Genomic DNA, 144,179 nt, shown 5'->3' with positions numbered 1-144,179 from the left:
GCTCAAGGGAAGTGTTTAAGGTGAGGGTTTGTTCAGACTTTATGAAGTCCTATCCGACCTGTCTACTGAATTCAGGGAATTGCACTGACTGACTTTGTACCCGTCTTTCTCTTCTTCCAGCTTTTGGACTATCTTGTCATATCTTGCCCTTCTACATTTGATCAGGGTCTTCTTTTTGAGACAAGTTCCTGTCAGACTTAGCTTGAGTTGTGGTGAATTCACTGACTTTGTACCGGTCATTTTCTCAATTGATTGGGTTGGATGGGGAGCATCGCTGGCAACTATTTTCAGGTCTCTCCAGAGATATTTGATCGGGTTTGATTGTCACATCTAGCCAGTTTCCCTGTCTACATTTTATAGGCCTAACCTTGTTCATTTTCACCCCGGTTACCTAACATAAGCTGTGTGGGTGGTAGGAGTGGAGAAGCGTCTAGCCTGTCTATTCCTTTGGCAGTGCTACCCTTTTCTCCACTTGCAGATTCTCCTGTGAATTTGGCTTCTTAAACATGGGTTTATTCATGGCTCCCTGGCTGTGTGATAACCCCTCTCTCTCTAACGGGGGCTGTATGCATCTGTATAAATGAGGTGCTGCTGCGTACGTACATTTCCCCCTGCAGGTATTAATCATTCAGACTGAGCAGGACTGTGTCTGATGTCTGGACTACACTTACTTACATTCACAGGTTTCTTTATCTGTACTTGTAAAGCTGAATGGATGTCTTAAGCCCCTATTCTCTAGCTACCCAATGCGACTCTGTCATTGTCGTTTCCTCCACTATCTCCCTCGCCTTCCTCCATTCTTACCATCCTTCTTGTGTTTGCTCTCACTCTCTCCTTCTCTCTGTCTCAGACTATTCTCTCTCTCAAACCCCTCTATCCCCTTTTCTCTTGCCCCCGTCGCTCATGCAATAGTCGGTTTCGTCCGTCTCTTATTGTGAGGCATTTTCTATGTTTTCCTATAGTGATCTGTGCCAGAGAGGAGCCTTGGGAGGAGAACACTGTAGTACCATGGACCTGAACCAACCAAGCTGCATCTTCCTGTAGAGGTCAAGCTATCCTGAAGTCCATCTTTTCTCGACAGCTGATTCTACGCTCCTTCTTCCGAACCTGAGGGGGGCAGTGTGCTGTTCTGCAGTGTTCTGCTCGACACAGCCACCAGGCAGCTCAGAGAAACAGCTAACAACGTGGCTGCAGGGCGGTGTGACCCTGACTCAAGCCAGTTCTGAAGAGGGCGGGCTGCCTGGCTCTTAGCCAGCCGTGCAAGCTGTGTAAAAGTCCTGCGGCCCCATCCCACATAGCCAATGTTACATTGGTTCCAGCCCCTCTCTGCTTCTCTATGCTTCCCCGCCATCTGTGCTCTTAATGAAGCTGTCGAGAAGCTGTCATTCACTCATGAATGACTGCGCCTCACAGGCTGATTGCTAGCGCTATGCTAGCCAGCGGGGATTTAGCTACGAACCAACGCCAGAGGGTGGGAGAAAGTAACTTTTCAAAACTGCAGAGGACTTATTTTCAGCGTAGCACGGCCACTCGAGAGCGTGTACCTGACGACACAAGCTGATTTGAAGACAGACCTGTGAGGGATCCAGCTCTGTAGGTCTACATGGTTTATTTTGAAGGGAGCACAGTTATGTGAATGTGTAAGAGCATAACAGTTGAGTGATTAATAAGTCATGATAAATCCCAGTGTGTTTGTCAGCACAGCGAGGCCTCGGGTTTGGGAACAAAAGGGGGAAGTCCCATCTCTGGTGATGAAGTCATGGCAACGATCTACTGCCAAGTCTTTGGATAGAGATGGAGGGGTTGGTGTTGGACAGGGAGGGGAGGGGTGCTGAATCATGTTCACCTAGTGTCACACATGCCTGATTGGAGCAAGGGGTCTTTCTAATACTTAGTCTCTCCACACCCCTTGTTAACTCAACCACCGACCCTCTGTTGTTTCACAACCCTTAGAGCCCCTCATTCCTTTGCAGTTAATTCAGCAAGGATTATTAGGAATAGAGCCTGGGATAAAGGAATATGGGTTTATTATTTACCAGATGTACATTTTTTTCTATAGTGACGGTGGTGGTTTTCGCAGCATCAGAGCATTACTAGGGGAATAAAATGTGTTCATTTCATTCCCATGCATTGATATCATTATGTCATTACCACATCTTGGTAACTGTATAGTAATATCATCATAATTCAGATCAGATCACTTGAGAGAAATTGGATATGAGATTACTGAAAAAGAGCACCCGTTGGAAGCCTGAGTGACTTATAACACTGAATAGTAATTGCTATGCCGTTATGCACGTCTGTCGTGAGTCATAATCTCAGCCGTCTGCATGTATGGCTGTATAGTACGTGTTCTAACAAGCCAGCCAGCTCAATCTTAATTACACTGCTTGGCTTTATCTCATATGACCATCATTTCCCTACTAATGTAATAATCGTCCCCAGGCTGTAGTTTTTCACTGATATAGAGAACCAAAGACAAATACAGTTGGATGGTGGTTCAAAGGGGGGTTTTGTGACCATGATGAAGTGATGTGTGTTGCTTTTTCCACTGGAGCCTGGTAAGAGCGCTGTTTTCGGAGAGGGGACGGTTGGTGCCTAGATTGATGAGTCAGCAGCCCCAGGAGCCAGGGGTTGTTCTGGGCCATAGGGGCCCGCGGTGTGGCCTCTCTCCCTGGTGCGCACTCTCATTCTGCACACCCTCCTCCGAGTGGAGGAGCCACTGCACCACTGCCACCGCACCAGATCCAGCACCACCAGACCCAAAGAGGACGGCTCCGGCTCTCATCCAGAGACCACTAAGCCTGGACAGACACCCACAACCACAGGAGCTCAACACACTGCAGTGCACAGTCCCCTCGTTTAGACAGACACTTTCATTTCTCCCTCTCTCTCTCTATGGCTGGCCCACTTGCATGTCAATGTGCTAAATCTATTAAGCATTACCAGCTCTGCAAAAATGTAGCATAATTAAATAACTTTGTGAATTACCACTTTGCTTTATGTTGGGGTGAAGATTAAACTGTACTTTTTATGACCGAAGAACAAAGAGAAGTCTGGACTTCTGGAGTTCTAGAGTTTTGACAGCAGGGCCCAGAAAGCAATCTCCATTCCAAAGAGGGTTGGGTAAAAATCCCTCTTTCTCAGCAGTCGTAATAAACAAAGAACATCATCATCTCTCTCTCATGATCAGAAAGATTTGATGTTATGCCTCAATTGAGTTTGCCAGAGAAGGATTTAAATCCAGGACTTAATCTAATACGGTCTCTCTCTCTCCCCCTCAACCTTTCCCTCTTTCTCGCACTCTCCTTCTCCCTCCATCTGCCTCACTTTTTCTTCCCCTCCCTCTGTATTTCCCACACTCCCTACCTCCCTCCACCTCCTCCCTGTCTGCACGGAAGTGAGCACTCCGTCTCCCTGTTAACTCCATGCTCTGCCTGGACAGGACTCAAGAGATAATGGTTGTAGCTACATGGCCCACAAATCAGGACAGATTTATTCCAACATCGCTGGCCGTGTCCTGGGCCAAAGGATCGCCATCGCCCCTGGAGTGCTGTCCTCAGGAGCGACAAGGACGAAAAGGGGAATGAGGAGAATGAGCCACCAGGGTCTGGGTGACGTGACGGGGAACGAGCTGGGCCACACAGAGATCAGACGCTGCGCCACGCTCCCTTGTGTTCCTCTTTAAACAGCTTCCTGCACTAGACCTCATTATACTGTGCCCTAGCCTCACTCTGATGACATTCTCAGTTCTCTCACACACACGCTCTCTCTACGTCATATAGATTACAGCTCTCACTGAAGAGCTGAGGCTAGATTTGCACTGGGTCTAGACTGCAGTGTCCTCTGTAGCTCAGTTAGCAGAGCATGATGCTTACTATGCCAGGATAGTGGGTTCGATTCCCTCAGCCACCCATACGTAAAAAAATTATGCAAGCATGAGTTGCTTTGGATAAAATAATCTGCTAAATGACATATATTATTATTACACACATTGGGCTCTGTTTTTGGTTGGTGGTAAGGAGGCGCAAGTGTCAAATTTCTTCATGGAATTGTGTCATGTAAATACTGGCGAATTGGCATTTTTTTGGCCTCTACGGCAGTTTCGGCAATTTACCTGTCTAACATCAGCTGGCTTGTGCTGAGGTGGGAGGGATTTAAATAGTTGAGGTGTGTACTTAAAAAGTGTGCCAATAAGACAATTTCAGTGAGCGCAACTAGGAGAATTTAAGACTAGTCTTTATTTTTTACTTTTTTTATTGCATATTAAAACATACATTCTACATGCAGTGAAGCCGCTCAACATTTACAATACATTCAGTCATCTAGCAGACACTCCCATCCAGAGCACCCACAGGAGCAGCCAGGGTCAAGCGCCCCACCCAAGGGCACATCAACAGATCCCCCATCAAATCGGGGACCCGAACCAGAGACCTATCGGCCACCGACCCAAGCTCCCAACCGCCAGGTCGCCAATCCAAGATCCCCCCACAGTTCACCTAGAGCTGCCCCTCAACCATCTGAGACCACCCTCTTTGGATTTTTATGCACCATATGCTGTATCTTTCAACTATGCTGTGATGTTTAACATACAATTTGAATCTACCTAATTGAATAGAATCCACAGATTGCGAGTTGAAGATAAATACTTCACTTAGAGTGTTAGTAATTGACTGACCAGGTCTCTCTAAATCTCCCAACAATGCTATTTATAGGATCAACTTTAGATTAATGCTATATATTTTCAGCCATTTCTGAACCTGAGACCAGAAACAGGCTACCTAAGGGCAATACCAGAACAAATGGTCTATTGATTCTGTATCCTCACAGCAAAATCTGCAGAGCTGTGATGATTTTATGCCCAAAATACTCAACATTTTGTTGAAGGCAAGAGTTCTGTACGATCATTTTAGCTGAAAAGTTTTGAATTTGCATCGTTTCATGTATGAACTCATACACCCTGTGCCATGAAATCGGAGCGTCAAAAATCTCTTGCCAGCTATTTTGCGATCTGTATGGCACAGCTTTCAACATCCTGGTCCTCAACTTAAACTGGTATACTTAACTATTTTTGCTATTTTTGTTCCTCCACCAGTTTTGATCCTTTATATTGGGCAGACAGACCAGTTCCCCACCTCTTCTTGCTGACACCTGCCTCCTCCATTTTGGGGGTAATTCTCTAATCAGTTGGTTGTAATCTTGGATTGAGAATTCCAATTTACAAAATAATTTTAAAACAAAATACCCTTTCCAAAAGCTGGTTTTAGCAGTAACACAATTGGTTATGGGGCACACAGTAGCCTTACTAATGGTACCCAAACTATCATGCACTGACCCGACGCACGCTCACTAGACTATATATTCACACTAAATACAGTACACACTCACTCACACACACTACATTGACACTCCCACACAAAACCCACACACATTCACATACACTACGTACAGTACGCCCACACAAACACACATAACACACACATGCAGACCGACACAACACACACATACATGCACATTACACACACACACACGCACACTCATTTTTGCACTCATGATTTGCTGCTGCTACTTCTTTATTCTTTATCATTATCTATCTGGATGCCTAGTCACTACCCTGCCTTCGTGTACATATCTACCTCAAATACCATATTATTATCTATCTGGATGCCTAGTCACTACCCTGCCTTCATGTACATATCTACCTCAAATACCTTATTATTATCTATCTGGATGCCTAGTCACTACCCTGCCTTCATGTACATATCTACCTCAAATGCCATATTATTATCTATCTGGATGCCTAGTCACTACCCTGCCTTCATGTACATATCTACCTCAAATACCATATTATTATCTATCTGGATGCCTAGTCACTACCCTGCCTTCATGTACATATCTACCTCAAATGCCATATTATTATCTATCTGGATGCCTAGTCACTACCCTGCCTTCATGTACATATCTACCTCAAATACCATATTATTATCTATCTGGATGCCTAGTCACTACCCTGCCTTCATGTACATATCTACCTCAAATACCATATTATTATCTATCTGGATGCCTAGTCACTACCCTGCCTTCATGTACATATCTACCTCAAATACCTTATTATTATCTATCTGGATGCCTAGTCACTACCCTGCCTTCATGTACATATCTACCTCAAATACCATATTATTATCTATCTGGATGCCTAGTCACTACCCTGCCTTCATGTACATATCTACCTCAAATACTGTATTATTATCTATCTGGATGCCTAGTCACTTTACCCTGCCTTCATGTACATATCTACCTCAAATACCGTATTATTATCTATCTGGATGCCTAGTCACTACCCTGCCTTCATGTACATATCTACCTCAAATACCATATTATTATCTATCTGGATGCCTAGTCACTACCCTGCCTTCATGTACATATCTACCTCAAATACCATATTATTATCTATCTGGATGCCTAGTCACTACCCTGCCTTCATGTACATATCTACCTCAAATACCATATTATTATCTATCTGGATGCCTAGTCACTACCCTGCCTTCATGTACATATCTACCTCAAATACTGTATTATTATCTATCTGGATGCCTAGTCACTTTACCCTGCCTTCATGTACATATCTACCTCAAATACCGTATTATTATCTATCTGGATGCCTAGTCACTACCCTGCCTTCATGTACATATCTACCTCAAATACCTTATTACTATCTATCTGGATGCCTAGTCACTTTACCCTGCCTTCATGTACATACAGTATCTACCTCAAATACCTGGTACCTTTGCAAATTGATCTGGTACTGGTACTCCCTCTATACAGCTCCATTCTTGTGTATTTTATTTTATTCATCTTGTGTTACAATGTTTCTATTTGTAAACTCTGCATTGTTGGGAAGGGCTTGTAAGAAAACATTTCACAGTAGTCTACACCAGTTGTATTCAGTGCATGTGACATACACATTGGATATGTACATCACCAATGTTTTATTAAACTATTACAAGCCTATTTATTGATATTGGACATAATTTTGGGCCCAGCTTCTGTTAAACATTTGGACTCGTTATGTGTGTTGCCCATTGCATGAAAGGTGTCAGTGACAGTAGGAAGCATGTTTAGGAAAATCAAGTTACTTAAAAATAATGCTCATTGTTTTTCCTTCATAATGTTGTCCAAAAAATGCATCTTCCACTTTCCTCTGATGGACCCAACTGTCAAATCTCAGGAATTCCGTGGTGCTGAATCCGCTTGTAGGCTATATTTGCCTGGGTGTTTGTTTACCTTTCACATGGCAAAGTCACTACAGGCCATATCAATGGCAATGGTAGGCTATAGCTATATATTTTGGACATGTTTTGGACTTTCTCTTTATATTGGATCTTTTTCCGGCTCCTGTGAAAGGTTTGAATGTGCGTAAAACCCTCCATAATATTGTATGCCAACTGGGAGCAATATGGTGCCGGTAACTATTCAGACATAACCTGTCTAAAACAAGTTATTTATTTTATTAGAATTTGACTAGAATTATTCCGTCTTTTTAGGTCTCATCAATAATGAATTTAATCTGGCTTATTGACAATGTTTGGCATGTCCATGGCTCAGACATAATGCATTTTACAGTAGGCCTATATCAGTGTGAATGCTATGTTAACAATATATTTCCATACTGAAGCCATGCAATTACTGTTCAAAAACATAATCTACAATTATAGGATAGGCCTGCATTTAGTTAATTGGACAGTAAGGGGTCAAGTTGACACACTTGTTTATTCATCAAAAGCCCTTTCGCACCACCGCCAGCTACTGTGGCCATAATTCTGGTTGTGAAAATAGCAAAAAGAATTCTGACTCACCCTGAACCTATAGCGCTACCGCCAGCTCTCCGATTTTCTATTGTGTTAGGTTTGTTACAATAAAGCCGTGCACATACCGGTCATAATCAGACTTTCATAACTAATATCTCGAAATTCAGAACATATACTAATTGCCTCTGTAGCGAAAATTGTTCTTCAAACATTTTTTTTAAAGTATAGGCCTCACTCATCACAAATTGTAAGCAAACTCCTAAAGGCATGATTGACATCGGGAAAAGAGGGTATTGGCTATAATCTGATATAGGCTATGACTGTCTGGCTAGTGGCTTGTGTGGATATTTTAGTATGGTGTTTAGCTAGAGTCTAAACTACCTGTGTTCAGGGCTTAATTTGTAAATCGGGAGGTGCCAGAACAAAAAGTGAGGACGAGAAGGGGGTGGCCTGGGAAATGCTCTGTGGTACCGGAAAGCATGAGATATATATTTTTGGACTTTATAATAAATCATTGCAAGGCATATCATCACATTTGTGTAGTGACATAGAGCAGTAGAGGAGGTTACAGAAGTTGCACACATGAGGGACCATTTTTCGTAGCCATAGGTATGGAGGGAAAAAATTGTCTTTTAGAAATGCATTCCATGCAATTCTACATAATTTTAAAATATATAAAACATATATTTTATGAAACATTGAATTTGGCCTTACTGCTATTAGCCCTTAGAAACGCATTGAATAACAGATTCATACATAGAAAAACCAAGTCAAATTTTTTTTTTTTTTTTAAGTTTCTGTCCTATATCTGAGAGATATAAGAAAGATCATGAAATTATTATTTAAAAAAGAAATCTCCATATTTAACCAATTTATTTTGGCACTAAACTACTTCCAAAACGGAGAACACCATCATGTTTGTGAGAGCCTCATCTTATAGGCCAAACAGTTCAGACACTATAGACGCTTTCGTGAGAAGACCGATTTTTGGGATGTCTCATGGTCTGACCAACACCGCAGTAGCTCGGCCACCTTCCACCGCAGATGCGGAAGGCCGACATAGGCGGATGCAGTGGATTGAGACGCAGCCCACACAAAACAAAAAAACATATCTCTAGCTTAAATAGACAGATTTTGATGGGGATTTTTTAATTAGGCTAATTACATTTCCACGGGAGCGCGGACATCAACTCTAGGGTTTTAAAACCTCACAAACAATCTAAATGACAGGCTACCTTGACACTGACAAACTGAGATCAATAAAAACGAATTTGTCTTGAATCCATCAATATCCTAGGCCTGGATGTGTGGAGACACACATATTGTGGGGTACAATATCAGGAGGAAATTATAGTCCTAAAAAAGCTTTCCAGTTTCACTGACTCACCCAATTATGTGCAGCTCACTCGCCAGCAATGGTCGATGCTCGTGTCAAAAGCCTACCTCTTTCTTTTGTTTTACTTTGTAAAATAATATTCGCTCAATAGGCCTATTTAGAAGTTGATCAAATATTTTGGTAGCCTACAGCAGACAGATTAGAAATTCCGTGGTGCTGAATACACTTGTAGGCTATATTTGCCTGGGTGTTTGTTTACCTTTCACATGGCAAAGTCACTACAGGCCATATCAATGGCAATGGTAGGCTATAGCTATAAATTTTGGACATGTTTTGAACTTTCTCTTTATATTGGATCTTTTTCCGGCTCCTGTGAAAGGTTTGAATGTGCGTAAAACCCTCCATAATATTGTATGCCAACTGGGAGCAATATGGTACCGGTAACTATTCAGACATAACCTGTCTAAAACAAGTTATTTATAGTCTTCTCTTTTCAGCAGGAGCCATTTGCTTTCCAACCTGTGTTTTCTCGCGATTGTATTTGAAATATTGCGAAAGACCTGTTTTGTCTGTATGCTGTTCACTGACAGATTTGCCGCATGTTCCCGACTGTAGGCTATGCCTTGTTATTGGGCTACACACAATCAAATGAAATAAAACTTTATTTATTCAGCACATTTTAGACATGTAATGCAACGTAATGTGCGTCACAAAAAAAGTATATAATAATAATATAAATATTTACTACACAACAAACTCAAGAGGATAAAAACTAAAGAATAACAATAAAAACTGTATTCTAAAATGTACCCTAAGGAAAATCAAAGCTAAAAATGTGTGTTAAGATCTCTTTTAAATATGTCCATAGTTTTGGCCCCCCTCAGATTTTCTGGCAGGCTGTTCCAGAGGCATAATAAGTAAAGGCTACCTCTCCATGCCTCTTGGTCCTAGGCAATCCATTTTTTAAAGAAGCTATTGATCCTCTGTGGCTAAATTATAGGCCTACTCATGGTGTAACAGGCCTAGGATAACTTTGGGAAATGTATTTACATTTATCAGGGTTGCTCCAGCACCTCCAGCACCCTTCCTGTGGCTATGATTCTATAAGGAAATGAATTATGAAGTTCTGCAGGTAGGCTGTCAGCAAACCAGCCAAATCAAATGTTATGCTGCTGTGGCAGTACTGTTGCTATGTAAACTAGGTAGCTTGCTACACACACTCGACCACTGACCGCATTTAAAACCATGCATGTTTGGATACCGGGGTACAGGGCAGACTGGGAGAAAGGCACAACGGGAGCATGTGAGCTCCATAACGAAGCAGTCTAATGGCCGGGGTAGGGGTGGCGAACCTGACAACCTCACGACCACTTGGGGGCAGTGGGTTCAGAACAACAACGACAAAAACCGTGTACAAAAAAATATACAGTGAGCATCAAAAGTATTGGGACAGTGACACATTTTTTGTTGTTTTGGCTCTGTACTCCAGCACATTGGATTTGAAATTATATAATGACTATAAGGTTAAAGTGCAGACTGTCAACTTTTATTTGAGGGTATTTTCCTCCATATCGGCATGAAACTACAGTACTTTTTGTTCATAGTCCCCACATTTTAAGGGAACAAAATTGTTGGGGCAAATTCACTTAGATGTGAATTGAAGTAGTCAAACGTTTAGTATTTGGTCCCATATTCCTAGAATGCAATTCTTAGATCAAGCTTGTGGCTCCACAAAGTTGTTGGATGCATTTGCTGTTTGTTTTGGTTGTGTTTCAGATGATAATGAACTCTAAATAATATATTGTGTCATTTTGGAGTCACTTTAACTATCAATAAGAATAGAATATTTACAAGAAAGTGACTCCAAAATGACACAATACATTATTTACTATTCATTCTATTAGGCACAAAATAATCTGAAACACAACCGAAACAAACAGCAAACGCATCCAACAAGTTTGTAGAGTCACAAGCTTGATGTAGTCATTGTGTGCTATGAATATGGGATCAAATACTATACTTTTGATTACTTTAATACACATAAGTGTATTTGTCCTACTACTTTTGGACCTTTAAAATGGAGGGACTATGTAAAAGAAAAAAAGTGCTCTAATTTCTAAACGGGTCACACAATGTGGATGAAAATACCCCCCAAAAATGTAAGAGGACAGTCTGCACTTTAACCTCATATGCATTGTATCATTTCAAATCCAAAGTGCTGGAGTACAGAGCCAAACAACAAAAAGGTGTCACTGTCACTGGCACTTGACGAGTGGGAGGGCAAAGGGGCAGGTGCTTGGGTACAGGTGGACCCCTATCTGTGCACGTGCCTGGCCCACTGTGTCCCAGCCTGATGCTAAAATACATTTTTATGACTGACTTGTTGGCAAGTCCTATATTAGATCATTTCATAATGTTTGTTAGCCCCTAACGGAAGCTTAGTCAAATGTACTCTAAAGTGCAAATTAACATTCTCTACAGTGTTTGCCACAATCGAGCCATGAGCCATGCCTAACCCTACCACATCTTTAGGTTGTAGCTCTGTGCCATATATCTACCGTGTGTAATGCCCATCCCTACTGTTAGCAGATCCAGTCATGGCTTGTCTCAGTCTCAGTGTTGGCCTGAACCCATCCACGTCTGGTCTGACTCTCCCATCCGTATTGTCTCCAACCCCAGTAATAGCTCGGTCATAACTCTCTCTCTGTCCCTCTGACATTCACCAACACTGCCGTCCCCATTGTTAACACATCCCATAGCAGGCCTTGCTAAAGGTTAGCCAGCCTAGCTTCCAGACTTTGTTCCACTCACTCCCCCCTCCGCCTTGTATTGTTAACAGCTGAGATGAGTGAGCTTGGCTGGGGAGAGAGAGGAAGAAACGCTGGGTAACATGATTTAGGTTCACATACTCTGTCTGGACTCTCCCAGGACCCTATGAAAGGCAACAGATTGTAAACTCTGTGTGACTCAGCTGCTGCCTGGGGATCCGTGGGGCTCTACTGCCATCTGCTGGTAGGGGCTTCCTCTTGACAACTGCATGAGGCGAATGGGAACTTAGATTTCAGTAAAGTGGTTCATACTCTTTAAACAAGTTCGGTCAAATGTTATTCAAAACAAACAAATGAAAACAGTGCTAATGATGAGTAATACAGATTCTTTGTTTACTTTAACTCTATTCTACATTCATTCCTCAATGAAAATGGATTCTAACAGCTGTATTAGTGAAACTTTTACTGTTCACCTCCGCAACTCAACAGCCAATTGGCTTCAGATTTACATTGGTTGAAAGAACATGATGATTTAATACAGAAATAGATGAATGCAGTAGGGTCGTTCCACCAATTTGGTGCTATTTGAGAAGTGTAACTTGGTGATACTTTTGGGGGGGGGGGGGGGATTTCACCTAATTTTAACATTCTGTCATAAAGAGCACATGTTCCACTTCATAAAAAACATGTTTTCCCATCTCAAGAGGTTAAATAAAAAATGTGTATAGTAATTGCTTATTAAGTTCCAAATAAAGTCACCGGGATTGAGGATTGATGATTTCATCTTAAATCAGCCATCAATCCCCTCGTAACAGGGGGAATGGAAGCTTGTTGTGTGCAACAGGGAGTGACAATTGAATGCAAGCTTCACATATTAATTTTTTTACTGACAATACTTTTCTAGCCGTCTATCTATGGGTAATAGGGTTGACGTGTTATGATCGACCCACTCACTTTTCCACCACAAAAACACCAGAAAAGGGCCAAAACGAGTTGAACCAGCTCACATGCTTTTACACTATGATTTGATTATTAGATGTTCAATGTTTCTATTGAAATAAATATTAAAAAGGAATAGTTAAAAATGAGATTTCAGTTCATGTAACAGGATTCACCTTAAAATGAGGGACAGATGTAAATTAATCACTAATCACATTAAATAAATAATCATCTTCAGAAATAACTTTGTCAAACTTTTTGGGATTAAGTGGGTTGAAATCTTCCTAGACTTGACAAAGGGATGTCAAAATGCTGAATTTTGGCACTTTAGCAAGCCTTTATTCATATAAAAAGCTTTATTGAATTATCCATGTGGTCTGTATTAAAGAGCACTTTATATAAAAGGCTTTTAAAAATCAATATTGGTGCATAATTTCTACTCAAAATATCAAAGGGATGCAAAAGACAATCTTTTCGTGTTACTATAAACAAATACATTTGATTAAATCGTATTTGGCAGTAATCTCTGGCGAGTCTTCACAGATCCCACTACCTGTGCCGGGCCTATTTCAGACAACAGAACAGACAAAAAACTATCCATCACTTCCGTGGATAAAAATGTGTCTCCTCATACAAAAGGAAGATGAAAAATTGATGAAATTCTAAGAGGGGTGAGCAGATGGATTATGAACTATAAATGTATAACAAATGAACCATGCGGGGGGGGGGGGGGGTCTAGGACTTCTCAATCAATCACTGCTTTAACCAGGCAGCAGGCAGCGTCTCGTCGGATCTGAGACAGCAGACAGAGAGACACAGTCTCTGTCCCAAGTGGCACCCTATTCCCTATATAGTGCATTACTTTTGACCAGAGCCCTATGGTCCCTGGTGAAAAGTAGGTGCACTATCAAGGGAATAGGGTGGCATTTGGGACATAGTCACTGGCAACAGACTCACGGCCCAGGAGGTAGCAGACAACAAAAAAACACAACCGAGATAAAGAGCCATCCATCTGACCCCAGCAACCACCTGGAGTATTATAGAAGCTGTCTCAAAGAGTTGTTTGTCTTTCATGTCTGTCTGTCTGTCTGTCTGTCTGTCTGTCTGTCTGTCTGTCTGTCTGTCTGTCTGTCTGTCTGTCTGTCTGTCTGTCTGTCTGTCTGTCTGTCTGTCTGTCTGTCTGTCGGTCGGTCGGTCGTCCGTCCGTCTCTCTCATCACGTCACCTTACTCAATTTCTCCTCTCTATAATCTCACAGACTAACCTTCTTGGGCCACCCATCCGATCCCACTAGCCATCGACAGAAAATGACCTCAGCAACCCCCCCCCCCCCCCCCAGACCCTCCAGGCCCCCACCTGCCCCACACAGATGACGATCTGACATGTAGCCATTAAACACATTGTTAGTATGCCCGGGGCTGTCAGAGTCCAGCGAGTCACAATGGCCAACAGCGTGTCTCCATACTGCTGCTGTGCAGCCATGGGAAGGACCTATTGTTAGCGAGGATGGGGAGGTACAACTGTTGTGGTCTTGACCAGTAGGACTTTGGCTCTTTAGAAAGTCAGAGAGGTGTGGAGCAGTGTGTAATGCTGCACACACACACTTACACACACACCTACCTACTCCCCCCTCTTCTCTCTTAGCTTCCTCCTGGCTCTGCTTTTATGAGAAGAACAGTGTGATGCTGACACGGCCATTATCTCTCCATGGCTAGCACCCCCCCCCCCCCCCCCCCCAACCCCCTCACCAAGGACAACCGTCTCATATCCACACAAAAGACAAATCCTCCTTCATCCGCTTCTATCTCTCTCTCGCTCTCTCGACCCTGGCAGAGCTACAGTCGTTGGTGACCTAAGCAGAAGCTAGTTGTGACACTCATGAGTACAGTCTATCTATCTACCTACCTATCTACAGTATCTATATACATATCTACCTACCTATCTACAGTATCTATCGACATATCTATCTACCTACCTCCTGTGTTGATCCACATCCAGGACTCCTGTTTTTGTCCTTGTCTCCCGCTGTCGTGGAAACCTTAACACTGGTTCCTGTCATCTCAGAAGACTCCAATAACTCTCTGGGGGTCACCGCAGGGCTTTCATAGCACCACCTTCATTGTTTAACTGTCCAGGAAACTCTCCTCTCTTCTCTAATCACTTGGCTGTAGACTAGAGTCTTAACTCTAGTCTACAGTAGAGAAGCTTCCTGAATTTGTTTTCGCTCTCTCCTTTATTGAAGGATAAAAATGGGAAAAAAACGAGAAAGCCAGGCTTTTTCCAAATCTATTATAGGCTAGTATTGGCCGGGCGTCTCCAGTGTGGGGATTAAGACTCCAGACAGCATGGGCTCTGACCCCGAGGGCCATGGAGGAGAGGGAAAGAGGGGATAAATCATCTCTGTGAAAAGAAAGAGAGGGATGAAGGGATGGATGGGGGGTGAATGTATGGGGTGTGTGTGTGTGTTGCCTTAGTCCTCAGCCTCTAGAAGGTTATACATCTTAGATGCAGACACTGGAAGGGAGAGTGTGGCCATAACACAGTGTGTGTGGCCATAACTTTTTGATGTGGCTAAGAATCTGACAAACAAGTTCTATAGTAGTTTGTTGTTTCAGATGTAGATGGTTTCGGAAGAACTGTGAACAGCTGTGTGACTGATGCGTCTGATGACCAGGACTACAGTCCACAACTTTATAAAATCAGCACATTATCTGGAATACTCCAGGAATTCAGAGCAAATTAAAGTAGCCTGATGGACTATGTTCCCAATTCACATGCGTATGACAGTCTTCACTCTCCCTCTCTCTCTCGCCGTCTTTTCTCCCATCCCACCCTGGTTACACGCAGTCAGTGTTTGTGGCTGTCTTCCCTCTCCTTCTCTCGCTCAATCTCCTTCCAGCCAACCCTGTGTCACCCAGAGTCAGTGTGGCCTGGCGGGCATCTCCAGACAGCGTTTGTTTCCCTCTGCATTTCCTTACTGCTGTGTTTTTTACCAGGTTCTCTTCCTGGATCCTGGCTCAAGGTCACTCCCCCCTCCTCCCCTCTAAGTATCGATGCCAGCAGCGGAGAACAGCAGAGCTGGAGCTCTTGGCAGGGAAGCCACAATCGATATCCCCGAGCTCTGGGTGCTAGCTCTCTAATATCTTCCAAATACCACCTGACAAAATATTTATGCTATATTCAAGGCATATGCCTAAAGAAAGATACAATAGATGGGTGGTTTTGGGGGGTTTCTTAAAAGAGAGAACTTGAAGCTCGTATTAGTTCATGATTGATCATGTTTGTGGTTATACCAGGTTTAGGGCGCTAGCTGGCTTCAGCTCGGTTTTAGCTCAGCACAGTTTAGCGCAAGGTTCATCGCAGAGCTCAGATATGGATTGAGAGCTTGTGGCTTCACGTTTCACCCCAGCTAAACAGGATTTGTGAGGTGAACAGTGAACACTGATATTAATTAACATTTATCAACACCGAGGTGGTCTGAGTAGATTGTGGTGGTTGCTACAGGTGCAAGCCTGGAGATACAATACCCATTGGACACAAAGCCTCTGTTCAGCCACTGCTAGACAGATGAAGAGATAAAACAGGAACACATTGTGATAATGATCATCCCTGGCAGGCGTTGGTTTCCCTCACGACGGGCGTCAGTGTGTGTAGGAGGTGTATTGATAGTTTGACCTCCTGACTTGATAAACTGCTCTGGTACTTCATCGCACAAAAGGAGGGGCAGGAGGTTGGGGGGGAGGTGTTGGGGAATAGTGGTTAACATGCAATTGAATGTGTTTATGTGTCTTGCAGGGGTAGTGGAGGTCACAATGCATGATAATTCAGTGTCAGTTTAAGCACCATTAGCTTTTAGTTTGCAGTGTGCATTGTTGTGTGTGTGGTGGGGAGATGATCGCCCATGTGCTACAATGAAACACCCGGCCTTGGAGTGGACACAGTCCTCATTGCCTACACCTCAACATACAGCCAACACCTGTCTCAACCACATAAATCAGACAAACTAAATCAGACAGACTAAATCAGACAGACATATAAAAAGAACACCATCATCATCAGAGAGAGAGAGAGATTATAGAGAAGAGGGGATAGCTAGCTTGATAGCGTGGGTTGGTTCAGTAAGTTGTTTGGGGACAATCCATTTTTTATGATTTCTGTTTTATTTTATTGATGTGTACCCTGGGGAGGTAAATGCCATCATGGCTCTACTATAGATGTCTGCTTGGGGGACGATTGATTGCTCTGCCATTTGATGCTGTGGCTCACGCAGAATGATGGGGGGGGGGGGGGGGGGGGTGACAGAGTCATGAGAGAAATAGAGAGGGCCTCCTTCCATCCTCTCATCCCGCTCATTCCGCTCTCCCTACTACTTCTCCATGCTCTCATCCCTCCAACCCTACCTCCCTCCATCCCCCCATCCTGCTATATGTCTCGTTCCCCAGTAAGTGCCTCATAAAGCCCTGGGAATGTGTGGTTTTGGGTTTAATGAATTTGCCCGCCGCTCTATTGTGTTAAGAGTGATATAAATGGCTGGTGGTCGTTCTGGGGATAATAATGGTTGTCCATAAAGAATCCCGTCAGCTGTCCTCGCTGGTAATTCCTGTTGGAATGTGATTAAGGGAACATCATTCTCTTCTCTCTGAAATAATGCAGCTGACACCATCTCATTTACTAAGTAATCCCACTGAGGTCACACAGAGCAACTGTTTCTCTCTTTATATGAGCCTGCCTGAACCAACTGATGATTCACACAAAAGGTACAAGATGTACAGAGTGTTAAAAAGTAAATCCACTAAGTTGCTGACAAATGAAAAAGAATCATCTGCATGATTATTGCATGTAGCCTAGGTCTACAGTGTAAATGGATGAGGGAGAATATTGTAGAGAGTGATAGGATTTCTCTGAATTAGCTGGTGCAGTTCAGCATGAATCACTGCAGTAATTGTCTAGAACTCTGAGGGTTAGGAAACGAATGGGTGGATAGGGAGGAGGACTGCAAGGGAGGGGGATGTTGCCAAGGCCAACCAGCTTTTTTGGACAGTCAACACTGCCATCTCGTGGATGTACAGGAAGAAACACAACCCTAGTGATGGGGGAAAGAGAAGGCGGCTTTCTTGGTCTGAAACTGGTGTTCAAAATTCCATAACTTTCTAACATTTCCCAGGTTTTCCAGGAAATTCTGTTTGGAGGATTCAAGATCTCCTGCTTATTCCCTCGTTTTTTGAGAATCTTTCAACCGGGATTTCTGGGAAACGTGTTAATTTCGGGAAATTATCAGATTATTGCAACCCAACCTGAAAACCAGTAAACGTTGTCATATCTGAGTATGGAGCAATGTTTCATTGAGTTACTACTATATTGCACGATTGACTAAAGTTTGGCTTCGATTGATTGCAATGGAAAAAGTAAGGGCAGCCCTGGATGCTCATTCACCCAACTATACTGAACAAAAATATAAACGCAACATGAAACAATTTCAAAGAGTTTACTGAGTTACATTACATATGAGGAAATCAGTCAATTAAAATAAATGAGGCCCTAATCTATGGATTTCACATGACTGGGAATACAGATATGCATCTGTTGGTCACAGATACCTTAAAAAACAACTGAGCCTCACAATTGGCCTCAGGATTTCGTCACTGTATTTTTGTGCATTCAAATTGCCAATCGATAAAATGGGACATTTTATTTCAGCTCATGGAACATGGGACAAACACGTTACAGGTTGCATTTCTATTTTGTTCATCGTAAAAGCAGGTTGGAAAACACTGCTGTTCAGTAGCCTGTAACATATCAGCCAAACACCTGAAGCATCATCTCCCCTCAGAGTCAATGTAAAGGAATGTATAAGGAGTGAGGTCTATGGAGTCACTCTTATCACTACCACCTCCTAGAATCGAATTTATGATGACATCGCACAACATTTCCCTGGCTCGGTGTATTTAAACGTCATCATTTTAATCCCGTCCTAATCCCCTTTCAGAAGGTGATAGACGATATATGTGACATCTACATTCAGAGAGGCAGTTGCTTTCCAAAACCCTGAGTAGGACCTCAAGAATGTTACAGTATCATTACAAATCTGAAGGAGGTTCGACAGACAGCCATGTATCAACTGGAAGAATGTAGCCGAGGCCAAAAAGGATTAAACTGCTCTTAAATACGTTCATGTGACATATGAGAAACTTAAGTTTCTCTTAAAATATATACATAACCAGGTTTCCATCCAAACCTCATATGCAAGTAAAGTAGGTCTTCATGTCAAAAACAGCACGTTTTTCGGTAAACTTGACAAATTCGACAAAACTAAATTCGGTGGACAAGGTGGGATTTTTTTGTGTCGGTAAAATTAATTATGCAAATATTTAGATAATAACCATCATATCAAGGTAAATGTATATGTTGTGTGGTCCTACCACTACACTAGGGAAAACATGCAGTTTATGAGGCTACTGTAACGGTGTTCCTCCTCCTCTTCATCCGAAGAGGAGGAGCAGGGATTGAACCAAAACGCAGCGTTGCTAGTAGACATAATATTTATTAAACAAGATGAAAACGAACATATACTTGAATAATTACAAAACAACGTAGACAGACCTGAACGTAAGAACTTACATGAAACACGAAGAACGCACGAACAGGAAAAATGACTACATAAAACGAACAAACAAAACCGAAACAGTACCGTGTGGCGTAACATACACAGACACTGACACAGGAGACAACCACCCACAAACAAACAATGTGAAAACACCTACCTTAATATGATTCTCAATCAGAGGAGATGAAAACCACCTGCCTCTAATTGAGAACCATATCAGGTACCCAAAACCAACATAGAAACAGAAAACATAGACTGCCCACCCAAACTCACGTCCTGACCAACTAACACATACAAAACTAACAGAAAACAGGTCAGGAACGTGACAGCTACAGATTAAATAAATGATGAACTTCACAAAGTGCTGGAAGTGCATGGTGATTTTGATGCTCCTTTCCAATAAATATTGAGGGGCTTATTCTGGTGACATGATCGTTTGACAAATAAAAAATCTTATTTTTCGTCCAGAATAATCTCATCATGTAGCTAGTCTACCCACACTATACATCTGTGAGCTGTTGGCTAGAGCACACGTGCATAGACCAGAGTGCACACAAATATTTTTGAGACAAAACCATCAGTAGAGTTGAAAATGTGATGTACACCAATTTAACTTTTATTATTGCTGCGTTCATGTGCTAGTTGGAACTAGGAAACTTTTACATTTCCCGATTTTCTAACTAGTAGTCAATTATTGAGTAAGAAGTATCCTCGCTGTATAATGCTGAATAGTTTTGTTGATATATTTCAATGTTAAACAAATTACTTTAATCATCAACACTATAATTAAAATGGCTGATGTAGTTGTGGCTATTTACAGCAATGCAAAAACTGATGTCAAGGAAAATGAGACCTGGAGCAAGGTTGTGGGTCGAATATGCCCCAAAGGAGACTATTTTACCTATTTTTATCATGGAGCATGGAGAGAGAAATCCTGACAAAGAAGGCCATAGCCAACCCCATTAAGGAGGAGGAGCTCTACCACACTCTCATACATGAAATTCATCCAAACCACTGAGGTCAGTACAGAGAGTAGGTGCTCTCTGGCGTATATATCTCTTCTCAGTAAGGAAGCAAGGGCAAAGCTTCTGATCAGAGGAATAACAGTCAGAGGAAAACATGTTGTGTTCAAAGCGAATAATCTGTTCAGTTTGAAGTCGCACATGGCTGACCAGAACTCAATTCAAGTTACAAATAAAGAACTACCTGAATCAGCAGATGATAGTGTTGTGACTGAGTTTCTGGCTGAAGCTGGATGTAAGGTGGTGGGGAGAGTGATGAGGCGCATGATAAGATACAAAGGTCAATTTACGAACTGCTCCAAAGGAGATCGTTTTGTATGTTGAAGCAGCACCCATCATTCCTATAACACGTTGTGTAAAGATGGGCCCTCACTGGATCAAAGTATTTTATGATGGACAAGGTTCTGTGCATAGACAGGACTGGCTGACACAATCCCATGCTATAGGGGGTCAGGAGATGGTAGAGTACAGTCCTACTACACTGGACAACATAAGGTGCATAAAGATGTGCAGGACAACAATCCTGTCCCCATGAGTAGGGCAGACGTATCACATATCGCTGAAATGACAGAATGTGAGACTGAGGTTGAAGAGGATAACTCCTCGGCACCCAAGGACAAAGACGGAGTGAATGAAACATTGGAGTTGGTACCTGGTGAGCCAGAGTCTACAACAGTGACCTCTCATTCCAAGAAAAATAAGAAGAGAAAAAATGCTAAAAATGAAGCTGGGAAAGTGGCTACTGAGACCAGTGACATTCATAATCCAATAGAAAACTCTGAGGATAATAAGGGACCCCGAAGGCGGTGCAACTCTCTGCGGAATACAAAAGAAGGCAGCCAAACATCAATGCTGGCCTTCATTCAAACAGTCCGGAATCAACAAACACCCAAGCGGCCCAGGGTACCGTTGATCAGGCTAAAATGCTCTGGAACCCTCGTTCCAAGCCTAGAGGAATATTGGGAGGTCTTATGAATATTTGTAACATTATTTCTGAGAGAGAACAGGTAGAACATTTATTGAATGACTCTAATCTTGATTTTTTCTGTTTCTCTGAGACATGGCTGAAGAAATCTTCTCCTATTTCTGCCTTTAATGTCCCTGGATATTCCATATTCAGGAGGGACAGGGGAGAGGGCAGAGGGGGAGGATTACTTATGTACATGAAAGATAACTTTTAATGCAATCATACCATATGGAAACATGCCAATGACCTTGAATGTATGGGGCTGAATGTCTTCCTCTCACCTCATACGTATGTCTCTCACTATTATTGGATTATATCGACCACCAACATCTGATATTTCGTTTTATGACCATCTAAATGCCATGCTTAAAGAATGTGATCATAAGAAGGAGATCATCTTCATGGGCAATTTCAATATTAACTGGGGAAACAAAACTTGCAGGATAAAAACTCAAAGAGATCACAGACTTTTTTAACCTGACTCAAATAATACAAGGTACAACCAGTCATCCCAGACTCAAATTGATCTGTTGTTTACTAACAGACCTGATCGAATAACTAAGTCCAGTAACTGGCATATCTGACCACAATGTTACATTGGTGGTTAGAAAGCTCACTAAAAAGAGATATAATAACCATATTAACATCCTGAATTCAAGGTTAATGGGATTCTAATTCAAGACTCCGATTTCATATCCACCACCTTCAACAAATGTTTTGTTGACTCTGTCAGGGAACTGGCTCAAAGATTTTCAACCAAGACCACAGTTCTCACTCCCATAGATAATAATAAACCATTATTCACAATTCCTGAAATCTCAGCATCAGCACTGGACAGTATTATTAGCTTCTCCAGGAGCTCTAATACAGAATATGTATTTGGTCTTGACACTGCATTCCTGAAGAGACACAAATATTCTCTGATTGCCTCTACTCTACATCTAGTGAAAATGTCCATCAAATATGGGTTCTTCCAATGTTTGGAAGTCTGCTGCAGTGATACCTGTTTTAAAATCTGGTGACCCATCACTGGTAGAAAATTACCGACCTATAAGCATTCTTCCAGTGCTATCAAAAGTAGCTGAAAGATGTGTGAATGACAATCTGACTGATCACCTCATTCAGGGCAACTCCGTTCATCAAATACAAATTGGATTCAGAACAAACTATTCTATCAAAACAGCCAATTGCTATTTTCTGGAGTACATTAAATCTAAACTGGACATAGGTGGTGAAGTCGGTGCAGTCTTTTTGGATCTTAAAAAGGCCTTTGATACTGTGAATCCTGAGGTCCTCCTATCCAAGCTATCCTCCTTTAATGTGTCCACTGAAGTCATTAGTTGGATGTATTCCTATCCGACAAACAGAAGTCAAATGATACGTTTGGTGGACACTCAGTTGGACTCTCATTGGGGTCCCACAAGGGTCAGTATTAGACCCCTTTCTGTTTAGCATCTATATAAATGATCTCCCACTTGCTTGCCCACAAGTTAACATGCATACAGTATGTATGCAGAAGATACAGTTCTGTATGTACACTCAAAACAATAGACAACTAGTTGTTAACATGTTAACTGAAGCTATGGTACATGTTTCGAAAATGGATGACTAATTATTGCCTGGATTTAAATATCGACAAGACTGTTTATATGTACTTCTCGAAGAAATCCATTGATTCTTCCCAACGAGCTGTTCTTGTTAATGGGGAGAATCTGAAAGTTGTGTCTAACTTCAGGTATCTTGGTGTCATTTTGGACTCCAACTTGACATTTAAGAAACATGTGAAGAAGGTGGTTAACAGGGTCAAGTTTGGATTATCCAACTTTACGTTTATCAGACCTTTCCTTCCTCTGGAGGCCGCCAAACTATATATGCATGCTGTGATCTTCTCACATCTGAGATATTGCCTCACATGCTGGTCACAAGCAGAAGTTACTATTCTGAAACCAATTGAATCACTCAACAAACACTTAAGATTTTTGTTAACAAACCAAACAGTTACCACCATTGTCATATAATTTACAAACATAATATATTTAGTCTGGATAGCTTTAAGCAGTATGTTGATGCAAGCCTTGTCTTTAACGTCCTGCATGGTCTTGCCCCTCCACCCCTATGCCGGCATATCATGCTCAAGGAAAGCACCTCCAGGATAACAAGGGCAGTAACTAGAGGGGATTGCGTTGTCCCTTTTCGACACAGCAAAATCTGTCAATCAGCCTTCTCTGTTAGAGCTACAATATACTGGAATGCAATGCCCATGGACTTGAGAAGCTGCACTGATTATTGTACTTATTGTAGTGATTATTGAAATGTAAATTGAAAACATGGCTCACATCTATCCAAACCTGTACACTGAGTTATCTGTGGTTCCTCATATGTAAGACAACAGTTGATGATAGTGTTGTTGTTGTTAGAATTATATATTAGTTGATGCAATGTATTTGTATTTTGTATTGTTTTAGTGAGTATTTGTATTGTGGCTGTGTAGCAGCCCTGGGACTACGGGTTAGCTTTTGGCTAACCCCGGCACATTTACATGGATGTTGCATTATTGTAATATTGATCATAAGCATTGTCCCCTATAAATCAATAAATAAAATAAAAAATGCCGCGTTGAATCAGAAAATCGGACATTTCCGAGTTTCCAACTAGTATTTGAACACCATATTTTTATTCAGTACATGGGGATTTAACCGCAAAAGTTATTTTTAGTGCAGTCATCACGCACAGCCTTCTATCATCAACAACTTAATTTGATGGAAACATGGTGGGAAAAAAATATAATAAAATGATGTTCACATGAAAATCTGTCGCCAACTGCATGGAAACCTACCTTATGATCGTAAACGCTTGGTTATCTTTATGGTACAATGTATGACGTTGCCTAAATATCTTTAAGGCTTGAAAATTATGCAATTTGTGCATTGTATTAAATTGGAATTAATAAGCGGCAGGGACTGGGAGACTAGTCCGGATCGAGGCAAAGATGAGCGGAGAAAGGTACAGAGAGATCCTTGAAAAAAACCTGCTTCAGAGTGCTCATGACCTCAGACTGAGACGAAGGTTCACCTTCCAACAGGACAACGACCCTGAGCACAAGGCCAAGACAACGCAAGAGTGGTTCGGGACAAGTCTCTGAATGTCCTTGAGTGGCCCAGCCAGAGACCGGACTTGAACCCAACTGAACATCTGGAGAGACCTGACAATAGTTGTGCAGCAACGCTCCCCATCCGACCAGACAGAGCTTGAGAAGATCTGCAGAGAATAATGGGAGAAACTCCACAAATACAGGAGTGCCAAGCTTGTAGCGTCATACCCAAGAAAACTCAACTCTGTAATCACTGTCAAAGGTGCTTCAACAAAGTACTGAGAAAAGGTTCTGACTACTTATGTAAATATAATATTATTATATATATTTTTTTTAATGAATTAGCAAACCTGTTTTCACTTTGTCATTATGGGGTATTGTGTGTAGATTGATGAGTGGGGGGGAAAAAACGATTTAATCAGTTTAAGAATGAGGCTATAACGTAACATGTGGAAAAATTCAAGGGGTCAGAATACTTTTCGAAGGTGTGTGTGTGTGTGTGTGTGTCCACCAACTTTCCTATGTGGGTGCGAGACCTGGAGAGGCCTACAAGCCACAGTGTCTCGCACCCACTGTGAAATTTGGTGGAGGATCGGTGATGATCTGCTGGTGCTTCAGCAAGGCTGGAATCGGGCAGATTTGTCTTTGTGAAGGACGCATGAATCAAGCCACGTACAAGGTTGTCCTGGAAGAAAACCTGCTTCCTTCTGCTCTGACAATGTTCCCCAACTCTGAGGACTGTTTTTTCCATCAGGACAATGCTCCATGCCACACAGCCAGGTCAATCAAGGTGTGGATGAATGACCACCATATCAAGACCCTGTCACGGCAAGCCCAATCTCCAGACCTGAACCCCATTGAAAACCACTGGAATGTGATCAAGAGGAAGATGGATGGACACAAGCCATCAAACAAAGCCGTGCTGCTTGAATTTTGGCGCGAGGAGTGGCATAAAGTTACCCAATGTCAATGTGAAAGACTGCATGCGAAGACACACAAAAACTGTGATTAACAATCAGGGTTATTCCACCAAATATTGATTTATGAACTCTTCCTAAGTTAAAACATTAGTATTGTGTTGTTTAAAAATGAATATGAACTTGTTTTCCTTGCATTATTCGAGGTCTGACAACACTGCATAATTTTTGTTATTTTACCAGTTGTCATTTTCTGCAAATAAATGCTCAAAATGGCAATATTTTTATTTGGAATTTGGGAGAAATGTTGTCAGTAGTTTATAGAATCAAACTATTTATTTTTATTTTACCCAAACACATACCTATAAATAGTAAAACCAGAGAAACTGATAATTTTGCAGTGGTATCCTATTTGTTTCCAGAGTTGTGTGTGTGTATGTACATGTATATATATATATATACTTTTTTTAAAACAGGATAAATCTGAGGGGGCATGATGCCTCTGAAGGCAGCCCTCATTTTGCCTGAATTAAGCCCACCTTTTCTCAGCAGACATGCCCACATTGGCATGATGTGGAGCCAATGCGTGCTAAAATATTGGCCCAATTAGGCCGATGCACTTTTTCTATTTAATAGTTATTAATTAATTCATCTAAAAAATCCACACAGCATGATGCTGCACCACCGTGGTGCCAGGTATCCTCCAGATGTGATGCTTGGCATTCAGGCCAAAGAGTACAATCGTGGTTACATCAGAACAGAGAATCTTGTTTCTCATGGTCTGAGAGTTTTCAGGTGCCTTTTGGCAAACTGCAAGTGAGCTATAATGTGCCTTTTACTGCGGAGTGGCTTCTGTCTGGCCACTCTACCATAAAGGCCTGATTGGTGGAGTGCTGCAGAGATGGTTGTCCTTCTGGAAGGTTCTCCCATCTCCACAGAGGAACTCTAGAGCGCTGTCAGAGTAACCATCGGGTTCTTGGTCACCTCCCTGACCAAGGACCTTCCCTGCCGATTGCTCAGTTTGGCCAGCTCTAGGAAGAGTCTTGGTGGTTCCAAACTTCTTCCATTTAAGTAAAATGAAGGCCACTGTGTTCTTGGGGACCATCAATGCTACAGAATTTTGTGCCTCGACACAATCTGTCTCGGAGTTCTATGGACAATTCCTTCGACCTCATGGCTTGGTTTTTGCTCTGACATGCACTGTCAACTGTGGGACCTTATATAGACAAGTGTGTGCCTTTCCAAATCATGTCCAATCAATTTAATTTACCACAGGTGGACTCCAATCAAGTAGAAATATCAAGGATGATCAATGGAAACAGGATGCACCTGAGCTCAATTTCGAGTCTCATAGCAAAGGGTCTGAATACTTATGTAAATAAAGTATTTGTTTTTTATTAATAATACATTTGCAAAAATAACAATGTTTTCGCTTTGTCATTATGGGGTATTGTGTGTAAATTGCAAAAAAAAAAGCATTGTGGCTAGAGTAACTAACTGTAAATAATCTATACATTTTTGGGGAGCCTAATGCTGAGGCATTTTTTAGGACTACATCAACAATATATATGAGTAACATGAAGTGAGAAATAACTGTTCATGCAGAAACTCAATGCTGACAGGGATTTCAGACGGTGGATGGTGGTTGGAAGAGCACACTTGCTTGAAATGGAAAAGCATTGCGGTAGCTTTTGATAAAGAAGAACATATTATTATTATTTGACCATGCTGGTCATTTATGAACATTTTGAACATCTTGGCCATGTTCTGTTATAATCTCCACCCGGCACAGCCATAAGAGGACTGGCCACCCCTCATAGCCTGGTTCCTCTCTAGGTTTCTTCCTAGGTTTTGGCCTTTCTAGGGAGTTTTTCCCAGCCACCGTGCTTCTACACCTGCATTGCTTGCTGTTTGGGGTTTTAGGCTGGGTTTCTGTACAGCACTTCGAGATATTAGCTGATGTACGAAGGGCTATATAAAATAAACTTGATTTGATTTGATAAAGATGAAGCAGCTGCTTCATAAGTGGGATGCACTGTTGAGCGCTACATCCCGAGGGGTTCGTGCTGATTGTACGGAGATTGTGACAGCCGGTTAAATGGCGTCCCTTGAGAAGGCAAGAACAAGATGTATGTCAGGAGAAGTGCAGTATTATCATAAGGAGACGTATACTTGGAATATGGAGGAGGAATGGAGGGAAAAAGAGAGGCAGAGGAGGTCTAAGAGATGGAGGAAGAGGGTGAGCTTGAGTCGGTTAAAAATTTAGAAAAAGGGGAGAAGGCTTGTTAAAGAAGAATGTAAGTGTAAGCAGAGTGAGCTGAAGACAGGAGGAGAAATGGAAGTGAATGAGATCGAAGTATGGGAGTTGGTAGGTGTGGTGAAGTTCTCGGAGCCCGAGGCTTGCACCGAGGGTCAGGATAAAGATGAGTTTGACGGTAGGAGTGAAGTTTTTAGAAAAAGTGGACCCTTGCCTTTTCGCTGATCCATTTATGGTTTCAGGGTGGGTGAAAACAGAGTTGGGAGCTGTGGAATCATTGAGGTTAACCAGAAGTGGTCTTGTGATAATTGTTTGTGTTTCTGCTGGTCAGAAGGAGAAGGCGCTCTGCATTAAACGAATGGGGGCAAGAGTGGTGAAACAGAAGAGTCATTGTCTGTTCTTTTGAGTTTTGATGTTTGTCCGACATAGTGATGTTAGGGTATAAGTTATCCTGTACGAGCTCTTGTGCCGAATACATTACGTTGTTACACGTGTCAAGCTTATGGGCATGTGGCAGCAGTGTGTAGAAGGGAGGTTCCTAGGTGTGAGAAGTGTGCCGAAGGCCATGAGACAAAGGAATGTGTAGCATTGGGGAAAGTAGGGGAAGATAGGTCAAGGGGGAGGGATCCTGAGAGGAGTGGTGTGGTAGTAGATCTGTACCAGTACAGAGGGATAGGCCAACAAGTGATATATGTTTCAGTAAGATTGGATTTTTAGCATTTATAGCAATGGTTATTAACTGTACTGCAGGGATAGAATGTAGGTCACAGAACATGGAGGTTGTGGTGGTAGCTGCAGAGAGGTATTTGGTGTGCGAGACTTAACATCAGAAGAGTTACAGGGTGTGTTAAGTGGTGGAATCCCATCCTTTCAGGTTGTTGGCCTGAGGTAGGACTAAATAGATTTAAATAGTGGAGTAGGGTGGTGTTATTTTTATTTTTGTGTGAGTGTAGTGTTAGATTGTAGGGTATTTGTTTATATATTTATTTTTTTCAAGCAAAGTATAAGGGAGTTCCACTCCAGTCTAGTAGGTGGCGGTAATGCAATATTTAGTAGATGCTAACCGCCTTTAAACCTCATCGAAGAAGAAAAAGACTTCGAGAATGGAGAGGATGAATTTTAAGGCGGAACTACAATCATGTCAACTTGTGTCTGCCGGTTGCGTTTCAATGTAACCATTAAAAATCAAACATGGAGGACGTTGACTAGAAAATGTACGGCTAACAATGCATCTTCTCTTCGTAATTTCATCAATATATGTATTGTCACATTTAAACGCGCAGGAATTATTGGCGTAGTATTTCAGCAAGTCATTGGGTAAGTTTAATTAATTAAGAATTGCGAAGTAAACAGATAGCTAGCTAGTTGCCATAAAATGTAATAATAGCCATGTCATTTGTTAACCTACCCATTAAATCCCAAGTTCATGAACACTGCAAACAGTACACAATATTTTAAAAAAGACGTCACCTCATTTCACATTTAGAGGCAAACGCGTTCCGACAGTTGTGACTTTATCAGAGCATCAAGAGATGTGCCAAACCCATTTTATTATTATTAAAGTGCTTAGGTGATAATGACAATTGCCTACACTTGTGTGAGGGCGGTGCATAGTGGTATTCGAAAACAGTCAACCAACAATTGTTACTATATAAAGAAATACACAGATATAACCTATAACACATGATACCTTTGCAGCTCACACATCAAACAAAAGATGTTCTGCAGGAGGCTATGGCTAAAGCCAGGGACTGGATTTTGGACTGCATCCCAGCAGGGTGCCCACAATCTGGCTTCTTTCCATCAAGCCTCCCTGCTCCCCCAGAGGAAGCTCCGGGGCCTGCTGTTCCCCTTCAGTGAGCTGGAGCCCCACTTGGCTTGTTCAGTGGATAGGGGCAACTTCCAGCTCTTCCAGCCCAGTGTGGAGGACATAACCAAGGCAGAGAAACTCTTCTCCCCGTCCTCCTCACACAAGATTGATTACCACACCTCTGCCGTGAGGATGGAACACGCACCCTCACAGAACCAGGCCGAGGTAGGTGGAGGGATGTGTGTTGGATGTATGTTAAAATAGTTGTGAATGTACATAGTAGTTTGATTTGAAATAAAAACACTTGTATAGGCTAGGTCTTATTTCACTTTTAGATCACAATATGCAGCTTAAATTTAACATTGGTGTCTCAAAGGTGAAAGATGCTATTGTTACATTTAAAAAAAACATCAGGCTTTCAAAAAGCTTGTCAGACATGGAGCAGCAATCTGGTCTGAAGATACGCCCTCCAATGTTGGAAAAGCCACTCCACAACTGCAGAGAATGCACATGTACAGTTGAAGTCGGAAGTTTACATACACTTAGGTTGGAGTCACTAAAACTTGTTTTTCAACCACTCCACACATTTCTTGTTAACAAACTATAGTTTTGGCAAGTTGGTTAGGACATCTACTTTGTGCATGACACAAGTAATTTTTCCATCCATTGTTTACATACAGATTATTTCACTTATAATTCACTGTATCACAATTCCAGTGGGTCACAAGTTTACATGCACTAAGTTGACTGTGCCTCTAGACATCATTTTCTGACATTTTTCAAGCTGTTAAGGCTTTAGAAGATTCTGATAGGCCTTGAAATACATCCACATGTACACCTCCAATTGACTCAAATTATGCCTATTAGCCTATCTTCAAACTTAGTGCCTCTTTGCTTGACATCATGGGAAAATCAAAAGACCTCAGAAAAATAAATTGTAGAACTCCACAAGTCTGGTTCATCCTTGGGAGCAATTTCCAAACACCTGAAGGTACCACATTCATCTGTACAAACAATAGTATGCAAGTATAAACACCACGGGACCATGTAGCCGTCATACCGCTCAGGAAGGAGACACATTCTGTCTCCTGGAGATGAACGTACTCTGGTGCGAAAAGTGCAAATCAATCTCAGAACGACAGCAAAGGACCTTGTGACGATGCTGGAGGAAATGGTTACACAAGTATCTATATCTACAGTAAAACGAGTCCTATCTCGACATAACCTGAAAGGTCGCTCAGCAAGGAGGAAACGACTGCTCCAAAACCGCCATAAAAAAAGCCAGACTACGGTTTGCAACTGCACATGGGGACAAAGATCGTACTTTTTGGAGAAATGTCCTCTGGTCTGATGAAACAAAAATTGAACTGTTTGGCCATAATGACCATCGTTATGCTTGGAGGAGAAAGGGGGAGGCTTGCAAGCCGAAGAACACCATCCCAACCGTGACGCATGGGGGTGGCAGCATCATGTTGTGGGGGTGCTTTGCTGCAGGAGGGACTGGTGCACTTCAGAAAATAGATGGCATCATGAGGGAGGAAATTGATGTGGATATATTGATGCAACAGCTCAAGACATCAGTCAGGAAGTTAAAGCTTGGTCGCAAATGGGTCTTCCAAATGGACAATGACCCCAAGCATACTTTCAAATTGTGACAAAATGGCTTAAGGACAACAAAGTCAAGGTATTGGAGTGGCCATCCCAAAGCCCTGACCTCAATCCTATAGAAAATGTGTGGGCAGAACTGAAAAAGCGCGTGGGAGCAAGGAGGCCTACAAACCTGACTCAGTTACACCAGCTCTGTCAGGAGTAATGGGCCAAAATTCACCCAACTTATTGTGGGAAGGCTACCAAAAACGTTTGACCCAAGTTAAACCATTTTAAAGGCAATGCTTCCAAATACTAATAAACTTCTGACCCACTGGGAATGTTATGAAATAAATAAAAGCTGAAATCAATCATTCTCTCTACTATTATTCAGACATTTCTCGTTCTTAAAATAAAGTGATGATCCTAACTGACCTAAGATAGGGAATTTTTACTAGGATTAAATGTCAGGAACTGTGAAACGGAGTTTAAATGTATTTGGCTAAAGTGTATGTAAACTTCCGACTTCAACTGTATGTACTCAACAGCAATTCTGCTCAGTGTTGGATATGTTTGACTGTGTGTGTCCCAGAGGATCAGTAGTTGGTAGAATATATGGGGTCATGAGGTATTTAATAAATAAAAAAATATTTAACTAGGCAAGTCAGTTAATAACAAATTCTTATTTGAACCTACACCGGCCAAACCCGGACGACGCTGGGACAATTGTGCGCCACTCTATGGGACTCCCAATCACGGCCAGTTGTGACACAGCCTGGATTCGAACTAGGGTGTCTGTAGTGACACCTCTTGCACTGAGATGCAGTGCCTTAGACTTCTGCGCCACTCGGGAGCCCAAATTGAGCTACTCGGTTTTCTTTGGTGTTTCATGCAGTTTCATGCAGCCAAGCTTTGTTGTTACATGAAAGCAAACAGTGTGCCCAATCGATTCTTCTTCTCTGGTGGTGTTGGCTCACTGTGTGACACATCCTGTGTTGTGCTGGTAAACTTTGTTTCAGGATCAACAACCAAGACAACCTCTCCCTCAATGTGATCAAGACAAAGGAGATAATTGTGGACAACAGGAAATGGACCATTCTCATCGACGGGGCTATAGTGGAGCAGGTTGAGAGCTTCAAGTTCCTTGGTGTCCACATCACCAACAAACTATCATGGTCCAAACACACCAAGACAGTCGTGAAGCGGGCACCACAAAGCCTCAGGAGACTGAAAAGATTTTGCGTGTCCTCAGATCCTCAAAAAGTTATAGAGCTGCACCATCGAGAGCATCCTGACTGGTTGCATCACTGCCTGGTATGGCAACTGCTCGGCCTCCGACCACAAGGCTCTACAGAGGGTAGTGCGTACGGCCCAGTACATCACTGAGGTCAAGCTTCCTGCCATCCAGGACCTCTATACAAGGCGGTGTCAGAGGAAGGCCCCAAAAATTGTCAGGCTCCAGTCACCCAAGTCATAGATTGTTCTCTCTGTTACCACACTGCAAACAGTACCGGAGCGCCAAGTCTAGGACCAAAAGGCTCCTTAACAGCTTCTACCCCAAGCCATAATACTGCTGAACAATTAATCAAATAGCCAACTGAACTATTTACATAGACACTATTTACACTGCTGCTACTCGTTGTTTATTTTCTATGCATAGTTACTTTACCCCTACCTACATGTACAAAATATCTCAACTAATCTTTGCCCCAGCATATTGGCTCGGTACCATTACCCCCTGTATATAGTCTCGTTATTTTTTATTGTGTTACTTTTTATTAGTATTTTTACTTTAGTTTTATTTAGTAAATATTTTCTTAACCAACACTGTGGTTGAAGAAAGAGTTAAGGGCTTGTAAGTAAGCATTTCACGGTAAGGCCTACACCTGTTGTATTTGGCGCATGTGACAAGTACAATTTTATTTTATGAAATAGTAAATGACTATTGTAGCTGGAAACTTTTTTTTTTTTAATGGAATATCTACATAGGTGTACAGAGGCCCATTATCAGCAACCATCACTCCTGTTTTCCAATGGCATGTTAGCTAATCCAAGTTGATCATTTTAAAGGCTAATTGATCATTAGAAAACCCTTTTGCAATTATGTTAACACAGCTGAAAACTGTTGTGCTAATTAAAGAAGCAGTAAAACTGGCCTTCTTTAGACGTTGAGTATCTGGAGCATCAGCATTTGTGGGTTCGATTACAGGCTCAAAAAGGCCAGAAACAAAGAACTTTCTTCTGAAACTCGTCAGTCTATTCTAAGTGCAAACCAGATGGGATGGCGTATCGCTGCAGAATGCTGTGGTAGCCATGCTGGTTAAGTGTGCCTTGAATTCTAAATAAATCAATGACGGTGTCACCAGGGGGCAGCAATGTCAATAGTCCGGTGGCCCTTTGATTAATTGTTCAGCAGTCTTATGGCTTGGGGGTAGAAGCTGCTAAGGAGCCTTTTGTTCCTAGACTTGGTGTTCCGGTACCGCTTGCTGTGCGGTAGCAGAGAGAACAGTCCATAACTTGGGTAACTGGAGTCTGACCATTTTTTGGGGGGCTTTCCTCTGACGCCGCCTAGTATATAGGTCCTGGATGGCAGGAAGCTTGGCCCCAGTGATGTACTGGGCCGTACGCACTACACTCTGTAGTGCCTTACGGTCAGATGCCGAGCAGTTTCCATACTAGGCGGTGACGCAACCGGTCAGGATGCTCTCTGGTGCAGCTGTATACCTTTTTGAGGATCTGGGGACCCATGCCAAATCTTTTCAGTCTCCTGAGGTGGAAAATGTGTTGTCGTGCCCTCTTCACGACTGTCTTGGTGTGTTTGGACCATGATAGTTCGTTGGTGATGTGGACACCAAGGAACTTGAAGCTCTCAACCTGCTCCACTACAGCTGTGATGTTAATGGGGGCCTGTTCGGCCCACCTTTTCCTGTAGTCCACGATATGCTATTTTGTTTTGCACACATTGAGGGAGAGGTTGTCCTGGCACCACACTGCCAGGTCTCTGACCTCCTCGCTATAGGCTCTCACTGTTGTCGGTGATCAGGCTTACCACTGTTGTGTCGTCAGCAAACTTAATGATGGTGTTGGAGTCGTTTTTGGCCATGCAGTCGTGGGTGAACAGGGAGTACAGGAGGGGACTAAGTACACACCCCTGAAGGGCCCCAGTGTTGAGGGTCAGCATGGCAGATCTAGGGGTGGCCTGTCAGGAAGTCCAGGATCCAGTTGCAGAGGGAGGTGTTTAGTCCCAAGGTCCTTAGCTTAGTGATGAGCTTTGTGGGCACTATGGTGTTAAATGCTGAGTTGTAGTCAATGAACAGCATTCTCACATAGGTGTTTCTTATGTCCAGGTGAGAAAGGGCAGTGTGGAGTGCGATTGAGATTGCGTCATCTGTGGATCTGTTGGGGCGGTATGTGAATTTTAGTGGGTCTAGGGTGTCCGGAAGGATGCTGTTGTGAGCCATGTCCAGCCTTTCAAAGCTCTTCATGGCTACCGACGTGAGTGCTACGGGGCGGTAATCATTTAGGCAGGTTACATTTTTTTTTTTTTACATTTTTTAAAAGGTAATTTAGCAGACGCTCTTATCCAGAGCGACTTACAAATTGGAAAGTTCATACATATTCATCCTGGTCCCCCCGTGGGGAATGAACCCACAACCCTGGCGTTGCAAGCGCCATGCTCTACCAACTGAGCCACACTGAGCCACACGGTTACCTTAACATCCGTGGGCAAAGGGACCATGGTGGTCTGCTTGAAACATGTAGGTATTACATACTCTGTCAGGGAGAGGTTAAATGTCAGTGAAGACACTTGCCAGTTGGTCCACACATGCTTTGAGTACATGTCCTGGTAATCTGTCTGGCCCCGCGGCTTTGTGAATTTTGAACTGTTTAAAGGTCTTGCTCACATCGGCTACCGAGAGCGTTAACACACAGTCATTTAGAACAGCTGGTGCTCTCATGCTTGCTTCAGTTTTGCCTGCCTCGAAGCGAGCATAAAAGGCATTTAGCTCGTCTCGTAGGTTTGCGTCACTGGGCAGCTCGCGTCTGGGTTTCCCTTTTGTAGTCTAATAGTTTAAGCCCTGCCACATCTGTCAAGCGTCAGAGCCGGTGTAGTAGGATTCAATCTTAATCCTATATTGACGCTTTGCTTGTTTGATGGTTCGTCTGAGGGCATAGCGGGATTTTTTTAAAGTATCCGGATTAGTGTTCCGCTCCTTGAAAGCGGGAGCTCTAGCCTTTAACTTGATGCGGATGTTGCCTGTAATCCATGGCTTCTGGTTGGGATATGTACGTACTAGAGGTCGACCGATTAATCGGAATGGCCGATTTTAATTAGGGCCGAGTTTTCATTACAATCGGTATTTTTGGACACTGATCATGGCCGATTACATTGAGCTCCACGAGGAGACTGCGTGGCAGGCTGACTACTTGTTATGCGAGTGCAGCAAGGAGCCAAGGTAAGGTGCTAGCTAGTGTTAAACGTAGCTTATAAAAAAACAATCAATCTTAACATAATCACTAGTTAACTACACATGGTTGATGATATTACTAGTTTATCTAGCTTGTCCTGCGTTGCATATAATCGATGCGGTGCCTGTTAATTTATCATTGAATCACAGCCTACTTCGCCAAACGGGTGAAATAAACAAGCGCATTCGCGAAAAAAGCACTGTGGTGCAACCAATGTGTACCTAACCATAAACATCAACGCCTTTCTTAAAATCAATACACAAGTATATATTTTTAAACCTGCATATTTAGAAAATATTGCCTGCTAACATGAATTTCTTTTAACTAGGGAAATTGTGTCACTTCTCTTGCGTTCTGTGCAACAGAGTCAGGGTATATGCAGCAGGTTGGGCCACCTGGCTCGTTGCGAACTGTGTGAAGTCCATTTCTTCCTAACAAAGACAGCCAACTTTGCCAAATGGGGGATGATTTAACAAAAGCGCATTTGCGAAAAAAGCACAATCGCTGCACGAATGTACCTAACCATTAACATCAATGCCTTTCTTAACTTCTCTGTGCTACGGATCCCTTTTACGGGATCATTTTCCTAAACAACCGCTGAATTGCAGGGCGCAAAATATTACTAAAAATATTTATAATCATGCAAGAACACCACCCCAAGAACACCATCCCAACCGTGAAGCATGGAGGTGGAAACATCATTCTTTGGGGATGCTTTTCTGCAAAGGGGACAGGACGACTGCACTGTATTGAGGGGAGGATGGATGGGGCCATGTATCGTGAGATCTTGGCCAACAACATCCTTCCCTCAGTAAGAGCATTGAAGATGGGTCGTGGCTGGGTCTTCCAGCATGACACCGACCCGAAACACACAGCCAGGGCAAGTAAGGAGTGGCTCCGTAAGAAGCATCTCAAGGTCCTGGAGTGGCCTAGCCAGTCTCCAGACCTGAACCCAATAGAAAATCTTTGAAGGGAGCTGAAAGTCCATATTTCCCAGCGACAGCCCCGAAACCCGAAGGATCTGGAGAAGGTCTGTATGGAGGAGTGGGCCAAAATCCCTGCTGCAGTGTGTGCAAACCTGGTCAAGAACTACAGGAAACGTATGATCTCTGTAATTGCAAACAAAGGTTTCTGTACCAAATATTAAGTTCTGCTTTTCTGATGTATCAAATACTTATGTCATGCAATAAAATGCTAATTAATTACTTAAAAATCATACAATGTGATTTTCTGGATTTTTGTTTTAGATTCCGTCTCTCACAGTTGAAGTGTACCTATGATAAAAAAATTACAGACCTCTACATGCTTTGTAAGTAGGAAAACCTGCAAAATCGGCAGTGTATCAAATACTTGTTCTCCCCACTGTATATACTTGTGGTGGTGGAAACATGTTTTGTCTAATGCAGCTGTATTGATCATCTGGGTAGAATAAACTTGGTTAAGCTTTCATAGTGTCCGTAGAGGTTTTTATTTTTTTTATTTTACTCACTCTGAGAATTAGGTTCTAACACTCCTCAATGCCATTGGATGAATCCCGGAACATATTCCAGTCTGTGCGAGCAAAACTGTCCTGTAGCGTAGCATCTGCGTCATCTGACCACTTCCGTATTGACCGAGTCACTGGTTCTTCCTGCTTTAGTTTTTGCTTGTAAGCAGGAATCTGGAGGATAGAATTATGGTCAGATTTGCCAAATGGAGGGTGAAGGGGAGCTTTGTACACGTGTGTGTGTGTGTAGTAAAGGTGGTCCAGAGATTTTTTTATTTTCTTCTCTCTGATGACACATTTGACATGCCGGTAGAAATTAGGTAAAACGGATTTAAGTTTGCCTGCAGTAAAGTCCCTGGCCACTAGGTGCGCAACTTCTGGATGAGCACTTCCTTGTTTGCTTATGGCCTTATACAGTTGTTTGAGTGCTGTCTTAGTTCCAGCATCGGTTTGTGGTGGTAAATAGACCGCTACAAATAATACAGATAGTGTGGTCTATAGCTTATCATAAGGTTCTCTACTTCAGGCGAGCAATACCTTGAGACTGCTTTAATATTAGACATCGCGCACCAGCTGTTATTGAAAAATAGAAACACACCCCCACCCCTCGTCTTACCAGACGTAGTTTCTCTGTCCTGCCGGTGCATGGGAAATCCCGCCAGCTTTATATTATCCGCGTTGTCGTTCAGCCACGACTTGTGAAACATAAGCTATTACAGAGTTTAATGTCTCGTTGGTTGGATAATCTCGATTTTATATTTCAATGCTTGTACGTTGGCCAATAGAACTGATGGCAGTGGGGGTTTACTCGTTCTCCTACAAATTCTCAGAAGGCAACCCGACCTCCGCCCCCTTTTTCTCCATCTTTTCTTCACGCAAATGACAGGGATTTGGGCCTGTTCTCGAGAAAGCAGTATATTCTTTGCGTCTGACTCGTTAAAGGAAAAAGCTTCTTCCAGTTCAAGGTGAGTAATCGCTGTTCTGATGTCCAAAAGTTATTTTGGATCATAAGAGACGTTAGCAGCAACATTATGTATAAAATAAGTTGTGAACAACTAAAAAAAAAAAGCGAACAAAATAGCACAGTTGGTTAGGAGCACTTAAAACGTCAGCCATCCCCTCCTGCGCCATTCTACAATTCGACCATGAAGGCCTGATTCACGCAGTCTCCTCTGAATAGTTGATGTTGAGATGTGTCTGTTACTTGAACTCTGTAAAGCATTTATTTGGGCTGCAATTGCTGAGGCTGGTAACTCTAATGAACTTGTCTTCTGCAGCAGATGTAACTCTAGGTCTTTCTTTCCTGTGGTAGTCCTCATGAGAGGCAGTTTCGTCGTAGCGATTGATTGTTTTTGCGGCTGCACTTGAAGAAACTTTGAAAGTTCCTGAAACTTTCTAGATTGACTCACCTTCATGTTTTCAAGTAATGATGGACTGTCTTTTCTCTTTGCTTATCTGAGCTGTTCTTGCCATAATATGGACTTGGTCTTTTACCAAATAGGGCTGTCTTCTGTATACCACCCCTACCTTGTCACAACACAACTGATTGGCTGAAACGCATTAAGAAAAAAGTTGATTTGTGGAACATCTTTCAAGGCACACCTGTTAATTGAGATGCATTCCAGGTGACTACCTCGTAAAGCTGGTTGAGAGAATGCCAAGCGTGTGCAAAGCTGTCAAAGGCAAAGGGTGGCTACTTTGAAGAATATAAAATATATATATTTAACACTTTTTTTGGTTACTACATGATTCCATATGTGTTATTTCATAGTGTTGATGTCTTCACTATTATTCTACAATGTAGAAAATAGTAAAAATAGAGACAAACCCTTGAATGAGTAGATGTGCCAAAATATTTGACTGGTACTGTACTTACATACATAAAATAGTTTTGTCTGTGAAAATACTAAAATACACAGGAGAAAAACTATATTATATAACAAATATTAAAATACACATGTATTTGAACCCAGGTCTGGTGTGTGTGGGGGAACATGCGTGGGTGGGTGGAAGACTGGGGGGATGACTAAGTGTGTGGAATGGGCAGATTAACGCTCGCCCCCTCCTTCATGCTCTTATGCTTATAAGAATGGAATGAAGAGAACATTGGCCATGGCTTATTAATTTAACAGAATTCTGAAATGTATTCATGTAACCTCAGTCAGACCAGGACTTTAACCTAGATTCTTCCCCGCAGTGCCAAATGGAAAGATGTTTGGAGAGAGGAGTGGTGCAGAGCCAGAGGGTTCAGTGATTGTGAGACACGTGGTTTTAGTTACCGCTCGGCTCACCACCTCTCCCCTGTCAGTGTGATTTATCCCCCGGCAACATGGGGGAGCGGCTCTCTGCATCCATCTTGTGTCAGACAGACTCCATCTTGTGTCAGAGACAGATGGCTCCAGTAGCTCTGATTGTCCGCTGGGACTCCAGGATATTACAGTAGCACACTGTCATATCTCTACAAATGACTGATTTTATATCATGGCTGGCAACACACAGTTGCAAACCCAAAGCAGTGTGCTCAGCATCGCAGAATATAAACACTTTAAGGTGAACTTATCTAGTTTTTGAATATCTACGCACACTAAGCTTTAACTTCAAAGTGATAATACAAAAAAAACTATATATTTTTAATGTATATATACACACTACCGTTCAAAAGTTTGGGGTCACTTAGAAATGTCCTTGTTTTTGAAAGAAAAGCACTTTTTTTTGGTCCATTTTATAATAACATCAAATTGATCAGAAATACAGTGTAGACATTGTTATTGTTGTAAATGACTATTGTAGCTGGAAACGGCTGATTTTGAATGGAATATCTACATAGGCGTACAGAGGCCCATTATCAGCAACCATCACTCCTGTGTTCCAATGGCACATTGTGTTAGCTAATCCAAGTTTATAATTTTAAAAGGCTAATTGATCATTAGAAAACACTTTTGCAATGATGTTAGCACAGCTGAAAACGGTTGTGCTGATTTAAAGAAGCAATAAAACGGTCTTTCTTTAGACTAGTTGAGTATCTGGAGCATCAGCATTTGTGGGTTCGATTACAGGCTCAAAATGGCCAGAAACAAAACTTTTCTTTCAAAAACAAGGACATTTCTAAGTGACCCCAAACTTTTGAACGGTAGTATATTCATATTTTCAATTTGGTCAGCTTGTTGTTAAGGTCCTTACACCCTTTTGGATGTTTGTTGATGTGTTGTAATATTGATCATGGTGATTGTGTGTGCCTTGCCAGGTGTGTTTCATCGGCAGGAGTAATGTGGGGAAGTCGTCTCTCATCAAAGCTCTGTTCTCCCTGGCTCCTGACGTAGAAATTAGAGTCTCCAAAACACCCGTGAGTAAACTAAGATCTGTTGTTTATTGGGGGGGTCCTACATTGTGTTATCGCTCTGTCTCATTCCATACATTCTCTAAGGTACTTTCACTACCTGGCATTTTATCCACTCTCTCTCAGGGCCATACCAAGAAGATGAACTTTTTCAAAGTGGGCAAAGCTTTCACCATGGTGGACATGCCTGGTTATGGATACAGGGCTCCCAAGGACTTTGTGGAGATGGTGGAGCACTATCTGGGTTCAAGAAAAAAGTAGGTCTTCGGGATGTTTTAGCTTTACATTATGTGGCTGTCAATCAATGTACAGTAAGTACACTGAACAAAAATCTACACGCAACATGTAACATGTTCTAATATTTTACTGAGTTACAGTTCATATGAGGAAATCAGTCAATTTAAATGAATTCATTAGGCCCTAATCTATGAAAATCACATGACTGGGCAGGGGTGCCGGGGTGGGGTGCATAGGCCCACCCACTGGGGAGCCAGGTCCAGACAATCTGAATGAGTTTTTCCCCACAAAAGGGCTTTATTACAGACAAAAATACTCCTGAGCACCTCCCCCACCCCTCAGACGATCTCGCAGGTGAAGAAGTCGGATGTGGAGATCCTGGGCTGTCGTGGTAACACGTGGGCTGCGGTTGTGAGGCCGGTTGCCAAATTCTCTAAAATGACGTTGGAGGCAGCTTATGGTTGACAAATTAACATTAAATTCTCTGGCAACCGCTCTAGTGGACATTCCTGCCTCAAAACTTGAGACATCTGTGGCATTGTGTTGTGACAAAACTGCACATTTTAAAGGTGCCTTTTATTGTCCCCAGCACAAGGTGCACCTTTGTAATGATCATGCTGTTTAATCCGTTTATTGATATGCCACTACTGTCAGGTGGATGGATTATCTTGCCAAATGAGAAATGCTCACTAATATGAATGTAAATACATTTGTATACAAAATTTGAAAGAAAAACCTATTGTGTGTATGGAAAAAATCTGGTATTTTGTATTTCAGCTCATGAAACATGGGACCAACACTTGACATGTTGCATTTCTATTTTTGTTCAGTGTAGATCAGGGCTCTCCAACCCAGTTCCTGGAGAGCTACCCTCCTGTAGGTTTGCGATCCAATCCCAGTTGTAACTAAACCTGATTCAGCTTATCAACCAGCTAATTATTAGAATTGGGTGTGCTAGATAACCAACAGGACGGTAACTCTCAAGGAGCAGGGTTGGAGAGTTGATGTAGATCGAATGCATTTGTCTGTTTGTGTAACATGATCATGCTTTCCTCTGCTGTGTTACATTTCTATCAGTCTGGTAAGGACCTTCCTATTGGTGGACGGCAGTGTTGGGCTACAGGAGGCAGATATGATCGCCCTGGAGATGTGTGAAGAGTTCAGTCGGCCTTACGTGGTGAGATTAACCTCTAGCCTCTGTTTTAATAGAATATATATACATATTGTCACGAGAATTTTGCTATCTCAATGGTTGAACTCAACTATCACTCAAGCTTTGTCTATTTCCCAGAGGTCGTAAATCTCCGGTTAATAAAGAATTAGACAAAGTCTCAGATTCTGCAATAGATCAATACTTTATTCAGAGAGCGCTCTGCCCTCTCAAGTTCAGAGCCCATCTTATATACACACACGTTCCTGTCATAGGCTACTCCCTGCTCAGATTGTCTGTATTTTTCCACTATACTAACACATCTCATTATCTTCTGCAAGCCTAGCCATTTCTAACAGTTACTCCCCTACCTAGGTTGGGGAGGCCTCTTTCCTGTTATTGGTTTCAGAGTTATCACAAGGTCGTCTGTAGACAGTTCAGTTGTCCTTTGATGTCTCAACTATACATTTCTCTTATTGCTAAATAGTAACACAATGTTTTAGTCTTAACTTGTTTTACACACACACATTATTGGATTATGACTAACACATTTCATTCAATTATATGGTTTCAGGGTGGAATACTTTAGTCATTATCTTAAACATACAAATTATTATATCACATATATATATATATATACACACATATACAGTTGAAGTGGAAAGTTTACATACACCTTAGCCAAATACATTTAAACTCAGTTTTTCACATTCCTGACATTTAATCTTAGTAAAAATTCCCTGTCTTAGGTCAGTTAGGATCACCACTTTATTTTAAGAATGTGAAATGTCAGAATAATAGTATAAGGATTTATTTCAGCTTTTATTTCTTTCATCACATTCCCAGTGGGTCAGAAGTTTACATACACTCAATTAGTATTAGGTAGAATTGTTTTTAAATTGTTTAACTTGGGTCAAATGTTTCGGGTAGCCTTCCACCAGCTTCCCACAATAAGGTGTGAATTTTGGCCCATTACTCCTGACAGAGCTGGTGTAACTTAGTCAGGTTTGTAGGCCTCCTTGCTCGCACACGCTTTTTCAGTTCTGCCCACAAATTTTCTATAGGATTGAGGTCAGGGCTTTGTTATGGCCACTCCAATACCTTGATTTTGTTGTTCTTAAGCCATTTTGCCACAACTTTGGAAGTATGCTTGGGGTCATTGTCCTGACTGATGTCTTGAGATGCTGCTTCAATATATCCACATAATTTCCCTCCCTCATGATGCCATCTATTTTCTGAAGTGCACCAGTCCCTCCTGCAGCTAAGCACCCCCACAACCTGATGCTGCCACCCCCGTGCTTCATGGTTGTGCTAGCATCCCCCTTTTTCCTCCAAACATAATGATGGCCATTATGGCCAAACAGTTCTATTTTTGTTTCATCAGACCAGAGGACAATTCTCCAAAAAGTACGATCTTTGTCCCCATGTGCAGTTGTAAACCGTAGTCTGGCTTTTTTATGGGCGGTTTTGGAGCAGGGGCTGTGGATATAAATACTTTTGTACCTGTTTCCTCCAGCATCTTCACAAAGTCCTTTGCTGTTGTTCCGGGATTGATTTGCACTTTTCGTACCAAAGAACGTTCATCTCTAGGAGACAGAACGCGTCTCTTTCCTGAGCAGTATGACGACTGCGTGGTCCCATGGTGTTTATACTTGCGTACTGTTGTTTGTACAGATGAACGTGGTACCTTCAGGTATTTGGAAATTGCTCCCAAGGATGAATGAGACTTGTGGAAGTCTACAATTTTTCCCCCTGAGGTCTTGGCTGGTTTCTTTTTGATTTTCCCATGATGTCAAGCAAAGAGGCACTTGGTTTGAAGGTAGGCCTTGAAATACATCCACAGGTACACCTCCAATTGATTTTAAATGTCATTTAGCCTATCGGAAACTTCTAAAGCCATGACATAATTTTCTGGAATTTTCCAAGCTGTTTAAAGGCACAGTCAACTTAGTGTATGTGAACTTCTGACCCACTGGAATTGTGATACAGTGAAATAATCTGTCTGTAAACAATTGTTGGAAAATGTACTTGTGTCATGCACAAAGTAGATGTCCTAACCGACTTGCCAAAACTATAGTTTGTTTACAAGAAATTTGTGGAGTGGTTGAAAAATGAGTTTTAATGACTCCAACCTAAGTGTATGTAAACTTCAAGTGTGTGTGTGTATATATATATATATATATATATGGGATGATGGCATTGTTAAACAACTCAGTGTTCTGTTTTGTGTCCTTGTGTATGTTAAGTTTACAGAATTTTACTATAATCTAGGTTCTCCATTTTCATTGCATGCCATTTAAGCCTTTTCTGTCCCTCTCCTCCTTAGTGTGTTATGTTCCATCACACTCACTGTAGAGAGCAGATTCATGTAGAACGCTCTAACTTGTCCCACTCAGCTATTTAAAAACCGCAGTCCTGGATCCGGCCATTATTGATTGGCCCTGTCCTGTGATTAATGCATGAAGCTGTGATTTATTCATGCTATCAGGTTATTAAGCACTTTTGACCACATAACTAAAATGATGTCAACGGGATCTTAAATAAAGCTAACAGGTTATTAAGCACTTTGACCACATAATTTTAGTTATGTCAACGGGATCTTAAATAAAGTTTATGTCCACCTTGTGGAGCCACAACAGACTAAAGGACTGACGTCAGATTAAAATTATCCCATTGATGTACTTACATGGGATGAATGGATGCACTCGTCATACTGCCAATAAAATACAGGCCTAGCCCCTGCCGCTTATAGTGTCCTAAACCACCCAGAAGATGACCGAAAACGTTAGTTATTGTTCCTCATAGAACCGCTTATTTTGCTTGGGAATTGGGAACACAGTGTCTGATTTGGACTAGCACACAATGAGAACCTGTTTATTCATTCATGATCGTATAGCCTATCAGCACTTGTTAATGAGGCATCTTTGTAAAACTCTTGTTTTGTCTGGTGTGTGATGCAGATTGTGGTGACCAAGATCGATAAGTGCCGCCAGGGGGTGCTGTTGACTAACCTGCTGCAACTTCAGGATGCCATAAAACAAACTGTTAGCTGCTTCCCACAGCCCTTCCTGGTCAGGTGAGTCACCCACACACCCTACTATTTTCAGTAAATTGTGCACCATATATATCTCTCTTTTTAGACCGATGGCTTGTCACTGTGAACTTGCCATGTCAGAATGTAAATTTACACACACATCGTTATAGAGCTCGCCTTATAGTCCTAAAAAATGTGTTACCTCTGGTTCGTTCGGCCATTCCTATGTCGGAAATTAATGGGGATAGAGTGGGGTTTTGGGATAAATGCCGAAAGTAAGGTTAACACAGGTTTAGGAGATCTTAAACGTTTTGTTCTGTGAGGTAATGACCTTTTTAGGAATTATGGAGCATTTATGTGCTCGTTTTGATTACATAAATGCTTCAAAATTCCCAAAAAGTGACGTTAGCTGGTGAACAATTTCTGATAAAAAATACTTGTCTTATACGTAATTTTTTATCACATAGTCTTTATCAGCTAACGTCACTTTTTGGGAATTATGATGCATTTATGATCTCCTAAGACCTTTTTGTTTTCTGAATTTATCAAAAAACCCTCAAACCCCCATTCCTTTCCCCATAGGGTTTGCCCAACAAGCCATGGCGGAGTTAGTGCTTACAAAAAGAAGCCATTACTATTGCTCAATATTCAAGGACATAAAGAGTTAGTCACAGTCACACTTATTTGGCAAAAGACCGACAGACACACCCTCTCTCATTTCACTCATGTCATTGTAGCAATCACATGACTAGACCAAGGTCATCACAGATGGAGTTGTAGTCTACAGGAAGAAAGTGTGGCTGACTGCTTACATGCAAAATACACACTGAGTGTACAAAACATTCCATGACACAGACTGACCAGGTGAATCCAGGTGATAGCCATGATCCCTTATTGATGTCACTTGTTAAATCCACTTCAATCAGTGTAGCTGAAGGAGAGGAGACAGGTTAAAGAAGCGTTTTTAATCCTTGAGACAATTAAGACGTGGATTGTGAATGTGTGCCGTTCAGAGGGTGAATGGGCAAGACAAAGGATTTAAGTGCCTTTTGAACGCTGCAGGGTTTTTCGCGCTCAACAGTTTCCCGTGTGCATCAAGAATGTGTGTTCCACCCAAAGGACATCCAGCACACATGACAACTGTGGGAAGCATTGGAGTCAACATGGACCAGCATCTACACCTTGTAGTCCATGCTACGACAAATTGAAGCTGTTCTGAAGACAAAAGGGGGTGCAACTCAATATTAGGAAGGGGTTCTTGATGTTTGGTATAGTCTGTATTTAGATGAATAGCCTATGTAAATATAAAAAAAATGCAACAAAACATTAATTACATCAATGGATACAGACTTACAGTACAATACTCAATATTAGGAAGGTGTTCTTAATGTTTTGTACACTCCGTGTATATAGCCTATCACCTCAGATATTTCTTGTTCATCCTTTTAGATAATGGAACGATATGCTTCAGTTCCATCGTCATGCCAACCACACCGTACCGTGATATTGTATTGTAAAATCTCTGTTGCCTTCACTGTAAACCAGAAAGTATGCCATTAGTTAGTGCTGTAGTTTGACTGTAACCTGTCTTCCTAATTCTTTAGGTGATGGGAAAGGACAGACTGGATTATGTCACAGTGCAGTTTACATATTATCTTATGTAAGCTGCAGTGCAGGTTCACTTTTCTTTATTGAAAACTGTGAAAGTGCACCATTGCGGCACACATGCATTTGTGTAAATAAAACCTACCTATCTAATTGGGTCAGATTGCTACCAGTGATCAGATAAGACGAGATAATGGTGGCAGTGGCACGCACGTATGGTTGGGCATACACACACACACGGACCTGACTGCACACTGTCATTGAAATTGGAGGGAGAGGAATGACCGTGTGCAGGAGAGACAGACTGTGTGTGAGAGAGAGTGTGACTGACTGTCACTCACACACTCTGCCTCTCGGCCAAGGTCTTAGGGGTTATGTCCGGCTGCACATTCCATAAAGGTTGAGTGTCGGAAGAATATCTCACACCAGTAACTAACTGATAACAGACCCACTGAAGTGCTACTCTACAGATACCAGCACACTAATGCACTAATTTACTAACACGGAAGGGCCCCGTTATAATGGCTCGTAAACTGTACATACACATATGTTAACTGTCGTTCTTCACAGGCAGGCACACCTACTTTCTCACTTTAACAACTACTTCATTACTCTGTCCTGTGTTGTGTATAGCAGGCCTCGCCAATTCTATACATGCAAATATGTTTGGCTGTCTTCAAAAATTTGAAGCAGCTATATATTGATCTCTCTCTCTTTCTCCTAATCGACAGTTCTCTCCATTTTTCGGGGATATACCTGCTCCGTTGTTTCATTGCCCATGTGACCGGGAGCATTCAGCTGGGAGACACTTGTCAAAGCTGATCTGAGACCAGTTAACCACCTCTTCTCTTTGACTGCACACTCTGGAGCACAACTGATAACTTCTTTTGGAATCAGCTCATACTTACTCAATCTATGAACACTCGCACCACTGATACAGTAGCCTATTGTGGACAGATTTCAAAACTGACCAGAGATCAGTTGCTATACTTGGCTCATGTGCTGCTACAGTGTTTCTCTTCTAACCCCTAAACCATTATACCAAAGCAGACAGCTGATCCGAGATCTAATCCACTGTCTAAGTGCTTTCTTATGGACACGGTACTGTGTGATTCTACGGGAACTTTCACCTTGGGAACAGAGACAAACTAAAAGCTGACCTGAAGACAGTTTCCCAATAGAGCCACTTCACCTTTAGTGTTTGTGTACATTGTTTACTATAGTCAGACTGCTATTTCTGTATATACCGTGCATTCGGAAAGTTTTCAGACCCCTTGACTTTTTCCACATTTTGTTACGTTAGACTTATTCTATGGATTCAGTCGTTTTTTTACCTCCTCAATCTACACACAATACCCCATAATGACAAAGCAAAAACAGGTTTTTAGAAATGTTAGCAAATTTATTACAAATAAAAAAAAACGTAACTATCACATTTACTTAGGTTTTAAGACCCTTTACTCAGTACTTTGTTGAAGCCCCTTTGGCAGCGATTACAGCCTCGATTCTTTTTGGGTATGACGCTACAAGCTTGGCACACCTATATTTCTGGAGCTCTGTCAGAGTGACCATCGGGTTCTTGGTAACCTCCCTGACCAAGGCCCTTCTCCCCCAATTGCTCAGTTTTGCTGTGCGGCCAGCTCTGGGGAGAGTCTTGGTGGTTCCAAACTTCTACCATTTACGAATAATGTAGGCCACTGTGTTCAGAAATTGTTTAGTAATCTTCTCCAGATCTGTGCCTTGACACAATCCTGTTTCAGAGCTCTACGGACAATTTCTTTGACCTCATGGCTTGGTTTTTGCTCTGACATGCACTGTCAACTGTGGGACCTTATATAGACAGGTTGTGTGCCTTTCCAAATCCTGTCCAATTGAATTGACCACAGGTGAACTCCAATCAATTTGTAGAAACATCTCAAGGATGATCAATGGAAACCGGATGCACCTGAACTCAATTTTAGAGTATAATAGCAAAGGGTCTAATTAGTTATGTAAATAAGGTATTTCTGTTTGTCATTGTTAATACATTTGTAAACATTTCTACACTTCTTTTTTTTCACTTTGTCATTCTGTGTAGATTGATGTGTTTTTATTTAATCGATTTTAGAATAAGGCGTAACAAGATGTGGGAAGGGGTCTGAATACTTTCTGAATGCACTGTATGGTGATGGGAATATGGATTGTTTTAATTTTGTAATAAAAACTATAAAAGGAAACATTTGTGTTGGTTGTTGTAGAACTCTGGACCTAAAGGGTCCTATATAGTAAGCTACTGGTGGAGACTTTGTTAAACATTTCCCCTAGCATTTAATGAATGACAGAATTAATGGGGAAATAAGTACTAAGGGAAGCAAAAACTATTGAACTGGCTACATTTTGAGAGACTGGGATAAGATCTTGTATTTTGTGGGAAAAGTGATCAGTTCTGGCGTAAGAATGAACCATGGTCTCATCTCAGGACAAATAAGGTTACATTCATGTAATATCAACTGGATAGTTGCGTAAGAAGAACAACCTAGTTACAGGCCTACAATATAGTCAGATGGTTTATGATACATTTGAGGTACAGTAATACGACTGATTATATAGTGAAATGTGACGCACACATAGGTTGTCACAGTTTTTGTGCTGTAACACATTATTTCCATGTTTTTTGTTGACAGATATTTATCCATCTACTTGGTTGATATTATATTATTATTTTCTAGCGTATGAATTTCACAATGTCTCATTTTCTTTCTCCAAACGATAGAAGTGTGAAGTTCCTCACTTACTTTTAGTGTCCTTGTCTTCCTCTAACAGCTAAAGTCTACCCCCCCCCACACTGGGTACGAGGCTTATACGATGTCATTTTGGCGTCTTTCAGTGACACACAGAGCATTCCTTCCACCTCTAGCTTTTTTTTCATAGTGGGTCCAACATCCAGAGACTTTCCAGTCCTACTCTTTTACAGTCCCACTGGGGAGAGGTGACGCACACCAGACAGGACCTTGTGCCCGCGCACAACACGTACAGGTAGGCATCATCACTCCTTTGGTGGCGGTACCAGGATGATGATGTTGCATGGCTGTGATTGGAAGAGGACAATAAAATTTAAGAGCTGAAGGAGTGATAAAAAAGTAAGATGGTGCAATTTACGTTTATTGTAAGTTTAATCAATGACTGTGTTTTTCTGCATTCGCATTTGGACACTGACCTCATAAAAACGTTAGGCATGAGTTAATTATTATTATATATTTTTTTTTTAGGTGTTAAAGGCCTGGAGGGGAGAGGTGTATGTTCTCAGTGCAGCCCTCGTCACCGTGGATACAGGAGGGAGGAGAGCCGGAGGAGTCTTAAAAGAACGCAACACCACAGGACAGACGACTTCTCTCCATCCCCCCGCACTCTGGAATTCTTCTATTGGGTTCCTTTTTAGATACATTTTTTTTTACCCCCGTCACTGTTCTCCACTATGAACACACCAATGACAACGGCTGCTGTGGCGTTGGCCACCTGCCACACCAACGCCACGATATGCTCGGACACGTCGTGCCTGGTGGCTCCCAGCAACTACAACGAGATCCTGAGCCTAGTTCTCAGCATCGTGCTGACCGTCATGCTGGCCATGGTCATGTTCTCCATGGGCTGCACTGTGGAGGCCGGAAAGCTGTGGGGACACATCAAGAGACCATGGGGAATTTTTATCGGCTTCTTGTGCCAGTTCGGCATCATGCCCTTCACTGCCTTCGCCCTGTCGCTGGCCTTCAACGTGCTGCCCGTGCAGGCCGTCGTCATCATCATCATGGGCTGCTGTCCCGGTGGCTCCAGCTCTAATATCATTGCCTACTGGCTGGATGGAGACATGGACCTCAGGTGAGACTGACTGGAAGCAGTAACACTCTTAGATGAAGAAGAATGGGGGGGGGAAAGGGTTCCAAAAGGGTTCTCCGGCTGTCCTCATAGGATAATTATTTTTGATTCCGGGTAGAACACTTTTGTGTTCCATGTAGAACCCTCTGGAATGGAACTGAAAACGGTTCTACCTGGAACAGAAAAGTGTTCTTAAGAGATCTCCTATGGGGACAGCCGGAGAACCCTTTTAGGTTCTAGATGGCACGATTCTTTTTTTCTTCATAAGAGTACATGTTATTTGTTTGATTTAGCGTACTTTCAAGTTTTGCCTTTGGTACTACGTTTTTGAGTACTTTTATGCGAGTGCGTTTCTATCGTGATCCAGCGTACTAATGTTGTGTGTTTTCCCCACTCTAGTATCAGCATGACAGCCTGCTCCTCTATCCTGGCCCTGGGGATGATGCCTCTGTGTCTGCTCATCTACACGTCTGTCTGGACCTCTGCTGACACCATCCAGATCCCCTACCAAAGCATAGGTAGCTACCAATACTAAAATAAACCATTCCATACAGGGGCATATGCATTGATGTACCATCTACACAATGTATTGGTGGGAATGCTTTTGTACAGCACTCTTTAGATTCCATCCAGCAGCACAGGAACATATAATTAGTATAGATTTCCACATATTGATTGTATTTCTGTGTTAGAACACCGTTAGAAATGCTAAAACATTCGGATCCTTATAGCAGCTTACGTACACGACATGGCCAAAAGTATGTGGATACCTGCTCGTCAAACATCTCATTCCAAAATCATTGGTATTAATATGGAGTTGGTCCCCCCTTTGCTGCTATAACAGCCCCCACTCTTCTGGGAAGGCATCCCACTAGATGTTGGAACATTGCTGCGGGGACTTACTTCCATTCAGCCACCAGAGCATTAGTGAGGTTGGACACTGATGTTGGGGGATTAGGCCTGGCCCGCAGTCGGCGTTCCAATTCTTTCCAAAGGTTTTCGATGGGGTTGAGGTCAGGGCTCTGTGCAGGCCAGTCAAGTTCTTCTACTCCGATCTCGACAAACCTTTTCTCTATGGACCTCACTTTGCACAGTGGCATTGTCATGCTGAAACAGGAAAGGACCTTCCCCAAACTGTTGCAACAAAGTTGGAAGCACAGAATTGTCTAGAATGTCATTATGATGTAGCATTAAGATTTCTCTTCACTGGAAGTAAGGGGCCTAGCCCGAACCATGAAAAAACATTATTCCTCATCCACCAAACTTTACAGTTCGCATAATGCATTGGGGCAGGTAGTCTCCTGGCATCCGCCAAACCCAAATCGGACTGCCAGATGGTGAAGCGTGAGAGCGTGTTTTCCACTGCTCCAGAGTCCAATGGCGGCGAGCTTTACACCACTCCAGCCGACGCTTGGCGTTGCGCATGTTGATCGGCCATGGAAACCCATTTCATGAAGCTCCCGACAAACAACTCTGGTGCTGACGTTGCTTCCAGAGGCAGTTTGGAAGATCATGACAGATTGTATATCTTTGTCTCCAGGTATCACCTTGGTGTCCCTCCTGATCCCCGTCGCCCTGGGAATCTACGTCAAAAACAAGTGGCCTGAAACAGCCAAAAAGATCCTCAAGGTAAGATCAAACACCTCGCACTGCATACAGCTGGTTTTGTTCCACACTACTGCTACACTATACACTTCTAGGTTGTTATTCCGGGATCAATAGTGTGCATGCGATTTGTGGATTCAAATCAAGTCTTTAAAATGTGTGTTTGCAGGTGGGTTCCATAGTTGGCCTCCTCCTCATCATCATAATTGCGGTGGTAGGTGGGGTGCTGTACCAGTCCTCCTGGACCATCTCTCCCTCTCTCTGGATCATCGGAGCCATCTACCCCTTCGTAGGCTTCACCCTGGGCTTCTTCATGGCTCGCTTTGTAGGACAACCCTGGCACAAGTACTACTGCAATATTATATGATTCATGGTAGTCCAGTCTTAATATTGTACCTAGCTGATCAAATCCAAGTTACCATTGCAATAGAAAGTGTTGATAACACCTACCGGAATTATACTTGAATAGCCTGAATAAGTTATTCCCTTTGTCTCCCCTCTGGAAATGCCTTAACATTCAAGTTAATGTAAGCACTACAGTACCAGATGTGCAATGTACTCCACAGGCGCTAAAATGAAAACCATCCAGTGCATTTTAACTTCACCTTGTTCATTTAACAGAGCAGGAGGTTCTTCATAAGCACGCCAGTCAAGCGGAGCCCTTCGTCGCTCCATGGAACCTACTATAGTTAACAAGCCCGTTGTTGTGTTTAAGGTGTCGTACCATCGCCCTGGAGACAGGCTTCCAGAACTCCCAGTTGTGCAGCACCATCGTCCAGCTGTCGTTCTCCCCTGAAGAGCTGGAGGTCATGTTCGCCTTCCCGCTCATCTACAGCATCTTCCAACTGGTGGTGGCTGTCATGTCTGTTGGAGGTGGGTCAGCTTATACCGCTGTTGAAGAGCTAATGTCAATATTGATATGCTATCCAAAAGTTTTGAATGATTTTGTGGTCGACTTATAGATGTATAGTAGGCCTATGGTCTGGTATTTCTACCGTGTGTTATCTATATTCCCAACAATTATTTGTCATTCTAGCTAATGATTGATTGCCCGGGTGCCAGTCTGATCATTAACTTCTCTCAGACTATATTATTGATGCTTGTCGGTGCTTATTTAGATTGAAAAATGTGGCTGTAAAGGAACACAGTAGGTGTAACATGAGTGGTTCCGCCTCCTACAGCTTACCAGATGTATAAGTGGAAGTGTGGAGGCGGTTCGTCTGAGTTAGACAGCGAGGGAGCAGAGGGGGACGCTGAGGCACCTAAGGATAAGCAGGAGTACGCCCTGGAAAATGGAGGCTTTGAGTGCGACGAGAATGGCAACAACGGAGAAAAGGGCAAGATCACCCAGATGTGAGCACGGACAGGCCGCGGGACTCTTTGACAGTTAGCAGCACGCAGCGACCTGGGTGCAATACCGTACCTACATCCTTCCCACTCAATCACACCATACACACACACTGACCTTGACAGGCTGAAATTGTGCATTATAGGGTCCTGCCATTTAAAAAGTGAGGTATTCTCAACATGGGAGAGGTTTCTGTGAAGCTTTACTTCAATAACAAAAAAAACAAAATCTTCAGGGGTAGGAAACCATCTCAGATCCTGAATGAAGTCTGAGTTCTCCTGTACCTCACTTTTTTAATTTTTTTACAACAGTGTATACCTGCAGAGACCTCGTGGAGGCCAGCAGCGTGGTAGTGACTGAGGTGAGGTATTGTGAGATTTGTTGAGTGGTGAGGGTTTACATCCTCTCTAGCTCCACAAGAGACAGAGGAAACTGTTCACCGTGAAAAGGTTTCTGTCTAGTCACTCCTGTCAGAACTACAGTAACTTTTTCAATATTTATATTTGCAAACCAGTCAACCTAAACTAATTTATTAGTCCATGTCGTAGGACTCATGACACACACACACACACCAGCATTAAGACATTATATTGAATTTTAAATGGACCCCTCCAGGATATTTTACGCATGCCTCATTATTTTATAATTTGTATGTTAAAGCAACAAACAAAAAAATACATTACAAGTCTTCATTTAGTTTTACATTATTAGACAGTACATTTGAACCATATTTATGAATGTACTGTCTTTGTATCCATTTAGATTTACATAGATGAATAGCCTAAATACAGACTATACCAAACATCAAGAACCCCTTCCTAATATTGAGTTGCACCCCCTTTTGTCTTCAGAACAGCTTCAATTTGTCGTAGCATGGACTACAAGGTGTAGATGCTGGTCCATGTTGACTCCAATGCTTCCCACAGTTGTCATGTGTGCTGGATGTCCTTTGGGTGGTACACACATTCTTGATGCACACGGGAAACTGTTGAGCGTGAAAAACCCAGCAGCAGTGCAGTTCTTGACACAAACCGGTACACCAGGCACCTACTAACATATCGGGTTCAAAGGCACTTAAATCTTTTGTCTTGCCCATTCACGTTCTGAATGGCACACATACAAAATCAATTGTCTCAAGGTTAAAAAAAATCCTTCTTTAACCTGCCTCCCCTTCATCTACACTGATTGAGGTGGATTTAACAAGGGACATCAATAAGGGATCATAGCTTTCACCTGGTAAGTCTATGTCATGGAAAAAGTGGGTGTTCATAATGTTTAGTATACTCTGTGTATATATCTGTGAAGAACTCTCCACATTGCACTGCACCTTAGTTGTTGTCTTTGTCTTTACGCAGAGGCTAGTTGCTAGTGTGTTGTCTTAAAGAAGGTACCTACCCACCTGATCTTTTGATGTGTAAATGTACCCAACAATTAAATAAAGGTGAACATTTTAAGTGGTCTATCAAGAGTTTTACTAAAATATATATTTCATGACAAACTGCAGATCCTTTAGTGAGACTTATCTTCTGACATCTATCACATCCAAACATATGCTTCATGTGAATGGTCTTCTTTTTTTTTTTTAAGGTGATACAAATATACAGAATTTCTCTTTTAAGATGGGTTTAAAAACACTTCCAAAGCCGTTTAACAAAGATATCTTCCATGTGGTATCAGACATGGTACTGTATGTAGCCTTATCCATTCATACATCATGAATCTGTCTATAGTGGGAAGGTACTATACAAATAGGGTACTGCTCCTCAGATGTACACAGACATCAACTGCAAGTCTGTGATGATCAGAGAACTTATTGTAGCCCTGCACTCATTTCTTAATTGACTGTGGGACATTTGTACTTTTATTTGCGGAACCAAACTAACCATTTGATAATTACTTTGTAACCTTGAGTGAACAACAAAAAGCTGTGAGCTGTTAGTCACCAATGGCGGCATCTGACAAACTAAGACTATTGTTTGCAGCACTCCCAAGAGTGTTACTGTATCAAACCAACGTTTTACAGATTTCAACTGAAACCAAACTTCTGACAATCACCTGAATAGATTTGACTCGTTGGGAGAGATGAAGGCTGTGTCTGCTCCAGTGGATTGAGTGTTAGTGGATGGATGCTTCCTAAATGCTACATTTTTGACAGTGATGAAGACATGCCTGCCTGGAACTGTCTTCATGCAAAACAGTACACTGCTGCCTGTCAAGATGTCACAGCCATCGAGGAGGATCTACTAGGACTTCTCCCTAATATCAAATACCATCTGCATATCCATGAAATTTGGTCAAACTAGTTCCATGTGTCTGGGCTGTTTGTCTCAATTTTAAGATCTGGAGTACCTTTCCATTAGTGGTTGTCTCAAATATTTTCAACCGCCAATAGCCAGGGCCTTCCAAATCTGCAAAAGGTGTATTTGAATGAGCCAATGATCATTGGGTAGTGTGATTGTCATTTTGGGCCTCACACATTCAGAGATGTAGTCAAGTTAAGTCATTTGACCATATTTGGTTATAGGCTATCAGCAATGGCACCAGATTGTATTTTATTTATTTAACTAGGCAAGTCAGTTAAAAACAAATTCTTATTTACAATGACGGCCTACCAAAAGGCCTCCTGCAGGGGGCGGGGGCCTGGGATTAAAAATAAATACAATATAAATATAGGACAAAACACACATCACAACAAGAGAGACAACACAACACTACATAAAGAGAGACCTAAGACAACACAGCATGGTAGCAACACAACATAACAACATGGTAGCAGCACAAAATACGGTAAAAACATTATTGGGCACAGACAACTACACAAAGGGCAAGAAGGTAGAGACAACAATACATCACACAAAGCAGCCACAACTGTCAGTAAAACTGTCATGATTGAGTCTTTGAATGAAGAGATTGTGTGAAATTAAATTCAGTGATAAAACCCGATTCTGCAGCTTCTCAAAACAGCTGAACTGTTTTGCAAAAAGCATTTCTAGATAATTTCCCAATAAAAGTTGTGTTATCCATGTAATTGGTTGTTTTGGGAAAAAGCAGAGATCGGGTCTATTTTGTGTCTGGCCATTTATCTCTAATTTATTAAGGTTTTTGAGACTGGAAATAAAATTCCATTTAATATGTGAAGTAGGATTTACCTTTTAAATGCAAATATTTCAGCCCAATGCATGATTCAACACTGGACATTGAGAAGCTGCTTATAGTGGTATATTCCAAACTGATTTCCTTGATTGAAAGCAAAAACACTATATTACAGATATTCTCAGAATCTATTTCATTACTAGATAAACTCAAGGACTGTATTTTCTTAGTGCCAGATAGGGGAAGGCGCAATAGTATTTCCTGGCTGAGCCCTAGTTCAAAAGTTGTCAGGTTCTGGAGACAAGACAGTGCACCTTCTTCTATATGTGTTATTTGATAACTCAATGATAACTTAATGATTGTTAGGTTATTCAAAACAGAGGTCATGCTTTCGTTGGTGTTTTAAGATCGAACAGTTTGATTGGTTTAGCGATTGTATCGCTGGTGCCTCTACATATAGCTCTGTAAGTGACTTTATATTCATTACTCTGCATAGTATCTCGGACAAATCATCTACACAGGGTTCAGTAATGGAAACACTTTGTAACTGAGGTATGCCATGGAAAACATCTGGTTTCCGCTCAGGTTATGGATGTGTCACTGCAACCTTAAAGGTCTTCAATGATGTCACCATTTCCCTTGATTATAAGCAATATTGTGCCTCTATTGTTATTTGTTATTGACTTGGCCAAAGCTTTTGATACGGTAGACAATTCCATTCATGTGGGCCGGCTAAGGAGTATTGGTGTCTCTGAGGGGTCTTTGGCCTGGTTTGCTAACTACCTCTCTCAAAAAGTGCAGTGCATAAAGTCAGAAAATCTGCTGTCTCAGCCACTGCCTGTCACCAAGGGAATAACCCAAGGCTCAATCCTAGGCCCCACACTCTTAATCTACATCAACAACATAGCTCAGGCAGTAGGAAGCTCGCTCATCCATTTATATGCAGATGATACAGTCGTATACTCAGCTGGCCCCTCCCCGGATTTTATGTTAAATGCTCTACATCAAAGTGTCCAACAAGCTTTCTCTACCCTTAACCTTGTTCTGAACAACTCCAAAACAAAGGTCATGTGGTTTGGTAAGAAGAATGCCCCTCTCCCCACAGGTGTGATTACTACCTCTGAGGGTTTAGAGCTTGAGGTAGTCACCTCATACAAGTACTTGGGAGTATGGCTAGACGGTACAATGTCCTCCTCTCAGCACATATGACAAATCTGGAGCTCTTAGACATTACACAAAATAAGATGGACAGATGCATGCAAACATGTTTACTGGTTTACATAGTTTGGCATGGTTAGACCTGAGGGACAATCCACTGATTCACACTATTGAGGCAATGTCTTTCACACACCTCATGTGTCTCTGGGGGACTTGAACTTTCCACCTACAGAACCTGTGTTCAAGCTGAATCTGACACTCATATTTGGCGACATTCTGAGGCAGCGGACTCATCTGTACATTAGTTCGGGTATGAGGCCAATGCAGTTGATAATTGGCAGTAATGTCACGTCCAAACACAATCTGAGTCTCCAGCTCAAAGGCCAGACCGTGTCATTTGAGGACTGTGACAGACCTTTCTTTGAGTCTGTCATTTATCCTTAACGCTGAAGAATTCCTTTGTGGATCTGAATTCATGGGAAAGTACTTCAGATCATTGGAAACACTTGAGTACAGGTCTAAGCTTTCAGCTAAAAGTGGTTGATTTAACATCAAGCAGCTGATTCCCCTAAAAACTGACTAAATACAGATAGATCTTTCAATACAGCGTACTGCCTACATTTTTCACAACCTGACCAAACTGAATGTTCTGAAACTTTCAAACTGCAGGATTGACTCGAGGGAAGTTTAACAAAATACTTTATATCTTTGAAAACATCGTATTTGCATATCGAGAACATTTATAATATATTCTAGCTTTACTGAACCTCTCTCTAGCCTTCATTTAATACACTACAAATGTTTTGCAGTTGTGACAATGCTTGGCTCATTGCTCGGGCAAAGGGGTACAGGCAGGTTGAAGTGATCATGCTTAAATCATGATCATAATTAAGCTTTGGAAGACTTGATATGCTTGTTAGACAAACCTAACTTTGTCAAGTACACAGAAGCCAACTGCACAACAGAGGTGGGCTTTGTGTTGCTGCGACTACCCTGGGAGTCCTGTTCTTCATGCTGGTGGTTTTCATCCATAACCTGGCTGGCCTCTAGCTCCTCCCCTTCTACCACATCACCGCTGGCTGTTGGCCATGCTATCCAACACCAGTGGGCACTACCACTATGACGCATTTGTCTCCTACAGCGGGAAGGACGAGCACTAGGTGGTGGAGGAGCTTCTGCCCAACCTGGAACAAAGGGGTCCTCCTTCCCTGTGCTTCTGTCTACACAGTACAGTCGTGGCCAAAAGTTTTGAGAATGACACAAATATTAATTTTCACAAAGTCTGCTGCCTCAGTTTGTATGATGGCAATTTGCATATACTCCAGAATGTTATGAAGTGATCAGATGAATTGCAATTAATTGCAAAGTCCCTCTTTGCCATGCAAATGAACTGAATCCCAAAAAATCATTTCCACTGCATTTCAGCCCTGCCACAAAAGGACCAGCTGACATCATGTCAGTGATTCTCTCGTTAACACAGGTATGAGTGTTGACGAGGACAAGGCTGGAGATCACTCTGACATGCTGATTGAGTTCGAATAACAGACTGGAAGCTTCAAAAGGAGGGTGGTGCTTGGAATCATTGTTCTTCCTCTGTCAATCATTATTAACTGCAAGGAAACACGTGCCGTCATCATTGCTTTGCACAAAAAGGGCTTCACAGGCAAGGATATTGCTGCCAGTAAGATTGCACCTAAATCAACCATTTATCGGATCATCAAGAACTTCAAGGAGAGCGGTTCAATTGTTGTGAAGAAGGCTTCAGGGCACCCAAGAAAGTCCAGCAAGCGCCAGGACCGTCTCCTAAAGTTGATTCAGCTGCGGGATCGGGGCACCACCAGTACAGAGCTTGCTCAGGAATGGCAGCAGGCAGGTGTGAGTGCATCTGCACGCACAGTGAGGCGAAGACCTTTGGAGGATGGCCTGGTGTCAAGAAGGGCAGCAAAGAAGCCACTTCTCTCCAGGAAAAACATCAGGGACAGACTGATATTCTGCAAAAGGTACAGGGATTGGACTGCTGAGGACTGGAGTAAAGTCATTTTCTCTGATGAATCCTCTTTCCGATTGTTTGGGGAATCCGGAAAAAAGCTTGTCCGGAGAAGACAAGGTGAGCGCTACCATCAGTCCTGTGTCATGTCAACAGTATGAGACCATGAGACCATTCATGTGTGGGGTTGCTTCTCAGCCAAGGGAGTGGGCTCACTCACAATTGTGCCTAAGAACACAGCCATGAATAAAGAATGGTACGAACACATCCTCCGAGAGCAACTTCTCCCAACCATCCAGGAACAGTTTATTGACTAACAATGCCTTTTCTAGCATGATGGAGCACCTTGCCATAAGGCAAAAGTGATAACTAAGTGGCTCGGGGAACAAAACATCGATATTTTGGGTCCATGGCCAGGAAACTCCCCAGACCTTAATCCCATTGAGAACTTGTGGCCAATCCTCAAGAGGCGGGTGGACAAACAAGAATCTACAAATTCTGACAAACTCCAAGTATTGATTATGCAAGAATGGGCTGCCATCAGTCAGGATGTGGCCCAGAAGTTAATTGACAGCATGCCAGGGCAGATTGCAGAGGTCTTGAAAAAGAAGGGTCAACACTGCAAATATTGACTCTTTGCATCAACTTCATGTAATTGTCAATAAAAGCCTTTGACACTTATGAAATGCTTGTAATTATACTTCAGTATTCCATAGTAACATCTGACAAAAATATCAAGACACTGAAGCAGCAAACTTTGTGGAAATTAATATTTGTGTCATTCTCAAAACTTTTGGCCACGACTGTAGACTTCCAGATGGGGAAGGACATTGTGGAGAACATCACAGAGCCTCTACCGGAGCCACCACACCCTCTGCCTGGTCAGTCGCCACTACCTGCGCAGTAACTGGTGTTCCCTGGAGATTCAGGTGGAGCAAAGGGACATCCTTCTCCTGATCTTCCTGGAGAAAATCACCAGCCTGTCTGCCCACCACAGGCTGGCTGGCCTGGTGAAGACCAGGACCTACCTGGACTGGCACCAGGACCCCCATCAGCACCAGGCATTCTGTGCAGAGGTTAATGTAGGACCTTGTGTTAATGCTGATATAAGGTTGGCAGATATATTGAGGACTTTTAACCAGTTTTTCCAATACACATATGCATCATTGTTGCTAAGAGCAACTGAAATAGGCTCTCAGAACTCTGTGGTTTTGATCCCTTTCTGTTTGACAGTATATCAAGTTGAGAACAACCTGTCCATCTGCTGTGAGTGACAATACATTAATGTTCATACAATGAAGCAGTTATTTTCATTTCAACATAAATCAAGAGAGGTTTGTACGGAGGTTTCTAATTGAGGCAGGTGTTAAGAGCATTGGGCCAGTTACCAAAAGTGCGCTGGTTCAAATCCCTGAGCAGGCAAGGTGGAAAAATCTGCCGTTCTACCCCCAACAACTGCTCCCTGGGTGCCGATGATGTCGAATAAGGCAGCCCCGCGCACCTCCCTGATTCAGTGGTTGGGTTAACTGCGGAGGGCACATTTCAGTTGAATAACTGACTAGGTATCCCTGCTGATTGTTTACCTTGCATTTTGGCCTGTAGAGTATATGGTTTATCACACCCCCTTTCCATCCAATCGGGTGAATTCTAGGCAATATATGTGAATCGGAAGGAACCCAGTTTTAATGTATTATTTATGCCCTTGAAAAAAGGGAATCTAGCTGAAATATTGGAAACCTGCCATTTTCTGTTTATGATTTGTCTTAAAGAAAAGTTTACATTTATTTGTAGGTAATGTATTAGCAGTTTTCCTGTAAATGCCAAATATAATTTGATAAAAAAGTGAATACTGCACACAGACTGTATGGGTTTGCATAGGTTTAATACCACGTTTCTAAAACATTTTAATAATAGGCTACTTTAAGAAAAACTTAAGGCAAGCGACTGATGTAGGTCTAGAAAACATCAGTGCAAAAATTGTAACTTGATGTCAGAGATGAAACACATGCAACCAAGAAAACCTTGTGTGGAAAGCTTGAGAACCCCTTTTATCCCATAGGCCAGGGTTTTGGAGTCTTAGAAACCTATGAAGGCAAAAATGTCATCAATGTTAGTCTCGTTCAGATCCAAGGGTTTCTGAGCTGGAGTGTCTCTACTTTGGTTGCTAAGCTCATTGCTAAGGGACTGGTCATCAGTCATCGTGGCCACATCCCCCGGTGTGCCTGGTAAAATACTCCTGTTTCTCTTTTGTCTTAGTGACCGTTTTCTGTTGACACAGAATGCACTTGTGATTGGTTCAAATGCAGTCCTGAATGGCTGAAAGCAAATTTTAGGGTGAGCCCTCCTCCACAGTGTCTTCAGCGACTGACAGGTCCTGGGTACCGCCCCTCTGAGTGACAGGGCCCAGCAAACCTCCCGTTTGTAGCGCGTTAGTTTCCCTTGTACACTGGGGAGACCAAGAACAAACAACACATAGGTTCCCCATCATTAATATGACTGGAAGTTTTAGTTTGGACACGGTGTGCAAAGATGTCCCATTGTGATAGTCTGATAGATGCGATAGACCATATTATTAAAAGCCCAGTTAAAACAGAGTCCCTGTACCTGCAGCCCTCTGACTCCAGGCGTTTCATCCTCTGGCACTTCAGGTTCAGGAACGTCAGACGCCCCTTCTCCTGACGCAGCTTCCTGCATTCACACCATCGCATCACTTCCTCCAGGTGGGTGGCCATGTTGCTGAAAGTGGTGGCTGTTTTCAGTTGCTTCAGAAACGTCCTCTTCTGACCAATCACAGCAGCATCCAGTAATGAAGGCTGCTCTTGTTCTGTTGACACCTGCAGAGTTCAAATGACAATCTAGTATAAGTAACACTCATCAAATAACTAACTCAAATGAAAAGTAGTGGACTAAAAGGTGTAATCTGTATAATATTCTGACATAAAAACAACCACACATACCTCTGTGATACCACCATGGGTTCGTTTCAGCAAGTGCTTCATATCAAATCCAGAGATGGCACCTGTTATAAGAAATGATATGACTGTTATATTATATGTTCAAATGTAGACAACAGAACATAGGCTATGCCAGGAGAGCTACAAAAAAAATAGATCAATCTATCAAATGTATTTTATAAAGTCCTTTTTACATCAGCAGCTGTCACAAAGTCCTTTATAAATACCCAGCCTGAAACCCCAAAAAGCAAAGAATGCAGAGGCCGATGACACTAACCTGTATCACCAGTTCTCTGGAGTAAGACTGCAGTTCCCAGATCCACTTTGCTGCTCTTCCTATTGGAGGGACCACCCAGAGCATGCTTCCTACTCTCCTCTCCCTCCTCTCTGAACAGTCTGTTGAGCACAGAGGAACTGGAGGCTCCTATCCCTCCAAGGCCCTTAGGAGCCCGGGAATGCTGCATCTTCAATAAGGAAGAGTCAGAGGGCCCGAGGAACTCTGCCATCCCTGCAGGCAGGGTGAAGTCTATGAGGAAGGCCATAGCCTGAGCCTGGGACACCTCCTTCAGGAGCTCCAGGAGGTGCTGATAGAGAGGGGCCAGGCTACCCAGGATGCCCCGGAAAAACACCCTAAGGAGCAGAAAGATACAGCACCCCTAACCAGAGTCACTTCCACTTACAGAGTCACTTACATTTGTCTTAAGATAGCTAGATGAGACAACCACATATCAAAGTCATAGTAAGTCAGCGCTAGTAAGAAGGGACAGGTTTGAGTGAAAAGCAGTACATCAGACATGACCCTGAAAGAGCCATAGGACTCACCACAGTCGGCTAAGCATGCTGGTGAGCACCACGTTCAACATAATGAATTCCTTTGATTGGAGGTGCTTCCCCGCTAGTCTGGAGAGGAGATTGGTCAAGGCAATCATACACACCATGCTCATGTATGCATGTCTACACTGAGAACATTGTTGCGTTCCAGGTGGTCTTTTTTTGTTGTTGCAGTCATGCTGCACATTACAGAAGATTGTCATGTTACATACCCCGTCATCACTTTTGTCTCGAGACGTCTTCATTCATATTGGTCTTAAGTCATCTCTGGATATGTCTCAAGATGCCTTAAGACATGTTGATGGCTGAGTAGGTATTACTGTGGTTCCTGACAAGTTAAACACTTCTCCAGGCGTTGAGAGACTAACAATACGCAACTGCAAAAAAGATGACCTGGAACGCCAGCAGTCATTTATATAGTAATAATCATACACTGGATTTAGAGCGCCTTTCAAAAAAAAGGAAAAAAGACACTTAGGCAAAAAAGAGAGGTAAAAAAAACAAGGACACAGACAGATAACAGCTGAAGTCTCCCAGAGGAGAGAGAGAAGGATACATGAAGGCTCTGGTGCAATGATTGAGCAGACATGTCATCAGTCTGGCAGCTCCCAACACCTTGAGACCAAGCCATTCCAGCATGGGCTGACTGGGGACATCACACTGACCTGTCTCCATAGCCAGCTGGCTGCAAACACAGATATACACACATCAAGATGACACAGTTAGCCAATACACCGTAGACTATCAAATAAACATAGACCCAAAAACAAGTTATATGGATCTTGATGCCCGATAGTGTGCTGTGTCTGCGTGATTAGATGCAGCTAAGTAGTGCAACAAGGGCATGTAAATTCCCTGGCACAAAACAATTTGCTAATAGCTAAATGCAGAGGAATTCTAGCTAGTTAGTACCTTTGCACTTTCTTTGGACATAGCTCCTTCAGGTCCAGAAGAGCAGCATCCAGCTTCATTTCCTTCAACCGGTTTATGCATTGCTCAACCTGCAGGGGTTTTCAAAACTCAGTCAATAACCCTCTACATCAGGGGTGTCAAACTCATTTTGCCCTGGGGGTAGGGTTGCCATGCCCATTATACTATGAAATAACACATATTGAATCATGTAGTAACCAAAAAAAGTGTAAACAAATCAGAATATATTTTAGATTTGAGATTCTTCAAAGTAGCCACCCTTTGCCTTGATGACAGCTTTGCACACTCTTGGCATTCTCTCAACCAGCTTCACCTGGAATGCTTTTCCAACAGTCTTGAAGGAGTTCCCACATATGCTGAGCACTTGTTGGCTGCTTTTCCTTCACTCTGCGGTCCAACACATCCCAAACCATCTCAATTGGGTTGAGGTCGGGTGATTGTGGAGGCCAGGTCATCTGAAGCAGCAATCCATCACTCTTCTTCTTGGTCAAATAGCCCTTACACAGCATGGAGGTGTGTTTAATAAACATTGTGCCTAATACGTTACATAGTGCACCGCATATTACGCATGGCAGAAAAATATCAAACAAAACTGATTTAAGATGTCTTTGGTACTCGTGATACAAGGCAGTATTCAAAGTCCATCCATGTCTGAGGACATCAGGAGATGAAGTGGAAACCAGCCACTAGGGACAACACTGAGGTTTCGGTTTTGCTAGGGTGTTGTGTACGGGGATGGTGGATGGGTGTAAGCATCTGCCACCGATTCCAAAGGGTGCAAGTTCAAATCCAGCAACATAACGTTGATTTTGATATTCTTGTTTTAAGCCTATCCCAAACCTTAACATTTACCTTAATGCCTAACCTTGAGAATTTGGAGTTAATGCCTAAATTTAACCTTAAAAGACTTTGAAATTTGCTGTTTGAGAAACATGGATGTTTAATTCTGACCTGAGACTGTGAGGGCTGGTAGCAACTACTACCAGAGCGAAGGCCTATGCTTTCACTTCTCAGAATTAGAAGTGTGTGGGCACGGTATGAATATTGTAAATAAAGGATTTATATGCCCCATGTGGGATTAGAACTTACAACAATTGAACTATGAGCCAACTGTTTTAGCAGACCGCGCCACCAATCAGTCATAACGGTTGAAGGAAAAGAAATACAAGTTGACATCTACTAGTTACAATGGATAGAGCTACAAATATAAAAGGTATAATCCACATTGCCTACACGTTTTCTTTCTTCTTAAAAGCAATATAGATGTGTATGAAACGATAAGCAAAAACGTTAAATTTGGTCAGATGCGGAAATGTGCCTTACTGCCTTTTTAAGTCTGTGTAATGCCAGTAGTCTAGTCAAGACCATTGTCAAATAAGGCGTGCTGTCACCAGCTTTTATAGCTAGCCTCGAGGTGGTACCACTCAGCACATCTAGAAGAGAGTGTATTTCATACTGAACCCCTCCCTTGAGGTGGTACCACCCAGCACATCTAGAAGAGAGTGTATTTCATATCGAACCCCTCCCTTGAGGTGGTACCACTCAGCACATCTAGAAGAGAGTGTATTTCATACTGAACCCCTCCCTTGAGGTGGTACCACCCAGCACATCTAGAAGAGAGTGTATTTCATATCGAACCCCTCCCTTGAGGTGGTACCACCCAGCACATCTAGAAGAGAGTGTATTTCATACTGAACCCCTCCCTTGAGGTGGTACCACTCAGCACATCTAGAAGAGAGTGTATTTCATACTGAACCCCTCCCTTGAGGTGGTACCACCCAGCACATCTAGAAGAGAGTGTATTTCATACTGAACCCCTCCCTTGAGGTGGTACCACCCAGCACATCTAGAAGAGAGTGTATTTCATACTGAACCCCTCCCTTGAGGTGGTACCACCCAGCACATCTAGAAGAGAGTGTATTTCATATCGAACCCCTCCCTTGAGGTGGTACCACCCAGCACATCTAGAAGAGAGTGTATTTCATATCGAACCCCTCCCTTGAGGTGGTACCACCCAGCACATCTAGAAGAGAGTGTATTTCATACTGAACCCCTCCCTTGAGGTGGTACCACCCAGCACATCTAGAAGAGAGTGTATTTCATATCGAACCCCTCCCTTGAGGTGGTACCACCCAGCACATCTAGAAGAGAGTGCGTTTCATATCGAACCCCTCCCTTGAGGTGGTACCACCCAGCACATCTAGAAGAGAGTGTATTTCATACTGAACCCCTCCCTTGAGGTGGTACCACTCAGCACATCTAGAAGAGAGTGTATTTCATACTGAACCCCTCCCTTGAGGTGGTACCACTCAGCACATCTAGAAGAGAGTGTATTTCATACTGAACCCCTCCCTTGAGGTGGTACCACCCAGCACATCTAGAAGAGAGTGTATTTCATACTGAACCCCTCCCTTGAGGTGGTACCACCCAGCACATCTAGAAGAGAGTGTATTTCATACTGAACCCCTCCCTTGAGGTGGTACCACCCAGCACATCTAGAAGAGAGTGTATTTCATACTGAACCCCTCCCTTGAGGTGGTACCACTCAGCACATCTAGAAGAGAGTGTATTTCATATCGAACCCCTCCCTCGAGATGACATCGAGGCCTATACATCACTATTTCAATGGTAGAGCTGAACCGCCAGGTTAAAAAAAGGCTAGATTTTACTACTAAAAGACCAAAATATATCACTTCTGCAACAAACTGTTATAAAACCAGAATTTACTTGTTTCACTGTAACTCAAATCAAAAACTCAAATATGGTTTTCATGGAAGTTACTCTTCAATTGGTGATACTCAATTCCCAACGTGGAAGTCAACACAAGTCTAAACGTCCACGTTTAGTTGCAGGGGGTTTGATTGAATTTAGAAAATGCTCCATTATTAAATATATTTTTTCACCCTGAAGTAATCCAACAATGTGCACACCACAATCTTGTCTATTTCAAATCTGATCTCATTGAAAATTCTATGTGCTATGCTTAACATTACATAATGTTACCTAATAAAGCCTATCAGCTGGAACAGTAGCCTAGTAATAATGGTCTGAATAGGTAATATTGTTAATAACTATAATCATAATAGGCTACAACGTAGTTACTTAGTTGGTAAAAATAACAGCAAATGGTCAGGTAATGCAGGCCTTTTTCTTGATCCTCACCTGTTTGAGAATCCTGAAAGTCTTGTGTTGCCTGAGGCTGTTATTGAGAACATAGAGAAGCTCGTACAGGACACGGATCTCAGTCTGCAGGACTTGACTGCCAAGCAACTTGAGCACTTTCTCATTTTCCTCCAGGACACGTTTTATGTATGTACCTAGATACAATGATACAATACACAGCACACGCATGAAATAAGCAGTAAAAAAAACACCGCACAATTGTGATGTAAATAACGTTCATCTAGTTAGCCTAACTTGTACAGAGCAAGAGCAATTTTCTCTGGCATCAGTCAGAACACTCCCCACGTGTGTACCGTAGCTTGCTGTAGTCTGCAGCGGGGCTAGTTTCCGTGAGCTAATGTGGCTATTATTACACAGCGAAAGGACGCTCCAAAAAGTTTATGCAGAAATGTGATAAACTACATACCTGTTGAGAGGCCGAATGGTATATGGACAGTTGAAACCGCACTTGGAAAGGGAATGTTTACTTTATTCCACGGTTCTTCAGCCATGCTCACGTCCATTTCATCTCAAACCAAGGAAGTGAAAGCTACCCAATTAGAATCAAGGAAATATTAACGTCATCGCCAGGCTTTAAAGGTACAATTGCACCTCGGCACACGCTGTTTATTAAGAGAAGAAACCAGCAGGCTATTATTTATTGCCAATCTATGTAAATACCTTAACCAAAATAAACGAAATACTATCTCTGGTATTACAAAAGTATAGATTTAATCCACATCATAAATACACCAACATAAACACATGAATTCATCAAACCAAATGACAAAATTATACAGAATGTGTGGAGCTAAAAAAAAAACTACTTGAACATTGAAAGAGTCAGGAAGGTTCAAGTATGTTCCAAAATCCACGACACGACATGCGAGTTGACTTCATCCAGCACAGACTCCTCAGCCCTTCCCTTCACTGTAAGCCCATGGCTACCTCCTTCAATCCAGTGAACAGTCACTGGAGACTTCATCTCCTTTAACACATCATCTAGAAGGATCTGGACAAAGGAAAAATCATCCGTGCAAAACAAAATTGGGACCAGAAAATAATGTTTCTTCCAGCCCATCAGTTTGAAATAATAAAATAACATACACAATCAAAAGCGAGATGCATGTGCAAACGTGAACAGTTTCATTACAAGGGAGAATCAGTTTGTGTAATCAGTTTGAAGTGAAACACATGCATCATCAAAAATAGACATGTGCATGTGCAAACTTTAATGGTTTCTGTGAATGATCACATTCCTCCGATCTGCTGATGTTTATGCATTGACCAAAAGACACCCATCACCATTCTCACCTTCTCACACATGTTGTCTGCAGTACCAGACAGAAACAGTACAGGCACCTTCTTGGGCAGCGCCCTGAGGTCCTCACTCCGCTGTCGATGGGTGTGTGTCAGTCCTGGAGGGTGTAGGGGAAAGGACAGACAGACCAGTCCCTGCAATGCATCCTCTGACCCACCACTGAGCTGCCTGGCCAGGGCAGAGGCAGCACGAGACCCCATAGAACGGCCTGAAGTGGAGGGTACACAGTGAGTAAGTACACAGTGAATATTTTATCTGTCTTGGAAGTGATTGCTTAAGAAGAACTAGTTTATGGATCAATTAACAATGCTCAATACTCATGGCCCCAGTAACCACCAATAGTCAGAATATGTCCCTGGTGAGGGGTTTTCAGTAGCTTCCACAGCCACAAAGTCAAAATCGGCTACAAAAAAAGTGCTTTTTGGAAAATAAATATACAATATAAATATACAGTTAGGCATAAGGTTAGCAGTGTGGTTAAGGTTAGGTTTAAAATACAATTTTAGTAAGATACATTTTAGAAATGGCCGTGATTTATGACTGCGGGTATAGAACAATTAAGCAATAAGGCCCGAGGTGTGATATAGCCAATATACCACGGCTAAGAGCTGTTCTTAAGCACAACGCAGAGTGCCTGGACACAGCCCTTAACCGTGGTATATTGGTCATTTATCACAAACCCTGAGGAAACTTATTGCTAAACTGGTTACCAATGTAAGTAGAGCAGTAAGACTAAATGTTTTGTCATACCCGTGGTATACGGTCTTATAAACTGGGTGGTTCGAGCCCTGAATGCTGATTGGCTAACAGCCATGGTATATCAGACCGTATACCACGGGTATGACAAAACTTATTTTTACAGCTTTAATTACATTGGTAACCAGTTTATAATAGCAATAAGGCACATCGGGGGATTGTAATATATGGCCAATATACCACGGCTAAGGGCTGTGTCCAGGCACTCTGCGATGCATCGTCCCTAAGAACAGTGTTTAGCTGTGGTAAATTGGCCATATAGCACACCTCCTCAGGCCTTATTGCTCAAATATACCATGGCCTTCAGCCAAACAGATTTCAGGTCTCAAACCACCCAGTTTATAATAATGAATATATACCTGGATTGCAGATGCTATGTATTGGCCAATGAGTGATCTAGTGTATATAAACTCAGCAAAAAAAGAAATGTCCCTTTTTCAGGACCCTATCTTTCAAAGATAATTCGTAAAAATCTAAATAACTTCACAGATCTTCATTGTAAAGGGTTTAAACACTGTTTCCCATGCTTGCTCAATGAACCATAAACAATTTATGAACATGCACCTGTGGAACGGTCGTTAAGACACTAACAGCTTACAGACGGTAGGCAATTAAGGTCACAGTTATGAAAACTTAGGACACTAAAGAGGCCTTTCTACTGACTGAAAAACACCAAAAGAAAGATGCCCAGGGTCCCTTCTCATCTGCGTGAACGTGCCTTAGGTATGCTGCAAGGAGGCATGAGGACTGCAGATGTGGCCATGGCAATAAATTGCAATGTCCGTACTGTGAGACACCTACGACAGCGCTACAGGGAGACAGGATGGACAGCTGATCGTCCTCGCAGTGGCAGACCACGTGTAACAACACCTGCACAGGATCGGTACAGCCGAACATCACACCTGCTGGACAGGTACAGGATGGCAACAACAACAGCCTGACTTACACCAGGAACGCACAATCCCTCCATTAGTGCTCAGACTGTCCGCAATAGGCTGAGAGAGGCTGGACTGAGGGCTTGTAGGCCTGTTGTAAGGCAGGTCCTCACCAGACATCACCGGCAACAACGTCAGCTATGGGCACAAACCCACCATCGCTGGACCAGACAGGACTGGTAAAAAGTGCTCTTCACTGACGAGTTGCGGTTTTGTCTCACCAGGGGTGATGGTCGGATTTGCGTTTATCATCGAAGGAATGAGCGTTACACCGAGGCCTGTACTCTGGAGCGGGATCAATTTGTAGGTGGAGGGTCTGTCATGGTCTGGGGCAGTGTGTCACAGCATCATCAGACTGAGCTTGTTGTCATTGCAGGCAATCTCAACACTGTGTGTTACAGGGAAGACATCCTCCTCCCTCATATGGTACCCTTCCTGCAGGCTCATCCTGACACGACCCTCCAGCATGACAATGCCACCAGCCATACTGGTCGTTCTGTGTGTGATTGCGTGTGATTTCCTGCAAGACAGGAATGTCAGTGTTCTGCCGTGGCCAGCGAAGAGCCCGGATGTCAATCCTGTCAAGCACATCTGGGACCAGTTGGATCGGAGGGTAAGGGCTAGGGCCATTCCCCCCAGAAATGTCCGGGAACTTGCAGGTGCCTTGGTGGAAGAGTGGGGTAACATCTCACAGCAAGAACTGGCTAATCTGGTCCGGTCCATGAGTAGGAGATGCACTGCAGTACTTAATGCAGCTGGTGGCCACACCAGATACTGACTGTTACTTGATTTTGACCCCCCCTTTGTTCAGGGACACATTATTCCATTTCTGATAGTCACATGTCTGTGGAACTTGTTCAGTTTGTCTTAGTTGTTGAATCTTATGTTCATACAAATATTTACGCATGTTAAGTTTGCTGAAAATAAACGCAGTTGACAGTGAGAGGACGTTTCTTGTTTTGCTGAGTTTATAAATCATTGGTATATAAGCTAATAAGGACCCCGGTGAGGGCCACTGTATGGGCAAGGGGTTGGAGATACAGTAGAGAGCTATGTGCAGATAAACATTGAGCAAGGATCTTTCAGAATGATGCAATTGCATTGGTTTGTTATGTAAGCATAAACCCCAAGCATGGCTCATCATCACTGGGAAATACATAAGGCCAATTAGATTTAATTGAGGTTATAAAATAGTTTTGATTGCTTACCACCAAGAAATATGTTTCTTATTGTGAATTTCTCAAGATTTTTCAAGTATTCCTGCAAAATCAAATAGAATATTTTCATAAATGGCACACTTGCATTCAGTGAATTAACTAGAGTAGATCTTCATAGCCAACTAAAGGCTTTTTATGACTTGGTATTCTTTCTTCACGTCTATGGAACGAAACATGCACAAATCTGTATTTCGAAAATAATTCTTACCCAAACGGCATGGTAAGCCTTCACTCTGTAAACCAGGTTTAAACCTTTACATGTGAAGCGAAGACATAGCAGGCCATTCGATGAAAGTGCATGAGCAAGAGAAACCAAATGCTTGAAGTTCATGTCCCCACCAGCCCCGTGCGTCAGGATAACAGCAGTCTGCACATCACTGGCATTGGCCGGGATACTCAACACAGCAACTAGATGTTTTGCCCCAAAAGGTATTGTCATGCTGTCCTGCAAAGTAATTCGAGTTAGTGAGTCATTTAAACTTGACCAGGTAACCTATCCGATACTTGTATCAATAGTGAACAAACATTTTACCTCTTGAATCGTTTCCATGCTTTCATTTGTTTATCCCGCACAGCTTATTCTAATCACATGACTTCTCAACTTCATTGTAAACTATTCATAAGACGCCATCTAGTGTACTGGAGTCGATGGTACCACACAATTACAATTGAGGATTTGGGAGAATTTATTTGACTATAATAAATGGTTGGAAACTCACAGTCTAATGTATACTAAGATTTTAATACACAAAGTGTAATTTTTCCTAGCTCCCTGAGCAATATAGCCTGGTCGACAGTGGTGCGACTCACAGCATGGGAGAGCTGTGACAGAAGGACTTCGAGTTAGGAGTTAGCCAGACTATGAGCAATAACCCTCCCAACTACACACACTGGCGATGGATGTGTGTCAGTCCTGGATGGACTAGCCAGTATGTGTGGAGTGACAATGACATTTCCAAGGTCAGGTCTCGCTTTATTATTGTAAATATGCCTCATAGGATGTAGACTAGTGTCAGAGAGGCACTTTGCCCATTTCCTTAAAGCTATCAGTTCCACAAATCTATAGGGCTATTACATGGAAGTCTAACAAGGAAAACAATATAATGCGTCTATCATATAATCAACTAACATCTGTGTTTTTGTCTTTACATGCTTCTATTGTGTATAACTTGAACCTGTGATATGGTGTGTGCATATATTGAAGATAGAAAACAACACAAGTGTTAACATACAATGAAAAAATATTTATTATAAACATGTGGAAACTAACAATCATGTATGGTTAGGGTGACTGACAAGCCCACAATTCACATTTTGGCACCCCCAAAAAAACATTTTACAACACAGGAACATCAGATAAAAATGTGATTGTTTTATAATTGAACAGTGGACAAATCATAATTCATCCTTGACCTGAAAAGCAAACATAAAAAAAATCAATGTCAAACTTCATATGCGGGGCAGGGTTGATGTTAGTGTCATAAAAGTCATACGTTTGTCAAAAAAACTGTTATATAAACCATGCAATGCCATAAAGCTTTTCCAATTCAATTCAATACATCTGTTCCCTCGGAATCTTTGATCCATCCGCATGTGTATTACAAAAGAAGACTTGAAACGATTCGCTAGAGTAGTGTGTTATTTGCAACATAACATTTATGATATGTTTGGACTGATATAAAACCAGCTTAGGGGGATTTAGCATCGGCTAAGATAACGTTTAGCTCTGTGGCAAATGCATTTTGTAAAACGTATTATATGAATCCAACGCAATCAGTTGATTGAATATCCCTTTGCCAAAGATCTGTTTTCATGTCACCTTTGACAGACAGCAGCCTGTAAAAAGACACTGGGGGGGACATTCCTTTAGCATTGTAGACATAGGGGGCAGATTATCATATACTGTATTAGAGAGTTGGGCGATACGGACAAAATTCTATATCGTGATAAATTGCCTGAATTGATCAATTCAGAAGAATAGGACGATGTGTGTATAACATTACAGGAGCAGTGTAGTCAAAACGTGATTTTCCTTAATTTTTTCCCCTGATCTACTACCGCATGACAAGAGGAACAAATGCATCAAGACTGGAACCAACATCTACCCAGACTATCTGCATTTTTGCACTAACTCTACGCAGACACAATTGACTCTACCCACAGACTCACGCTACATACGCCCACACACACAACAGGCATACTGACGCCACACACACTTTCATACTCACCACATATGCTGCGCCTGCTGCTACGGTCTATCTAACCTGTTGCCTAGTCACTTTACCCCTACCTATACATACAGTATATGTTATTTTCTACTCCCTATATATAGCAATGTTCTTTTTTTTTCATTATTCACTGTGTATTTATTCATTGTGTCACTATTTATGTGTTTATCTTTAACTCTGCATTGTTGGAAATGGACCCATAAGTGAGCATTTCACTGTCAGTCTACACCGGTTGTCTACGAAGCATGTGACAAATAAAAATGTGATTTGCCAATAATGTTGTGTTTATAGTCCCAGCTCTATCATATATCAGAATCTCCTGTTATCAAAACACTGACAGCCCAGTTCAAGGTTGACTGCAGTGGGATCAGAGCTAGGATGCAATCCCTTGTGCAAACATTCCTGCCTCCATTTTCCTCCCTATATGCTGTAATAGAGAGATTAGCTTGTGTCTTGATGCTTACCTGTGGTGTCCTGTGGCAGGAGCATGGGAAGAGGTCATCAGTGGGCTGCTCGACCTGTTCCATGCCCTCTCTGACCTTAGGCTCAGTCACCTGCAACTTGGCATACTCCTGGTCAACAGAAATAAAGAGAAACATGGAAAAAAAATATTATATATTACACACACTACCGTTCAAAAGTTTGGGGTCACTTAGATATGTCCTTGTTTTTGAAAGAAAAGCACATTTTTTGTCCATTAAAATAACATCAAATTGATCAGAAATACAGTGTAGACATTGTTAATGTTGTAAATGACTATTGTAGCTGGAAACGGCAGATTTTCTATGTGATATCTGCATAGGCGTACAGAGGCCCATTATCAGCAACCATCACTACTGTGTTCCAATGGCACGTTGTGTTAGATAATACAAGTTTATCATTTTAAAAGGCTAATTGATCATTAGAAAACCATTTTGCAATTATGTTAGTACAGCTGAAAACTGTAGTCCTGATTAAAGAAGCAATAAAACTTCTTTAGACTAGTTGAGTATCTGGAGCATCCGCATTTGTGGGTTCGATTACAGGCTCAAAATGGCCAGAAACAAAGAACTTTCTTCTGAAACTCGTCAGTCTATTCTTGTTCTGAGAAATTAAGGCTATTCCATGAAATAAATTGCCAAGAAACTGAAGATCTCATACAACACTGTGTACTACTCCCTTCACAGAACATTGGCCAGTCTGTGATATGGCTTTTTCTTTGCAACTCTGCCTACAAGGCCAGCATCCCAGATTTGCCTCTTCACTGTTGACGTTGAGACTGGTGTTTTGCAGGTACTATTTAATGAAGCTGCCAGTTGAGGACTTGTGAGGTGTCTGTTTTTCAAACTAGACACTAATGTACTTGTCCTCTTGCTCAGTTGTGCACCGGGGCCTCCCACTCCTCTTTCTATTCTTGTTAGAGCCAGTTTACGCTGTTCTGTGAAGGGAGTAGTACACAGCATTGTACAAGATCTTCAGCTTCTTGGTAATTTCTCGCATGTTTCTCGCATTTTTGTCCATTTTAAAAATGGCATTTTTTTTTCTTCTTTTCTTTCAAAAACAAGGACATTTCTAAGTGACTCAACTTTTGATTGGTAGTGTATATATTAAAGTGATGACGAAAATAAGAAGACAAAGCGATCTGTGTCGAAGTTATGTCACCACCTTGTCATGGCCCCATCATTCACTACTTATCATAACTCACAGGTGTTGAAATATTAGTGCTATTTTGGAGATTAAAAAAACCTATCCCACAATCCTGTCATACAAGTAGCAAAACAATGATACACAAAAAAGTTCAACTTCATAATACGCGTTCAGATTCATACGTATGTAACAGGGTAGGGGTCAACTCGAATTGAAAGCATATCAGTTCAATAATTGAAAGAAGGACATTGGTTTTCAATAAACTGAAAAGAAAAACAACAAAAAAAGAAACGTCTCTTTTTCAGGATCCTGTCTTTCAAAGATCATTTGTAAAAATCTAAATAACTTCACAGATCTTCATTGTAAAGGGTTTAAACACTGTTTCCCATGCTTGCTCAATGACCCATAAACAATTTATGAACATGCACCTGTGGAACGGTCGTTAAGACACTAACAGCTTACAGACGGTAGGCAATTAAGGTCACAGTTATGAAAACTTAGGACACTAAAGAGGCCTTTCTACTGACTCTGAAAAACACCAAAAGAAAGATGCCCAGGGTCCCTTCTCATCTGCGTGAACGTGCCTTAGGTATGCTGCAAGGAGGCATGAGGACTGCAGATGTGGCCATGGCAATAAATTGCAATGTTCGTACTGTGAGACACCTACGACAGCGCTACAGGGAGACAGGACGGACAGCTGATCGTCCTCGCAGTGGCAGACCACGTGTAACAACACCTGCACAGGATCGGTACAGCCGAACATCACACCTGCTGGACAGGTACAGGATGGCAACAACAACAGCCTGACTTACACCAGGAACGCACAATCCCTCCATTAGTGCTCAGACTGTCCGCAATAGGCTGAGAGAGGCTGGACTGAGGGCTTGTAGGCCTGTTGTAAGGCAGGTCCTCACCAGACATCACCGGCAACAACGTCGGCTATGGGCACAAACACACCATCGCTGGACCAGACAGGACTGGCAAAAAGTGCTCTTCACTGACGAGTTGCGGTTTTGTCTCACCAGGGGTGATGGTCGGATTTGCATATATCGTCGAAGGAATGAGCGTTACATCGAGGCCTGTACTCTGGAGCGGGATCGATTTGAAGGTGGAGGGTCTGTCATGGTCTGGGGCAGTGTGTCACAGCATCATCAGACTGAGCTTGATTGCAGGCAATCTCAACAGGGAAGACATCCTCCTCCCTCATGTGGTACCCTTCCTGCAGGCTCATCCTGATATGACCCTCCAGCATGACAATGCCACCAGCCATACTGCTCGTTCTGTGAGTGATTTCCTGCAAGACTGGAATGTCAGCGTTCTGGCAATCCCATTGAGCACATCTGGGACCAGTTGGATCGGAGGGTGAGGGCTAGGGCCATTCCCCCCAGAAATGTCCAGGAATTTGCAGGTGCCTTGGTGGAAGAGTGGGGTAACATCTCACAGCAAGAACGGGCAAACCTGGTCCAGTCCATGAGTAGGAGATGCACTGCATTAAGATTTTGATCCCCCCTTTGTTCAGGGACACATTATTCAATTTTTGTTAGTCCCATGTCTGTGGAACTTGTTCAGTTTATGTCTCAGTTGTTGAATCTTGTTATGTTCATACTTAAGTTTGCTGAAAATAAACGCAGTTGACAGTAAGAGGATGTTTCTTTTTTTCCTGAGTTTAGTACCTATTATTTATTTTTTTATCACAATTTTTATTTTGAAATTCTTATCACTTTCAGAATGAACTGCCTTAGATTTAAATTGACCCCAACCCTGTTATGTAATATGTACGCAAGATGACAAGGTAAAATGTGCACATTCATTCGGTTTCCAACAAGGATCACAGGTAGCCCTAACTTTGTTGACCTCCAACACTATCCCTCATAAAACACACCTGTCTTTATGGCTGATATCTTTCGTGAAGACAGGAAGTTGTCCGTTTAAACATTCATCCTGCAACGGCTGGGTTATGGGCTCCAATAAAGCACTTCAGGGAGAGACACATCACCATTATGTCTCTGGGCCACAGTGTTCCTTTCCCAGAGAAAACACAGGGAGGGGCTGCGCCACGGCTCTTCATGATACCCCATGACCCTCCTGACCTGTGGGCTCAGAGGTGGACCAAGGCTGGAGGCAGGTGGAGGTGGTTTGGGTTAGTGCTCTTCACTCATCTGATTCAGAATTGTGTTTTTAAATGTGGCATTGGATGAAACACACAGGTACACTTTTATTGTTTGAAAGAGTGCAAAGGGGAAAAACATCTCCCATCTGTATGGCTCATTTGGAAGAATTTGCAACGCCAGGGTTGTGGGTTCGATTCCCACAGGGAACCAGAACGAAAGAGTAAGAAAATGTATGCACTCACTACTGTAAGTCGCTCTGGATAGGAGTGTCTGCTAAATGACTAAAAATGTACATTGTGGCTAACTATAGTTTTCAGTAAAATAAATACAAAAAGTATATTCTCATGAATAAAATAGACATTGATAAACATGTACTGCATTTGACTGACATTACTACATTATAATTAGATGTTCTTCTAAGGGCTGGGAGGGAGGATAGTAACATTAGGAGCAATCCAAATTGGGGAACATGTAAAACCACATTGAAAACAACCAAAGCCAAAGCAATTGTTGAAGGTACACATGCTTAAAGAGACTCCACTGCTTCTTCAAGGTCAGCATATACCACCGATATAAAACAGTAACACGTGTAGGGTCTGAACTGAGCATGCAAAACCTCACTGTTGACAGTGCAAAGACACAAGTCACAGAACAAGATCCAGTGCCAGAAAATGTCTTCCTTGCCAGACACAGTTCTTTCCGTGATGACCCAGATGCATGGATGGGAAGCTTAGTTATCATGTTGTTAACTTGAACTCAATATGCTGAATTAAATTCACTCTTTGGAGGCGTACCATAGAATGGTTCAGTGACACCCTATTCTAGCCGGGGGTCACCCACCCAAGTGTCATTCCAATAGGTGGGCCCTTCTATTCTGCCCTAGCCAAGGTGAAAGGTGAGCACCGACGTGTCAGTGACGGTGTCACAGCTGAGGAGTAGCCCGACCTAGGAATACCTGGCCTCTGTACGAGTAACTACTGTCCTTGAAGTGTGGGTATAAAAGTGAGCGGTAGAGATGGAAAGATAAGAGATGAGATACGCAAGCTGATGATGCTGATGATGATAACAAGGGTGCATGAAACACTAGGCACACTTTCAATATCTAGTTCTTTAGAACCAACAATGCAACAAGTGTGTGTACCTAGGGCTGTTACGGCGACTGCATTACAGCCACACCGGCGGTCACGAGTCATGACGCCAGTCAAATTCCATGTGACAGTTAAGTCACAGTAATTAGGCTTCTCTGATCTCTAATGCTGATGGTCATATAGCCTACAATGCAAATGTAATCAAAAATCTAATCAAATACTTCATGAGAGCCAATGAGCTCATGTTGCGTAACATTTCTATAGGCTATGCAATTTCCTGAGAAAACAGAGTGATGGCCTCTATTAAAAAGAGGAGGATCCCATCAGCTTTCTATAGGCTTACGATATTTATTTATCAACTTTCCTAATATTAAGCACATTGCTTCTCTTTACAATAAGAGTATAGCCTACCTGGCTGGCATGGAAATTAACCATGGGAAAAGTGTCCTCCATTCGCTATTTAAGTGCATAGATTACATGTCTTTTTATCCCCTGCCCTGTTTCGACACAGGTGCATGAAAATGGTACATTCTAAATGAAAACAAACTTCACACATTATCTAGTAAAGACAAGATTAAATCAAGGATAGTCTGATGGGTGACAATATTAGCATATCACTTGTGAATGATGCCCAGCTTAAGGCAAGAGAGAGCACATTATTATTTTTTAATTTTTCAAATCATAGTCGCACACCTCATGTAGCCTACGCCATAGGCCTATCTGTTTTGATAAGGTTTGTATCACAACTAAAAGTGGCAAAATAACTTTTAAAATTAAGCCCATTAATCCGCTTTACAATGGGTGTAGAGCCTAACTGGCATACATACTCAGCGTGTGAGTTTCAAGTTTGGCAAAGTCAATTTTCACCATAAAAATGCACCTTTATAATAAAAGCATTACATGCATAAATAGCAAATTTGGTCATATTTGAGAATGGTGTTTTCCTGCTAATAGAACATTTGCGCTTATAGCCTACTGCCATATGCACACTGCTGCGCTTATAATGTGAAGAAATAGCCTAATAGTTTATCAACATTTTAAGTTAAACGTTGTGTCAGCCCCGTTACTTAAAGGTTTTTTGATGCTAGTGGCTGTATTAATTTGGAATCTACTGATCTCACAACTGTCCCAGACTGTTTGGAATATTTATTTCTTACACAATAGGTAAACTTTTGTATTATGGGGGATAGTAGAGTGACATAGGCTAGTGCTTTTGCTGTTCGTTAGGCCTACTCATTTTATTGGCTGACAAAAAGTAAGTGTGAACAGTTATTCCAAGATCTTCAATATGCGCCTCGAAATTGGATAAGGATACGCGCAGTTGCATCCACGAAGTGTCTGTCTTCACTTGTAGCCTGTGAGAAAGACCCGATCACATGACGGAGAGCCATATGAGTGAGAGGTGCTTCGGAGCGCGCAGTCGGGATAAGGGAATTATAATAATTATATTCAGCCCAAGGGAACGGCCACTGGCCGCAAAAGGCATGGATTTTTATAGGGGGCTTTACGGCCACACAAAGGGGACGCCATTGGGAAATAGAGGCATTATCAAGTGCTTGTTAAATTGTGAATGAGAGACTGATATAGTGTGTACAGCCTGCACAAAAAAACTTTTGTCAAATCATCATGAGTCGCATCATGCAGCATTAGAATGTATAAAAATCTAAACATATAGCCCAACATTTGTATCACAACTAAAGTTACATAAATAACTAAATTAAGCATATAGGAGTACCTGTTTCTTTGTTAACTGCTCAATACAGAATAGCCGCATGTGAGCACTCCCACAAATCGTTTGGAGAAAATATTATTTATATTTTATTCAGCTATGTTCAATTATATTCTTCATACTATCAAATAACATAATATAATGCCATGGAACTCTAAGCAAATCTTGTCTGCTAAATTAACTAGTGCAGCCCACAGCCATATGGCATAGCCAGATCAGGGCTTAACATTATGAAAACTCAGAGTATGCTATTTTGTTCTTCTGAAATACTACATTTTCTTCATGTCATGTTTCTTTAGACCTGTCTAAAATAAATAAATTGATTTATTGTGATGGCGTAGGCTATATTAAATGGATTTATTAGACTTTTTAAAATGTAGATGTTCCAAAGGTCTGCATCAGTGGCTTGTAGGCTGTGTGTGGAAGCCTGGAGATGCCAAATTTGTTTATGTTAATCAACGTCCAGTTACCGTGAGACCGGCAGTTATTTCCTGGACAATCACCAGCTGACAAAAATGCATGACCGCCACAGCCCTATCTATACCTACGACCGTCAGTTATCCAGGTTCTCAAGTTTCTCCACAAAGGCACACACTTTACTTACTTATTAAATACATCTCTAATTTCAAGTGTGCATGTCTGAATCTTGACTGTATACAGTATGTAGAGTTAAATCAATGTAGTCATAGTGTAAAGTGAAAGGTTACCTGGAAGAGTTTGTAGTAGTAACAGAATATACTGTCCCCCATCAGATGATTTCGGGCAAATTGTTGACCGGCTACTGCGATTTTTCTTGCCTGGAAGAGCGAGATCATACTGAGCTTTTGAACAGAATGGGAAAAAAATGTGTGCCTACATACTGTATGTTCCCCCAATATATTTGAAACTTTAAAGTGCATTACAAATCCAACAGTGTATTCATCAATCATCCTCATCACCTCCTCATCTTGCTCACGGGCCCAATGGATCTTCTCCTGCAGGTCAGCCAGGTCTGCTCTGATGGGGATGTAGTGTTCCCAGGGTCTGAGCTGGCTGTAGAAGTGTTCATAGTAACCAGAGTTCTGCTTCAGCACCACACTGTCCCCAGCCAGCAGGTAGGGCAGTCTGTAGGCTGCCACCGTGCCATCTATGTTGATCTGGTACTTGTACTGTCAGAGGAGATAGAGGTGGGGTGGTGAGACTGTTCAGTTCCATTTTCAAATCAGTCTTCTGGGATGTTTATGCTTGTTCCTGACCTATTTCCTGTGGGATTCAAGGGACTGGTTAACCTGATACAGAATAAGTCTAGTCCTGGACTAAAAAGCAAACTCAATAGAGAATGTCCATTCTAAATTATTTTATATGAAGTCCAGTAGTGTTGACCCCAATTAGCCGACTGGTCAATCGTTTGGTCAATAGGCTGTTAGTTGACCAAGTATTTTTTTTTTTGGCAAGCAGTAGCAAATATATATTAGTTTTTTTATGTCACACGAGATACCTGTCTGATACCTGTCGCGCCCAACTCCGTGAACTAATCCATTGCAGAGGATGAGACTAATCCATGGCGGAGCCACGTGGATGGCACCGTGCTAAACATCTCTCTCCAGAATGTGTTCTCTCCTGACAAATTTGTGCACATTCATTGTTTCATAACTTAATTGTGTGATATGTTTTCCTTGATTGTTAGTTTTGGTATATTTCATTCCATTTACAAGTTTTGTCAATTTACTCAGTCTTTTGTTTGGAGCGCTACTGTCAATGTTGAGTAATGCCTCGATCACACCGACAGCGTCATTGCATTTTGGTACACCAGAAGTACATTCATTTCCAATGGAACACTGCGTTTGCCTCGCAGCATTGCGTTGCAGAGGCAGTTGCAGTGCGTTCTGTGTGGTGCATACGTTGCGTTCTGTGTGGTGCATACGTTGGATTTATCGAACGTACGCGTCAAACTATGTGTAGACGGCTTGACAGAAATGGTAGCAGAAGCTGAACGTTGAACTTTTGTTGCACACATATCCAGATGATGCTGCGTCACATTTTGTGCAAATATACAATCGGTGTGATAGAAGCGTAAGGAAAGACGCACACCTGATTATGCATAGAAGTAGGCCTATAGGCTACCTGGCCTGCGCGCAAATGTAGGCACTTCTCAAAGTAATGTCTTCACCTCAAACAGCAAGCAAACAAAGTCTGTTTTTCCGGGCATTGAGAATGACAATAGTTCCTCAATGTATTTGAAAAATCTTTCCAGCTCTTTCTCTTTCAATAACCACTCAGCATGAAAGGGAAAAATGTCATGCTCTGATCCAGTGGAAACATCATAAAATAGGTTTACCTGATGAGCTCTTATACCTTGTGAAAAATATCCTACAGCTCTTCTGTTCCCAAGCTCACTGGCTTGGGAAACTCTGAGGGCCCAGAATATTACATAAAATGTTGCAAGTTTGCTAGTTTAAGCTTCAGGCTGGACCCAAGTTAATAGTTTATACAATGTTGCAAGTTCAAGCTTCAGGCTGGACCCCTAGTTAATAGTTTATACAATGTTTCTAGTTCCTTGCAGACAGGCCATGAGTAGCCAATGTGATTTATAGGATATTTATTTTAAAATCTGAATATTTTCTACCTACAGGCAGCAATGTTTTTATTTGTTGGCTTTATGACTGGAAAGCACTTTACTGACCTCTCGTTTCCATGCGTTGCCATGTGCATATTGCCTTGTAAAATGAACTATTAAAATTGACTTTTTATCTCTGGCATAAAGTCTCCTCCAAACCGTTTTATTTTTACAAGTCTCGTCCCTTGTTCTTTTTGTTTTACAAGCAATTATCTGTCCCATTAAATAAAATGTAGTCAAATGTCACCGCTAAAAGAGTAAAAATGATCAATGTGTACATTTTCTAATTATGGCTTTATAAATTAAATATATTGCCAAATATGATAACACCAGAAATCAACCCAAACTTGTTCATTACCTACCCCAAAGCAGCAAGGTGTATAATTGCCTGGGAGTGAGTCTGTCTCATCTGCAGAGACTGGATACTTTTTCTGCCTACACCACATCCATCTCACCTTGAAGAAGTCAAAGAAGGAGACGTGTTTGACCAGAGGTCCGTAGAGGCTCTCATCGTGTTTGAAGAAGAAGAAGTTGGTAAAGGCTGCATCCACCATGTCGGGGTGAGCCCTGGCCAGCTTCACCAGCTCCAGGCGCTCCTTGCGACTGTCCCGCCCCCTCCAGAACGCGGTGGCGTTCTTCTCCCTCCACGGAGGCCCCGTATTGGCCTGGACCGACATCATGTCCAGACTCACTCTGCTCATCGGAGGAGAAACGTGTCAGTCGAAATGAACAACAGACGCAATTGGCTAACACACAGACCTGATAAAGATAATTTTCTTAAAATCTTCTTAAAATGCTGTCACTAACCAGTTGAGTGTGTGGGCCCCACTATTCATTTTGGATTATATTATTTGTTCAGCGCACATTTCCCTTTGAATCTAATACACTATCATAATAGTACATTATGAAAAACTAAATGTTTGGGCTGTAGCATCACTTGCACCTGTGTATAATGGATGACACACAAAGATAAATGAGGAGAGCAACAGTGGTGCTTGCCTTCCCATGGTCTCCAGAACCGACTCGGTGAGGTCGTAGGTTGGCATAACGACGTCGCGGGTGTCATTGGAGCCGCACCAGGAGAAGATGGGGTGGAGCCTCTCTGAGGGCCTCCTCTTCTCCAGGGGCCAGTCCCCAAGGTTCACAAAGAACTCTAGATCTGGGACCCGCACCTGACCGCACAGGGAGAGAGAGAGAGGAGACACTGGGCTTAGAACATACATCACTACCTGACCGCACAGGGAGAGACAGAGAAGACAGAAGAAAGAGGAGAAGAGAGACAGAGCAGGACGAGCGAGAGAGAAGATACTGGGCTTAGAATATACATCACCTACAAAACATAACTTTATTGTCCATGTTGCAGCAAACAACAGAAATGTCTTCTGCTCTGTTCTACATAACCTCTTTAAAAAATAAACATTTCTGCATCTAAATTCAACCCCCCAGTATACCCTGATAAATAACACAACCTTTATAAATGAAGTTGACATATATTCTTTACAGAAATGCCATAGGCTGCGATCTTCATGAGTCCACAGTGCCATCTAGTGGCCACGGGGACAAATAACCCTAGAATTCCATTATCTCCCACAACGTTGGTGATTGCGGATGTGAAGGAATCTGATAGGTGCAAGCGAAACCTCCGTTTCCGATCAGCCTTGAACGGGCCTTTGTCTTTCAGTAGTGGCTCAACAAGGACTTCCTATTCCAAAGTAAATGGTCATGAATGTTAAAACGCCCACACCAGTAGAAATCCACTTTTCCGAGCTGAAAGATGGCCTGAGCTACCCATGATGTTGCACAACGATTTAAGTCAAGATGTCATCGCTTTAGTCAAAGTATGATATTTAGTCACAGTCTGCTTAAACTAATAACACACAAACAATTATATGTTTTCATGTCTTTATTGAATACACTGTGTAAACATTCACAGAGCAGTATGGGAAAAGTATGTGAACTCTTGGATTTAATAACTGGTTGACCCTCCTTTGCCAGCAATAACCTCAACCAAACGTTTTCTGTAGTTGCAGATCAGACCTGCACAATGGTCAGGAGGAATTTTGGACCATTCATCTTTACAAAACTGTTTCAGTTCAGCAATATTTTTGGGATGTCTGGTGTGAACTGCGTTCGAGGTCATGCCACAGCATCTCAATCGGTTTGAGGTCAGGACTCTGACTGGGCCACTCCAGAAGGCGTATTTTATCTGTTGAAGCCATTCTGTTGTTGATTTACTTCTGTGTTTTGGGTCGTTGTCCTGTTGCATCACCCAACTTCTGATGAGCTTCAATTGGCGGACAGATAGCCTACCACTCCCCTGCAAAATGTCTTGATACACTTGGGAATTAATTTTGCCGTCGATGATAGCAAACTGTCCAGGACCTGAGGCAGCAAAGCAGCCCCAAACCATGATGCTCCCTCCACCATACTTTACAGCTGGGATGAGGTTTTGATGTTGGCGTATTGTGCCTTTTTCTCTCCACATGTTCCACAGTGTTGTGTGTTCCTTCCAAACAACTCAACTGTAGTTTCATCTGTCCACAGAATATTTTGCCAGTAGCGCTGTGGAACATCCAGGTGCACTTTTGTGAACTTCAGACGTGCAGCCATGTTTTTTTTGGACAGCAGTGGCTTCTTCCGTGGTGTCCTCCCATGAACACCATTCTTGTTTAGTGTTTTACATATTTTAGACTTGTCAACAGAGATGTTAGCATGGTCCAGAGATTTCTGTATGTCTTTAGCTGACACACTAGGATTCTTGTTAACCTCATTGAGCATTCTGCGCTGTGCTCTTGCAGTCATCTTTGCAGGACGGCCACTCCTAGGGAGAGTAGCAACAGTGCTGAACTTTCTCCATTTATAGACAATTTGTCTTACCGTGGACTGATGAACATCAAGGCTTTTAGAGATACTTTGTAACCCTTTTCAGCTTTATGCAAGTCAACAATTCTTAATCTTGGGTCTTCTGAGATCTCTTTTGTTCGAGGCATGGTTCACATCAGGCAATGCCTCTTGTGAATAGCAAACTCACATTTTGTGAGTGTTTTTTTATAGGGCAAGACAGCTCTAACCCACATCTCCAATCTCATCTCAATGATTGTACTCCAGGTTAGCTGACTCCTGACCTGACTCCAATTAGCTTTGGGAGAAGTCATTAGCATAGGGGTTCACATACTTTTTCCAACCTACACTGTGAATGTTTAAATGATGTATTCAATATAGACAAGACAAATACAATAATTTGTGTGTTATTAGTTGAAGCAGACTGTGTTTGTCTGTTGTTGTGACTTAGATGATCAGATCTAATTTTATGGCCAATTTACACAGAATTCCAGATAATTCCAAAAGGGTTCACATACTTTTTCTTGCCACTGTAGAAAAACACATATCGGCTATCTTTCAATAGTTATCCATATTACAGGAGTTTCATCTTATTCTTTCTAACTATTTCTATGGTGGATTCAGGGCTACAATTTATGGAAGATGCCAAAACTTGAGATAACAAGAGATGGCGAAGTCAAAGATAAGCCAGTGGTTTCCATCTGTGGCAGTTTTCCCTAAATCAATGCTTATGAAAAATCCAGCTCCAGAACCAGCTGGCTAATCTTGTGAATATGGTGTAGCAAAATTGTTTTAAACTGCAACAAGTAAAATGAGCTAGCTAGATAAAGTTAGCAAGACAGTTAGCTACACTGACAGCCGTCAGTGCCCTATCTGTTGATGTTCATCAACTCCACATGGTCCTTCCACTTAATTTCAAGAACTCACCTTCCTGGTTAGCGAGAGGAGGAAGGCATCCATGAAGATCCTGAATCCCACATGTTCCCCTAGTGTCTTAATGTAGACCTCAGGGGGGAAATATACAATATTAACTTTATCCTCCATGTGTTACAGCAAACAGTGCAAAATTGTCTTCTGCTCTGTTCTCAACCCTCCCTCAGGCAGCACGCGTCGCCCACAGTTCACACGAGCACATGGTCAAGCTGCAGTGTAGCAGCCCTGGATGGACAGACGTTGCTCATGATAGAAGTTAGAACATTCTGATAACATTGTCAATACTGGCTGTAGTCATAACAGTGGTGGTATCAACATCTCTTGGGAAGCTCACATTTATGTAGATGTCTAATCAACTGAGCTAGTGTGTAATTCCAGATGACCACCGTAGTGAGTGGGAACTGCTGCTGACCTCTTGCCTCTCACCACAACCTCGCTGCATAAAGCCTACCGCTTACCAGGGCAGTGTGACGTCACTGGAGTGACACTCACTCACACTGGATTGCGGTGTTTACGCAGCATTGTGTGAGGAAACAAGAAAAGGGGATATATCCAGAACATGCCTATAGTAGTTTGGGTCTGGGAATGAAGCACATCCAGTTAGTGGGTGTTAGAGATGTATCAAATACCAGCTTAGAAGTATAGTGGGATTCAAATCTACATTTCAACTGACAACTGTATAGTCGGAATCAAATGTACAACATTTTGACTGACACCTGTTTGAATGTAATAGTATGATTAAAGGTACCATGAATCGCTGTCTTCCAGCATTATTGGGGGGGGGGGTTAACAATACTACCTGGTTGTTCAACACGGTACAGGTGTCTAAAAAAATGGGACTCAGGTGTCGTCAACCGACTGGAAAAGGCCACGCCACCTGGGCCCATATTAACAAAATTCTCAGAAATACGAGTGATGATATAGGACCAGTTTAGCTTTTTAGAATCATAATGAATACAATTATATGGAGGGGGGGGGGGGGGACCTGACTCTAGATCAGCACTCTGGTATGCTTTTTGAATATGGGTCCTGGTCTACCATATACCTTGTTGTCTTTGATTGTGTAGTGGCAGAGGCTTTGTCTCTGTCCGAAACGCTGGGGCACCTCCAGGGCGTTACGGTCTGGGTCCACCCTGGGGAACAGGGCCAGGTCCTGCTCTATCTGGGGGAAGGACACAGGGCACTGCATGTCCTTCTTCCACACAGAACCACTGGGCTGAGGACAGTCACAACCATCATGGTACACTGGACCTAAAGAGAGGGGGTGGAGAAGGGAGCATAGAAAGTTTAGATTAGAGGTCGACCGATTAATCGGAATGGCCGATTAATTCGGGACGATTTCAGTGTTTTCATAACAATCTGTATTTTTGGACACCGATTTGCCTTTCTTTTTTTTTTTACACCTTTATTGAACTAGGCAAGTCAGTTAAGAACAAATTCTTATTTTCAATGACGGCCTAGGAACGGTGGGTTAACTGCCTTGTTCAGGGGCAGAACGACAGACTTTTACCTTGTCAGCTCGGGGATTCGTTTTTGCAACCTTCCGGTTACTAGTCCAACGCTCTAACCACCTGCTTTACACTGCACTCCACAAGGAGCCTGCATGGCAGGCTGACTACCTGTAACGCGAGGGCAGCAAGAAGCCAAGATAAGTTTAATGCTAGCTAGCAACTTATCTTATAAAAACCAATCAATCTTAAGACAATCACTAGTTAACTACACATGGTTGATGATATTACTAGTTTATGTAGCGTGTCCTGCATTGCATATAATCGATGCGGTGCCTGTTAATTTCTCATCGAATCACAGCCTATTTCGACAAACGGTTGATGATTTAACAAGCACATTTGCGAAAAAAGCACTGTCGTTGCACCAATGTACCTAACCATACACATCAATGCCTTTCTTTAAAATCAATACACAAGTATATATTTTTAAACCTGCATATTTAGTTAATATTGCCTGCTAACATGAATTTCATTTTTTCTAGGGAAATTGTGTCACTTCTCTTGCGTTCCGTGCAAGCAGTTAGGGTATATGCAGCAGTTTGGGCCGCCTGGCTCGTTGCGAACTGTGTGAAGACCATTTCTTCCTAACAAAGACCGTAATTAATTTGCCAGAATTGTACATAATTATGACATAACATTGAAGGTTGTGCAATGTAACAGCAATATTTAGACTTAGGGATGCCACCCGTTCGATAAAATACGGAACGGTTCCGTATTTCACTGAAAGAATAAACGTTTTGTTTTCGAAATGATAGTTTCCGGATTCGACCATATTAATGACCAAAGGCTCGTATTTCTGTGTGATATTATGTTATAATTAAGTCTATGATTTGATATAGCAGTCTGACTGAGCGATGGTAGGCAGCAGCAGGCTCGTAAGCATTCATTCAAACATCACTTTCGTGCGTTTGCCAGCAGCTCTTCGCAATTCTTCAAGCATTGCGCTGTTTATGACTTCAAGCCTATCAACTCCCGAGATTAGGCTGGTGTAACCGATGTGAAATGGCTAGCTAGTTAGCGGGGTGCGCGCTAATAGCGTTTCAAATGTCACTCGCTCTGAGACTTGGAGTGGTTGTTCCCCTTGCTCTGCATGGGTAACGCTGCTTTAAGGGTGGCTGTTGTCAATGTGTTCCTGGTTCGAGCCCAGGTAGGAGCGAGGAGAGGGACGGAAGCTATACTGTTACACTGGCAATACTAAAGTGCCTATAAGAACATCCAATAGTCAAAAGGTATATGAAATACAAATCGTATAGAGAGAAATAGTCCTATAATTCCAATAATAACTACAACCTAAAACTTCTTACCTGGGAATATTGAAGACTCATGTTAAAAGGAACCACCAGCTTTCATATGTTCTGAGCAAGGAACTTAAACGTTAGCTTTTTTACATGGCACATATTGCACTTTTACTTTCTTCTCCAACACTTTGTTTTTGCATTATTTAAACCAAATTGAACACGTTTCATTATTTATTTGAGGCTACATTGATTTTATTGATGTATTATATTAAGTTAAAATAAGTGTTCATTCAGTATTGTTGTAATTGTCATTATTACAAATAAATAATTATTTATTTTTTATATATATATTTTCTTTAAATTGGCCGATTAAACGGTATCGGCTTTCTTGGTCCTCCAATAATCAGTATCGGCGTTGAAAAATCATAATCGGTTGACCTCTAGTTTAGATGACCCTCATGAAGCATTATAGATGCAGTAGTGATTAAATTTAGCATGAAGGCATTTTACTAAAATTAATTGAAAGCGGTAGGTGGAAAAACCCATGTCATCAAATCAATGTGCCATCAATGTGTCAAACGTGCAGTCAAAATGTGAGATAAACATATTTATTTTCTCAAGGGCGTGGAGTAAAACACAGAAACAACTTGTCCACTTAATATTTATAGAAATGAATTTGCCAAAAACACTTGAGCAATCAACTGCCCCCGGTCTCATGCTTAACACGGGGGGGAGCCTCCTTTATGCAGATGATCTGGTAATGCAGTCACCCAGAAAATAGGAACTACAGCAGCAAGTAGATCATCTGCAACAGTTCTGTCAGACCTGGGAACTGACAGTCACTCTTATGATATTCCAGAAAAGGTCCAGATGTCAGGGAAACCGATATACTTTTTAACTGGGCTCCACTCCTACACACAAACACACCAACTTGGGACAAAAAAAAATTGCTCCACAAGAACCTTCAACCTGGCCGTGAATGAAGTGAGAGACAAAGCAAGGAGGGCTTTCTATGCCATTAAAAAAAATCTATCAAAATTAGACATACCAACTAGAAATCGGGAAATATTAGAATCAATAATAGAACCAATTGCATTATATGGCATTGAAGTGTGGGGTCGGCTTACAAAGCATTGACAAACCCTGCATGCGGAATTCTGTAAGAGCATCCTCAGAGGACAGAGAAACTGAAAACCACGCATGCAGAGCAGAATTCAGACAATTCCCTCTTCTGATTAATATTGAAAGAGCCACCAAATGTTATAATCATTAAAAAACTAGTGAAAGATAAATATATCACCTATTGGAAAAGATACCACAAAAGATCTAACTTAAATTATATTTAGCTCTAAAACCTGACAGTACACAGTGGCAGACTATCTGAGAAAAACACTGGCTTTGTACAGACTCATTGAGCACAGCCTGGCCATAGAAACCGTCTGTCACAGGTAGATCTGGCTACCCACAGAGGACAGGCTGTGTTCACTCCGCCCTCAGAGAGGAGGTCGAGACAGATCTCTACTTTCTCCTACACTGCGAGAACTATGCAGACTTCCAGGCAATGTTCTTCCCCAAAATGAAAACAAATAAAAGGTTTTGAAACAAAAACAGAAAAGATGAAAATCTATTGGGAGAAAAACCCCTTTGTGCCATATACAGTGGAAAGAAAAAGTATGTGAAACCTTCGGAAATACCTAGATTTCTGCATAAATTGGTCAAAAAATTTGATCTGATCTTCATCTAGGTCACACCAATAGAAAGTCTGCTTAAACTAATAACACACAAACAATTATATGTTTTCATGTCTTTATTGAACACACCGTGTAAACATTCATAGTGCAGGGTGGGAAAAGTATGTGAACCCTTGGATTTAATAACTGGTTGACCGCCAGCAATAACCTTAACCAAAAGTTTTCTATAGTTGCGGATCAGACCTGCACAACGGTCAGGAGGAATTTTGGACCATTCCTCTTTACCAAACTGTTTCAGTTCAGCAATATTCTTGGGATGTCTGGTGTGAACTGCTCTCGAGGTCATGCCACAGCATCTCAATCGGGTTGAGGTCAGGACTCTGACTGGGCCACTCCAGAAGGCGTATTTTCTTCTGTTGAAGCCATTCTGTTGTTGATTTACTTCTGTGTTTTGGGTCGTTGTCCTCTTGCGTCACCAAACTTCTGATGAACTTCAATTGGCAGACAGATAAACCTAACATTCTCCTGCAAAATGTCTTGATAAACTTGGGATTCTTTTTATTTATTTTTTTCGTCGATGATAGCAAGCTGTCCAGGCCCTGAGGCAGCAAACCAGCCACAAAACATGATTCTCCCTCCACCATACTTTACAGTTGGGATGAGGTTTTGATGTTGGTGTGCTGTGCCTTTTTTTCTCCACACATAGTGTTGTGTTCCTACCAAACAACTACACTGTAGTTTCATCTGTCCACAGAATATTTTGCCAGTAGCGTTGTGGAACATCCAGGTACACATTTTCTAACTTCACATGTGCAGCAATGTTTTTTTTAGACAGCAGTGGCTTCTTCCGTGGTGTCCTCCCATGAACACCATTCTTGTTTAGTGTTTACGTATCATAGACTCGTCAACAGAGATGTTAGCATGTTCCAGAGATTTCTCTAAGTCTTTAGCTGACTGACACTCTAGGATTCTGCTTAACCTCATTGAGCATTCTGCGCTGTGCTCTTGGAGTCATCTTTGCAGAACGGCCACTCCTAGGGAGAGTTGCAACAGTGCTGAACTTTCTCCATTTATAGACAATTTGTCTTACCGTGGACTGATGAAAATCAAGGCTTTTAGAAATACTTTTGTAACCCTTTCCAGCTTTATGCAAGTCAACAATTCTTAATCTTAAGTCTTCTGAGATCTCTTTCGTTCGAGGCATAGTTCACATCAGGCAATGCTTCTTGTGATAAAAAAACACTCACTAAATTTGAGTTTGCTAATCAGGCAAGGCAGCTCTAACCAACACCTCCAATCTCATCTCATTGATTGGACTCCAGGTTAGCTGACTCCTGACCTGACTCCAATTAGCTTTGGGAGAGGGGTTAAAATACTTTTTCCAACCTACACTGAATGTTTAAATTATATATTCAATATAGACGTGAAAAATACAATGTGTGTTATAAGTTTAAGCATACTATGTTTGTCTATTGTTGTGACTTAGATGAAGATCAGATCAAATTTGATGACCAATTTATGCAGAAATCCAGGTAATTCCAAAGGGTTTACAAAGGGTTTTTCTTGCCACTAAGTTTCAAAACAAATGTAGCTTCCTGCCACACGCGTAGGGACAGCGTGTGGAACAAACAACCAGGACAATAACATTGCTACCTGTGTCTTTCAAAAACAGGTTTAGACATTTTTGCAAATGTATATATAAATAAATACAAAATTAATTATCAAATTTACATAAGTATTCAGAACCTTTCCTCAGTACTTTCTTGAAGCACCTTTGGCAGCGATTACAGCCTCAAGTCTTCTTGGGTATGGGGCTTGGCAATAGAGGTCGACCGATTATGATTTTTCAACGCTGATACCGATTATTGGAGGACCAAAAAAAGACGATACCGATTAAATCGGCCGATTTTTTTTAATGTATATATATATATATATATATATATATATATATATATATAAAATAATGACAATTACAACAATACTGAATGAACACTTATTTTAACTTAATATAATACATGAATAAAATCAATTTAGTCTCAATTAAATAATGAAATATGTTCAATTTGGTTTAAATAATGCAAAAACAAAGTGTTGGAGAATAAAGTAAAAGTGCAATATGTGCCATGTAAAAAAGCTAACGTTTAAGTTCCTTGCTCAGAACATATGAAAGCTGGTGGTTCCTTTTAACATGAGTCTTCAATATTCCCAGGTAAGAAGATTAAAGTTGTAGTTATTATAGGAATTGTAGGACTATTTCTCTCTATACCATTTGTATTTCATTTACCTTTGACTATTGGATGTTCTTATAGGCACTTTAGTATTGCCAGCCTAATCTCAGGAGTTGATCAGCTTGAAGTCATAAACAGCGCAATGCTTGAAGCACAGCGAAGAGCTGCTGGCAAATGCAGGAAAGTGCTGTTTTAATGAATGCTTACGAGCCTGCTGCTGCCTACCAACACTCAATCAGACTGCTCTATCAAATCATAGACTTAATTATAATATCACACAGAAATACGAGCCTTAGGTCATTAATATGGTCAAATCCGGAAACTATAATTTCGAAAACAAAACGTTTATTCTTTCAGTGAAATACGGAACCGTTCCGTATTTTATCGAACGGGTGGCATCCCTAAGTCTAAATATTGCTGTTACATTGCACAACCTTCAATGTTATGTCATAATTATGTACAATTCTGGCAAATTAATTACGGTCTTTGTTAGGAAGAAATGGTCTTCACACAGTTCGCAACGAGCCAGGCGGCCCAAACTGCTGCATATACCCTGACTCTGCTTGCACAGAACGCAGGAGAAGTGATACAATTTCCCTAGTTAAAATGAAATTCATGTTAGCAGGCAATATTAACTAAATATGCAGGTTTAAAAATATATACTTGTGTATTGATTTTAAGAAAGGCATTGATGTTTATGGTTAGGTAGACATTGGTGCAACGAGTAATTTTTTCGCAAATGCGCTTGTTAAATCACCCGTTTGGCGAAGTAAGCTATGATTCAATGATAAATTAACAGGCACCGCATCGATTATATGCAACGCAGGACAAGCTAGATAAACTAGTAATATCATCAACCATGTGTAGTTAACTTGTGATTATGTTAAGATTGATTGTTTTTCATAAGATAAGTTTAATGCTAGCTAGCACCTTACCTTGGCTCCTTGCTGCACTTGCATACCAGGTAGTGAGCCTGCCACTCAGTCTCCTCGTGGAGTGCAATGTAATCGGCCATAATCGGTGTCCAAAAATACCAATTACCGAATGTTATGAAAACTTGAAATCGGCCCTAATTAAAATCGGCCATTCTGATTAAATCGGTCGACCTCTACTTGGCACACCTGTATTTGGGGAGTTTCTCCCATTCTTCTCTGCAGGTCCTGTCAAGCTCTGTCAAGTTGGATAGGGAACGTCGCTGCACAGCTATTTTCAGGTCTCTCCAGAGATGTTCGATCGTGGTCAAGTCCGGGCTCCGTCTGGCCCACTCTAGAATATTCAGAGACTTGTCCCGAAGCCACTCCTGCGTTGTCTTGGCTGTGTGCTTAGGGTCATTGTCCTGTTGGAAGATGAACCTTCGCACCAGTCTGAGGTCCTGAGCACTCTGGAGCAGGAACTCTCTGTACTTTGCTCCGTTCATCTTTCCCTCGATCCTGATTAGTCTAGCCAGTCCCTGCCTCTGAAAAACATCCCCACTACATGATGCTGCCACCACCATGCTTCACTGTGAGGATGGTGCCAGGTTTCCTCCAGACGTGATGCTTGGCATTCAGGCCAAAGAGTTCAATCTTGGTTTAATCAGACCAGATCATCTTTTTTCTCATGGTCAGAGTCCTTTAGGTGCCTTTTGGCAAACTGCAAGCGGGCTATCGTGCCTTTAACTGAGGAGTGGCTTCCGTCTGGCCACTCTACCATAAAGGCCTGATTGGTGGAGTGATGCAGAGATGGTTGTCCTTCTGGAAGGTTATCCCATCTCCACCTAGGAACTCTGGAGCTCTGTCAAAGTGACCATTGGGTTCTTGGTCACCTCCCTGACCAAGGCCCTTCTTCCCCGATTGCTCAGTTTGGCCGGACGGCCAGCTCTAGGAAGAGTCTTGGTGGTTCCAAACTTCTTCCATTTAAGAAGGAAGAATGGAGGCCACTGTGTTCTTGGGGACCTTGCAGAAATATTTTAGTACCCTTGCCCAAATCTGTGCCTCGACACAATCCTGTCTCGGAGCTCTACGGACAATTCCTTCGACCTCATAACTTGGTTTTTGCCCTGACATGCACTGTCAACTCTGGGACCTTATATAGACAGGTGTGTGCCTTTCCAAATCATGTCCAATCAATTAAATTGACCACAGGTGGACTCAAATCAAGTTGTAGAATCATCTCAAGAATTATCAATGGAAACAGGATACACATGAGCTCAATTTCGAGTCCCATATCAATGGGTCTGAATACTTATGTAAATAAGGTATTTTTTTGTTGTTTTATTACATTTGCTAAAATGTCTAAAAACCTGTTTTCGCTTTGTCATTATGGGGTATTGTGTGTAGATTGATGACGTAACAAACTGTAGAAAAGGGAAGGGGTCTGAATATTTTCCGAATGCACCGTATGTGGTAACACTTTCCATGCCAATGAAGCCTTTTGAATTGAATTGACAGAGAACGAGAGAGTGAGGAAGAGAAAGAGAGAGAGATGAAGAGAAAGGGAGACAGAAAGAGAGAGTTAGTTGGTTTACCTTTCAGAATGAATGGGGACTTGGCGACGTGCTTGTCATTGAGCAGTATGTGGACGTGTAGGTCCGTGTAGCTGGCATACATCCTGTACCGCACCAGAAAAGAGCCATCTCTGCGATCTAGAACCTGCACCCAGATTCTAGTGAACCGTTCCACTGGGGACACGATCTTCACCTCGAATGTGTTCTCTCCGGGAGATGATGTGAAACTGAATGGTGTACACAGCGACATATATAAACACGGGGGAAACAACATGTAGGCCTATGAGCTGAGCAGATTATATTTGGCTGAGCTGATGGTCGTCATATGATCACAAGTGTCAACAAATCAGATTACAGCGCCTTCAGAAAGTATTCACACCCCTTGACTTTTTCCACATTTTGTTGTTAAAGTGGGATTAAAATGCATTTAATTGTCATTTTCTGTCAATGATCTACACAAAATACTCTGTAATGTCAATGTGAAAAATTTAAAAAATCTAACATTTAAAAAAAAGATATATCTTGATTAGATAAGAATTTAACTTCCTAAGTCAATACATGTTAGAATCATCTTTGGCAGTGATTACAGCTGTGAGTATTTCTGGGTAAGTCTAACAGCTTTTCACATTTGGAATGTGCAATATTTGCCAATTTTTAAAGAATAACATTCAGGTTCTGTTAAATTGGTTGTTGATCATTGCTAGACAACCACTTTCAGATCTTGCCATAGGTTTTCAAGCAGATTTAAGTCAAAACTCTAATTCTGCCACTCATTGAACATTCATTGTCTTCTTGGTATGCAATTCTAGTTAAGATTTGGCCTTGTGTTTAAGGTTATTGTCTTGCTGAAAGGTGAATTTATCTCCCAGTGTCTGATGGAAAGCAGCCTGAACCAGGTTTTCCTCTATGATTTTGCGGGTGCTTAGCTCCATTCCTATAATTTTTTTATCCTGAAAAACTCCCCAGTCCTTAACAATTACAAGCATACCCATAATATGATGCAGCCACCAATATGCTTGAAAATATGGAGAATGGTACTCAGTAATGTGTTGTATTGGATTTTCCCCAAACATAACACTTTGTATTCAGGACAAAAAGTTAATTGCTTTGCCACATTTTTTGCAGTATTACTTTGTTGCAAACAGGATGCATGTTTTGGAATATTTTTATTCTGTACAGGCTTCCTTCTTTTCACTTAATATTGTGGAGTAACTAACGTTATCGATCCATCCTCAGTTTTCCCAGCCATTAAACTTTAACATCAACATTGGCCTCAAGTTGAAATCCCTGAGCGGTTTCCTTCCTCTCCAGCAACTGAGTTTGGAAGGATGCCTCTATCTTTGTAGTGACTGGGTGTATTGATACACCATCCGAAGTGTAATGAATAATTTCAACATGGTCAAAGGGATATTCAATGTCTGCTTTTTTATTTTTAACCCATCTACAAATAGGTGCCTTTCTTTGCGAGGCATTGAAAAACCTCCCTGGTCTTTGTGATTGAATCTGTGTTTGAAATTCATTGCTCGACTTACAGATAATTGTATGTGTGGGGTACAGAGATCAGGTTGTCAGAAAAAATGTTTAACACTATTATTGCACACAGGGTGTGTCCCTGCACCTTCTGTGACTTGTTATTCATGAACTTATTTAGGCTTGCCATAACAATGGCGTTCAATACTTATTGACTCAAGAAATCATTTGTAAACATAATTCCACTTTGACATTATGGCGTATTGTGTGTAGGCCAGTGACAAAAATAATAATAATCTAAATCGAATCCAAGCTGCAACAACAAATGGGGAAAAAGTCAAGGGGTGTGAATACTTTCTGAAGGCACTAACATTACAGGCCTATCTGTAGTTTAAACTCCAGGTGATATATGTATTTAAAACTGTTAAATGACTGTAGGTTACAATTATGTAGGCCAAAAGTGAACCTCGTGAGTAAACACCCAAAACAACAATGACAACTGTGGAGGAGGAAACTCCACCAGAGGGAGAGGTGCCACAAAGATGTGTTCAATGAGTGTTATCCCCGAATACTATCTATCTCCAACCCTAGGGAAACGCAGTCATTCGTGTGTGTTCAGTGACGTAAACGTTCAGTTCGACTTTATCTGCACTTTCTATCATAATTCACGTGTGGCTTTACGATTCCACTGCTACATTGTGTCCACTGCCCATGCCATCCGTAGCTAGCTAGCCGCTTTGTATCGTCTGGTAGGCTTCCTTGAAGAATAACGACATACTTACTTCCTCCCCGAGCTGTCCACAGTCTGTATGTAAAAGAAACGAGCTGGAAGTACAATATTTGCTTCGAGTCCAGAACCCCATACCAAAGTTCTTGTAGCACAGGGCACCGCGCCGGTTGAAGCCACGGGAGGTGTCTGTTCCATCAGCCCCAGACAGCACAACACAAATAACGAAAGCACTTTACGCAACATGTTTCTGCGACTCGGTTCTTCTGAAAATGCTTTGGTCCCTTGTCTCTTCCAAACTGCTCTTTTACAATGGAATTTCAAGCCTGTAAAATGACCATCCCGGTAAAATGTAGGAAACGCCGGATAATTCGACATCTGGCCGCCAGCAGTGCATAGCCTACATCCAGCGAAACACCCTTTCTGGCAAATATGCGGATGCAGTGTTTCGATTTGTGTATACTATACTCACGTATACACAACACAGCGTATTTCTATTAGTTTGCTGTGTCACATTTTTATCGGTAAAGTTTCTAATAAAACATACATGCACACAAAATCCTGGCCGGTTTGGGTAGAAGTTATTCGCAGACAGGCGAGCCTGGCAATCTGATTGGTCGCCCCCACAACGTCTGGTAGAGCGGGAAGCTGATTGGACCAAATAAGTAGGGAAAGGCCATTGGGCCAGACGTATTTACTGCCATGCAAGGACAAATTTCAATGACTAAGTGAAATTCTTTTACATGAGGGGTTTGTGCGTTAATGTTCCTAGATAGTGGGCTCCCGAGTCTAAGGCACTGCATCTCAGTGCAAGATGCGTCCCTAGTTCGAATCCAGGTTTTATCACATCCGGACGTAATTGGGAGTCGCATAGAGCGGCGCACAATTGGCCCATCGTCGTCCGGGGTAGACCGTCATTGTAATTAAGAATTTGTTCTTAACTGACTTGCCTAGTAAAATAAATAGTGGATTTTACTTATATTGACCTAATATTAGAAATCAGTCAAATGTGTGTATATATATTTCTGTAGTATATTGCCCAACTTTTGAATGTGTTGGTGCAATGTTGGTTATGGCTTCATACCACAGCTCTTTACTGTGTAGCCTTAGTTTTCAGAAGTCACATTGGGGGAACAAAGCAGTACGGGTTTCTCTGGTGTGTACATCAATCAATGTTTATTTGAATGTTTGATTTGCATCAACATATTTTCAGTACTTTTTTCAGTAATCTCTATTACACTACTATAATATCAATAAGAACAAAAGGTGGTAGAATCCATTTAAACAAGACAAACTTTGCTGCCATCATTGAGAAAACCAGAGAAACGGTTGGCTTGGCCAGGAAACAACAGTGTGGACAAGAGTTCCAGTGACTTTAGACACAGCCAGAATAACCAGGTACAGTACCATGATTCATTTAACAGACACCTACAGAGAAAGAATATCCCATTTTTCTATGTTTTTGTGTTTTTCTTTACTCCCAGCCAGCGTTGTTGTACAGTTGATATAAAAACAAAAACAAAACTACAAACAAAACACCCTTTATGTCAGTAGAAGTCACGTTTTTCATTTTTCTCAGCCATTGAAGTTACGGTACTAACTCGACACAAACCTCAGGGACGGTATAGTACACATAGAGAAATAGATCTGTTCCCTCTTCATTAGACCACCACATTCAGTTATGGACAATGGCCTTCATATTGGCCTGGAAAGCAGCCAGGCAGTCGAATCCAACTCTTTCTAGGGTCTACGACTGACTGGCTCCCAGTTCAGTAGACTGTCTGTCCTTTAGGAATGTCTCACTAGCCTGAGAAGGAGCAGAGTGAAATGAATAGTGATAATGCAGGTTTTTTACCTGTGTGTGCGTGTGTGTGTTTCAGCTGTGTTGTGTAACATATGTTGTGTGAGAGAATGGTTGCCTGTATGGTCATGGTAACCACCTTTCTGTGGTTCAAGGCAGGGTGGATATGTGAGCGTCGGTGAGGGAGAGGGAGTAACTGTTGTGGTCATAACAATCATTTAGACTTTCCTATATCATTTGAAAATACAAACATAACCTTTGAAAACAGAAAAATAAATGATGGTATTGTCATGTCACATTTGGTCAGTTACGAGAGGACTTGTCAGTGTTACGTGTACACTTATTGACTTGTACAACATATACAATAACATGTATCATAGAACAATCTTTGTACATAGATGATCATTTAGGAGAGAAGAGGCTACCACCATCCACTAGGGGGTGAGGATAAGGGGGGTTACATTAAGGTCATCAAGAGCAATTACGAGTAAAACGAAGAATAGAAACACCTTTGCTTCAAACTCATATCAGTCTGGATTCCTTACATGTACCAATATGTGTAACATAGAAGATCCGTATACTGTATGTGCCAACGACACCTGACAACCGCAAGACTCATGATGGTAGGCTATTGTTAGTCTGGCTCTTATTCCATTTCTCCATATAGATCAACAACACGGACCGACCGCAGGATATTTTTGATCCGGAATGGTAATAGTGTTTAGATGGATCTGACACTACCTCAGTCTTTTAGCTAGGCCTACTCCTGTTCAACATGACCCCTGGAGACTTCTGAAGCATAGTTTTCTCATCAACGTGTAAAAGAGGACCATTCTGGATACCAAAATGTAAACACGGGACCCACCACCCACAATAACATATAATGACACAATCCTCCAACTGACACCTTCATTCGTGAATTGCTTTGGCAGAAGAAAGAGTAAGAGTTTTGTCTTTACATGGGCTTGCTTGAGACACACACTGGCTCAACAAACTCATACATAATATGAGAAAGGCAGCAGAAGATTCCAATGAAGAAGCAACAAACAACAACAAAAACAAAACATTAAAAGAAGAGTGTCAACGGCCATACTGAAAAGTTGGGCTCAGCTAGCCTACTCTTATCTACAGCAAACACATCATTACTACCACATAGTATTAGCTCTTTGCTAGTTTACAGTAAGGGGCTTCACCCATCTTGATTTATGGCACGTGAATTATTACATGATGTTATATATGTTCAGATTAGAAATATAAACACACTCAGTCCAGACCTCACAGTCTACTATCACCGTGGCACCTCAGCCAACTAATTTCCATGACCGTTCACACATTATTAATCAATATATTCTCTGTGTTCACACATTATTAATCAATATATTCTCTGTGTTCACACATTATTAATCAATATATTCTCTGTGTTCACACATTTCTGGCAGGGGGGGTGAAATGTACCTTTTTTTCTGGTAACAGGTATAGTCAGTAGTAGCAGCCAAGAGAATGAAATTAGTGCCAGTAAAATTGACAATTCTGTTGTTCAGAATGTGTGGAGTGGTATACGTTGAAAAACTAGATTGTGTTTTTGCACTGTGTGTACACCACAGAGATCTTGGATAACGATATAGTTTGAGCTCAGTGTCTAATGGTGGGAATATGAATAGTATCATCAGTAGTAGTATTGTGTAAAGAAAGTATTGAGACTGAAATTATGTGTGTGTTCAGAATGTGTTCAAAAACCAAATGAAAGTAATAAAAAAGGCTAAAAAAAGAAATGTGGCTTTATAGCTATGCAGGAATACATTTTCGTTTTTATATATATTTTTTTCCATATTTCAAAAAATATAAAGTTTTTTTCATACTTTCTGTTGTTGGCTTATATTATTAAATAAAAGTTTTATTTTGTTTTATTTCCCTCTGTTAAAGTAGCATGCTGCTTTTTAATATTGCAGTTTAACTTTTTTTTGTATTCATCTGTTTAGTTTCATGCAGTCTTGTTGGATTATTAACTTTAGAGTATCTACACAGCAAGATCTGGGTAACCCACCCACACACACTGATGGACTGTCATCATCCACTTTGGGTTCCCCTGTCGTACCAACTTACTTCCTGGTCTGTGTCCATCTCACTATAGTCTAGATAAGTGACTGCCCTCTGTCCAAGTCTTGTGACAATGATGTACAGACGGCCTACAGAGAGGCCCATTAACACAAAGTCCCTCTTGTGTCTCTCTCTATCGCTCTCATGTCCGTCGAGTAAAGGTCCATGTCCCAGCATAGTGCCCCCCCCACCAGGTGGAGGGGCAGTCACAGCCCGCTGTCCTGCCTTTAAAGCTGATACCATTTCTTGTCCTTTTGTTTCAGCATCACCTGTGGAGAACAGATAGAAAAGAGACACAGGGTAAGATGCGTATCACCTTATAACACAACCCTCTTGCTTTTCCAAAGTTGCTTCATCACACAATCACTGGCTTGGGGGTCGTACCTGGTGGGCGTGTGTGGAGAAGGTCTCGGCGCTGTTCATCATGAGGGCGGTGCGTTCCTCCAGCTCGCCCAGCCTCTCTCCTCTCTGGTCCAGGGCGATGCGGGCTCGGGCCAGGTCCCCCACGACGCCGCCGGCTGCAGTCTTCATGTTCTCCAATCCCATTGGACCAGGGATGTGCTGGGCCAAACTCCGAGAGGCCTTACCCGCTGCTGCCTCCCCAACTATAGGGAGATGGAGAGGAGGGGAGGGAGATGATAGAAAGAGAGAGATATTTAGAAAGAGAAATTGGAGAGATGGATAGGAGCGAGACGAAGAGAGAAATGAAAAGATAAAGGGTAGGAAAGGTTCATGTGTGTCAAACTGTCTCTCACATACTTACTTGGTACACATAAATAACACACATAAAATGTAGAAGGTAACCTACACAGCTCCTCTCTGTCGAAGGTCTGGGCATTGCCCCCGAAGAAGCCCTTGAGGAATCCTTTGTTCTGGGCCTCTGGTGTTTCTATAGGAGTGAACAGCTCCCCCAGCATGTCCTGAATCAACACACCGCACACATTAATACACACACACACATTATTACACACAGAAGAATGGCGCCGGAGGGAATGTCCGCCGTTTTATGAGCTCCTGACCAGTTTTGATATTTTGTGTGTTTTTTTGCAGTGTTCCTAACTTTTTTTTGTACATAATCGTTGCATATGACCGAAAAGAGCTTATGGACATTAAAACAGCGATTACTAACCTCGATTTGGATGAGGACTTCTATTTCAACTAATCGGAGGCGAAGGATATAATGCTCATCCCAGACCAGTCCCAAATCCCCGTCATTCGGAGGAGGCGGAGACGGCGCTATAGAGGTCGGGGTGCGGGATATCTAATGAGGCCGCGAGTGGATGAGTCGCCATTGCCCTCCGTTCTATTGGTGAACGTGCAATCACTGGAAAATAAACTGGATGAGCTCCATCCGAGACTATCCTATCAATGTGATCAGAAGAACTGTAATATCCAATGTTTCACCGAGTCGTAGCTGAACAAGGAATATATAAATCTAGCTGTTTTTTCTATACATTGGCAAGGCATAACAGTCTGTCTCTTTGTCAACAACAGTTGTTGCGCGATCTCTAATATTAAGGAAGTCTCAATGTTCTGCTCGTCTGAGTTAGAAGACCTCATGATAAGCTGTAGAACACACTATTTACCAAAATAGTTTTAATCTATATTTTTCAAACAAATGCTGGCACTAAGACCGCTCTCAACGAGTTGTATAAAGCCATAAGCTCACCTAGATGTGGCACTCCTAGTGGCCAGGGATTTTAATGCAGGGAAACTGAAATCCATTTGACCAAATTTCTACCAGCATGTCTCTTGTGTAACTAGAGGTGAAAAATGAATAAACTCTAGATTACCTCTGACCATAACTCTATATTCCTGATTCCTGCTTACAAGCAAAAACTCAAACAAGAAGTACAAGTCATGAACTCAATACGGAAGTGGTCAGATGAAGCGGACACTAAGCTACAGGACAGTTTCGCTAGCACAGATTGGAATATGTTCCGGGATTCATCCGAAGACATTGAGGAGTTTACCACATCAGTCACCGGCTTAATTAGTAAGTGCATCGACAACGTAATCCCCACAGTGACAGTACGTACATATCCCATCCAGAAGCATTGGATTACAGGTAACATCCTCACTGAGGGAATGGCTAGAGCTGCCGCTTTCAAGGAGTGGGATACAAATCTGGACGCTTATAAGAAAACCCGCTACACCCTCCAAAGAACCATCAAACAGGCAAAGCATCAATACAGGACTAAGATCGAATCGTACTACACCAGCTCTGACGCCATCATTATGTTTGCTGACGACACGACGGTGTTAAGCCTGATAACCATCGACGTTGTGACAGCCTACAGGGAGGAGGTCAGGACAACAACCTCTCCCTCAACGTCAGCAAGACAAAGGAGCTGATCGTGGACTACAGGAAACCGAGGGCTGAGCACGCTCCCATTCACATCGACAGGGCTGTAGCGGTGACGGTCGAGAGCTTCAAGTTCCTCGGTGTCCACATCTCTAAAGGACATATCATGGTCCAAACACACCAACACCATCATGAAGAGGGCACGACAACACCTCTTCACCGCTTGGTATGGCAACCGCTCGGCATCTGACCGCAAGGTGCTACAGAGGGTAGTGCGTACGGCCCAGTACATCACTGTGGCCGAGCTCTCTGTCACCCAGGACCTCTATACCAGGCGGTGTCAGAGGAAGGCCCTAACATTTGTCAGTCACAGTCTGTGCTCTCTGGTACCACACGGCAAGTGGTATCGGAACGCCAAGTCTGGTACCAAAAGGCTCCTGAACAGCTTGTACACTCATAGGAAAAAGGGTTCTGCAGGTGTCTCCATAGGAGAAACCTTTTTGGTTCCAGGTAGAACCCTTTATGGTTCCATAAAGGGTCTGTGGAAAGGGTTTGTGAGGGAAATGTTATGGTTTATGTATCAAATCAATGCTACTTTCTAATAACTAATTGGGAAGGTTCATGCGGGTGAATGACTGATCGTGTATGGAGGAATCCTCACTATCACTGTTCCTCAACTTGGCAGTACGCCCAGAATATTGCTACGGGATCAACCGAGGTATCTCAGTTTCAAGGTCTCAACTTGGAGAGAGAGAAAGCCTTGTGAGGTATTGGTCAGTCGAACCAACGGTAGTTATTAATTATGCTAAATCATGCAAATATAACTTTTTCCTTTAACGAGTCCGACGAGAAGGATATCCTGCTTTCACTGGAACAGGCCCAGATCCACGCCTTTTGCGTGAAGAAAAGACGCCGGAAAAGGGGACGCAGAATGGGGATCCTTCTGAGAATCCGGAGGCGAGCGAGCAAACTCCCAATGCCTTCCATTCTTCTTGCTAACATGCAATCGTTGGAAAATAAAATTGATGGCCTACCATTAAGATTATCCTACCAACAGGACATTAAAAACTGTAACATCTTATGTTTCACCGAGACGTGGCTGAGCGAAGAAACGGACAGTATAGAGCTGCCGGGATTTTTCACGCACCGGCAGAACAGAGACGCTACCTCTGGTAAGATGAGGGGTGGGGGTGTGTGTCTTTTTGTCAATAACAGCTGGGGCACGATGTCTAACATTAAAGAAGTCTTGAGGTATTGCTCGCCTGAGGTAGAGTACCTTATGATACGCTGTCAACCACACGATCTACCAAGAGAGTTCTCATATGTATTATTTGTAGCCGTCTATTTACCACCACAAAGCAAAGCTGGCACTAAGACCGCTCTCAACCATCTCTATAAGGCCATAAGCAAAGAAGAAAATACTCACCCAGAAGCGGCGCTCCTAGTGGCCGGGGACTTTAATGCAGTTAAAAAAAAAAAAATACCAGCATGTCACATGTGCAACCAGGGGAAAAAAATCCTAGGCCACCTTTATTCCACACACAGAGATGCATACAAAGCTCTCCCCCGCCCTCCATTTGGCAAATCTGACCATAATTCTATCCTCCTGATTCCTGCTTACAAGCAAAAGCTAAAGCAGGAAGTACCAGTGACTCGCTCAATGCGGAAGTGGTCAGATGACCCGGATGCTACACTACAGGACTGTTTGCTAGCACAGATTGGAATATTTTCCGGGATTCATCCAATGCCATTGAGGAATACACCACCTCAGTCATCGGCTTCATCAATAAGTGCATTGATGACGTACATACAGTCACTGTGGGGTCGACATATCCCAACCAGAAGCCATGGATTACAGGCAACATCCACATCGAGCTAAAGGCTAGAGCTGCCGCTTTCAAGGAGCGGGAGACTAATCCGGACTCTTATAAGAAATCCTGTTATGCCCTCAGATGAACCATCAAACAAGCAAATCATCAATACAGGATTAAGATTGAAAATCCTACTACACCGGCTCTGACGCTCGTCGGATGTGGCTGGGCTTGAAAACTATTACGGACTACAAAGTGAAAACCAGACGCGAGCTGCCCAGTGACGCGAGCCTAACAGACAAGCTAAATGCCTTTTATGCTCGCGTCGAGGCAGGCAACACTGAAGCATGCACAAGAGCACCAGCTGTTCAGGATGACTGTGTGATAACGCTCTCGGTAGCCGATGTGAACAAAACCTTTAAACAGGTCAACATTCACAAAGTTGCTGGGCCAGACGGATTACCAGGACGTGTACTCAAAGCATGAACGGACCACCTGTCAAGTGTCTTCACTGACATTTTCAACCTCTCCCTGACCGAGTCTGTAATACCTACATGTTTCAAGCAGACCACCATAGTCCCTGTGCCCAAGGAAGCGAAGGTAACCTGCCTAAATGATTACCGCCCCCTGGCACTCACATCAGTAGCCATGAAGTGCTTTGAAAGGCTGGTCATGGCTCACATCAACAGCATCCTCCCGGACACCCTAGACCCACTCCAATTCGCATACCGCCCCAATAGATCCACAGATCTCAATTGCACTCCACACTGTACTTTCTCACCTGGACAAAAGAAACACCTATGTGAGAATGCTGTTCATTGACTACAGCTCATTGTTCAACACCATAGTGCCCGCGAAGCTCATCACTAAGCTAAGGACTTTGGGACTTAACACCTCCCTCTGCAACTGGATCTTGGACTTCCTGACGGGCCGCCCCCCAGGTGGTAAGAGTAGGCAACAATACGTCTGCCACGCTGATCCTTAACACTGTGGCCCCACAGGGGGGTGTATTTAGTCCCCTCCTGTATTCCCTGTTCATCCACGACTGCATGGCCAAACACGACTCCAACACCATCATTAAGTTTGCTGACGACACAACAGTGGTAGGCCTGATCACCGACAACGATGAGACGGCCTATAGGGAGGAGGTCAGAGAACTGGCAGTGTGGTGCCAGGACAACAACCTCTCCCTCAATGTGAGCAAGACAAAGGAGCTGATCGTGGACTACAGGAAAAGGCGGGCCGAACAGGCCCCCGTTAACATCGACGGGGCTGCAGTGGAGTGGGTTGAGAGTTTCAAGTTCCTTGGTGTCCACATCACCAACGAACTATCATGGTCCAAACATACCAAGACAGCCGTGAAGAGGGCACGACAAAACCTTTTTCTCAGGAGACTGAAAATATTTGGCATGGGTCTCCAGATCCTCAAAAGGTTCTACAGCTGAACCATCGAGAGTATCCTGACTGGTTGCATCACCGCTTGGTATGGCAACTGCTCGGCATCTGACCGTAAGGCGCTACAGAGGGTAGTGCGTACGGCCCAGTACATCACTGGGGCCAAGCTTCATGCCATCCAGGACCCATATAATAGGCGGTGTCAGAGGAAAGCCCATAAAATTGTCAGAGATTCCAGTCACCCAAGTTATAGACTTTTTCTCTGCTACCGCACAGCAAGCGTACTGGAGGCACAAGTCTAGGACCAAAAGGCTCCTCAACAGCTTCTACCCCTCGCCACCGGACAATTTACATTGACAAGACCTTTTTCACCCCAAAGCCATGACTGCTGAACAGTTAATTAAATGGCTATCCAAACTTTCTGCTTTTCACCCCCTACCTACATGTACATAGTACTTGAATCAATCACCTAACCAAACCTACATGTACATATTATCTCAATCAAACTACCTCGAACCCCAGTACACTGACTACAGTATACCTTGTACAGTATATAGCCTGTATATAGTCTTGTTATTGTTATTTTATTGTGTTACTATTTTATTTTTATCTATTTGTTAATTTTCTTACTTTAAGTGCCTTGCTGGTAAAGGGCTCGTAAGTAAGCCCTTCAGCATTTGGCACGTGTGACAAATAAAATTTGATTTCATTTGACACACACATTAATACACACACACACACACATTAATATACACCACACTAGAGGTCGACCGATTAATCGGAATGGCCGATTAATTAGGGCCGATTTCAAGTTTTCATAACAATCGGTAATCGGCATTTTTGGACACCGATCATGGCCGATTACATTGCACTCCACGAGGAGACTGCGTGGCAGGCTGACTACCTGTTATGCGAGTGCAGCAAGAAGCCAAGGTAAGGTGCTAGCATTAAACGTATCTTATAAAAAACAATCAATCTTAACATAATCACTAGTTAACTACACATGGTTGATGATATTACTAGTTTATCTAGCTTGTCCTGCTTTGCATATAATCGATGCGGTGCCTGTTAATTTATCATTGAATCATAGCCTACTTCGCCAAACGGGTGATTTAACAAGCGCATTCACGAAAATAGCACTGTTGTTGCACTAATGTGTACCTAACCATAAACATCAATGCTTTCTTAAAATCAATACACAAGTATATATTTTTAAACCTGCATATTTAGTTAATATTGCCTGCTAACATGAATTTCTTTTTACTAGGGAAATTGTGTCACTTCTCTTGTGTCTGCGATACCAAGGGCTAAAACAGAACTCCTTTCTATTTCTGACGCAGATTGCGCTGCAAGTCCTGCCTCTCCCATCTCCTCATTGGTTTATAGAAGCAGGTACCCACGTGCCATCTCCTCATTGGTTATACCCACGTGGGTGATTGAAAGACGAACTGTTTTGCCAGTTGTCGTGGTAATACTATGAAAGTGTAGATGCCAATCACCATATAAATTCAAAGATGAAAAAGCCTGGAAGGAGGAGAGATGACTAGAAATGATTCGGTTGGCCGTTTTATGTGTGGATTAATTGTCGGAGTAGAGGACCTTGTGCATTTCAGGTAAAATAACAACTCAATGTTTATATCCCAGGACAAATTAGCTAGCAAGTGCAAGCTAACTAGCTAAATTGCCATACATGTTTAATGCTTTTCGACCTGTCCCCAAATTAATGTCAATGGTTCAGAGTTTGTTTTGATATTTTAACATGCATGTAGTGATCGAGTTTGGTGTAGGGGGACAAAATAAATGTATGCACGATAGCGCACGATGGCGCAAGCGCGCAGCCGGTTTGGGTTCAGTGTAATTAGCTTTACACGGAATTAACTTTACTGCGTTTGCCAGCAGCTTTTCACAATGGTTCAACATTGCGCTGTTTATGACTTCAAGCCTATCAACTCCCGAGATTAGGCTGGCAATACTAAAGTACCTATTAGAACATCCAATAGTCAAAGGTATATGAAATACAAATGGTATAGAGAGAAATAGTCCAATAATAACTACAACCTAAAACTTCTTACCTGGGAATATTGAAGACTCATGTTAAAAGAAACCACCAGCTTTCATATGTTCTCATGTTCTGAGCAAGGATCTTAAACATTAGCTTTTTTACACGTCACATATTGCACTTTTACTTTCTTCTCCAACACTTTGGTTTTGCATTATTTAAACCAAATTGAACATGTTTCATTATTTATTTGAGACTAAATTGATTTTATTGATGTATTATATTAAGTTAAAATAAAAGTGTTCATTGTTCATTCAGTATTGTTGTAATTGTCATTATTACAAATATATATATAAAAGAATCGTCCAATTAATCGGTATCGGCTTTTTTTGGTCCTCTAATAATCAGTATCGGTATCGGCGTTGAAAAATCATCATCGGTCGACCTCTACACCACACATATTAATACACACACACACACCACACAGATTAATACACACACATTAATACCTGCACACACATAAGTACACACACACACAAATTAATACACACACATTAATACACATTTCTAACCAACAAACACACACACACACAATCATAACTAACCAACATAAACACAGTAAAACAGTCATAACACAGTCATAACTAACCAACATAAACACAGTAAAACAGTCATAACACAGTCATAACTAACCAACATAAACACAGTAAAACAGTCATAACACAGTCATAACTAACCAACATAAACACAGTAAAACAGTCATAACACAGTCATAACTAACCAACATAAACACAGTAAAACAGTCATAACACAGTCATAACTAACCAACATAAACACAGTAAAACAGTCATAACACAGTCATAACTAACCAACATAAACACAGTAAAACAGTCATAACACAGTCATAACTAACCAACATAAACACAGTAAAACAGTCATAACACAGTCATAACTAACCAACATAAACACAGTAAAACAGTCATAACACAGTCATAACTAACCAACATAAACACAGTAAAACAGTCATAACACAGTCATAACTAACCAACATAAACACAGTAAAACAGTCATAACACAGTCATAACTAACCAACATAAACACAGTAAAACAGTCATAACACAGTCATAACTAACCAACATAAACACAGTAAAACAGTCATAACACAGTCATAACTAACCAACATAAACACAGTAAAACAGTCATAACACAGTCATAACTAACCAACAGAAACACACAGTAAAACAGTCATATTGAACCAAAGACACACAACAGCAGAATATGCACAATGGGATTTGTGGATATTTAGGAATTGCAAGTTGGCTAAAAAAGCACGTTGTTGATGAAACAGGTTTGAAATATTGTAGGTGAAGGGCAAAATCATCACTTGTCTGCCAATTTAAAGAAGGAGCTTGCTGAGAAGCATATCGGTGTTGGTGTTTTACTGTGCCAGCAGATGGCAGTAGGATTATGCTGCATGTTCAGTCATGTTGCTGGATGAGAAAGACTGCATGTCTGAAGCTGGAGCTCCACCAATGTCTGCTCTTATTAGTGTGTGTTTGTTGTGATGGCTCTCTAGCAACACACACACACACACACACACCTCACACAAACACACAGTGTTGGGAAAGCTACTCTGAAAATATAGTTTTCCTAGATACCAATTCCTTCACACTGCAATACATTAAGTTACACTATCCGTTAGAAAAAAAAACTGAATCTAACTAACGACTGGGTCTTAGATATAGAACTAATAGAACTAACAACTGGGTCTTGTCTCTAGATATAGAACTAACGACTGGGTCTTGTCTCTAGATAGAGAACTAACGACTGGATCTTGTCTCAAGATATAGAACTAATTTAACTAACGACTGGGTCTTGTCTCTAGATATAGAACTAACGGCTGGGTGTTGTTTCTAGATATAGAACTAATAGAACTAACGACTGGGTCTTGTCTCTAGATATAGAAGTAATAGAACTAACAGAACTAACAAATGGGTCTTGTCTCTAGCTGTAGAACTAATATAATTAATGACTGGGTCTTGTCTCTAGATATAGAACTAATAGAACTAATAGAACTAACAACTGGGTGTTGTCTCTAGATATAGAACTACTAGAACTAAAGGCTGGGTCTTGTCTCTAGATATAGAACTAACGACTGGGTATTGTCTCTAGATATATGACTAATAGAACTAACGACTGGGTGTTGTCTCTCGATATAGAACTAACGACTGGGTCTTGTCTCTAGATATAGAAGTAATAGAACTAATAGAACTAACGACTGGGTCTTGTCTCTAGATATAGAACTAATAGAACTAACGTCTGGGTCTTGTCTCTAGATATAGAACTAATAGAACTAACGTCTGGGTCTTGTCTCTAGATATAGAACTAATAGAACTAACGTCTGGGTCTTGTCTCTAGATATAGAACTAATAGAACTAACGTCTGGGTCTTGTCTCTAGATATAGAACTAATAGAACTAACGTCTGGGTCTTGTCTCTAGATATAGAACTAATAGAACTAACGTCTGGGTCTTGTCTCTAGATATAGAACTAATAGAACTAACGTCTGGGTCTTGTATCTAGATATAGAACTAATAGAACTAACGTCTGGGTCTTGTATCTAGATATAGAACTAATAGAACTAACGTCTGGGTCTTGTCTCTAGATATAGAACTAATGTCTGGGTCTTGTCTCTAGATATAGAACTAACGTCTGGGTCTTGTCTCTAGATATAGAACTAATAGAACTAACGTCTGGGTCTTGTCTCTAGATATAGAACTAATAGAACTAACATCTGGGTCTTGTCTCTAGATATAGAACTAATGTCTGGGTCTTGTCTCTAGATATAGAACTAATAGAACTAACGTCTGGGTCTTGTCTCTAGATATAGAACTAATAGAACTAACATCTGGGTCTTGTCTCTAGATATAGAACTAATAGAACTAACGTCTGGGTCTTGTCTCTAGATATAGAACTAACGTCTGGGTCTTGTCTCTAGATATAGAACTAACGTCTGGGTCTTGTCTCTAGATATAGAACTAACATCTGGGTCTTGTCTCTAGATATAGAACTAATCTAACAAATGACCGCAAACAAAAGATGAGAAAGTATGATTTTGCTTTTTTTATATATATATCAACAAAGAAAATGTTATTTCTACCAGTAAATGTGTGCTTTAATGTTGTTTTATTTTGCCACTGTGGTATAAGTGGGATTCATTAGTGAAAACTCCACTCCACTCCGTCGTCCATTTTTCTATGGTAATGTACAGAATGTCAGCGTTTAGTTTCAAGTGAGAATTAGGCAGGTCTGCTGCCGAAAAAGAAAGGAAATTCCTGCCAACCATATTTTATTTGATCTTTGCTGAATTTATAGTGTGTAGTTCCAGTAGTTAGCTACAGCGCTACATGACAGAAAAGTCATTAACTACTGAAAGCACTACCTAGATTAGAATGTAGTTCAACTACCACCAAGCTACTGCAAAATATAGTTGAGTTTCTAGTTGAACTACATGTAGTTCACTACTCTCCAACACTGCACACACACACACTCCACCACCATGGAGTCAGCGCAGTGGAGCTCAAACCACACATGACAAGCGTGACATTTCACTTCAATGGCCACTGTCACGATTGGGCTTTAGCAAAGGTATCAATTATAGCACCCATATATTTACTGCACCACTGGCTCTGAGAAATCACTCTGCCTAAGCTGCAGGACGCAATGTGCTGCCATACCTACAGAGCAATGAGATTACCAAGGATAGACACACAAACACATGCACAGATGCGCACACGCACGCGCACACACGCGCACACACACACACACACACACACACACACACACACACACACACACACACACACACACACACACACACACACACACACACACACACACACACACACACACACACACACACACACACACACACACACACACACACAAACAAACAAATACAGATTATTCTAACCTTCACAGTACACAAATGCACACACAGATGGGTGCTGACCTGTAGGTTGTCCGTCATCTCCTGGCTGTATGTGAGGCGCTGTATCTCTGTAGGAGAGCTCAGATATAGGGCCTGGCCTCCGTTAGTGAAGACAAAGGTCCGGGCGATACGCAAGTCGGTCAGGGGAAGGTAGTTGATATCCATCAGGGGTCTTAGACTGGGCAAACTGGGAGGAGGCAACAACAGAAAAAGCACAACGCTGTCAAGGGTAGTAGTAGTAGAAGTAATCTCACGGGCCTGTAGGAATACGACAGAACGACAGGTATTTTCTATCCATCAAGGGAACACAACCAAGACAGCTTTTAAGAGGCGTGAGAAAGACAGACTGTATACCTTAGGGTCATGATGTGTCCGTTGGCGCAGAAGCAGGCGAGGCAGACGCTGTTGCAGACGGAGACAACGTCAGCCCGCAGGAGGAAGGAGGACTCGGTGATGTTGTGGGTGAACAGGACAGCCTGGGTGGGCATGAGGATGACCTTGGCCTGCTTCTCAGAGCACACAACGGCCAGGTGACCGTCACTGCACGCCTCCTGGGATGATGACGGGGAGAAGTTGACCAGCTTGCGCCTGCGGGGCCGGTCGGGGTCTTCGGGACCGTTGGGGTCCCGCCACACCTCGTAGGGACTCTGAATGAGAGCGCCCCCACAGTCCAGGAAGGCAAATCGCAACACAGAGCCTTTTAGCATCAAGACGGTACCTGGGTGTGCCATGGAAAAGGCAGATAAGATAAGAAAAGATAGCACTTTCAGTAATGTGACATCCGAGATATTTTCTATATTCACCAAACATTCAATTCTTTCAGATCTTTCTATCTAATTTGACTAATATCAGTCATTAAAATGGAATGAGAGAGTAGGAGGGCAGCGAAGAATGCCTACCTGCAAATCCCATTATCACACCCACGTTAGCATATCGATAATCTCTTCTCAAATGTTGCTTAGGTGGGCTTGATGAGTAAGCCCCTCCCCCCACCACCATGCCCTCTGTTGAACCTGCACCCCTACACCCTACCCTGTGAGTCAGTGAGTGATTCCTCCATTACAAGCATGTCTAATGGCAATGACATCAAAATAACGTAGGCTAAGGCAGGCCACATTAGGGATCTCCTTCCCCCAGACCATCTATCATTCCCTCAGGCAGACAGGCTCACCACTGGGCCCCATGGTGATGGGCTCCTCCATCCTCTCCTCCTCTTCTGTGGGGATGGATATGGGCAGGAGCAGGACCACGCCCAGGCTGGTGCCCACCCACAGGCAGGCGGTAGGCAGAGCATCGCCCTTACGGCCGTAGGACTCTCCGAACTGCAACGTGGTCACTGACTCCTTGGTGTCGCGATCGATGCTGGACACACTGGAGCTCCGCGAGCGACTGAATGAGTTCTCTCTACTTTCTGCTTTACAGCAAACGTCGGGGAGGGACACAGACACAATGAGACATAGGGGGGGAGAGGGAGAGAGAGAGAGAGGAAAGGAGAGAAAGAGAGAGAGAGAGGAAAGGAGAGAAAGAGAGAGAGAGAGGAAAGGAGAGAAAGAGAGAGAGAGGAAAGGAAGGAAGGAAGGAAGGAAGGAAGGAAGGAAGGAAGGAAGGAAGGAAGGAAGGAAGGAAGGAAGGAAGGAAGGAAGGAAGGAAGGAAGGAAGGAAGGAAGGAAGGAAGGAAGGAAGGAAGGAAGGAAGGAAGGAAGGAAGGAAGGAAGGAAGGAAAACAGTAGACAGAGTGGAGAGAAGAAGGCGAGAAAAGGAATAGGACAATGGAGTATGCAGACAGACAGAAAACAGAGGGTGAAATACAGAAAGAGAAACAAGGCAATAAGACGAGGAAGAGAGAGATGTGGAACATAGAGAAGGGAAAAAACAGCTGCTTAAAACAGGGGAGAGACAACGAGCAGCCAAGTGAGAGCACACACACACGTGCAACACACACACACACACGCAGAGACAGACACACACACACCACAAACCAACATGAAGTCACAGCTGTAGTGCTTAGTTACAGTTTGATCCATCTACGACTCATTTTATTATGGACCAATGAAAGCAAACACACAGTATGAAACCATTTCTGTCCTTTTGAATTTTCCCATATTATGTTCTCTCACTCACTGCAGGTTCAAGAAATACCCTGATGTGCATACATACACACACAAAACACAGGTACACATACTGTACACACACAAAATAAGTGGATGCACACACACACACACACACACACACACACACACACACACACACACACACACACACACACACACACACACACACACACACACACATCACATCAAAACACACAGATGTGTTGACCCCTTGCCTTGCTAGGCATTCGGATCCTCCATTACATATTTATAGATTTAGCCTCCTGCCTCCACCATAAAAGTATTTCTGTATTGCCCAAAAATGATTCATGCACTTCTCAATTATTTACAACCTGACTATGTGCTGCCTGGGCTTGTTCTACAAACACCACAGACTTTATAACTTAACAGCGGCTGGGGATTTCTGCATTGCCCAAGGTTCACTCTTAATATTTTCATTCAAAAAGCAAATTGAACAAATTGGAAAGGGCTCTAGCTAAACACTGCTTTCTCTCTGCCCTACTCTGTCTTTACTAACGGTAGAAAATAAAAAGTGTATCAGAATAAAGAAAAGCACCAGCACATCATTAATACACCTTATGGCATTTCACAGTGTCTTGGATTATCAGGCAAGCAAACAAAACTGAACAAGCAAACGCAGTAATAAAGATGTGTGTCCGTGGCATGCAAACATTAGGACAGTACACTAAGCACATACAGAACAGCTGTACCTTGGACACAGCACACACTCCTATAAGCCATGGAAAGATAACGTACACAACCGTGTTCATCCTATCAACCCCAGTACAAGAGCAACAAGCGTGTGTCCCTGAACATCTTTAGACAGGACATGGACGGTGACAGAGCAACGTGGGGCCACAGGACGGACGTACCAACTGACGGAGTTGGGGACAGTGGGCCGCACGTGGCGGTGTACTGCGCCCCCTTACCTCTCTCGCTCCAGTTGTAGGAGGTGGTGTGGTGCTCGTCGTGGGAGTACATACTGACTCCATGTAACTGCTGAAGCATTGCCCTCCTGGACGCATAGCCACCTATTCCCCCACATCACAACCCCCATCCAAACCCCCAACACCAACCAAGCCAGCCAGAAAACCAGCCGACAGACGGACAGACGGGACAGACGGCAATACCAGAGATAGACAGAGGGGGAGAGAAAAAAAAACAACCCAGCTGGGATGAGCATGGTTAGGACAAAAGAAAAAGGGAGAAACAGGGACGTTTTATCCCTCCAGCAGAAAGAAACTCGGCTGCCTAACCCTCCTCCTATATTAAAGTACCAGCTGGAAACTCCAAACTCCTCGGACCATACATGACGAGTGAAACCTGTTTCTGGGACTAATCAATGGGGATATGAAGAGAAATACATCCCTCTAGGCTGCAGTACAGCCGAGCCATGTTTAGGGCGACGCTACACTACACTACAACGCTGCCGGCTAGCATTGAGGCTAGAAAATGTCATGGCTTTTGTTGTCGGGCCTGTGTCCAGAGTGGCAGCTCATTTTCTGCTGTGTGTGTCCGGGTTATGTTTGTGCATGACAGAGTCTTCAAGGTGGTAGCTAATGAAAGTCACGCACAGTGGCACTCGGACAAGACACGGGGACCCCCAAAGGGGCCAAGCAGGGATTTAGTAGGAAGAGGGAGGGGAGGAGGAGGAGAGAAGAAGGGGAGGAGGGAGGGGAGGAAAGTAGAGAGGAAGGTAAGGAGGGAGGGCAATGCTTCAGCGACTCAAGACACACATAGACAGTATAGTGGAGAGACGAGGACAGACAGACGCCCTGGAGCTACATCTGACACCTCGGTCAATAACTTCATCACTACTAGAATGAAACCCATAGGCTTCAGCAAGTTAATACCCCACATACCACCCAGGTAGTGAAGGACCATAAGCGCCTACTTTGGCCTCATGGGAGGAATGACGAAAATCTGGTGTTTCTATGTCAAACAGTTTTGTTATACTTCAGTCTTCTGTGATGTATATAAACTCCAAATTAGATACATTTCAACTCTATCTCTGACATGGTACAGGTGTCTTTTTTTTAAGCCCATAACCATGTGTGTGAGGTGTATACTTTTGTTTCAAAGTAGATTTGTTTAAGACTACCAAGAAACACTCTGTGTGACCCTGATTTAGCCCACTGCAGTAAAAGGTTGCAGCGATCGATGTCTTTGTCCATTCACAGTCATTGTTTGCTCCTAACAATGTCAAAGCTGTAACTATGTTCACAGGCCATAATTACCTCATGTTGCATACTTTAATATTTCATTCTCTGTCAGACAGGGAGGCATGGCGGTGTTGTTTATGTTGTGCCTGTCCCCTTTCTCTGGTGTGTGTGTCGTCTGGTGTATGTGTGTGTGTGTGTGTGTGTGTGTGTGTGTGTGTGTGTGTGTGTGTGTGTGTGTGTGTGTGTGTGTGTGTGTGTGTGTGTGTGTGTGTGTGTGTGTGTGTGTGTGGCGTGTCGCCTGGTGTGTGTGTGGCGTGTCGCCTGGTGTGTGGGCCTCATTACAGGAACTCAGCCCTTCACACCGCTCATTGACCTTTCATTATTCCAGTGACCCTGCTGTTTCATCGCTGTGGTAACCCAGCCAGCGCTAGCGACAAACTGAATGGGTAGGGGGGCGCACTGCCTGATGGGAGCACCAGCATAACACACGCCATAGACTGGCTACGTCCTAAATGGCACCCTATTCCCTACATAGTGCACTATTTTTGACCAGAGCCCTATGGGTCCTGTTTAAAAGTAGCGCACTATAAAGGCAATAGGTGCCATTTAGGACATAGCTATAGTCTACATGGTGAGAGGAAAAGATATTTAAACATAGTTAGCGAACCGCCCAGGGCATATATAGCACAAAAAATCCTAGTCTCCAATGTGCTTTGACATTTTGAGGAAACCATTTTAAGATCCACCTGTTGAGCTGTTGGCTAGTTTTGATACGGTTACACAGTTTGAGTTCAAATTAGGTGATCTGTCCTTTTACAAATGATTTTTATTTTTCCGGTGTGTCACCGTAACCTCTCACTACCTTACTGTGTTAAAAGCTTTGAGAGAATAAGTATTAGGCCTATTTGCGCGGTCAATGACTCCTCATTGTTATCTAGGCGAATCCCAATTTCGCACTCTGGCGACTTCAACACGTTGACAACGCTGATCTAGGTTAACTAAAGGCTTTCACACATCCTGCTGTCATTTAATTCCATTATGAACAGAAGTCAAGGTTCTGAGTTACAGCGAAATTGAACAAACTACATTTTGGCACTAATATTCTGTTCTAAAGGGCTTTTATTAACACTAACACAGGAGCTCTGGGAATACATGTAAAATAGGCATTTATAGCATGCCAGTATCAATCTGATCAGTAACAAAGGCGACCGCGGCCTTCATTAAAACATGGAGCGTATGCTAATGTGGAACACAGCAGACTACAGCCTGCCTCCCAGCTCTATGGGTTCTGCCTTAATGGAGGATTTGTTCACGAAATGGGAATACAATCACACAGTTTTTGTGAAAGTGTGCATGCTGGTGTGTGTGTTTCGAAATCTTCAGGAATAGAGATTCTTATGTTGCCGTTACCATGGATACATTTGTAGTTTTCTTTCTCTCCCTGTCCATTTCTATCCCTGATAATCACCCACTGTCTTTGCAATTCGGGAGCAGCTGTTACTTTTGACAAGTTAAAATGTTTTGTTCTCCGGACAGCCTCGGCTAATCAAACACAACTCAGCGTGAGGACTGAACACCCTGCGGTGGCCTGTGGCTGGTCCAGGGTCCAGGGTCCTCTTGGAACACAACTAGCTCAGTCTGCCTTCCGTCCCTCCCTACCTGCCTGACCATCTGTCTGATCTGACGCTCCAGCTGGGTGATAGAGCCCTCTGACGCCGGCGCAGGTCGGCTGACTGTGGCGTTTTGGAAGCAGTCCCCATCCTCTCTGTACCGTGGAGAGATTAGCTGGAAGGACCGCTGGTGTCTGTCTGCTAATCCGTCCGGATTGGGATGAACCAGAGTGGAGGACCAGCCAGGCCACGGTAGTGCTAGTGTGACCTGGATAGGAAGAGCTTTGGCCAGGCTTACAGTACTCAGAGAACCCCTCGGTCTGTGCACTGACAGGACAGCACACAACAGCAGATCAATACCAGGGCAAACTTTTGGCATCCTGAGAATGACTCAGAAAGGTCAGAGAGTGGATTACACTAACTCTCTGATAGAAAAGTACAAGGATTGTGTAACACATCTATAAGTAATGTTTGACATTCTAAGCAGCGCATTTGTCACAGTATACATACATGAACCTTTAGATGTTGACATAACCACTCATAATAATGTATAGTTTTAGTATGAAGCTCTTGAAATAATATCTGGATATTCAGATCCATAGTGGTAATCTGGATGTTCAAATCCATAGTGGTAATCTAGATGTTCAGATCCATAGTGGTAATCTGGATGTTCAGATCCATAGTGGTAATCTGGATGTTCAGATCCATAGTGGTAATCTAGATGTTCAGATCCATAGTGGTAATCTGGATGTTCAGATCCATAGTGGTAATCTGGATGTTCAGATCCATAGTGGTAATCTGGATGTTCAGATCCATAGTGGTAATCTGGATGTTCAGATCCATAGGGGTAATCTGGATGTTCAGATCCATGGTGGTAATCTGGATGTTCAGATCCATGGTGGTAATCTGGATGTTCAGATCCATGGTGGTAATCTGGATGTTCAGATCCATGGTGGTAATCTGGATGTTCAGATCCATAGTGGTAATCTGGATGTTCAAATCCATAATGGTAATCTGGATGTTCAGAGCCATAGTGGTAATCTGGATATTCAGATCCATAGTGGTAATCTGGATATTCAGATCCATAGTGGTAATCTGGATATTCAGATCCATAGTGGTAATCTGGATGTTCAGATCCATAGTGGTAATCTGAATGTTCAGATCCATAGTGGTAATCTGGATATTCAGATCCATGGTGGTAATCTGGATATTCAGATCCATAGTGGTAATCTGGATATTCAGATCCATAGTGGTAATCTGGATGTTCAGATCCATAGTGGTAATCTGGATGTTCAGATCCATAGTGGTAATCTGGATATTCAGATCCATAGTGGTAATCTGGATGTTCAGATCCATAGTGGTAATCTGGATGTTCAGATCCATAGTGGTAATCTGGATATTCAGATCCATAGTGGTAATCTGGATATTCAGATCCATAGTGGTTATCTGGATATTCAGATCCATAGTGGTAATCTGGATATTCAGATCCATAGTGGTAATCTGGATATTCAGAGCCATAGTGGTAATCTGGATATTCAGATCCATGGTGGTAATCTGGATGTTCAGATCCATAGTGGTAATCTGGATATTCAGATCCATGGTGGTAATCTGGATGTTCAGATCCATAGTGGTAATCTGGATATTCAGATCCATGGTGGTAATCTGGATGTTCAGATCCATAGTGGTTATCTGGATATTCAGATCCATAGTGGTTATCTGGATATTCAGATCCATAGTGGTAATCTGGATATTCAGATCCATAGTGGTAATCTGGATATTCAGATCCATAGTGGAAAGGTATTGCATAAAAGCTGCACAGCACTTTTAACAATATTAGCTGAGTTTAGCTGCCGCTGTGACTATACAATCTAGTAAATGTCCCTCTATCCTCAGTAAGGAGGAGGACTGTGTTCATAAACCATGCAACGTTACGTTAGACGACTAGTCTCTGTGTTAAGAGCCTATTATCGCCTATGTGAATGCATATTGAACTTGCATTTAGTTAAGGTGCACACAGCCCCACCTCCTGAATATACCCAGTAGAACATTTCCTTTGTGGATGTTACATTCTACTCAGGATTAACAGGCCTGGGCAGCTGACCTCAACACTCAATACATTTTACCGTCATTTTGTCCATTTTGAGAAAATGACCGCATCCCGACAGACTGGTTCTATTAATGGGCCAGGAGCTGAGTGACAGTACGCTGCTATAATAAGACAAGGTCTGCGTCCCAAATGGCAACCTATTCCCCATATAGTGCACTAACTTTGACCAGAGACCTACGGGCCTGAGTCAAAAGTAGCGCACTATGTAGGGAATAGGAAGCTAGTTGAGACACAACCAGGGGGGCGAGGTCATGTAGCTGGCTGAGAAAGGGGGATGCCTAGTCAGTTGTTCAACTGAATGTATTCCACTGAAATATGTCTTCCGCATTTAACACAACCCCTCTGAATCAGAGAGGTGCGGAGCGCTGCCTTAATCGACATCCACGTCTTCGGTGACCGGGGAACAGTGGGTTAACTGCCTTGCTCAGGGGCAGAACGACATATTTTTACCTTGTAAACTCGGGGATTTGATCCAGCAACCTTTCAGTTACTGGCCCAACACTCCTACCCACCAGGCTATAGAGACGTAAGTGTGGAAAACAATGAATGGATGTCCATCGTTTGATGTTGTCTCGAGCTGTCCCTATAGCGTTCTGACTATGACTAAAGAAGGCTGACTGACAGGGGGGTATGATTGCACGTAATGGCATGTTGCTACCCATCCTGACAGCAGCCATTTTCTCTCACAGCGTTTCGCAGGGGAGAGGTAAACATGTTGGCTCAACAAGAAACAGAGAAAAGTAGATGTGAGTAACCGCTTGACAGTGTCAGATGAGAGGATATCCTCTGTTTGATGTTATTTGTGACAGGACGCCTCAAGACACATTCGAGCACAACAATGAAACATGCCTACGCTCTGTAACACGGGACAAACATATAACGATAACCTTCCTATTGAGGTAGTAACCAGAGATCACAAAAGCAATGGTTGAGAAAACACTGGACAAACAACCAGCAGGATTCAGACACATTCAGCCAAGTAGCAACATCTGGGAAAGTATTGCAGTCAGATAAGCACCTAGAGGGAGTTAGACAGGTGTGTATTTATATATATATACAGTATATATATATACACACACACACACACACACACACACACACACACACACACACACACACACACACACACACACACACACACACACACACACACACACACACACACACACACACACACACATATATATATATATACACACACACACATATATATACACACACACACACACACACACACACACACACACACACACACACACACACACACACACACACACACACACACACACACACACACACACACACACACACACACACACACACACACACACACACACACACACAGTACAGTATGGAACGGAAACACCTACTGGCGCCACACATACAGCACATAGATACACACACACAAACACGCCACACCCTGTCACCATTGATACACTAACACAGGGACGGTATGGGTGGTACAAAGTGAGGGTGTGGGCTGTAGTGTTGTGGTGTAGTCACATTGTGGTGGTGTGGTGGAAAGTGAAGGGCTGTGAATGACAAGTGAGGTCACAGCGGAAGGGCCGCTGGAGTATGTGCGAGCAAATGTGTGTGAAAATCCCCAACAATTTGTCTTCAGCAAAACCTTTTGGTGAACTTTGACTTTATAGCTGTTCTCTTACAGTTTTACATGTGACGAAACATGTTTTGACGTGGTCAACTGTAATCATCTACCCTATCAATATAACACTCATCACAGAAAATGCTGAAGAGAAAAGTCCCACAGTGTCCACCCTGCTGTCACTACATGGTGACTAACCAGGAGGGACATAATACTGTAACATTCAATGTCAGTTATACTTCAGTAATACAGCATTCACCATTTTTTCTTCAGGATAGAAAAGTCAGAGAAGGCACAATCAAAATGAATGAGAAAACACCAGATATCCCACCAACCACAACCCAACCAACCAACCTCTCACCCCCTACCTGTTGATGACTGGTAGACATGCACTTAGGAGGGGAGGATGAGGAGGTTAGGAAGAGGGTTTAAGGGGAAGGGGACAAGCACACACCTTCTGTGTGGGAGGAAACAGGCAAAGAGATCTCCATGCAAGCGGCGGACTGGGCCTTGCGGAAGGGCGGTCGGCCAGGCCCTCTCCGGGTGAGCCGCGGGCCCTCGGGAACCCCTGTGATGCGAGGCTTCCCCACGGAGCAGGGCTGGGAGGTGGGACTAGTGCAATGTCCATTGACATGATCTGCAACAACGGCAAAGCATTAGCAAACGACTTAAGGAAATCAAAGCAGAGAGAGAGGGGAAAAAGTCTGTGGAAAAGAGAAAATGACAGAGATAATGAATTAGAGTGAGAACGAGAGATATAGTTAGAGAGATAGAGAGCGTTACAGAGAGTTAGAGAGATAGAGTTACCTGACCACTGTGACTGACCCAAACTTAAGGAAAGCTTTGACTATGTCAAGACTCAGTGAGCATAGCCTTGCTATTGAGAAAGGCCGCCGTAGGCAGACATGGCTCTCAAGAGAAGACAGACTATGTGCACACTGCCCACAAAATGAGGTGGAAACTGAGCTGCACTTCCTAACCTCCTGCCCAATGTATGACCATATTAGAGACACATATTTCCCTCAGATTACATAGATCCACAAAGAATTCGAAAACAAACCCAATTTTGATAAACACCCATATCTACTGGGTGAAATTCCACAGTGTGCCATCACAGCAGCAAGATTTGTGACCTGTTGCCACAAGAAAAGGGCAACCAGTGAAGAACAAACACCATTGTAAATACAACCCATATTTATGCTTATTTATTTTCCCTTGTGTACTTTAACCATTTGTACATCGTTGCAACACTGTATATATTATGACATTTGTAATGTCTTTATTCTTTTGAAACTTCTGTATGTGTAATGTTTACTGTTCATTTTTATTGTTTATTTCACTTTTGTATATTATCTACCTCACTTGCTTTGGCAATGTTAACACATGTTTCCCATGCCAATAAAGCCCCTTGAATTGAATTGAAATTTAGTTAGAGAGAGAGAGCGTTAAAGAGAGATATAGTTAGATTTAGATGGCGATAGAGAGTTAAGAGAGATAATTACAGAGTTAGTGATAGAAAGAGAGTGGAAAAGCAGTCAAAATATAGGGAGAAGCTTTTTACTCAATCCATGCCAAGAAAATAAAAAAGATACCAAATAATATTGATTAAAATAAATAAATAGATTCACAGGTGATGGTAAAGTACATTCGGTCGGACCAGGCATTTTACAGGATCAGAGTCTTTCATCATCCCTTTGTTTTTGTCCTCAAGTGACAGTGAGAGAGTTTCACACTCAGTACCAAACTTTATTTTACTTTTGAGAGGTGCCAACGAAATTCAGGTAATACATTTTTGACCAGTAAGGTCCTCACCAGACTAGCATCAGGAGCGGTGCAGGACTTCAAACATTTAAGAAATCAGAGACCCTTGGGTAGATTCCAGAGTGTATCAATATTTGAATACAGTTGGTTGATACTGTAGGTATACAGCGTAGGTCCATGAAACAGCATACTGGACTGTCTGATGCCTCTGAGACAAGGTGGGTACATGTATGGTGCCTGCTCTGAATTGTGTATATTCATATTGATACGTGTGTGTGCCCACACTTGCTTGTGTGTGTGCGCATGCACATGTGTGTGCGTGGATGCGCATGTGCGCGCGTGTGTGTGTGCCTGCTCTCTCCAATGGTATTTGAGCCAAATACTTTATGTTAATGAGACACAATTTTGGGGGGGATTCAATGGGCTTGGCTCCTATTCCACAGCTCGTCAGCCTGTGGCTTCGTCAGCCAAACAGAGAAAGCTCTGCGCCGCCAAGAGACTAACAATTAAGCAGCTGACGACGTCTGTGCCAGATGCAGACCACGTCTTCACTGTCAAGTAAACAAAACTTTGGCATTTTATTGACTGACAGCTCCCAGTGAGGTAGCACTACACCAGTGCTACACTTCAGAGCAGAAATCAGTGTGTGTGACAGGGAGGCTTGTTGGGAGCAATCCTTGCTGAGTGAGAACTGCATTCAGAAAGTTGGCATTAGCCTGGGTGCCAGTCTGCTCCTGCTCTCTTGCCAACTCCTTCTAGAAATTGTCATGCAAAAACATGTTCGTTTTGACAGTGGAGTAGGCAAACGCACAAACAGATCTGGGACCAGGCTAAGTTGGCCTCGTGTTAACTACTGAATATGCCAGACAGGAATCTCTAGTGGGTTGTCTGTTTAGCTATGGTGATTTGAAGGAACACACACTCCTAACACCAAATCCCTTGTTAGGCCCATTGATGCAAATCTGGTTCATTTTCTAAGTGAGGATGAAAGACTCTGTGGTGCCACCCAGTCGGCGTGCGCCTCCAGTCCAGTTTCACAGCAGGCTGTAGCAGGGCAATAACAGGCTTGGAAACTGGGGATAGCTCTAGTGCACCAGCCAATGAATGTGCTACATGACTACGCCATTGTGTGTCTGGCTAGCACTTATCATCATGGTTGGGTCTGCCAATCAGTGGTTTGTCCTGGCACAGTCTAAAGGAAACTGGTCCACATCAGAAAAAAATGGCTGTCTACCCACCCCACCTACACACACTCACTCTCTTTTTCTCTCTAACACACACACACACAGACACAGACACATACAGTACACACACGTTCGTACACACACACACGCAGGTTCAAGTAATTTAATCACATGAAACAGTCCCACTTTGTAGCAGCTGTATCCTTGACTAATGACAGACAGCTGCTCATATTATATTTGAACTAATTACATAGGTGCATTAGAATATTAATAGCCTAAACAGGGTACTGATCACGGTTGACATATATTTTTCCCCACTGCATTAATGTGCAATTTAATTTTGACTGCTTGGAATACTGCTTGAACCTTATTATTCTCTTCCAATTGTTGTTCAACGTTTAAAAGGAGATGAGGTAGGTATATTTTTGCTACAACTATCATCCTTTTCAGTTTTATTTCCTTTTAAATGATTGCTGGTTTACCCAACACGGTCTCACTCTAAAACTACAGCTACACATTTCAAACCTGTTGAAGGAAATAGTTATCATTTCACAGATGTCATACTGTAGATATTGGCACATTAGTGTACTGTATATGAACTGAAGAGGCATATAGTAGAGGGATATCGTAGGACAGGACAGAGCAGAAGCATGAGTGACATAACCTGTGACTGCGAGAGGCGTAGGAGCTCAAGAGATGTACTGAGAAAGAGCGTGTCGCTAAAGTCTACAGGAAATGCAGAATGGTCCAGTAATAATGGAGCAAGTCCCGTTTGAGAGACAGAAATGGTCCAATCACGATGGAGCAAGGCTGTTTAGAGTTAGAGAATGGTCCAATCACAGTATAGAGCAAGGCTGTTTGGAGATAGAAAATGATCCAATCACGATGGAGCGAGGCTGTATGGAGACAGAGAATGGTCCAATCTCAATAGAGCGAGAGTACATTTAGAAAGGCATCTCCCAAAACGATATGGGCATGAGGTAAGAACCACCTTTAGAAACACTTGCAAAATGTACGATAAACAAAAAGCTTACGACGGGTAAAAACAAAACATAGAAAGTCAAAGGAGAAGAACAGAACAGGCCATTCAGTCTCATCATGAGCTGGTCGAGTAGAAGAGGTGAGTGATAAGAAAATACTGCTGGTTGCGTGAAGAAGAAGCTACTTGATGTGAACAACATAAACAAAACAAATATAAATGTATATCTGCGAATAACAGGACAAAAGAGGAAGTAAATTAATCAAATGAAAAGAGGGTAAAACTGCTGGCTTTCGCCTACCGTACCAAGATCAGTCTTAAGATCTGTAGGCAGACTTAACTTTCTGCCGGGTCCCTTTACTGTAACAAAAGACATAGGAAAGAAAGGAGCAGTTAATGTTTCCAAACCAAAATGGAAGCAAAAGTAAAAGCCAAACGATGCAGAAAACAAAAGATCAAACAAAACAAAAACTGAACAACATAATTTAAAACGTGCAAAAGTGTGCAGATGTCGCACATGGCAGGCAGATGCAGAGGCCATTCCCATCATGCTCCATGGTTTTCCCAGGCCAGTGCTCCCAGTCAGAGAGTGTAGACACGGGAACCGTGAAACCCGTTTTCGGGCAAGACTCCTTCCCAGTGTGTCTTCCAAGTCTTCCATTCTCTGGCCACTCAAACGCAACTGATTTAAGTCGATGTATTTTCTGATTGTTTGTTTAATGTATTTCTGTATGTTAGGGTTGTCAGAGTACGCTAAGGCCTGGGGGGGTTTGGCATAAGAAACATAAATAAACTGGGAACTCAAAAACACAAAACAGATTGGAAAGAAACAAACAAGTTCAACATTTTGCAAGCATTTTGCAGTATATACAGAACTGCAAAGGTACATGTTGAGAGAGACGGTCATTAATTCTTCCTCAGTCGATCCAAAGGACATACCATGAGGACACTGGTTTTGGTTGGTTAGATAATTATTCTGGTGTATGGGAAATGTGGGATGTTGTAAGGATGGCAAATCAAGAAACCACACTCATTGTCCTCTAACCAATCTTTGTAAAGTAATGTTTGGGGCACGCTAGCAGATATTGGAAAGTGCAGTTGTTTGATTGCACCATCTGTAAGTGGAATCCAGAACATTTTAGCTTTGAAATTGAACAAACTCGTATGTTAGAACACTCTGTTTTACAGATAATAATTCAAGAGGCCAAAAGTCTGAATTCCACCATCTTTCATTGACTTTGAGTAGGGTAAAAGGGGTATGCTGAGGTAGAATTGAAGTTGGAATCATTTTATGATAAATTGCCTTGTTGGGAGCACAGAAATTGAAAGGGATTTTGATGTAAATGAAATGTTCTCCTTGTGCGGTGCTTGTGACGAAATTGCTGTGGTATAGTGCCGTGGCATCATTTAATTCCGAAATCAATAAAGTGTGTGCGTGTGTGTGGCCAGATGTTGCGGCCATGATGCGTAGCAGCAGAACTGTGTAGGAACAGAGGAATATAATTATGGAACGACAGTGCTCTACCAATAGCACTGTCATTCACTATTCACAGGTGGAATTCTACAAGCCATTTAACAGCTCATTTGCACCATTTTAGGACTCTTGTGGGAATATCTTTGTTGGATAAAAGGATGTTTGAACTGAATAAAAGTGGGACTGTGCATTGTGCCAGCGATGCCTTTTAACAAATGATAATATTTACATATTTGGGGACATAATTATGCTACATATCAACCTGTTGCCCTACGAAAGGCCAGTTTGTCTTTATCAGTTATGGAAAAATAGAAAAGTATATTGTCTTGTTTATATGCCCTGATAACATCCAAATGCTATTTTATGGTAAATATTTAGGGAGTATTAATTGCTAGTGACATGGAGCATATTGCAACCATCAATGGCCACCAGATTATCATCAGTTGATCTCTTGTTAAACCATCAATACAGGTTAAATTCACCAGCACAGCTGATCACAATTGCAACCATTATTGGACACCTCTACCACTCCCTAAAAGCTGATGTCGGTGTTACCTTAGTCCTGCTTGCTACCAAAGTCTCTGAAGATACAGTATGTTCACCCTGTGATGGGTATTATCAACGGAAACAATTTAGTCCTACTTTTTGAGCAGATTAAGTGCAATTTATCGATTTGACAATCATTCCGTACAACTGAAATAAAGTATTTTCTCATTTACCACGACAAATCTACTGTGGCAATTTACCCGTGTAAATGGAAAACTAATGTTGGTGTAGCCTACTCTTAATACTTTATTTGATTCCAATTTATGTTATCCATTAAATACAGCTGTCTTTAAAATAAAAATGTCTGGTACGGTCATTTCTTATCAAAATCGGGGGTAAACTATTCCTGGTCTGTCCATATTTGAAATGTGTAACTAAAACTTAATCAGCCTGTCGGTTTCCGATGCTCCTGATAGGTCGATATTTCATTGGGGGCGGGAATAGAGAACCTAGACACAGCTGTCTGGTATCATCATGGAGTACATGCAGTTAGACACATCACAGAGTATTAGATGTTGTTATTATGTTAAAGAGGAGGTTGTGGGTGAGAAAAACCAAATAGACAAAGTTAGTGTTACAAATGAATGAGAGTCAGAGTGCCTCCCAACAGGAAGGGCAAAGATGCATGGCCTTCCTCACAAGAACATGACAACAACAACAACAACAACATGGATGAATCACAGAGGAGCTGAAGAATTAGGGAGGAGTGTCTGACCTTGACTGACTCCTCCCGCTTTTCTCCCCAGCCTTCCTCAGTAGCACGGCTGATGAAGGATGCAAGGCCACAAGACCAGACCAGACCCAGCACAAAACACACATCGCCCCCTACAGCTGGGGCTGAGACAATGCAACAACGCCTATAAGCTGTAAATCTTCTGCTCACAGATGCATGGATCACAATGTTGAAAGTTGGAACAGACAAGCATAGGAACACACTCCATATGCTACCATGCAACGCCCCACACCCACAAACCCACCCACAAACCATCCTCCCTCCACCCTCCACCCCTCAGCCCACCCACCCTCCCACGCACACTCCCCCAGCGATGGGACGTGAGAGGGACAGGTTTCCCTGGGCCGTGGTCCCTCCTCTTACCATTGTCCAGTAAGTAAAAGACTGGACTGCAGTGGCTGGCTCTCAGACTGGCCACAGGCTCAGGCATGGAGCGAGGGTCATAGTGAAGGTAGGGAACTGGAATAGGAGATGCAATAGAACACACACTTTTCAGGAGGGAGAAAACAAAACAACATGGGTGAAGATAAAGACAAGCAGGTACATAATATCAGTTGATTCTGAAGATACTAATACAAACGTGTGTGATAAGGTCAAGGTAAGACTACCATGCAAACACAACCACGCCAACGAAAACAATGACTAATACTGCTACTACAACGACTACTATGTCTACAACTACTATCACGACTCACCATCACAAATCACTGCAACTCAATGAAATGTTGTCATTGATGATACAGGTAAAGTAACACCTGTTGTTAACATTTATGCTAGGACTTCCCCACAGCCGCTTGTCCAGTCCAGTCCACACCCCGGTCAAAACAACACAGCACCCTTCCAACAGAATTCAGGATGAGAGAGTGTTCTTGAGGTATCGATTCCAGACTTGGCTAACAACATGTGCTTCCTTATTGTACTGTGAAATTTGCTCTCTAGCACCTCTCAAACTCAATGTCAAATTCTCGCTAGATTCCTTGTGACATAACACAGACTAAATGAGGTTTCAAACTTGGTGTGCAGGTGTGTGGTGAACAGTAAGTACGTTTAATCCCAGCCACTCTGCTCATTATAGGAGATAAGAACTGCCACATCCAGCCCAGGCAGGTTGCTTCAGCTCCCCGCTCTCCTTTAAGCTCCCCTTTAAACAGCCAGCCTGCGAGCTCAGGGACAGCTCCATCACCTCTCCTCTCTTCTCCTGGAGCCTTTCTTTGCCTCTAAATTTATCCTGCTTGGTCAGAGCCACTCTCTGGCATTTCCGCTTATTTTGCCCAACCTCACGATTCGCGTCTCACCCCAGACTACAGGACCTATGCTACCATCAGCCACAGTAGCCGCCATCGTGAGCAGATACCCAGACACAACAAGAGACAGTAACAAAGTAAACAAACAACAACGGAAAGGAGGATATGGCTTCAAAGACGAACATGGGGCCAATTACGGGGCCTAACGGGGGGAAAAAGGAGGATGTTTCCCGGTGTGGAGAGGTGAGACGGAAGTAGGAAGGAGGGAGTGAGAAAGAGGAGAGTTGAGACGGGTGATGGTGGATAGTTAATAGGCTGCCTGCCGGGTCTGGGTTTGGCCAGTGGTGGTCACAGCAGGACTGGGGTGTCAGGGCAGGGGGACAGCCAGAGCCAGCCAGGCTCAGGTCACTAATCGCCTCAGAGCTGCTTGGGAGAATAACGACGACAGAAACTCGCCATGAGCCCTCTGTCTCAGGATGGAGACTCTGCCTTTCTCTGCCTGTCATCTGTCCATCTCTTCCTTCCTACCTCTGATATCCCCTATGTTTCCCACCGCTTTTTCTCCAGCCATACCTGTGCCATTCTTTACACATGTCTTCATCATTCCTTTTCTCTGCACCTTTGTAAATACCACACAGTCACACATCACATCCTCATCTCTCTTCCTACCCGATCTCCACCTGTCTCGCTTTTCTCATCTCTGCAATCAATAAAAGGGATGGGACCAGATAATAGATAGGCTACCCTGACATATTCCACATAGCTATGCACTTTGGTATTCATTCCTTCTAACGGCATACCACCAACACTGTATCCTCAGGAGACTTGTGGATACATGGCAGGGTCAGCCAGGTCTAAGATCCTATAGACCCAAGAGAAACTGCAGTCAGGGCGAGAGAGATAGCGAGAGAGATGGAAAGATAGAGAGAGAAAGAGAGAGAGGGCGGGACAGAAAGGGATCGGGAGAAGGAGCGGGGGGAGAGAAAGAGAGAGAGAGAAAGATGGAAAGAGAGAGCGCGAGAGAGAGAAAGAGAGGGAGAGAGAGAGGGAGGGAGAGAGAGAAAGAGAGGGAGAGAGAAAGAGAGGGAGGGAGAGAGAAAGAGAGGGAGAGAGAGAGCGCGAGAGAGCGAAAGGGAGGGAGAGAGAGAAAGAGGAGAGAGAGAGGGAGGGAGAGAGAGAAAGAGAGGGAGAGAGAGAGGGAGGGAGAGAGAGAGGAAGGGAGAGAGAGAGAGCGCAAGAGAGAGAAAGAGGGAGAGAGAGAGAGTGAAAGAGAGAGAGTGAAAGAGAGCCTTGTGCAAGGCCTTACATTTACTGGTCCTACTTCCTCCGAAACAGAAGCCATGTTCATTCATAATGCAGACACTTTTGGCAAATTGATTTCCATAAGCATACGTCTCCAAACAGGGAAAACATTTTTTTTATGGACGCATTAAATATTCACAACAACATGCTCCGGAGTTTAGATTCGCCTCTGGAAATAAGTGTGTAAATAACGGGCAGAAAAGATGACTTCAGGAAAAACAAATGAGGCCTCATCAATCCCTATCGGGGGAAAAGTCGGTGGGAAAAGTTTTTCTTCAGAATGGCTTTCACAAACATCCCTCACTCCTTTCCTTCACACCCACCCTCCCAACACCACCTCCCTCCCTCCTCCTCCATCATTCTCTTTTTTCCCCGAATTCTTTCCATTTCCCAAACGCAACACAAAGCATTTCAAGTTATTCACGCTCCACTGACAGGTTTGAGAGTTCAAGTGGATTCTTGCTTCCTGCAAAATAAGATGCTGGTTAAATAGCTGTCTGCTTGAGTACATGCCAACTGACACTTCTTTCTCCGTCCCTTGTCGGCGCGTCAGCACTAAGTGACCCGCGCAGACAGAGTAACGTGTGGCGCTCCTAAGAGGAACACATCAAACACAGTGACATCACCGTAACAGACATAACGGGTCATTGTTGACACCATCAATCAGCCCCCTTCCATACATTCCGTTATAGATTTAACGTCTGGGGCCTGGTGAGAACATAATTTTTACGTTATGATGGCTCTGTCTGGCAAAGTGATGATTCAAATACTAAGCAAATATTTACACAGAAGAAGAACATTGGTCTAAACTTAAGTTGCTGACAATCTGCTATCTTAGGCTATGTAAAGAAATGTAAAAATTAACGCAAACACACTCAGACGCATGTACGTACACATACTCCCAGTGATATAAAGATGGCTTTACATCAAGTATAAAGCAAAGCTGTATGGAAACCAAAGCCTAGAGAACACAGCAGGTCTAACAGCATGGCTGGCATTGTATTCCCATCACACACACATTAGTCTAACAGCAGTACTACACTCTCTCTCTCTCTCTCTCTCTCTCTCTCTCTCTCTCTCTCTCTCTCTCTCTCTCTCTCTCTCTCTCTCTCTCTCTCTCTCTCTCTCTCTCTCTCTCTCTTTCTCCGTCTATCTCTCTCTAACTCTCTCTCTCTCTCTTCATCTACATCTCTCTCTCTCTCTCTCTCTCTCTCTCTCTCTCTCTCTCTCTCTCTCTCTCCGTCTATCTCTCTCTAACTCTCTCTCTCTCTCTCTTCATCTACATATCTCTCTCTCCATCTCCTCTCTCTCTCCCTCCATCTCTATCTCCTCTCTCCCTAACCAGCAGCTGCAGGCAACCGCTCGATGTTTGCTATCCTCCTTTTTCAGTGTGAAAAAGACTAATATTAAACATTTAGCCCCAGCTCCTTCTCAATGCTCATTCTCAGGCACAGCTGGTTTGGTCTGAGCAGCGAGAGGAGAAAGGGAGGGGAGAGGAGGGGAGTGATAGCGAGGAGGAGAAGGGCAGTGGGGAAAATGTAACTCTGTCAAACACACACACACACACACACACACACACACACACACACACACACACACACACACACACACACACACACACACACACACACACACACACACACACACACACACACACACACACACACACACACACACACACACACACACACACACACGAAAGCCAATTCTCTGATCTAAGAACAGTCTGGTGCATCTGGCCTGGAGCAAACTCCCTCACTGGCCGACCTACTCGCTCTAACACATCCATCTAGCAAACCTGCAGGCCACTGCTCTCTCTAATTATCTCTCTCTCTAATTATATATATCTATCTACGTATATATACACACACACTGAGTATACAAAAGCTCTTTCCATGACAGACTGACCAGGTGATAGCCATGATCCCTTATTGATGTCACTTGTTCAATCCACTTTAATCAGTGTAGATGAAGGAGAGGAGACGGGTTAAATAAGCATTTTTGGAACAGTCACGCGCATAAAACAAACTGTTAGAGATAAGCTCTACAGACAATTCCTTCAACTTCATGGCTTGGTTTTTGCTCTGACATTCACTGTCAACTGTGGGAACTTATATAAAAAGACGGTGCCTTTCCAAATCATGTCCAATAATTTGAATTTACCACAGGTGGACTCCAATCAAGTTGTAGAAACATCTCCAGGATGATCAATGGAAACAGGATGCACCTGAGCTCAATTTCGAGTCTCATAGCAAAGGGTCTGAATAATTAAGTAAATTAGCAACCATTTGTAAAAACCTGTTTTCTCTTTGTCATTATGGGGTATTGTGTGTCGATTGCTGAGGATTGTTTTTGTATTTAATCCATTTTAGAATAAGGCTGTAATGTAACAAAATGTTTAAAAAGTCAAGGGGTCTGAATACTTTACTGTTCGATTTCTTGAATTTTTTTTGGATTTGGGGACTGTGAAAAGACCCCTGGTTGCATGTCTGGTGGGGTAAGTGTGTGTGTCAAAGCTGTGTGTAATTGTTCAACACAATAATGTTTCTTATTAAACAAAGAAGTGATGCAGTAAGTCTCTCCTTAACTCTTAGCCAAGAGAGACTGACATGCATAATATTTATATTATCCCTCTGATTACAATGAAGAGCAAGACGTGCCGCTGTGTTCTGGGCCAGCTGCAGCTTAACTAGGTCTTTCTTTGCAGCACTTGACCACATGGCTGGACAATGATCAAGATAAGACAAATCTAGAGCCTGCAGGACTTGCTTTGTGGAGTGTTGTGCCAAAAAAAGCAGAGCACCTCTTTATTGCGGTCAGACCTCTCCCCATCTTTACAACCATTGAATCTATATGTTTTGACCATGACAGTTTACAATCTAAGGTAACACCAGGTGATTTAGTGTCCTCAACTTGTTCAATAGCCAGACCATTCAATACCAAATTCAGCTGAGCTCTAGAGCTTAGAGAATGATTTGCACCAAATACAATTCTCTCTCTCTCGCTCATATATCCCTGGTAATGGTGCAAAAAGCCCTAAAAGGTACCAAAATGCATTACACACACACACACACACACACACACACACACACACACACACACACACACACACACACACACACACACACACACACACACACACACACACACACACACACACACACACACACACACACACACACACACACACAATGTATTTTTCCTCAACAACCGCAGGGATGATACAGTATCTGTTTCCTAAATAGACCCATGAAAATACTAACAACAACGTAGCAAGAAATCTAACCCAGTTAGCACAGTTGGTTCCTTTGAAGTTGTGGGAACATACACTATTATTTTACAATGTAGAAAATAGTAAAAATAAAGAAAACCCCTGTAATGATTAGGTGTGTCCAAACTTTTGACTGATACTGTATCTTTTTACTGTGGCTCCTTGAAAGCTTTCATGGGAGATTTTATTAACGCCCTGAGAATAGAAATTCTAGGTTATTTGGAGGTTTTTTAATAACTTCCTTAAAATGTTCACTCAATGTTTCAATAATACCTTTAATAACAATGATAGCTTATTTTGAGTTAACTTTTTATTACTCCAAGCAGAGATAGGACACATGATTTTCCTTAGGCATTAAACTATAATCTTCTGTTCTCTATCCATGGTATTAGTCCACTGTGCCACCAGGAGGGAGCTAACATGCCATGTTTTTTAACTCGTACAATGCTGTTCATTTGAACCTATTCAAATAAAAACCATTTCAAAGGAAACAAGCACTCATTAACCTTTTCCCTGTGAGTTCCAAATATCTCTAACAGTTTTTTTTATGCGCGTGACTGTTCCAAAATGTGATTGATACGCAACAGGACAGTTAACCCGCGCAGCACGCAAACCAAGGCACGCTGCCTGCTAATTATCTACTGGCTATGTTTCAACTTGTCCATTTCAAATGATTTTCTAACAAGTTTTATTTTCAAACAGTTTGAATTGAGGTGTGTTACGCATCCTCATTAATTCACATAAGAATTAGCTCATTTCACCGTTGCGGACAATGTATGTTTGAGGCTTTACTGAGCTGGACAAACTTCTCTCTTCGAGGAGAACCCAAGCACTTCCCCAGTGTTTCCCCAGATCAAGTATCCAGACATTTGCCCATCTCTAGTCAGAACAGGCATGGCACAAACCTTTTCCTACGCCACATTTTCTCGCTGCCCCTCATTGTCTTCCTTGTTGTTTTCCTTACAAATAATAACTTTGGACATGTATGCGTTCCTATCAAAGTACGTGCTTATTTTCTGCATATGGTGTTGTCATTTCTACTGTAGCATACTGTATGTATGGAGCATAATGTATTTACTGTTTTATTCACGTTTTCAAGTACTAGTGAAAAATTATGCATTCCGATTCTTGCATAGACTGTAATGGACACATATGTAACATACTTTTGTGAAGGTTGTACTGATTATAATTAGCTAATGCAAAGCTATTTCCCAGATACTTGTGGCGCCATGTTTGTTGGCATCATACAATGCATTCTGGTTGTCACATAAGTGTCTGTCAGACCAAAGATGTTATAACAAAACGAGGTGAAGGGAAGGTGCACTCGACTGATTTATGGTGCAACTGGGAACTCTGAAAAATTCGAGGTCAAATCATGACGTCAGTGATTTTCAGGTCGGAAGATTGGAACTCGAGAAAATGGACGGAATTCCCGAGTTCAAATTTCGAGTTAGATGACCGTTCAAATAAATTTTTCCCCAGTCGGAGATAGTTTTTTTCTGAGTTCCCAGTTGTCTTGAACACACTAAAGTCGGAAGTCTGAGATTTCCAACTTCCTAGTTCCCAGTTGTTTTGAACGCGGCATCAGATTGTAACTAAGGTACCTCAGGGTTGCCAGCTCTAATTCCCCTTTCCAGGTTTATTTTTTTAGCTTTGAAACTTCTCCTGTGTTTTCCCCCATTTATTGATAAATCCTACATCATAGTAATATTTCCTGCATCATATCTCCCGATGATATCTTCCCCCATTTCTACCCCCCATAGACTTGAAAACCCTCCACACATTAAATTAACCCCCCCACATAGCCCCCATAAAATGATTTCATCCATATCTGGCTACCCTGTTTAGCTTTCGTGTTACAGTTAGGCTAGGCAGTAGGCTTGTATTTGGGGTGATGCTCTGTGAGAATATAACATTTTATTTGCTTTGTGATTTGTCAAAAACTGTAAACGACTTGTCAAGTCATGTGCTCCGGTTCTTGTATACACTATAACAAGTACATTGAAGATTTGTAATATGCTGAAAAGTTGCCAAACTAAGTTTGCACAGCCATCTTTGACTTAGACGTTGTTTATTTGCGTCTTATAGTGAATGGCATTCTAGGATTAGGGAGTTTTTGCTTGTCAAACATAAACAAACATGGCTGCCATCATAAAGAATTTAGCTGCTGTTAGCTTAGCTGTTAGGTTGCTAACTTATGTTGTTTTTGTTTTTTGTCAGCGCCACCTGTTATTTAGACTGGTTTATGGAACGCGTTTGGTTGTGGATGTGGTCCGTCTGATGCTTGGATGAAGAAGGTCACATTTATCTTTTACAATAAAAGGTGAAATTGAGGAATAAAGTTATGAAGACCTTTTATTTCCCATCAGTACAAAACATTGTTTAGATGCTTTTCAGACAACAATGCTGTTTAGAGGCGTTTGTTGCATCATACGTTCTGTTTCTGCTGTCCCAATCACATATTTGCGTTGTGATGCTGCAGGGACCACTGAACAACGATCACAAATATGTGATCGCACGCGTCAAAGGGTTCAATGTGCTGATAATGTTCCAAAGGAATGCAACTATCCTGCACCATTCCAAGAAAGTTGTGGCAAGGTTAACCATAGAATGCTAAATGACCACGCTCTCACCGAGCTCTAAGAAACATATGGTTTGTTATGTGCTACCTGGGAACACTTTAAGAAGTATCCTTCCAGGGTGATATGTTAATACAGTTACCATTCACTTCAAGTTAAAGCGATGCCCCAAAGGTAAAGTGTCCGTACCCCAGTGACAGGTACAGAGTCCATACCCCGAGGCTAGGTTCTTGCTGAAACCGACCGGCATCCCAGTACGACCTTCAGCTTTGATCAGATGTAACAATCCTGTGAAGTGAGTTGGGTGGAGAGAGAGAGTGTGTGTGTGTGTGTGTGTGTGTGTGTGTGTGTGTGTGTGTGTGTGTGTGTGTGTGTGTGTGTGTGTGTGTGTGTGTGTGTGTGTGTGTGTGTGTGTGTGTGTGTGTGTGTGTGTGTGTGTGTGTGTGTGTGTGTGTGTGTGTGTGTGTGTGTGTGTGAGGCGTTACCTGAGGTGGGTGACTTGCTTCTCTCCATGTCCATGGATACCTGGTTATCGGAGAGTTCTGTAAGGCCTGTCGCAGCCAATCAGATTCCAACAGGAGGAGGAGGAGGAGAAGGACGTGGGATAAAGAGAGACTCTTCAGTCATGGTCATATAAAGAAAGCATGGTGATATAACAGACAGTTGACAGTGCCTTAACAGCATCTGTTGCCATGGAGACACAACATACAGTTATCAGTAGCATAACGTTGTCCGTTGCCTAGGCGTACCACTCTGATCCTGACGCAACACACAAGATTCAGGAAGTTTTCCCCCATACATGATGATCATTTATACCACAGCATTGTTTGATACGGGATTCTGATTGGCTAGAAGGGGATTCTATAGCGTGCGTCAATTTCAGATACATAGAAATTGGACACCTCTGAAGTAGTCGCATCTTCCATTTCTTTACTTATACCGTGGTCTACAGAGGCCACACATCTCAATATAGCTATAGCTAAAAGTTCAACGTGAATAATTTCCGTCTGTGTTGAAGCTCAGGATCAGCTTGGTTCACTACCAGCATGTATGGCAATGAACACCACATGATATGAGGCCTGCACTGCAGAGTTTGGCTGAGTATTCAGCCTGAGGCCTGTAATGTCAGCGCATCAGATATTACCCAACACAATCCTTTTCAATGTTCGCTATTCAATGAATCACATTGATTTTATAAAGCCATTTTTACATCAGCACTTGTCACAAAGTACTTTACAGATACTCAGCCTATAACCCCAAAGAGCAAGCAATGCAGAGGCAGATGCACAGTGGCTAGGAAAAACTCCTTATAATGCAGGAACCTAGGAAGAATCTTAGAGAGGAACCAGGCTTAGAGGGGTGGGCCTACATTTCCCTATGATTGATATCTGAACGTTAAAGTAATGACAAATGTATTAATAAAACATAGTGTATGCAGCACAAGCCTCATTCAAACAGATACACACAAATAATAAAGAAACACAGACCTTGTCGCAGCGTGATCAAGTTGCTCTTAAGTCTAGTAAAACCAAGAATCTCATGTGAAATCTAAACTCTAGTCTTTTACCGAAACTTTAAGTTAAATGTCTTGAAATTCCAAAAAATTGCACTGTTCTAACTGAGTAACTGTGCTGGGACAAAACTCAGCTCCAATGTTTTAATACATTTTTTGACTCTGATCAACTATAGGGAAACAAAAGCCTGAAATGTTTAATTTGAAGTAATTCATCAAATGAATGCTTGGTTCTTGAAGTTGTGAAATAAAACAAAGTCGATTAAATGTCTCAAATAGTGTATTAATAAAGAAAAACTTTTACTCAGCTATGAAAAGTCCACATCGTAGTTATATGATGTCTGGATGTCTATGTCATGATTGAACGTTTACTCACGCAAATCTCTGTGCTGCATTTACAATGTATACAGTGTCTTGGCTTTTTGACATTTAGTCACTTCATAAAAGGGGACCCTTGGCAAAAGGACATACTATATTGACATAACTGGATTAAATAATTCATAGGTTTTGATAAAGCACTGGCATTTGATTCATTAATAGCTGTGCCACTGGGATTTGTTTCAGAGCTGTTTCAGCAACAGTCAATGTCATTCCAATCATCTCTCTAGTACGTCCCCTTGCCATAATCCTCTTGCTTCTCTCTTCCCTTGGTCCCTTCTTCCCTTGTCCCCTTGTTTCCCTCCCCGGTCTCCTTGCCTTGAGGATGGCCTGACTTACTCTGATAGGACGTACGGATCCTTTTCTTTGAATCGGAATAAAAGTGAGACAGGCCGCGCATGCAAAAGTCTGCAGGCAGGCCCACATGCCCACACCAGCAGCCACAGTCACCAAAAGGGAGGGATGAGGAGGAGGGAGAGAGAGAAGAACACAAAGGCCCAGAGTGAAAAATAAAGTGAAGGCAAGCAGCAACCCAGTTAGTGTAAAGGAGAACAGAGCAACCCAGGTTCCAACCCCAAACAGTAACTGATCCTACTTATCCCAAAATGAAAAAGCATTGTACAGGAATAGACAGAAACCTAGTAGTATTGGGGAAAATAAGGACAAACCCAGTCCACCTTCCCGAAGTCCAATTAGCATTACTTGCACAACTTCCTGATTGGGCAAAGTTGATGTACAGTTGTATTTCTGGAAAAGCATTGTTAATCAATTGGAATTGAGTGTAAGAAAAGTGCAATACTGCAATAAAACCAACAATAAAACATCTTCTTACGTGAGATGAAAACATATATAGTCCTATTCACATAGATATGTGGTAGGGACAACAGCTAAAGGACATCATACTTAGTTTTTACATGTTTTTATATTCTTAACCTTTATTTAACTACGCAGATAAGCAACGTGAACAGAGTTAAGCTGGCCATTACTGAAAAGGAGAAAAGTAGCAACTTCAGGGGCGAGAGCATCCCTTTCTACCTCTCTCTTTTCTCTCTTCTAAAAGAGACTGATTGATCTGACTGAGGCTACCCTGGGAGACTTCACTGAAGTAGAGAAGGCAATGTGAATAGTCCCGTCGCTCTATAAAAGCTTTTGCGCAATACCAAAGGAAAGAAGGACTCAAAGCCCAGAGTCATCCTCCTCCTACCTCTACCGCTGCCAAACAAAGTCCTGAATACATGGAAGGTTTCTTCAGGTATACTTGTGGGAGTTTTTACAAGATAAAAAGCCTTTCCAAGATCGCGAGGAGGGTTTAAAACGTACATTAAACTGTCCTCCAGAAAAAAATACAAAGGTTATGCCTCCGAAGTTATTCTAAGCCTTTTCTCTACTTTTAAGTTCTTGTGGGTTTTCCTCAGAAAATGGACAGACAGCGAGAGCACTGCATGTGTGTCTGTCTGTGGGTCTGCAGGCATGTGCATGCGCATGTGTGTGTAGTGGGAGGGTGGAGGGGGCTAGGAGGAGTGATGTAGTCACAGGGTGTACCAGCACCAGTCCAGATTAGTAGTACTCAGAAGGGTGTCAGTCTCAGGAAAGCTTCTGTGACTCTTATCTTACAGTAGTGCTCAAGCCGGACTAACAGAAAGAACCACAACATGCACATGATGCTCCCGCGGAATGCAGCCTGTCACATGCACCTCGCGTGGCTGTTTGTGAACAGTTGTGTGTGTTTTTTTATTTTGCATATGTACTGTATGTATGTATGTCTGTACTGTAGGGACACAGAGAGGTTAGGAAAATATACAAGAACGAGAAAGAATGGACAGATGAGATAAGATAGAGAGGCAGAATTGGAGACTAAGGTCGTAACGAATACAAAAGAAAAGGTGAGAGAGAGCGACAGACAGAGACAACGAGAGAGAGAGAATTGTTGATACAGTGCATTCGGAAAGTATTCAGACCCCTTGACCTTTTACACATTTTGTTACGTTACATAAGTTTTCAGACCCTTTACTCAGTACTTTGTTGAAGCACCTTTGGCAGCGATTACAACCTTGAGACTTATTGGGTATGATGCTACAATCCTCCCATTCTTCTCTGCAGATCCTCTCAAGCTCTGTCAGGTTGGATGGGGAGCATCGCTGCACAGCTATTTTCAGGTCCCTCCAGAGATGTTCGATCGGGTTCAAGTCTGGGCTCTGGCTGGGCCACTGAAGGACATTCAGAGACTTTCCCGAAGCCACTCCTGCGTTTTCTTGACTGTGTGCTTAGTGTCGTTGTCCTGTTGGAAGGTGAACCTTCGCCCCAGCCTGAGGTCCTGAGTGCTCTGGAGCATGTTTTCATCAAGGATCTCTCTGTACTTTGCTCCATTCATCTTTCCCTCAATCCTGACTAGTATCCCAGTCCCTGCCGCTGAAAAACATCGCCACAGCATGATGCTGCCACCATCATGCTTCACCATAGGGATGGTGCCAGGTTTCCTCCAGATGTGATGCTTGGCATTCAGGCCAAAGAGATCAATTTTGGTTTCATCAGACCAGAGAATCTTGTTTCTCATGGCCTGAGAGTCCTTTAGGTGCCTTTTGGCAAACTCCAAGCGGGCTGTCATGTGCCTTTTACTGAGGAGTGGCTTCCGTCTGGCCACTCTACCATAACGGCCTGATTGGTGGAGTGCTGCAGAGATGGTTGTCCTTCTGGAAAGTTCTCCCATCTCCACAGAGGAACTCTGGAGGTCTGTCAGAGTGACCATGTTCTTGGGGACCTTCAAAGCTGCCTTTTCCATATCTCTGCCTCGACACAATCCTGTCTCGGAGCTCTACGGGCAATTCCTTCGACCTCATGGCTTGGTTTTTGCTCTGACATGCACTGTCAACTGTGGGACCTTATATCGACAGGTGTGTGCCTTTTCAAATCATGTCCAATCAATTGAATTTACCACAGGCGGACTCCAATCAAGTTATAGAATCATCTCAAGGATGATCAATGGAAAGAGGATGCCTGCCCCTGAGCTCAATTTTCGAGTCTCATAGCAAAGGGTCTGAATAGCTTATTTACATAAGTATTTCTGTTTTTGTTTTTTTATACATTTGTAAACATTTCTTAAAACCTGTTTTGCGTCATCATTATGGGGTATTGTGTGTAGATTGACGAGATAAATAATTTTTGATACATTTTAGAACAAGGCTGTAAGGTAACAAGATGTTGAAAAAGTTAATGGGTCTGAATACTTTCCGAATGCACTGTATGTCTGTGTGTGCAAACATACCAATATATGTGTTTATGTTCATGTGTATATGAGTTTGTATGTATGTATGTGTGTGTGGAACACGGGGTGTGGGTGTTCCCCTACCTGAGGTGGACTGTCTGTTCTTGCGTGGGGAGCGTGTGAGTCGTTGGTAGGGGTCTGCGGCGCCGTACAGGTCCAGTGTGCCCATACACATCAGGATCGTCTTCTGAAGGAAGTCCACCACCGTGAGCCCATTACAGTTCCCAAACGCTAGGCTGACACACACACACACACACACACACACACACACACACACACACACACACACACACACACACACACACACACACACACACACACACACACACACACACACACACACACACACACACACCCACCCACCCACCCACCCACCCACCCACACACACACACACACACACACACACACACACACACACACACACACACACACACACACACACACACACACACACACACACACACACGAGAAGAGAGTGAGAACCAGCCACTACCTAGTTAGTGTAAAACTGAAGGGAGAAAACAGATAGAGAAACCTGAGGTTCGAAACCCATAACCTGAAGAATAATTCCTATCTATAGTATAATACAATTTACTAGAAGCTCGTCTGTTCAGGAAACACACAAAAAAAACACATACTGTAGGTAATCACACATGAGGCATCTTTTCCCATATATAAATTATTCAGAGATCACAGAATCAGAGATTACATCAGGGATTCTTATACATGGAAACACTGAAAATGGAAAGTGGTAAGTTTCCCCCACACTTTCCTGTATTGTGGCAACAACATCCCTGTGTACTGAGAAGCATGATGACCAGCATACAAATACTACATTGCCAATCAACAGCATGCCTGAAATACTGTAGGAAGACTTATAATAATCATT

At 42.4% G+C, this 144,179-nt stretch overlaps 6 protein-coding genes and 1 pseudogene across 19 annotated transcripts in view; 3 read left to right on the top strand and 4 right to left on the bottom strand.

Annotated features, from left to right (window-relative positions):
• Positions 1–28,846: 28,846 nt before the first annotated feature.
• gtpbp8 (GTP binding protein 8) lies at positions 28,847–48,640 on the top strand. Of its 2 annotated transcripts, none has more exons than XM_071340657.1 (7): positions 28,847–29,025; positions 29,407–29,743; positions 40,306–40,404; positions 40,525–40,655; positions 41,713–41,812; positions 44,746–44,861; positions 46,424–47,149. In XM_071340657.1, the coding sequence occupies exons 1-7, from the start codon at positions 28,847–28,849 to the stop codon at positions 46,425–46,427; spliced, it is 966 nt and encodes a 321-aa protein (XP_071196758.1). In that variant the 3' UTR covers positions 46,428–47,149. The 2 variants fall into 2 exon arrangements, with proteins under 2 accessions (XP_071196758.1, XP_071196757.1); XM_071340656.1 differs by lacking the exon at positions 46,424–47,149 and adding an exon at positions 47,156–48,640 and having other exon boundaries at positions 28,850–29,025.
• Positions 48,641–48,775: 135 nt separating this feature from the next.
• Positions 48,776–54,683, top strand: slc10a2 (solute carrier family 10 member 2). The gene is made up of 7 exons (XM_071340654.1): positions 48,776–49,439; positions 49,673–50,279; positions 50,676–50,794; positions 51,817–51,905; positions 52,051–52,226; positions 52,597–52,754; positions 53,063–54,683. The coding sequence occupies exons 2-7, from the start codon at positions 49,879–49,881 to the stop codon at positions 53,236–53,238; spliced, it is 1,119 nt and encodes a 372-aa protein (XP_071196755.1). The 5' UTR covers positions 48,776–49,439; positions 49,673–49,878; the 3' UTR covers positions 53,239–54,683.
• Positions 54,684–57,574: 2,891 nt separating this feature from the next.
• LOC139539222 (uncharacterized) lies at positions 57,575–60,741 on the top strand (annotated as a pseudogene).
• A 587-nt stretch (positions 60,742–61,328) lies between these two features.
• nepro (nucleolus and neural progenitor protein) lies at positions 61,329–67,923 on the bottom strand. The gene is made up of 9 exons (XM_071340651.1): positions 67,772–67,923; positions 67,345–67,499; positions 64,165–64,253; positions 63,809–63,937; positions 63,244–63,321; positions 62,699–63,051; positions 62,425–62,486; positions 62,072–62,301; positions 61,329–61,913 (listed from the first exon to the last, which is right to left on the bottom strand). The coding sequence occupies exons 1-9, from the start codon at positions 67,866–67,868 to the stop codon at positions 61,544–61,546; spliced, it is 1,563 nt and encodes a 520-aa protein (XP_071196752.1). The 5' UTR covers positions 67,869–67,923; the 3' UTR covers positions 61,329–61,543.
• Positions 67,924–68,054: 131 nt separating this feature from the next.
• Positions 68,055–72,230, bottom strand: tex30 (testis expressed 30). Its single transcript, XM_071340653.1, has 5 exons — positions 72,106–72,230; positions 71,782–72,018; positions 71,565–71,616; positions 68,659–68,873; positions 68,055–68,356 (listed from the first exon to the last, which is right to left on the bottom strand). Exons 1-5 carry the CDS (start codon positions 72,121–72,123, stop codon positions 68,198–68,200), a joined length of 681 nt encoding a protein of 226 aa, XP_071196754.1. The 5' UTR covers positions 72,124–72,230; the 3' UTR covers positions 68,055–68,197.
• Positions 72,231–72,796: 566 nt separating this feature from the next.
• On the bottom strand, positions 72,797–98,663 carry poglut2 (protein O-glucosyltransferase 2). Its single transcript, XM_071340652.1, has 10 exons — positions 98,128–98,663; positions 95,897–96,102; positions 87,771–87,976; positions 86,720–86,797; positions 83,951–84,123; positions 83,407–83,644; positions 81,294–81,503; positions 81,063–81,152; positions 74,266–74,373; positions 72,797–72,986 (listed from the first exon to the last, which is right to left on the bottom strand). Exons 1-10 carry the CDS (start codon positions 98,448–98,450, stop codon positions 72,969–72,971), a joined length of 1,650 nt encoding a protein of 549 aa, XP_071196753.1. The 5' UTR covers positions 98,451–98,663; the 3' UTR covers positions 72,797–72,968.
• A 568-nt stretch (positions 98,664–99,231) lies between these two features.
• stxbp5l (syntaxin binding protein 5L) overlaps positions 99,232–144,179 on the bottom strand; it is a 232,412-nt gene continuing 187,464 nt past the window's right edge. For 2 of the 13 annotated variants that reach the window (XM_071340638.1, XM_071340650.1), the window contains 13 exons: positions 143,374–143,525; positions 140,367–140,435; positions 138,622–138,687; positions 130,104–130,199; positions 127,294–127,347; positions 123,518–123,700; positions 116,511–116,612; positions 114,642–114,881; positions 113,825–114,188; positions 113,492–113,657; positions 102,779–102,890; positions 102,355–102,575; positions 99,232–102,239 (listed from right to left, as the gene is read on the bottom strand). In XM_071340638.1, the coding sequence (XP_071196739.1) occupies positions 102,198–102,239; positions 102,355–102,575; positions 102,779–102,890; positions 113,492–113,657; positions 113,825–114,188; positions 114,642–114,881; positions 116,511–116,612; positions 123,518–123,700; positions 127,294–127,347; positions 130,104–130,199; positions 138,622–138,687; positions 140,367–140,435; positions 143,374–143,525 (1,867 nt within the window). In that variant the 3' untranslated portion in view covers positions 99,232–102,197. The remainder of the gene's footprint in view (positions 102,240–102,354; positions 102,576–102,778; positions 102,891–113,491; positions 113,658–113,824; positions 114,189–114,641; positions 114,882–116,510; positions 116,613–123,517; positions 123,701–127,293; positions 127,348–130,103; positions 130,200–138,621; positions 138,688–140,366; positions 140,436–143,373; positions 143,526–144,179) is intronic. The other 11 variants (XM_071340642.1, XM_071340639.1, XM_071340641.1 and 8 more) reach the window with 11 other exon arrangements.

Source organism: Salvelinus alpinus, chromosome 14 (genome assembly GCF_045679555.1).
Source record: "Salvelinus alpinus chromosome 14, SLU_Salpinus.1, whole genome shotgun sequence".
NCBI lineage: Eukaryota > Metazoa > Chordata > Actinopteri > Salmoniformes > Salmonidae > Salvelinus > Salvelinus alpinus.
Note: the sequence above shows the minus strand (reverse complement) of the source record. Positions and strands in the feature narration are given on the sequence as shown.

Bases quoted from the DNA above. Each gene is read 5' to 3' on its own strand.
- gtpbp8 (XM_071340657.1), top strand. From the start codon at position 28,847: ATGTCAACTTGTGTCTGCCGGTTGCGTTTCAATGTAACCATTAAAAAT. The intron at 29,026-29,406 runs GTAAGTTTAATT...ATACCTTTGCAG, and splicing joins GTATTTCAGCAAGTCATTGG to CTCACACATCAAACAAAAGA. The intron at 29,744-40,305 runs GTAGGTGGAGGG...GTGCCTTGCCAG, and splicing joins CCTCACAGAACCAGGCCGAG to GTGTGTTTCATCGGCAGGAG.
- slc10a2 (XM_071340654.1), top strand. From the start codon at position 49,879: ATGAACACACCAATGACAACGGCTGCTGTGGCGTTGGCCACCTGCCAC. The intron at 50,280-50,675 runs GTGAGACTGACT...TCCCCACTCTAG, and splicing joins GATGGAGACATGGACCTCAG to TATCAGCATGACAGCCTGCT. The intron at 50,795-51,816 runs GTAGCTACCAAT...CTTTGTCTCCAG, and splicing joins GATCCCCTACCAAAGCATAG to GTATCACCTTGGTGTCCCTC.
- tex30 (XM_071340653.1), bottom strand. The intron at 71,617-71,781 runs GTAAGAATTATT...TTGATTTTGCAG, and splicing joins AGGCTTACCATGCCGTTTGG to GAATACTTGAAAAATCTTGA. The intron at 68,874-71,564 runs GTAAGCAATCAA...CCTCCACTTCAG, and splicing joins AAGAAACATATTTCTTGGTG to GCCGTTCTATGGGGTCTCGT.
- poglut2 (XM_071340652.1), bottom strand. From the start codon at position 98,450: ATGTCGAATTATCCGGCGTTTCCTACATTTTACCGGGATGGTCATTTT. The intron at 96,103-98,127 runs GTAAGTATGTCG...TACACCATTCAG, and splicing joins GTGGACAGCTCGGGGAGGAA to TTTCACATCATCTCCCGGAG. The intron at 87,977-95,896 runs GTAAACCAACTA...CCCTCTCTTTAG, and splicing joins GTCCCCATTCATTCTGAAAG to GTCCAGTGTACCATGATGGT.
- nepro (XM_071340651.1), bottom strand. From the start codon at position 67,868: ATGGACGTGAGCATGGCTGAAGAACCGTGGAATAAAGTAAACATTCCC. The intron at 67,500-67,771 runs GTATGTAGTTTA...CATTGTATCTAG, and splicing joins ACCATTCGGCCTCTCAACAG to GTACATACATAAAACGTGTC. The intron at 61,914-62,071 runs GTACAGGGACTC...TGGTCTCCCCAG, and splicing joins CTGGAGTCAGAGGGCTGCAG to TGTACAAGGGAAACTAACGC.